Below are 119,442 nucleotides of genomic sequence, written 5' to 3' on the forward strand. Positions count from 1 at the left end.
ATTTAACGCGAAGAACGACAACCACCGAAACATCCATTCTATAACGAATGTCACTTTGAACTATCCCCTCTAACCAAGACAGAGAGAGGGAGAGAGACGGACAATTATACAGAAGAAAGACTTTTCACCAGCGATCAAGACGACACAGTGAGCGTAAATATATATATTGATTGCAATTGTTCCCGAATGAGTGAGCGTTCATGTGTAAAGGATTAGCATTTTAATTGTTATAATTAACTCTGTAGTGACTTCTTGGTAAAACCCCCACTCCCCTTTTGTCAAACAAGCCGCCATGCCGGGTCAGCCCACTAGGGCACATTCTATAATTTCATGTAACCATATTTACTGTTTGTTTATGCATTTCTGTGAATTACTTAGTAATAAATAAATGATTTAAGACCATTGATGTATGGATGACTCATAGTGAAGACTGGGTTCGTGCAAATAACCAACAATTTACAATGTTTGGAATGAGACTAACGTGAGGTTAAATAAATCATTAATCAGAAGACTATTGATCAGATATGAAAATATCTGAAAGGTTATATTGGGAAAATATAACTTTGTAATCTGAATACTTTCCTTGGTGCCCCAACTTCCTAGTTAATTAGTTACATGATTATTCAGTTTAATCGAGTAACTAATTACAGAGAATCTTTGATAAAAACTAAGTCTTCAGTTTAATGATAGTAAAGACACAACACTGTGTATCAGGCTGAGCTGTGAGCAGGCAGCATTTGTGTCCCAGTCAGACTCCCTGTGAAGAAGAGTTCCTCAACCACCCTGTGGAGCAATTCATTGCATGGGCACCACCACTATTAACTCTGACCGGATGTTACTGTTGAAAATGCTAATCATGGGCTGTCATGTGCCTTTTACTGATGAGTGGCTTCCGTCGGGCCACACTACCATAAAGGCCTGGAGTGCTGCAGAGATGGGAAAACCTTCCAGAAGGACACCCATCTCCACAGAGGAATTCTAGAGCTCTGTCATAGTGACCATCGGGTTATTGGTCACCTCCCTGACCAAGGCCCTTCTCCCCAGATTGCTCAATTTGGCCGGGTGGCCTGCACTAGGAAGAGTCTTGGTGGTGCCAAACTTCTTCCATTGAAGAATGATGGAGACCACTGTATTCTTGGGGACCTCCAATGCAGCAGACATTTTTTTGTCACCCTTCCCCAGATCTGTGCCTCGACACAATCCTGCCTCGGAACAGTAAAGATAATTCCTTCGACCTCATGGCTTGGTTTTTGCTCTGACGTGCACTGTCAACTACGGGACCTTCTATATCAAATAATATAATGTCCAATCAATTGAATTTACTACAGGTGGACTCCAATTAAGTTGTAGAAACATCTCAAGGATGATCAATGGAAACAGGATGCATCTGAGCTCAATTTCGAGTCTCGTAGCAAAGGGTCTGAATACTTATGTAAGGTATAAGGTATTTCTGTTTATTTTTTAATACATTTGCTAACATTTCTAAAAACCTGTTTTTACTTTGTCATTTGTATTGTGTGTAGACTGCTGAGGATTTCTTTTTATTTAATCCATTTTTGATTAAGGCTGTAACATAACAATGTGGAAAAAGTAAAGGGGTCTGAATACTTTCCAAATGCACTGTATCTGTCCTCTGTTTTGTGACAAAAATGTTGCATTAACACAAACACACTAACCGATATCTCCCCTCATTTTTTTTGTCGCTAACATTGCTGTAATGGAAACACAGGTTGCTTTCCAAATGGCACCCTAAGCCCTATATACTGCATTGCTATTGACTAGGCCCTATAGGGCTCTGGGTATGAGCCCTGGTCAAAAGTAGTGCACTATGGCCCATAGGGCTCTGGTGAATAGTAGTTCACCATATAGTGAGTAGGGTAACATTTGGGACGTAACAAAGATTTGGTTGCTCAACTGTTTCTGCAAAGCAGCATTTGTCAAAAGGGTATTATGAGTGTGTGGTTACAATAAAGATAGCTCATTATCCTAAAGGTACTGTGACCTTTAACCTACGGTATACTGCACATATGGACCCCCATGACACATACACGAGCAACAAACTCAAAACAATCAACAAACTGAAACAAACTTGAAACAAATGTGCAATGTCCTAGAACAAAGGCAGCATTTCACAATAACCTGTATTAAATCACACTTTTGATTTGCTGTGATTTGTAGGTTGGTTATGACTTGTGTTATGAAACTTCTATCAGGTATACTATTCTTAATTCTAATGTTTCTCTGCATCCAGGTGTTGGTGTAGTGTGCTGTTGTGGATCAAACGGAGTAGGCAGAAGTTGCCCCTAGATGCTGATCTTGGGCCAGTGTCAAGATGGCGCCGACAGACATGGCATCTCTGCTTCTAGCTACTAAGCAACGTTGCAGCGTTTTGTTTTTTTGTGTGTTATTTCTTACATCATTAGCATTCTGCCCACTAATGGTTAGGATTGAGGGAGGGGAAACTTCACCCCGCTGAGAATCAAATGGTCCATGTACATGGAACAGGTGCCTGCTGGTGTCACACAGGTCTTACTGGGTTACCTCTGGAGCAGCTTCAAACAACTTCAAACGCACCTCATATACTTCAAAGACTAGCAGAGAACAGACAGATTTCCAACAGGGTTTTCAGTGAGACTTGGCAGTAGACTCCTATGTCACTGTCTAAAAGGACATATTTCATTGTTAGTCTTAATTAACCACTGTTGGCTACATAATTATGTAGCCTTCTAATGGATCCATTTCAGCTAGGTAGGACACTGTAAATAACAATGATTGGCTAATCAACAATAAACCATATACATAGTGTACAAAACATTAGGAACACCTGCTCTTTCCCTGAATAGACTGACCAGGTGAAAGCTTTGATCGTTTATTGATGTCACTTAAATCCACTTCAATCAGTGTAGATGAAGGGGAGACAGGTTAAAGAAGGATTTTTAAGCCTTGAGACAATAGTGGAGGTGTCATAATACCCATAAAACAAAGAGGTCAAACAGGGAAATGGTTCAAATTGTTTTTCCACCATACAGTACATTTTTCCCATAGGAGATTTTTAGAAACACTTAAAATAAGGGTTGTGCTTTGTGTATACTTACACTGGCGTGACATTTTTATAACCATGTAAATCTTTCTTGGACAAGGTGACTTTTATCAACATATTTACCTTAATTTACTCTTAGATTTGAAAATGCTTATAAGCATCAAAGTAGACATCATGCAAAACTACAAATCGCTGCAAGCTCCTGCACATCATCTCTAGCTGACACCTTTGCTAACAGGTATTGTGCCAATTAAAAACTTGCACAAGACAGTTCACAAACTTGTCAATTTAAATACATTTTATTCTTTACTAGATTCAGATAATTAATCCAGAGATGTACATTTTCGCAGACACTCTTATCCAGAGCAATTTACAGGAGTGAAATCATGCATTTTTGCACTGGTCCCCAAATTGTAACCAAACCCACAACCCTGGTGTTGCAAGTGCTACGCTCTACCAACTGAGCCACATGGGACATATGAAATGTTTTACCCCGAAGCGAATAAAATGGGCCATGTACATGGAACAGGTGACTGACTGATTCTTACCTTTGCCTTGATTCGTCAGTCCCGTCCAGATCATCATGGCATTTGTAGTTATTGATGATAGCCACATTAGTAGATAATTAGCATTTTATTTGTTGTGGGTAAATACAGGTCAACATATTGAGAAAAGTCACATTGTCTTAGAGAGATTCACACAGTTATCAAAACGTCACGCCAGGGTAAGCCTACATTAAACACAGCATGTTTCTAAAATCCCCCATGGGAAAAATGAATGGTGGAAAAATGATTGGAACCATTTCTCCACTAGGTTTTATGGGTATTATGACTCATACTGTAGTACTCAACTGTGACATGGATTGTGTATGTGTGCCATTCAGAGGGTAAATGGCCAAGACAAAAGATTTAAGTGCCTGGAGTCCATGCCCTGACGAATTGAGGCTGTTCCGAGGGCAAAAGGGGGTGCAACTCAATATTGGGAAGGTGTTCCTAATGTTTTGTACACTGTGTATGTTAAATTTGCAAATGTATTTTGCTGAACTTCAAACAGAATGTGCATGTTTGTCAGCAAGTCAGCGTGTGTTTGCATGCTTTATTCATGCCCAAATCCATTTAAGTGGTTGATTTTACATGTGCGCACACATACACATCTTTGTTTGATCGAGCGGTTAATTAATGAATTGCCTTGTCGGGTCCTTACTTCAGGCCTGTCCCTCATGCCCATGAATGGAGCTCTCCTCATAATGTAATTGTAATTGCTCCTAGCCTGGCAGTGGTCTTATTGATGTGTTCATATCAACTCTAAAAAAAAAATCATGGGATGATGGCTACTCTTTGAGTGAACAAACTGTCTTGTAAGAGTTGATCAAACACATTACTATTTCAGTGTGGTCCCGACTTGGCCTCTGTGCAGCCCACACCCATTGAGAGTTGAGACAAAAATGTTTCTCAATAGTCTTCCCAGTGTCTGTGACCTTTGTCATGGTACATATAGTACAGTGGGAGAGGTTCCGTTCCTCCCTGTAGTGTCCGGGGATGGTTCTGGGCTCATATTCATCAAGCGTCTCAAAGTAGTGCTGATCTCTAATCAGTTTTCCTTAATACATCATAATGAATCATAATGAATCAGATCTAGGATCAGACAGGGAGGGCCTGATCCTAGATCAGCACTCCTACTCTGAGACACTTGAAAAATATGGGCCCTGTACTCTAACAATTGTTTACAGACAGATTATTTCACTTACAATTCACTGTATCACAATTCCAGTGGGTCAGAAGTTTACATACACTAAGTTGACTGTGCCTTTAAACAGCTTGGAAAATACCAGAAAATGTTGTCATAACTTTCGAAGCTTCTGATAGGCCTATTGACATCATTCGAGCCAATTAGAGGTGTACCTGTTGACATCATGGGAAAATCAAAACAAATCAGCCAAGACCTCAGAAAAAATTGTAGACATCTGATTCATCCTTGGGAGCAATTTCCAAACACCTGAAGGTACCACGTTCATCTGTACAAACAATAGTATGCAAGAATAAACACCATGGTACCACGCAGCCGTCATACCACTCAGGAAGGAGACGCATTCTGTCTCCTAGAGATGAACATACTTTGGTGCGAAAAGTGCAAATCAATCCCAGAACAACAGCAAAGGACCTTGTGAGGATGCTGGAGGAAACCGGTACAAAAGTATCTATATCCACAGTAAAACAAGTCCTATATCAACATAACCTGAAAGGCCGCTCAGCAAGGAAGAAGCCACTGCTCCAAAACTACCATAAAAAAGCCAGACTACGGTTTGCAACTGCACATGGGGACAAAGATCGTACTTTTTGGAGAAATGCCCTCTGGTCTGATGAAACAAAAATAGCCATGCTGGCTAAGTGTGCCTTGAAATTTAAATAAATCATAGACAGTGTCACCAGAAAAGCACCATCACTCCTCCTCCTCCAAAATCTCAAATTTGGACTCATCAGACCAAAGGACAGATTTCCACCAGTCTAATGTCCATTGCTCGTGTTTCTTGGCCCAAGCAAGTCTCTTATTATTATTATTATTGGTGTCCTTTAGTAGTGGTTTCTTTGCAGTAATTCGACCATGAAGGCCTGATTCACGCAGTCTCCTCTGAGCAGTTGATGTTGAGATGTGTCTGTTACTTGAACTCTGTGAAGCATTTATTTGGGCTGCAATTTCTGAGGCTGGTAACTCTAATGAACTTATCCTCTGCAGCAGAGGTAACTCTGGGTTTTCCTTTCCTGTGGCGGTCCTCATGAGAGCCAGTTTCATCATAGTGCTTGATGGTTTTTGCGACTGCACTTGAAGAAACTCAAAGTTCTTGAAAGGTTCCGTATTGACTGACCTTCATGTCTTAAAGTAATGATGGACTGTCGTTTCTCTTTGCTTATTTGAGCTGTTCTTGCCATAATATGGACTTAGTCTTTTACCAAATAGGGCTATCTTCTGTATACTACCTCTACCTTGTCACAACACAACTGATTGGCTCAAATGCATTAAGAAGGACAGACATTTCACAAATGAACTTTTAACAAGGTAAACCTGTTAATTGAAATGCATTCCAGGTGACTACCTCATGAAGCTGGTTGAGAGAATGTCAAGAGTGTGCAAAGCTGTCATCAAGGCAAAGGGTGGCTACTTTGAAGAATCTCAAATATAACACATTTTTATTTGTTTAAATTTTTTTTGGTTACAACATGATTCCATATGTGTTATTTCATAGTTTTGATGTCTTTACTATTATTCTACAATGTAGAAAATGGTAACAATAAAGAAAAACCCCTGGAATGAGTAGGTATGTCCAAACTTTTGACTGGTATTGTACATTTGTATAGACTACCCCTAGGCATTTGAATTCACTGAATTCCATTCTATTCCCTTTAATTCAAATTAGAATTGTAACTCCGTATCATGTTTACTACTTCAATTCAAATTTAAGAATTGAATTGGAATTCATGAGGCATTCTCAATTGAATTCTGAATTGAGCCCAACCCTGGTGTCCACTGAATGAACTAGGTACATGACACCTCTGAGTCGAATCTTCAACTCTTATCTCACTATTGGCATAGCTGCCATCACCATTATTTCCAATCTCTATTAAACATGCCCAGCATATGCTTTGCAATGGAGAAATCGGTTATGAGATTATGGACTATGATCTCGGATTATTTGGGTAATCCGCCCAGTAAATGGCATCTTTCAAAGCACGTCTCTCTTTATATTTTCATGTACAGTGCCTTAGGAAAGTATTCAGACCCCTTGACTTTATCCACATTTTGTTACATTACAACCTTATTTTAAAATAGATTAAATAAAACATTTTCCTCATCAATCTACATACAATACTACAAAATTAAATCAGTTTTTTAGACATTTTTGCAAATGTATTGAAAATAAAAAACAGATACCTTATTTACTTAAGTATTCAGACCCTTTGCTATGAGACTCGACATTGAGCTCAGGTGCATCCTGTTGCTATTGATAATCCTTGAGATTTTTCTACAACTTGAAATGAGTCCATTGGTGGTAAATTCAATTGATTGGACATGGATTTGGAAAGGCACACACTTGTCTATACAAGGTCCCACAGTTGACAGTGCATGTCAGAGCGAAAACCAAGCCATGAGGTTGAAGGAATTGTCCGTAGAGCTTCGAGAAAGGATTGTGTCGAGGCACAGATCTGGGGAAGGGTGCCACAAAATGTCTGCAGCATTGAAGGTCCCCAAGAACACAGTGGCCTCCATCATTCTTAAATAGAAGAAGTTAAGAACCACCAAGACTTTTCCTAGAGCAGGCCGCCCGGCCAAACTGAACAATCTGGGGAGAAGGGCCTTGGTCAGGGAGGTGACCAAGATCCCGATGGTCACTCTGACAGAGCTCTAGAGTTCCTCTTTAGAGATGGAAGAACCTTCCAGAAGGACTACCATTGATGCAGCACTACCATTGATGCTGCTTTTACAGTAGAGTGGCCAAACAGAAGCCACTCCTCAGTAAAAGGCACACAACAGCCCGCTTAGAGTTTGTCAAAAGGCACCTAAGTACTCTCAGACAATGATAAACTAGATTCTCTGGTCTGATGAAACCAAGATTGAACTCTTTGGCCCGAATTCCAAGCGTCACATCTACAGATCGAAATGTAAAGGTAATTTCTGATTTCTGAGCTGAAATATTTAGCATTTCCCATGAAGGCAGTCTCAACTAACACTGCAACATTGCCTTTACATTTCAATCACCCTTTAACGCTAAACTTCAGCAATACAGATTAGATCCAGCCCTAAATATTAGGTGTAATAATGTTATTATGTTTCAGTAGACATGCTTGGCCTATTGTAGTGTAACGAACCTTGCCTAGGTAGGCCAGCTTTGATTCAAATTATCGAAGCTAGATGATTAGTTGATTACTTGAATGAGCTGTGTAGTGCTAGGGCAAAAACCAAAACGTGCACCCCTTGGGGTCCCGAGGAAACCCTGGGTTAACCCTTTTTAGGGGGGATTGTAACAGGTTAGGCAAGGTTTGTTACATTATCCACTCCGTTTGAGCAGTGTAGTCTGCCTATGGTGGAGACCTGCAATGCGGGCTATACTGTCATTAGCAGAAATGGCTACAATTTCATGGTTTAATTTATTTTGTAAACTAGTCTATTGTTCTGAATTGATAGTGCCAATAAACAAAAAGATGCACTGAAACCTGCTTTTGGTGTGGTGTGTGTCCACCTTTTCCCTAATGTTGCAGAGTTTGTAATACTCCCTAGGGACCCTTATTTTGAAAGTTGATTATGCCATAGAGTAAAGCTGTAACTTTGCAGCTGTAACCCTTATGTAAGACAAGACTGAAAAGCTCGATTACAATTTCATTCCATAACCCCTGCCACCCCAATACAGCCTGAACGCACTCACACACTACGTTTTTTTTCATAAGAAATATAGTCAATTAATATTGAGACTCGCATTATTGTCCGTAATTAAGAGTCTAATACTCGACACACTGTCAAGAGATAAGAGTACAGAGTCGGGAAATTGCAATATTGTATCCAACACCCGTCATTGTATCCATTATTATTCAACATCGAAGGACAGTGAGCGTGAAGGTCCAGAAGAAAGGAATTGCCTTCGACTGTACACGAAATAATATCTCCATTGGCAACAGTTGGCAGTCGATTACTATTAGACAAAACAGGGTATCCTAAGTGTTCGTCGTGTGCGTTCGTTAACCGCGAAGAGGAACTGCGCACTGCGGCTTCCCCGGGAGTGAAAATCAAGCCAAGGATTTGGGGGAAATCAAACGGAACCCTTTGCTGGGGTAGGCTATTTAAACGTATACAGTGTCAGATAAAGGATTTAGATAGGGAATAATATCTGCATGCATGTGTCTTTTATGAGAACTGAATATAACCTATGGACTTTCATAACATACGAACTTCAGTTACATAGGATACACGCTGTTATCTCTGGCTCGTTCCTTGAACAGACAATGTGCAATTCGTCAATATGTTAGAGGATTTCCGATTTTCTGCAAGTCTTGGCGTGTTATAGACCGAGGTAAAATTGGTTTTATATTCACACATTCGGACATTCAGGAGACATTCAAGACATTCGCCAAAATCAATAAAAAAATGTAAAAGTCAATAACTAATTCACAGTTTGTTTTGAGTAGAAGTTCCAGCTCTGACTTGATAGAAATGCATACATTGCATGTATTCTGAAATGCATACATATCAATCAAATGCATTTAAAGCGGTATAAATCAATACATAATTAACCGTTTATCACATAAATATCAAACTAGGGTATTATTTATTTTATAAATGGGTAGCATACTTTTACAACATTTGTTTTGAGGAAAAATTCCAGTTTTGATTTTATAGAAATGCATAACATTATAAAATGCCATTTAAAGCTATACAAATCAATAACGTTTTCACTGATTATGACAGAATCATCAAACTAGGTATGATTTATTCTATAAATGTCTAGTATACTTTTAAAACCTTTGCTTTGAGTAGAAATTCCAGTTTTGATTTGATAGACAAACATAAAATCTCATATTGCTTTTAAAGATGAAGAAATCTAATTCAGTGATTGTCTCAGAAAAAAAGTGAAAATATTAATTTATTTGCAATATCTTTAAAGAAATGTCACTTTCAAGTGCAATTTGTTCTATATGAAGTTAGACAATGTTTACATAAATTTATACAATGTTTACAATTTTAAATTGTATTTTAAATCAATGTTTGCATTTTTAGTGCAACAAATCAAATCAAATTTTATTGGTCACAAACACATGGTTAGCAGATGTTAATGCGAGTGTAGCGAAATGCATGTGCTTCTAGTTCCAACAGTGCAGTAATATCTAACAATTCCCCAACAACTACCTAATACACACACATCTAAAGGGGTGAATGAGAATATGTACATATAAGTATTCTGATGAGCGATGGCCAAACGGCATAGGCAGGGTGCAGTAGATGGTATAAATTACAGTATATACATGTGATATGAGTAATGTAAGATATGTAAACATTATTAAAGTAGCATTATTTAAAGTGACATTGTTTAACGTGACTAGGGATTAATTTATTAAAGTGTCCAGTGATTGGGTCTCAATGCAGTATATACATGTGATATGAGTAATGTAAGATATGTAACATTATTAAAGTGATCCATTTATTAAAGTGTCCAGTGATTGGGTCTCAGTGTAGGAACCAGGTTCACTGAGTTAGTGATTGCTATTTAACATTCTGATGGCCTTGAGATAGAAGCTGTTTTTCAGTCTCTCGGTCCCAGCATTGATGCACCTGTACTGACCTCGCCTTCTGGATGGTAGCAGTGTGAACAGGCAGTGGCTCGGGTGGTTGTTGTCCTTGATTATATTTTTTGGCCTTCCTGTGACATCGGGTGCTATAGGTTTCATGGAGGGCATGTAGTTTGCCCCCGGTGATAAGTTGTGCAGACAGCACCACCCCCTGAAGAGCCTTGCGGTTGAGGGCGGTGCAGTTGCCATACCAGGCTGTGATACAGCCCGACAGGATGCTCTCCATTGTGCATCTGTAAAAGTGTGTCAGGGTTTTGGGTGACAGGCCAAATTCCTTCAGCCTCCTGAGGTTGAAGAGGCGCTGTTGCGCCTTCTTCGCCACACTGTCTGTGTGGGTGGACCACTTCAGTTTGTCTGTGATGCGTATGCCCAGGAACTTAAAACTTTCCACCTTCTCCACTACTGTCCCTTTGATGTGAATAGGGAGGTGCTCCCTCTGCTGTTTCCTGAAGTCCACCTCCTTTGTTTTATTGATGTTGAGTGAAAGGTTGTTTTCCTGACACCACACTCCGAGTGCCCTCACCTTCTCCCTGTTGGCTGTCTCGTTGTTGTTGGTGATCAAGCCCACTACTGTTGTGTCATCTGCAAACTTCATGATTGAGTTAGAGGCGTGCATGGCCACGCAGTCGTGAGTGAACAGGGAGTACACGAGAGGGCTGAGCACACACCCTTGTGGGGCCCCAGTGTTGAGGGTCAGCGAAGTGGAGATGTTGTTTCCTACCTTCACCACCTGGGGACGGCCCATCAGAAAGTCCAGGACCCAGTTGCACAGGAAAGGGTTGAGACCCAGGGACTCCAGCTTGATGATGAGCCTGGTGGGTACTATGGGGTTGAATGCTGAGCTGTAGTCAATGAACAGCATTCTTACATAGGTATTATTTTTGTCCAGATGGGATAAGGCAGTGTGAAGTGTGATGGCATTTGCATAATTTGTGGACCTGTTGGGGCGATATGCAAACTGAAGTGGTTCTAGGGTGGCCGGTAAGGTGGTGGTGATATGATCCTTTGACTAGCCTCTCAAAGCACTTCATGATGACAGAAGTGAGTGCTATGGGGCGGTAGTCATTTAGTTCAGTTATCTTTGCCTTCTTGGGTACAGGAACAATGGTAGCCATCTTGAAGCATGTGGGGACAACAGACTGAGATAGGGAGCGATTAAATATGTCTGTAAACACACCAGCCAGCTGGTCTGCTCAAGCTCTGAGGGCACGGCTAGGGATGCTGTTTGGGACAGCAGCCCTGCTAGGGTTAACAAGTTTAAATGTTTTACTCACGTCAGCCACTGAGAAGGAGAGGGGGGGCTTAGTACGTGATTTTCTGTAGACCCTGCCACATACGTCTCGTGTCTGAGTCGTTGAATTGCGACTCCACCTTGTCCCTGTACCGGTATTTTGCTTGTTTGATTGCCTTGCGGCACGAATAACTACAGTTAAAGTCAGAAGTTTACATAGACTTAGGTTGGAGTCATTAAAACTCGTTTTTCAACCACTCCACTAAATTCTTGTTAACAAACTATAGTCGGTTAGGATATCTACTTTGTGCATGTCAAAAGTAATTTTTCCAACAGTTATTTACAGACAGATTATTTAACTTCTATCACAATTCCAGTGGGTCAGAAGTTAACATACATTAAGTTGACTGTGTCTTTAAACAGCTTGGAAAATTCCAGACAATTATGTCATGGTTTTAGAAGCTTCTGATAGGCTAATTGACATCATTTGTGTCAATTGGAGGTGTACCTGTGGATGTATTTCAAGGCCTACCTTCAAACTCAGTGCCTCTTTGCTTGGCATCATGGGAAAATAAAAAGAAATCAACCAAGACCTCAGAAAAAAATGGTAGACATCCACAAGTCTGGTTCATCCTTGGGAGCAATTTCCAAACACCTGAAGGTACCACGTTCATCTGTACAAACAATAGTACGCAAGTATAAACACCATGGGACCACACAGCCGTCATACCGCTCAGGAAGGAGACGTGTTCTGTCTCCTAGAGATGAATGTACTTTGATGCGAAAAGAGCAAATCAATCCCAGAACAACAGCAAAGGACCTTGTGAAGATGCTGGAGGAAACAAGTACAAAAGTATTTATATCCACAGTAAAACAAGTCCTATATCGACAAAGAAGCTTCTTTGCTCAGCAAAGAATCCAGTGCTCCAAACCCCCATTAAAAAGCCAGGCTATGGTTTGCAACTACACATGGGGACAAATATCGTACTTTTTGGAGAAATGTCCTCTGCTCTGATGAAGCAAAAATAGAACTGTTTGGCCATAATGACCATCGTTATGTTTGGAGGGAAAAGTGGGAGGCTTGCAAGCCGTAGAACACTATCCCAACGATGAAGCCCGGGGGTGGCAGCATCATGTTGTGGGGGTGCTTTGCTGCAGCAGGGACTGGTGCACTTCACAAAATAGATGGCATCATGAGAAGGAAAATGATGTGGATATATTGAAGCAACATCTCAAGACATCAGTCAGGAAGTTAAAGCTTGGTCGCAAATGGGTCTTCCAAATGGACAGTTACCCCAAGCATACTTCCAAAGTTGTGGAAAAATGGCTTAAGGACAGAAAAGTCAAGTTATTGGAGTGGCCATCACAAAGCCTTAACCTAAATCCTGTAGAAAATGTGTGGGCAGAACTGAAAAAGCGTGTGCGAGCAAGGAGGCCTACAAACCTGACTCAGTTACACCAGCTCTGTCAGTACGAATGGGCCAAAATTCACCCAAATTATTGTGGGAAGCTTGTGGAAGGCTACCCAAAACGTTTGACCCAAGTTAAACAATTTAAAGGCAATGCTACCAAATACTAATTGAGTGTATGTAAACTACTGACCAACTGGGAATGGAATGACAGAAATAAAAGCTGAAATAAATCATTCTCTACTATGACTCTGAAATGTCACATTCTGAAAATTAAGTGGTGAGCCTAACTGACCTAAGACTTGACATTTTTACTAGGATTAAATGTCAGGAATTGTGAAAAACTGAGTGTACCAGCAATCTACCTCACCAAGCAAAGTGAGAAGAATAAGAGCACTATATTGAAGCTGCCCAGCAACACCCGTTGGGGTCTCCAGGAGGGGAAGGAATCTCTCCAAGAAATGGCCATATCACAGTCTGCTGATATGGACAGCCCCATCAAGAGCATCCTCCTGGATGATGTATTTTGGGAGAGAGTGGTAAGCAGCCTGAAACTACTGAAACCTATAGCAGTGCCATTGCACGAATTGAGGGAGACAATGCCATCCTTTCTAATGTTCAGACACTGCTTGCAGATGTTAGAGAATAAATACTAGACTTCTCAGCAGAGTTGCAAAGGAAAAGCCATGTCTCAGACTGGCCAATAAAAATAAAAGATTAAGATAGCAAAAGAACACAGACATTGGCGTTTTCTTTGCAACTCTGCCTAGAAGGCCAGCATCCCAGAGTTGTCTCCACTGTTGACTTTGAGACTGGTGTTTTGCCGGTACTATTTAATGAAGCTGCCAGTTGAGGACTTGTGAGGCGTCTGTTTCCCAAACTAGACACTCTAATGTACTTGTCCTCTTGCTCAGTTGTGCACCGGGGCCTCCCACTCCTCTTTCTATTCTGGTTAGAGCCAATTTGCGTTGTTCTATGAAGGGAGTATTATACAGCGTTGTACGAGATCTTCAGTTTCTTGGAAATTTTTCGAATGGAATAGCCTTCATTTCTCAGAACAAGAATAGACTGACGATTTTCAGAAGAAAGTTCTTTGTTTTTGGCCATTTTGAGCCTGTAATCGAACCCACAAATGCTGATGTTCCAGATACTCAACTAGTCTAAAGAAGGCCATTTTTATTGCTTCTTTAATCAGGACAACAGTTTTCAGCTGTGCTAACATAATTGCAAAAGGGTTTTCTAAGAATCAATTAGCCTTTAAAAAGTATAAACTTGGATTAGCTAACACAACATGCAATTGGAACACAGGAGTGATGGTTTCTGATAATGGGCCTCTGTACGCCTATGTAGATATTCCATAAAAAATATGCCGTTTCCAGCTACAATAGTCATTTACAACATAAACAATGTCTACACTGTATCTTTGATCAATTAGATGTTATTTTAATGGACAAAATGTGTTTTTCTTCCAAAAACAAGGAGATTTCGGTAGTGTACAGTCATGGCCAAAAGTTGAGAATGACACAAATATTAATTTTCACAAAGTTTGCTGCTTCAGTGTCTTTAGATATTTTTGTCAGATGTTACTATGGAATACTGAAGTATAATTACAAGCATTTCATCAGTGTCAAAAGCTTTTATTGACAATTATATTAAGTTGACGCAAAGAGTCAATATTTGCAGTGTTGACCCTTCTTTTTCAAGACCTCTGCAATCCGCCCTGGCATGCTGTCAATTAACTTCTGGGCCACATCCTGACGGATGGCAGCCCATTCTTGCATATTCAATGCTTGGAGTTTGTCAGAATTTGTGGGGTTATGTTTGTCCACCCACCTCTTGAGGATTGACCACAAGTTCTCAATGGGATTAAGGTCTGGGGAGTTTCCTGGCCATGGACTCAAAATATCGATGTTTATATATCTACTTAGTTATCACTTTTGCCTTTTGACAAGGTGCTCCATCATGCTGGAAAAGGCATTGTTCGTCACCAAACTCTTCCTGGATGGTTGGGAGAAGTTGCTCTTGGAGGATGTGTTGGTACCGTTCTTTATTCATGGCTGTGTTCTTAGGGAAAATTGTGAGTGAGCCAACTCCCTTGGCTGAGAAGCAACCCCACACATAAATGGTCTCAGGATGCTTTACTGTTGGCATGACACAGGACTGATGGTAGTGCTCACCTTGTCTTCTCTGGACAAGCTTTTCTCCAGATGCCCCAAACAATCGGAAAGGGGATTCATCAGAGAAAATGACTTTACCCCAGTCCTCAGCAGTCCAATCCCTGTACCTTTTTGCAGAATATCAGTCTGTCCCTGATGTTTTTATTGGAGAGAAGTGGCTTCTTTGCTGCCCTTCTTGACACCAGGCCATCCTCCAAAAGTCTTTGCCTCACTGTGCGTGCAGCTATACTCACACCTGCCTGCTGCCATTCCTGAGCAAGCTCTGTACTGGTGGTGCCCCGATCCCGCAGCTGAATCAACCTTAGGAGACAGTACTGGCGCTTGCTGGACTTTCTTGGGCGCCCTGAAGCCTTCTTCACAACAATTGAACCGCTCTCCTTGATGGTTGATTTAGGTGCAATCTTACTGGCAGCAATATCCTTTCCTGTGAAGCCATTTTTGTGCAAAGCAATGATGACGGCACGTGTTTCCTTACAGGTAACCGTGGTTGACAGAGAAGAACAATGATTCCAAGCACCTCCCTCCTTTTGAAGCTTCCAGTCTGTTATTCGGACTCAATCAGCATGACAGAGTGATCTCCAGCCTTGTCCTCGTCAACACTCACACCTGTGTTAACGAAAGAATCACTGACATGATGTCAGCTGGTCCTTTTGTGGCAGTGCTGAAATGCAGTGGAATTGTTTGGGGGGGATTCAGTTCATTTGCATGGCAAAGAGGGACTTTGCAATTAATTGCAATTCACCTGATCACTCTTCATAACATTCTGGAGTGTATGAAAATTACCATCATACAAACTGAGGCAGCAGACTTTGTGTAAATTAATTTGTGTTATTCTCAAAACATTTGGCCAACACTGTGTGTTATGGTTCACTCTTAGTTTTCCTAATCTTCACTGTGGAATATTGATCCTCTTGGTTATCTTGATCCTCTTGGTCCTCTTGATCCATCCACCTGTCTTCTATGTTAGTCAGGCCTGACCCCTTCATCCCATAGTTTTTTCCTGTAATCTAATTTAATATGACTGAAGATGCAGAATTTTCTGCCAGGCCCTTTCTAACAAGGTATAACATACTCGTTAGAACTTTGACCACCCGTGCTCTGGACGGACTACATGCCCTCGATAAAATTCTAACTGGAATCTTTCCTCAAATCAAAGGTTTTAAAACTATGCTAGACATTTATAGAATAAATCATAACTAGTTTGATATTTCTGTGACAAACAGTGAATTGGTTATTGATTTTCCGCTTTAAATGGCATCTTATAGATTTGATGTATTTCTATCAAGTTAAACTTGGATTTCTACTCAAATCAAAGGTTGTAAAAGTATTCTAGACATTTATAGAATAAATCATATCTAGTTTGACGATTCTGTGACAAACGGTGAATTAGTTATTGATTTTTACATTTTTAAATGTCGTTTGGCGAATGTCTGTTGAATGTCCAAATGTGTGAATATAAAACCAACTTTACCTCGGTGTATTATACTGTAGGTGCTTTTTTGAGGGACTTGAACAGCCGTCCATGTAGACTATCTTACTGTATCAGGTAAACATTATTGTTCCCTGAGGTAAAATCTGTGCTATAGGGCAGGCTATACATTGGCTATACATAGGTGCCTTCAGAAAGTATTCACATCCCTTGACTTTAAAAATATGTTGTCTTACGTACAGCTTAAATTTAGATTTTTTTTGTCACTGGCCCACAGACAATAACCCATTCGAAATGATTACAAATTAATAAAAAATTGAAAAGCTGAAATGTCTTTGTTCAACGTCTTTGTTATGGGATGCCTAAATAACTTTAGGAGTAAAAATGTGCTTAACAAGTCACACTGTGTGCAATAATAGTGTTTAGCATTATTTTTGAATGACTACCTTATCTACTTGAAAATCTGACCCAGAAATGGTTGACTAGCAATGTTCAACAACCAATTTGACAGAGCTTGAAGATCTTTTTTAATATTGAACTTTTTACCCCATTTTCTCCCCAATTGGTAGTTACAGTCTTGTCCCATCGCTGCAACTCCTGTATGGACTTGGGAGAAGCGAAGGTCGAGAACCATGCCCCCTACGAAACACGACCCTGCCAAGCTGCACTGCTTACTTAACCTGGAAGACATCCGCACCAATGTGTGTGAGGAAACACTGTATAGTTGGCGAATGTTGTCAGATTGCATGCGCCCGGCCCGCCATTAAGAGTCTCTAGAGCTGGGACAAGGATCTCCCGGCTAGCCAAACCCTCCCCTATCCCGGACAACGCTGGGCCAATTGTGCCCCGCGTCATGCATCTCCTGGTCGCGGCCAGCTGTGACACAGCCTGGGATCGAACTGTCGTGATGCCTCAAGCAATGCAATGCCTAAGACCGTGCACTACTTGGAGCCCCGAGCTTGAATAATTTTTCATAGAATAGTTGGTAAATGTTCCAAAATTCAGATGTGGAGAGCTCTTGGAGACTTGCCTGGAAAGACTCACTGTTGTAATCCCTGACAATGGTGCTTCTTCAAAGTATTGGCTCAGGGGTGTGAGTAGTTATGTGAATTAGATATTCCTGTATTTAATTTTCAATAGATTTAAACATTTAAAAAATCTATTTTATCCATTTTGCATTCAGGCTGTACCACAACAAAATGTGGAATAAGTCTAGGGGTATGAATACTTTCTGAAGGCACTGTACATCAAGGCGGCTGCAGCCTACAGGCAAAGAGCATAGAAAATGTTCAGTAATTTTCATCGTAGTGTATAATGTCTTTGGTTGTCAGATAATGATCACCTTATGTAGGCTAGGCATACAGTGCATTCGAGAAAGTATTCAGACCTCTTGACTTTATCCACATTTTGTTACATTACAGCCTTATTCTAAAATGGATTAAATAATATAATTTTCCCCATGAATCGACACACAATACCCCATTAATGACAAAGTGAAAACAGGTTTTTAGACATTTTTGAAAATGTACTAAAAATAAAAAACAGAAATACCTTATTTACACAAGTATTCAGACCGTTTGGTATGAGACTCGAAATTGAGCTCAGGTGCATCATGTTTCCATTGATAATCCTTGCGATGTTTCTACAAATGGATTGGAGTCCACCTGTGGTAACTTCAATTGAATGGACATGATTTGAAACAGCACACACCTGTCTATGTAAGGTCCCACAGTCAGAGCAAAAACCAGCCATGAGGTTGAATGATTGTGTCAAGGCACAGATCTGGGGAAAGGTTCCAAAAAGTTTCTACAGCATTGAATATCCCCAATGTCCCCAATACAGTCGCCTTCATCATTCTTAAATGGAAGAAGTTGGGAACCACCAAGACTCTTCCTAGAGCTGGCTGCCTGGCCAAACTGAAAAATCGGAAGAGAAGGGCCTCATTCAGGGAGGTGACCAAGGACCTGATGGTCACTCTGGTAGAGCTGCAGAGTTCCTCTATGGAGATGGGAGAACCTTCCAGAAGGACCACCATCTCTGCAGCACTCCACCAATCAGGCCTTTATGGTAGTGGCCAGAAGGAAGCCACTCCTCAGTAAAAGGCACATGACAGCATTCTTGGAGTTTGCCAAAAGGCACCTAAAAGACTCTCAGACCATGAGAAACAAGATTCTCTGGTCTGATGAAACCAAGATTGAACACTTTGGCCTGAATGCCAAGCGCCACGTCTGGAGAAAACCTGGCACCATCCCTGCAGTGAAGTATGGTGGTGGCAGCATCATGCTGTCAGGATGTTTTTCAGCGGCAGGGACTGGAAGACTATTCAGGATTGAGGGAAAGATGAACGGAGCAAAGTACAGAAAGGTCCTTGATGAAAAGAGCTCAAGACCTCAGACTGGGGTGAAGGTTCACACTGCAACAGGACAACAACCCTAAGCACACAGCCAAGACAATGTAGGTGGGGCTTCGGGACAAGTCTCTGTATGTCTTTGAGTGGCCCAGCCAGAGCCCGGACTTGAACCCGATCGAATATCTCTGGAGAGACCTGAAAATAGCTGTGCAGCGACGCTCCTCATCCAACCTGACAGAGCATGAGAGGATCTGCAGAGAAGAATGGGAGAAACTCCCCAAATACAGGTGTGCTAAGCTTGTAGCGTTATACCCAAGAAGACTCAAGGCTGTAATCACTGCCAAAGGTGCTTCAACAAAGTACTGAGTAAGGGGTCTGAATACTTATGTAAATGTGATTTGTTTTTTTATTTGTAATAAATGTGCAAAAAATCTAAACCTGTTTTTGCATTGTCATTATGGGGTATTGTGTGTAGATTGATGAGGAGAGCAAAAAAAATAGTTTAATCATTTTTAGAATAAGGCTGTAACGTAACAAAATGTGGAAAAATCAAGGGGCCTGAATACTTTCCTGTAGAAGCCCACTAGCCCACCAATCAAGATAGAAGTTAGCGAGTAGGGAATCCCTAATAGAGAAATCCCATATTCAGAGACTGTCGCTGTAGTGTCTTAGCCCCTATTACTAATGGATATAATAAGAAAGACTCTGAATACATGGAAGTGAAATGGAGCCTTACATTTACTAAATCTAGTTAGTTTTTATAATTCATTATCTAGGCCTAGAGCAGTTGTGTAATGTTTGGGGGCCAGGGTTAAGGTTAGACTTGACTTCCTTTTACCTATTGTCCTTCTCCACTATCTTTACCTTTGTGATGAAGTTATGCGATTGTTCTAACCGGGACTTGAACCCAGGACCTTGTGAAATCCTAACCCTTCGACAAAATCTCTATGTGGGCTTGGGTTAAGGCCACTACAATATTAACACTATTTCTCCATTTACTCTCTCCCTTCCCATTCCAAGCTCCTTACGCTCCTCTCACCCATCCACTTCTTCTACCTCTTCCTCCTCCTCTCTCTCTCTGGTGTGTGATGGCGCTGTGTGTGTGAGCCATGGGCCCCTCTCCGACCACCCTGTCCAAGCTCAAGCTGGGGAAGCTGCGTGTGGTGCGCCGGCGGCTGCTACAGCGCTACGAGCACCAGCCCTATGTCTCGTGCCTGGCCGGCCTCTACGGCTGTCAATGGAGACGCTACCAGAGGACCCGCGCCACACCGGGAGACTGCTGCTGCAGCAAGGTTAGAGAAGTCAGGGACTGTGGTTTTACAGGATGGTTAAATAACCTTGACAGTGCAGAGACTATACTCACACACACACATTATAACAATGTACTCTCTCTCACACACACCCAGCCTCACAACGTGAGTCAAACACACACTCTCTTTCTTTATCTCCCTATCGATATCTCTCTCTAGCATTGCTTACATCATTTGTACTGTCATGGTTTTACAATCATTGTTAAGCCAATGGGGAGCTTTTTCCTCACATTCCTCCCTCTCCTCAGAGTTCAAAGGGCACACCACGCTGTAAACTGTATGGAAAGCATTCTAGGGTATAAATACATGCAGTGAGTGCGGAAAGTATTCAGAACCCTTCCCTTCTTCCACATTTTGTTACGTTATATCCTTATTCTAAAATGGATTACATTTTTAAAAATCTGAAGGGGTCTGAATACCTTCCAATGCACATTCACACGTTTTGAATTTCCCAGCCCCGTGAAAGACTGGCAAGATTTTGTAAGATTATTCAATGCTGCAAAACAACAACTTGCTGTGTGACATTCTAATCATTGAATAATGGTAGCCCAGACTTGAGTTGTTTACCTCGTGTTGGGGTCAAACATACAAAGAGAAGTGATCAGTGTGGAGGAGGTTTTGGCTCTGTCCTAAATCGCTGCCTTGCAACCAAAATGTTGTCGGTCCAATCCCAATCTCTGTTAATTTCTTGGTATTGTACATTTTCATGCCAACAGTATATATGGGTTATGAATTTGATATGAAGTCTGTGGGACTTATTGTGTTTCTCTATCCTGCAGTTGGAGTGTGTCAGCTTTGCTCTCCTCATCATGACTTTCTGTCTCACGCTGGTCTTCCTCTACTTCTGGAGTGAAGCTCAGAATGACTACAATGATTTTGACTGGTAGGTGTGCTAGAATGTATTCGTAATGTGTACACACATCTAAGTATCTTTATTAACAAGCACGCAAATATATAAATACTCAAGGGCACACACACAGACATTATACACACACACACTAACAACATTACCATACTGTATAGTCACGACTGGTGTCTCTGGTGCTGACTGTTCGCTCTCTAACTGCTGCACTCTCTGCTTTCTTTCTGTGTGGCTCCTGCTCTCGCACTCACATGTCACACACACACACACACACACACACACACACACACACACACACATTTTCTCTCTCAACTCTTGTCATCCTCTTTCTCCCCCTCTCGCTCTTGCTTTCTTCCCCTTTTCTCACCTTTCCAGGTTTAACTTTGGGAACCTAGGATTCTGGTTCCCCTGGTCTGTGGTGTTGCTGGTCATTGCTGCCGCTTTTTTCAGCTACGTCACTCTGCTGCTGGTGAGGGGTGTATTTGTGTGTTTTTATGTTTGAGGGGTATATTTGTGTGGGGTTTTTTTTATTTGAGGGGTGTATTTGTGTGTTTTTTTGTTTGAGGGGTGTGTTTTTTTTGTTTGAGGGGTGTGTTTTTTTGTTTGAGGGGTGTGTTTTTTTGTTTGAGGGGTGTGTTTGTGTGTTTTTTTTGTTTGAGGGGTGTGTTTTTTTATTTGAGGGGTGTATTTGTGTGTTTTTTTGTTTGAGGGGTGTGTTTTTTTGTTTGAGGGGTGTGTTTTTTTGTTTGAGGGGTGTGTTTTTTTTGTTTGAGGGGTGTATTTGTGTGTTTTTTTGTTTGAGGGGTGTATTTATGTGGTTTTATGTTTGAGGGGTGGTTGGCATCTGATATGAGGTGTGTGTGGTTTGAGTTGTAGCTGTTGGCTGTGTGTCTGCTGTCAGAGGGACAGAAGCTGTACCTACACTGGGGCCACAAGGTAACGTCCTCACTCCTTTGAACTTCCTGCCTACTTCTCTACCTCATGTGTCCTATCCATCACTTTGTCCTTATGGCCCATAAGTTGTATAATCATCCCATCCATTCTTCTGTGACAAGATTAAATTAATGATTTTACCTAGAAGAAATTGCTGACTGCCTTGTAGAAGAAAAGTTCAAATAAATGCTGAATGCTGCACATTTATGGATAGATCCTGAAAAATGAAGTGAACATTAATTGTGCTCAGCTCAGTTCAAAGTTAGGTGAATGAAGTGTTCGGTAGTGTGAGTATGGTATGGTGCTAATGGTTGTATGTTATTCTAACTCTGGGTGTGTTGCCAGATTGGCATCCTGGTGACTCTAGCCTTCTCCATTGTGGCCACAGCAGTTCTGTCTGACCTATGGAGCAAAGAGTGGACCACTCTCCTCCTCTCTTTCCAGGTGGGGCCTCCCTTCTTTCATCTATATAGTCATCACTATCTCTTTATTCTCTGTCTTTCCCCCACCTTCTGCAATTTGTTTATGTTTTGAATAGGTGACGGCGCCATATTTGCATGTGGGAGGAGTCTTGTTGCTGACACTGCTATCTTGGCCAATAGCCTTACATTTCTTCCGCATCAATAAGAAAGGTGAGTCTGAGTAGGTGGGGCATGTTTGAGCAGCTGTATAAATAATATGCAAATTACAGAGTAGAATTAGGCAAATACTGACATCATACCTAGGGCAAGGACGGAAACTTCAGGGAGGTTTTCTATCTCAATCAGAGGAGGCTGGGAGGAGCTATAGGAGGACAGGCTCATTGTAATGGCTCGAATGGAATCAATGAAATGGTACCTATAGCTCCTTCCAGATTTGAATGATTTGTTTTACAAAATGTGTAGTCTGGTGTAATTTCTTTGGTCTTAAGGAAATGAATCAACCAGAAATGGATATCTGTATCCCATAATAGTGTGTGTGTGTGTGTGTGTGTGTGTGTGTGTGTGTGTGTGTGTGTGTGTGTGTGTGTTCCAGTATGGCGGACGCTCATCATGGGGCTGTACCTGGCGGTTCTGTGTGCCCTCTACTTAGTGCCCCTGGGCATGTACTCACCCTGCCTCAAAAAAGAGGGTGCTCTGGGCCCCGCTCCAGCCCTCATCGGGCACAGAGGGGCACCCATGGTGGGTAGGCCTTGTCAGCAATAACATTAATGCCAACCCATTCTTATCAACTATTTTCAAAACTGACTGGAAACGACTTTTTATACAAGTTACATAACATCGAACAACATAGCAGTGACATTGTATTGGTAGTAGTAGTTGAATAGAGGTGTCGGGTTTCGATTATAGGTGCAATTGTCCCAGAGTCCCGGTAAGAGGACTGATAATGCCTAGCCGGAGACAGGGATACAACTCACACTTTAATGCCACACCGAACGGACAGTCACACAGCAAGCAAGAAGAGGAGACTAGCTGTAATGATAGTGTATAGTGGTTTTCTGTATGACAGAAGGAACAGCGAATATACATTACAACAGAGTGTTGGCTATACAATAGTAATAGCAGTGATGCAATATATACAAATCAGCAATGGCATAGCAATGGGTTAGCACACAATAGTAATGGTTGTAGTAGCGTAGCAAGGTAATATTATTGGCTGGTAATAAATATACAGTAATACACAGGGGTTAGTAAGCTAACATGCTACAAAGCAGTAATGCAGGCGAACAGGCTACATAGCACAAATGGTAGCATACTGTAGTGAGGGCTAGAATAGCATAGGCAATATACAACAGGATGATATTTGTGACTAGCATAGTATACAACATGTACGGGGGAGCTAGCATGCTAGGTTAGCAGGCCACGGGCTAGTAGGCCTAAGGCTATAGATAATAACACACAGTAGTATGGACAGTAAGGGCAAGTTAGCATCAGCGTTAAAACTACAAAGGCTAACATGCTAACAAGCGGCCATGTTGAATGTGGCTATGACCATATCAGGGAGTGACCGGGTCACTAGTTTGCTGAACTGATGTTTATGCCTGCTATTTATCATCTGTGCTGGTAGCGCCTCTGTTTGGGATAACTATGTTAGAATCATGTTTATGTGTATTAAATCTCAGCTTGCTCCAGAGAACACTCTCATGTCCTTTGAGAAGGCAGTGGAGGCTGGTGGGGAAGGTCTGGAGACTGACGTCACCCTCAGGTCAGTGGTGGTTGTCAACCCTCCTCACACCCTGTCCATCTTGTGTACCGAAGCATGTCCCAACATTCGTCTATCTCACCAGTCGTGGGTATTATGAAACAAGCTTGCTATGCAAGGTTAACTCAACATACTTGTAGCTGGTGAGCTCATATCATCAACAAGCCATTGCCATCAGGTTCTTTCCCATGTTTTTCCTGGGCATTTTTATTGGAGTAAAACATTTATTGAAGGAGACTGACATACCTGAATAAATTATAGATAGATTGATAAAGTACCTGGGTGTCTTTGACGGAGTTATCGTGATGCACTTCAGTCAACTCTGTAACTGTCAACTCTGCAATGGTCAACTCCATAACCATCAACTCAGTAACTGCCATGTCCTCCTCTCGTTGTCATAGCTACGACGGGGTGCCCTTCCTGATGCACGACCGCACCCTGAGGAGGACTACCAACGTGCAGAATGTGTTCCCCAACCGGACGGATGCCCCTGCGGCCATGTTCACCTGGGGAGAGCTGGAGACCCTCAACGCCGGGGACTGGTTCCTCTATGTGAGTCACCAACCGCCGCTGTGGTAGTACCTCAGGAAGACTCAGGGTCACGTAAAATAAGCCTAGTCTTGAACTGCTTTTTAATAAAAATCATGATCATTTTGCTTCATGGACATGGTATGATGGGATACCAATGGAAGTAGTTATGACAATATAATAAGATGATGGATAGTGAAGGTAGACATTTTGTCACTACACCAAAGTACTATTGATGGGGGTCGGGAGGTTATTGATTGCTCAACTCCAATTGGACAACCAAAGACTTTATGGAATACAATGTGATATTACATTGTCTCCTGCATTGCGCCATGAAATATGATTTGCCATGATGCCAAAGCATTCCGTATACAGACTGTCTCTCTCCCCCTGGTGGTTCTGCAGCGCGACCCGTTTGGCACGGCCTGGTCTCTGGGCCCCGAGGACCGGGCGCAGGCACAGAACCAGTCTGTGTGCACCCTCAGGGACTTCCTGGAACTGGCAGCCCAGAGGGGCAAACAGGTGATCTTTGACCTCTACCGCCCCCCTCGGGGCCACCCCTACAGGGACACCTGGATCACACGCACCCTCGAGGTCATCCAGAACGAGTCCTCCATCCACTCACACCAGGTGAGGGCACTGTGGGACGATGTTATAAAGAGAAGTAGGGTGAAGTTTCCCCTAGGTGCTGATCTTGGGTCAGTTTTGCATTTTCCTCACTAATGGTTAAGGTTAGGATTGGGGGATGGGAAGCTGATCCTAGATCTGCACCTAGGGGAAACTTATTCACTTTGTGTCTGTGTTAGGGGCCTTCATGGTCCAAAAAGTTGGACCCGTTCCAAAATGGACCTGGGGCTTTCCCATCTGGACCCGATATGCATAAATAAATGTTGACAATATAGAGACCCGGTCCAAACAAACTCGAGGACAACTAGAACCATTCCGTATAGACTTTTATATAACTTTTGCCCCACACGGAGGCTCTATGACTGTAGCCTATTGCCTCTTTGATGACTTATGATTGGCCAACAACAAGCTACAAGCGGCACTCTCGTGAAAAGCAAAGAGCAGTTGCATAAATTATACAATTTCTCTCTCTCTACTGCAGCAGTCACGTTCTGATCTATATGGGTCCTTCCGGGATAGTCGGTTAAAACTACACCTACTCGAGACCTGGGACAATCACAGGAGATTTGACCCAGACCCGTGAAATGTTTTCTAATTCTAGATCTGATCCCGCTCGGGTCTCGGATCGGGTCTCAGGTGTTCGGGTACAGGTGGATCCGTAAAGACCTCTGTGTGTGTGTGTGTCAGGTGCTGTGGCTGCCCCCGGACCTGCGGAGCCTGGTCCAGAAGATGGACCCTGACCTCCAGCAGACCTCTGGGTCCTGGAGTCCAGTGGAGGAGCTGCAGCAGAACCACATCGTCCAACTCAACCTGCACTACAGCTCCATGTCAACAGAGATGATCAGGTGTGTCTGTGTTTGTGTGTGTATGTCTGTGCGTTAACTGGCTATGTGTTTGTTCATTATCTGTCTGTGTGTGATGCCTCCCCCAGTGAGTATGCGGCAGCTAACATCAGCACCAACCTGTATGTGATCAGCCAGCCGTGGCTCTACTCTCTGGCCTGGTGCTCCGGGGCTCAGTCTGTCACCACCAATTCCCCACAGCTCCTCTACAAACTCACCAGACCCCTTTTCCTCATGGTGAGAAAAACAACCTGGGACAAATACTTCTGCATCCCAATAATCTATCTTTTCACAAGAAGTGTGCACTTGTTCACTACTCTCCACAAATGTAAAAACATTGTATTTTGGTGTAGGTATGAGCTAGAGGGAGTTTCCATCATACTGGTATTTTATACTGGTAATTTTCTTTCATATCCATGAAGGGAAGTGAACAAGTGCACACTTTGAGAGAAAGGACTGATTATTGGGATAATGGGCCCAAATGCAGCCTATATCCTACATTCCTTGAAGTATCACAGATCTAAAATGATTTGGATTGGTGAAAGTAATACACCTAGAGACAATGGTTGTCTGTCTTTCTCTCTCAGACTCCAGATGAGTACAATCTGATGTGGGTCCTCACCGATGTGGTGTCCTTCATCCTCATCCTCATCATCTTCATCTTCCACTGGTGAGTGAGCCCACCAGAATACAGAGAGCAAGGGTGGTCATAAGGTGCCTTTTAATATGCCTACATAAAAAAACGTAGATTGGTTATGTGATTGAAATTGAAGCTTCGGATGAAGGTAGGTCTGTTTTGGATATAACGGTGATGTCACTTCCTGTAGTGTTCCTTCCTGTCGTGTCACTGCTTATAGCGATGACTGTAACTGTGTTGGTTGACAGGTGGCGAGAACGAGGCTTGGCTTTCTGTTCGGGCAGCAAACCCACACTAGAACACGGCACCTACAGCAAGTTCAGGACAGGTGAGTTAGAGGGTGTCGGTAGGAGATACCCAGTCTTTGCTCCATGGCTAGCTTTGGTACCATATGAGATACATGTACACACACACGCAGGCACTAACCCTATATAGCAGGGAACATGAATTATATTCAGCCGCTGGCTGATTTTTGTCTTGAGCGGATGGTCAGGAGGCCGGAACATAATTACAAATCATTTGTAGACTGGGCTTCTTGCGGTCAATTTGCAAACATATATGATAACACATAATACTTTTAAACCTTGCTTACATTTGTATATGATCACATAGCTTATATCGCTCTATTATCCGTGGGAATTCAAATCACTTGGGGTTGATTTGCTGGTGATTTTATAGTCTTTTATGTCCATCAATAAAAATAAATCAAATACTATTATTATTTTTGCTCAGAAAACTTGGAGGGGGACAAATAAAAATCCCTCGTGGGCCAAATCCCGCCTGCGGGTCGCCAGTTGGGGAACCCTGCTATATAGGCTTAGAACAGAGATGGGTTGAAATGAAAAAGACAATGTATTACATGTATTACTTAATCATTAATACATATGAATGATAATGACCATTGCCAACCCCTAACCTCATCCCCCTGACAGAGATGAGTGATGTGTGGTCCGTCTCCAGTGTCAACATCCTGGGAGAGCCTTTATGGAAGCCCTCTAGCCACGGAGCCTAACCTGGCGACCGTTTCAGAGCACTGAGAACCAACCAACCAATCTCCTCTGTGAGGCTCAGTTCAAACAAACCATTCCTCCCCCTCACTCTCACAACACCCCTGGGCCCAACCTGGCATCTCACCAGGACCCAACCTGGTAACCCGGAGCTCAACCTGTCAACCCCTGTAACTTTTAGTGAGAATGAGAAATAGTTCAATGATGTGAGGCCTATCTGAGCTATAAGTGGCGCTGATGTTGTGTCACTTGCAGAAAGGATTTCATTGCATTGAAATGAATCCGTAAATCCCAGATTAAAGCTCACACAGCCTCAAGGACCATAACCAACTCTTCACACGACAGACACCCTCTGATGCTGGGAAGAGATGACTCCACTATTGAACCAGGCCCATGGAAATGGATTACTCACTGCATTAATATCAGAAAAAAAGAGACCTTCCGCTGTAGATATTCTCAATTTATTTTGCCCTCCATGGGTTCCTTTCCATTTCAGCAGCCACTGCAGTGTTGAGTTGCGTGAATTACAAACACTTTACCATTTCCTTACTGTGTGAGAGTAGTGGTCGATAAGATGTGTGTATATGACCAGACTGGAGTTCAATTAGTACGTGTTTTGTTTTCTTTCGAATACTTATGCTGTGCTTGATTGAGCTTTCCTGGCATTTAGGGAACTAATGAAGTAGTCACAAAAGTGCAAACTCTGCCCATCTGGAATCTGGCACTCCAATCAAATGGTCAAAGTATTGCAAAGAAAAATGAATACTATTAGAACCCAGGTTTGAATATGACACGATGATTCTGTTTATTTCTGGAGATAAATTAATGTGTTTGATTGTAGTCTACGTTTATAAGCACTTTTAGAGCATTAGGCGGCGTAATGAGGTGACACCCAGAGAACCTTGCAACATACTGTATAATCACTGCAACAACATAACAGTGACCTACTGAGAACAATTAGACTATGTGTATTTCTATGGTCCATATTGAGTTCATTGTTTTTAACACATTTGTTTCGTCTTTTCAACACAAATGAAAATCCTTCTGGCAAGGATAAAAATAAATGTTATACAATGTTTAGTCCTTTTGGCCAGATTATAGTATAACTCTTACATCTCCCTATAGTTGATTCTGCCTCAGCTTTGCTGTGCCAAATCAATGTGAATAATGTCAACTTCAGCTCTGGTAGCTGAGAGAATGTTTTTTCTAATAATTACTATTGAACCTGTTAGATTCCTTTATGACTGACGACATATTGATGAGTAACTCATCACAAAGCTACGGTGGTCCGACAGGGCAAAGTAGCTTCTAAAAGCCACCGTACAAAGCCTTAGGAATACCTACAAAAGAAAAGTATGTTCTGCCAAAGAATCACAGTATAGTTACAGTACAATTCTGATTTGTCATCTACGTACGACACCTGTAGTGTTCTCTTGGTCGTAAGATCGTCTTCGTTCTATCTGATTTAGAGACATTTAAGAGCTGTATGTTGTTTTAGTTACTCTTCGGATTTTAACAGGATGACATATCATGTTAAAAGACCATTTTCAAACATGCCAATTTGTAATTGTATTGTCTCAACGTTTCATTGTTGTCATTTTGTTCATTTCCCATTCTGTGATAGACATTTTTGTGTTCCATAGTGTGAGATTTGCAAAGTGCCTAACAATTGTCATGTAAGAAAATAAAGAGGCCCTGCTAATCCAGAGTTAGAAGACCGGCAACAAATGTCCAAAATTAAGCTGAGAGGAAAACTCTCAGTTGGCAGTGAGAGCCATTGTATTTAGTATGAGCCTATTTCACTATGAAGTCATTTTAAACAATGGCGTTATTGAGAGGGGTGAACGCGACTTCTTGCGTTAACATGATCAGAAATGAACTGAACATTTTGTTTCGTTTAAGTTGGTTTGATTGTTTTCTTATCAAATGGCATAATACTGAAATAGGCTCATTAATCTTTTGGGGTGCTGAACATTAGGCATTAAAGGAAATATTTGTAATTTCTTTATTGATACCAACATTACATGGACCAACATTTACAAAACAAGAACAGTTTGAGCTAATTGAATATCCACTATACAGAACGGCACACAACAATGTAAATGTGGGCTCTATTCAATCAGATCTCCTTTAGCCCACATCTGCATAGCAGTTGTTTTGCCGGTGGAACTGCATTAGAACTGTCAAATCCACAAGCGGCTCGTGGCATCATACCTAAAGTGGACATTGCCATTGGCTGCACGGAGTCGCATTAACAGAAATCCCATGCAGCCTTGTTTACAAGGTCTAACACTGGAATGTGAGATGTAATCTACACCTCCATTAGGATGATAGAAATCCTCATAATTTTCTTTTAATGATTTTTACATTTGAGCGTAATAATTTCTATATAGCCTACACTTTTACTTTCTCGTTCTGAACTTCTAATGCGAGTGGGGTGGGTGTGACTCCGTGACAAAGGTCGCAAGAGCAGTTGCTCACCGATTTGATGGCTCCAATGCAGTTCCACCTCCAACACCGCTAAAATCTCTGCTATGCGGTAGTCTGCTATCGCTCATTAAGACTTGATCTGGTTGAATCTAGGTCTAAGATTACTTTTAAAGGTAGACTAAGCAATATGTTTCACTATACATAGTGGGGTGACCAGTGACGTAGCACATTTTCACCCGCAAGGTCCGACCATCACCCAAAATGAATGTTGTCTTAGGATTTTTGCCATGGGGCAGAGAGATAAATTCGCAATTGTATAGCTAATCTCAAGCTATTTTACACATTTTGCCATGAGGCTGAGAGAAAATGTTGCTGTTGTTGATATAGGGGATTCTTGGATTCTTGAAAGACTGGAGTTGGAGTTGACAATAGATACTCAAAACAGACATATTTTTGCCTCTAAAACCAAAAGTTCAATCCAAATATTTGTAAAATATGAAAAAGAATTCATTTGAAAATCCTTCCCAAAAACATAACTTTGCAGACCATGTAGTGCAACAAGACCATGTTTTTTTTGCACTACATGTAATGAGAACATGAGTAAGGGGACATGAATAAGGGGACCTTATGGTGTAGTTGACCCTGCTCATTCCTGAATCTCCTGGACTCCTGAGTTCACCAAATCTCCGGACACATCTTCTGGTAATCACAGGTTTGAGAGAAATACTCTTTAAAGTTACAGAGGGCTATTGCAAGAAACTACATAAGAAAATGTATCAGTTAATATCCATTATTGCCTGTTTTTAGAATTGTAAATCTTTTTGGGGAGTTTTGAAATTAGGATCCTTTGCTCCGTACAAGGGCATAGAGCCATTGTATTGAAAGTATTTCGAAAATTCTAAAACAAATCTTTTTGGCTCAAATAATGCAACAAAATCAAATATTAAAAAAAATAAGTTTCCCTGCTGGGCAAGGATAGTCCCGACTGTCAGCAATCCCTGAGCTAATTTCCTGATATTCTACACATTTTGCCATGAGGCTGAGAAAGAATTTAGCCATTTTAAAGCTACACTGAACAAAAATACAAATGCAACTTGTAGTGTGTTGGTCCCATGTTTCATGAGCTGAAATAAAAAAATCCCAGATATTAACCACACACAAAAAGCTTATTTTTGTCTGTAATAAAGCCCTTTTGTGGAAAAAACTAATTCTGATTGGCTGGGCCTGACTGCCAAATGGGTGGGCCTATGCCCTCCCAGGTCCACCCATGGATGCACCCCTGCCCAGTCATGTGAAATCCATTGATTAGGGACTAATAATTCATTTCAATTGATGGATTTCCTAATTCTGTATGAACTGTAACTCAGGAAAAGCTTTGAAATGCTTTAACGCATGTTGCGTTAATATTTTTGTTCAGTATAATTCAAAAACAAATTTTTATGGCTTATGACGTATGCGCGGGAGTGTGTGCGATGCCTGTGGGGGTGACATCCTGCTTACAGACATCAACACTAACATAACTTTAATATGCCAAAACTGGCAGTCTTGACACATTTCTGTTGTTGACATCTGTATGTATATGATACTGTATTTTGTCATTTACCGGCGTTCACCTTCAATACTTAAAAATCATTGACTGCTCCACAATTATAAAAAGCAGAGTCATATGATACAGAATTTATTTACAGAATAAAAATTTGCTTCAATAATTAATTAGGCAAACAGCTAAATCTGTGCTCGTTAGAAATATCACACGATTAAATAAGGTTTTTACAGTGATGTGGTATACACAGTGTATGCAAAGTCCTAGAGACAGCTAATGTCCAGAGGTCAATCTGACTGTACTCATCAAATGTACTTCATCAGTATATGAAGTGTACTAATAACACTGATTACTGTAGGTATGAATAGATATTGAAAGAAACTATTTAGCCTGCCTATGACAATAAGGGAAAATTTTGAATTAATCTCTAAACCAAAATAGAATAGCGATTATAGTATATATAGTATGGACAAGCCTTAGTTGTAATCTCAAAATTGGACTTAGACATTTTATAAACAAAGCTCCTGATTAGTTGCCATGTTACAAGTTGTAATTTAATTGTTGGTTGTGCATTTGAGTATAGGTCAATTAAAGGCAATTTGGTGACTGTTAATTAAGACAGGACCCAAGATATAAAACAACATCATCGGACAATCAGCCAAAACATTGTCATGGCCAAAACGTCAATCGTCACAATTCCCACTGACAATACAAAAAGAGAATTCTAGTCACAACGCCGCTGTCTTGCCTCCATCCCCTTAACCAACGATCCATGTACATTTCTTTAACACAAGTGCGTGGAGATGCATTACAGTGCCTTGCGAAAGTATTCGGCCCCCTTGAACTTTGCGACCTTTTGCTACATTTCAGGCTTCAAACATAAAGATATAAAACTGTATTTTTTTGTGAAGAATCAACAACAAGTGGGACACAATCATGAAGTGGAACGACATTTATTGGATATTTCAAACTTTTTTAACAAATCAAAAACTGAAAAATTGGGCGTGCAAAATTATTCAGCCCCTTTACTTTCAGTGCAGCAAACTCTCTCCAGAAGTTCATTGAGGATCTCTGAATGATCCAATGTTGACCTAAATGACTAATGATGATAAATACAATCCACCTGTGTGTAATCAAGTCTCCGTATCAATGCACCTGCACTGTGATAGTCTCAGAGGTCCGTTAAAAGCGCAGAGAGCATCATGAAGAACAAGGAACACACCAGGCAGGTCCGAGATACTGTTGTGAAGAAGTTTAAAGCCGGATTTGGATACAAAAAGATTTCCCAAGCTTTAAACATCCCAAGGAGCACTGTGCAAGCGATAATATTGAAATGGAAGGAGTATCAGACCACTGCAAATCTACCAAGACCTGGCCGTCCTTCTAAACTTTCAGCTCATACAAGGAGAAGACTGATCAGAGATGCAGCCAAGAGGCCCATGATCACTCTGGATGAACTGCAGAGATCTACAGCTGAGGTGGGAGACTCTGTCCATAGGACAACAATCAGTCGTATATTGCACAAATCTGGCCTTTATGGAAGAGTGGCAAGAAGAAAGCCATTTCTTAAAGATATCCATAAAAAGTGTTGTTTAAAGTTTGCCACAAGCCACCTGGGAGACACACCAAACATGTGGAAGAAGGTGCTCTGGTCAGATGAAATCAAAATTGAACTTTTTGGCAACAATGCAAAACGTTATGTTTGGCGTAAAAGCAACACAGCTCATCACCCTGAACACACCATCCCCACTGTCAAACATGGTGGTGGCAGCATCATGGTTTGGGCCTGCTTTTCTTCAGCAGGGACAGGGAAGATGGTTAAAATTGATGGGAAGATGGATGGAGCCAAATACAGGACCATTCTGGAAGAAAACCTGATGGAGTCTGCAAAAGACCTGAGACTGGGACGGAGATTTGTCTTCCAACAAGACAATGATCCAAAACATAAAGCAAAATCTACAATGGAATGGTTCAAAAATAAACATATCCAGGTGTTAGAATGGTCAAGTCAAAGTCCAGACCTGAATCAAATCGAGAATCTGTGGAAAGAACTGAAAACTGCTGTTCACAAATGCTCTCCATCCAACCTCACTGAGCTCGAGCTGTTTTGCAAGGAGGAATGGGAAAAAATTTCAGTCTCTCGATGTGCAAAACTGATAGAGACATACCCCAAGCGACTTACAGCTGTAATCGCAGCAAAAGGTGGCGCTACAAAGTATTAACTTAAGGGGGCTGAATAATTTTGCACGCCCAATTTTTCAGTTTTTGATTTGTTAAAAAAGTTTGAAATATCCAATAAATGTCGTTCCACTTCATGATTGTGTCCCACTTGTTGTTGATTCTTCACAAAAAAATACAGTTTTATATCTTTATGTTTGAAGCCTGTGGCAAAAGGTCGCAAAGTTCAAGTGGGCCAAATACTTTCGCAAGGCACTGTATATTCATTCAATGTCTCAGACATTGCATTCAGACGACGTAGCAACATTGTGCCTGTAGTCCTGAGATGAGCAGTATCAGTAGAACAGACTCGTAGACCAGAGATTCCCAAGCTTTTGCACTTCCCACTCTCTTTCATCCACAATATTTGGGAGAAAATCAGTCAAGTGAATCTATGTGTGTATGTGTGTGTGTGCATGTCATTGATTTGACATGTTATGGCGGAAAGGTTGTACTGTATGTATCCCTCTCTGTTTTAATGAGACATGTGTAATAGATCTGAGAGCCCCCGAAGCCTACTACGGTCAACAGCGGGATCAATCACTTTACAGCTCACTTGATGTTTCCACGGGAACCGCGCTGTTTGGTCATGGTGGTCAGCATCTGGCTGATGTAAGAGGTCAGGAGGTCGTCCATCTTGTAGCCCTGTGGTCACACAGACAAACAAGGTCAAAGGTACATTCATGTTTTTCCATATTTCATGGTTGCCTATGAATCAGACCTGTGTTCAAATAGGTGTATCTGTAAAATACTATTGCATGCACTTGATTGAGCTTGCCTGGCGCAATGGAGCCAACAGAATAGTCTCAAAAGTGAAAACCTGGTCAACTGTCACTCCAAGCCGGCCTTATCAAACACTCAGCACTTAAACCCAGGTCTTCTATGCATTCATTATTTCAAGTTCCACAAAGCTACAGAACCTCAGATGTATACCATAAAAAGGCTTTTCTATCTGCATATAGGCCAATTTCAGGCTAAGACAATTACTATGATTTTTGGCCACATGACACCTACAGTCTAGTCAAGTGTGATTTAAATGAAACCCTATTTTTCACTTCAGCATCTTGAGAAGACTTTGGTTAATAGACGGGTTGGTTGTTTAGCAACAAAGCCGATTCGTGTGCAACTATGGGGCAAACAGATATAGACAGGTGTGTGCGCCTTTCCAAATCATGTCCAATCAATTGAATTTACCACAGGCGGACAAGTTGTCGAAACATCTCAAGGATAATCAATGGAAACAGGATGTACCTGAGCTCAGGTTCAAGTCTCATAGCAAAGGGCTACTAAATAAGCTATTTCTGTTTTTATTTATTTTTTATTTATTTTTTCGCTTTGTCAATATGGGTTATTGTGTGTAGATTGATGAGGTTAAAAAAGAATGTTATACATTTTAGAATAAGGCTGTAACATAAACTGTGGACAAAGTCAAGGGGTCTGAATACTTTCCGAAGGCACTGTTTGTGTAGAGGGTGAGGAATCTAAAATAGGCTAGCCCTAAATACTGTATACCAACACTGCCTGAGAGCCATTGACATCTCATGTCATGTCATATCGTGAGTGTTGAAATGTCCAGTAGCTCACCAGTGAGGTCTCACACAGCAGCTTGGTGCCTCGGACCATGTTGCCTATGGTGATGTGGAAGTAGGTGTTTCCACTACTCCAGTTAGAGATCTTGGTGAACGGGTGAGTCGTTAAGATGTCCTGTTCAGGTGGGAATTGGAGAAATACACGTTTAGAACACACACATACATAACTTCCATCACACACACACACACACACACACACACACACACACACACACACACACACACACACACACACACACACACACACACACACACACACACACCTTTGACTTGGGGTCGATCAGGCTGACACCATGTTTGTTTATTGCTATCAAGAGGGTCTCTGGGAAGTTTGGATCAGTGGTTTGCTGTTGAATAGGAGAACATCTGTTAAGTGGTATCTTATAAATCTATAACGAACAACTTGAGTTTGTGAACAATTTTTTTATTAATCATATAAATAAATACTGTGATTGAGGCAGACAATAGGTAAATGTACTGTATACACAGACAAAGATAATACATAAAGAAAACAACAATACATCAAAAGAAAGTAGCAAGGAATTCACAGCAACTCTCTGAGCAGGTCAATAGCAATAGTCCATGACCTGAGATAGAGTTGAGTTTTCTGACCATTGATCAAGAAAAGTTAGTTGAACATTGGAACAAAAACCTCCTAAAGTACCAAACAGCACTCAAATGCACACGGTAACTCTAATGCACTAAAGAATAACCCCACAAACAAAGATCATTCTGCCCCGGTTCTGCACAATAACCTGAATTCATAGAGAAATCTACACAGCATTCCTTTACACATCTTTACCTTGACTTCAAAGAAGGCGGAGCCAAATGTAGGCCACTTGAAGATGACTTTGAGGAATGACAGCTTGGCCTCCTCTCGAGTTTTCCCCGACTGCTTGTTGAACAACGCCAGTATAGACTGTGAGACAGAAAAACAAGCAGCAGAGTTTGCGACCAAATATGATTTAAACCCTGGTTTCTTATGCACTCCCACTGACCTAAAGCTTAGGCATTTATTTGAGAAGCTAGAGCAAGTCTTTAGGTCTCGGGCAAGGTTACTCTTCACGCAAGCATAGTTCACTAAACTACTAAATTAGCACAAAATCCTTGCTCAGACAATTTAATTAGCATGTTGTTTATATATTTTTGATGGCACAATGACTAGGACCATGGTCCCGATACAAAAATTAATTTGTTGCTGCAAACTTCCCGCAAGTAAATAGTGTGCAACAAAATCAAGTTTCAAGTTTTATTAGTCGTATGTACACCGTCCAACGAAATGCTTACTTGTAGGTTCCTTCGTGACAATGCAACAACAATAAGAAATAATACAAGACACGAATATGAACATAAAGTAAATGGCTCAGTAGAATAAAATAAACATTTTAAGCATATCTATAGTACAGAAAGGGACAATTGTAGTCCAATATTTACATGTGTTTTGGGGAAGGGGTATTGGGGGGCAAGTGTTTAAATTGTGCTATATTTAGCAATCATAATACGATTCTGGTAGCAGCAGTTGTGATGTGTGTGTGTGTGTGTGTGTGTGTGTGTGTGTGTGTGTGTGTGTGTGTGTGTGTGTGCGCATGTGTGCTAAAGTGACGAGAATCAGAGCAGGTGGTCAGTCCAGTTCAGTGTTCAGCAGTCTGATGATTGTAGATAGAAACTGTCTCGGAGCCTGTTGGTATCAGACCTCATGCTCCGATACCGGTGTGTGTAGGCTTCTTGATGATGTTGCAGGCTTTTCTCATGCACAGTTTTGAGTAGATGTTCTGGATGGGTGGGAGCATGATCCCAGTGATGTACTGGGCCGTCTTCACCACCCGCTGGAGGGCCTTGTTGGTTATCAGGCCTACAACCATGGTGTTGTCAGCAAATTTGATGCAGTTGTGGGGGAACAGGGAGTACAGCAGAGGGCTGAGGACACACCCCTGGGGGGTCCCTGTGTTAAGAGTCAGTGTGGAGGTGTTGTTGCCAATCCTCACAGCCAGTGGGCTGCCCGTCAGGAAGTCCAGGATCCAGTTGCAGAGAGTGGTGTCCAGATCAGGGCTCTGAGCTAGGTGTCGAGCTTGGAGGGAACAATAGTGCTGAATGCTGAACTGTAGTCAATGAACAGCATTCTCACATAAGTGTTCCTCTTGTCCAGATGTGTAATTGGCCGTGTGAATAGCGATGGTAATGGCATCTTCTGTGGATCTGTTAGAGCAGTAAGCAAATTGGAGTGTGCCTAGCATGCTGTCCTTGATGTGGGTCATGGCCAGCCTATCGAAGCACTATTTGATGACGGGGCGATATTAATTTTGTTTTTCTTGGACACTGGGACGATGGTGGTGTCCTTGAAGCAGGTGGGGACTACAGCCTGGGACAGGGACAGGTTGAAGATGTCCAAGAAGACGCCCGCCAGCTGGTCAGCAGACCCTCTTAGGACGAGGCCAGGAATGCTATCTGGGCTGGCAGCTTCATGACTGTTCACTGTTTTGAGAGTTCCTCACGTCAGCCTCGGAGAGTGAAAGCACCTGGTCCGGAGCAGCGAGAGTCTTCCCCCAATGGCTCGGTATTGTCTGCCTCCAAACGAGCATAGAATGTATTAAGCTCGTCTGGGAGCTATAAATAGTGCCAGAAGTTTGCAAATGTTTGCCATCAGTGGTGAATCTGCCGCAATAATAATACTTATTGCCAGTAGTGGCAAACAGTTCGCCAGACTCCAGCAAAAATCTGATTTTTTTCTCTCACTACTTTCATTTATCTGCATGGCCAGTCCTTATATTTTGCCTCATAATGAAGTGTTTTACCATTTTCTTTTCAGGACAACCAGGGCTAAAAGCAGAACACAAAAAAAGTATGTTCACCAAGCAAAAATCTGATAAAAAATAATTCAGTAAGTACAGAAATTGTTTGCTCAGCGGGAAATTATTATCCAACTAGTTAGTGACAACCGTGTAGTTTGTGACAGAAACAATGTGAGCTTATTAGAGTATTATAGACACTATGTCCTGGGATTTCCTGCGATCTTCTATGTAGAAGAACTCCTTACCTTCTATCTACTCATGTGTGGCTTATGAGCGTCACAGAGCAAAACAGCATTACATGTTCGTGAGAGTCTCAGCTTTTCATAGATGAGCTCAAACCGTTCAGACTTTACAGACGTTTCTGTGAGAAGAACTGGCTCCGGACCCCTTCGGGATCCACCCTCACAAACACCACTCTAGCTCAGGCACACAATGTTTAAAATGGGTTAGAAGTCCAAATCGTGGAGATGAGTCAACATCCCTATAGTGTTCACATTTCTCTCATGTAAATGTCGTAACTACATAAAAATATTTTTTAAATATATTTATTTAGCATTCTGATGATTTCATGTTGTATTGGATTTATTTATATCTGTTAAGAAATTGAATACATGTTGTTTAGTGTATTTTCAAAATGTTGTATGTTGAGTTTTGTTTTCTCTGTGAGAAGCAAGTTAATTTAAAATGATGTGATTTGGTTTATGTAGATAAAACATTTCAACGTTTTTAATACATAAAGTAACCAAAAACTTGATCTAATTTCCATAATCAGTAGAATGTTTCCTAGAATTGTTTGCCAGAAGTTCACAAGTCACCGCATATTTGCCATAATAGTTTGCCACAAAACCAATTTGCATGTGGAAATTTGAGCTTGCTGCATATATGCGGCAAATTGGACAAATACAGTGCCTTGCGAAAGTATTCGGCCCCCTTGAACTTTGCGACCTTTTGCCACATTTCAGGCTTCAAACATAAAGATATAAAACTGTATTTTTTTGTGAAGAATCAACAACAAGTGGGACACAATCATGAAGTGGAATGACATTTATTGGATATTTCAAACTTTTTTAACAAATCAAAAACTGAAAAATTGGGTGTGCAAAATTATTCAGCCCCTTTACTTTCAGTGCAGCAAACTCTCTCCAGAAGTTCAGTGAGGATCTCTGAATGATCCAATGTTGACCTAAATGACTAATGATGATAAATACAATCCACCTGTGTGTAATCAAGTCTCCGTATAAATGCACCTGCACTGTGATAGTCTCAGAGGTCCGTCAAAAGTGCAGAGAGCATCATGAAGAACAAGGAACACACCAGGCAGGTCCGAGATACTGTTGTGAAGAAGTTTAAAGCCGGATTTGGATACAAAAAGATTTCCCAAGCTTTAAACATCCCAAGGAGCACTGTGCAAGCGATAATATTGAAATGGAAGGAGTATCAGACCACTGCAAATCTACCAAGACCTGGCCACCCCTCTAAACTTTCAGCTCATACAAGGAGAAGACTGATCAGAGATGCAGCCAAGAGGCCCATGATCACTCTGGATGAACTGCAGAGATCTACAGCTGAGGTGGGAGACTCTGTCCATAGGACAACAATCAGTCGTATATTGCACAAATCTGGCCTTTATGGAAGAGTGGCAAGAAGAAAGCCATTTCTTAAAGATATCCATAAAAAGTGTTGTTTAAAGTTTGCCACAAGCCACCTGGGAGACACACCAAACATGTGGAAGAAGGTGCTCTGGTCAGATGAAACCAAAATTGAACTTTTTGGCAACAATGCAAAACGTTATGTTTGGCGTAAAAGCAACACAGCTGACCACACCATCCCCACTGTCAAACATGGTGGTGGCAGCATCATGGTTTGGGCCTGCTTTTCTTCAACAGGGACAGGGAAGATGGTTAAAATTGATGGGAAGATGGGTGGAGCCAAATACAGGACCATTCTGGAAGAAAACCTGATGGAGTCTGCAAAAGACCTGAGACTGGGACGGAGATTTGTCTTCCAACAAGACAATGATCCAAAACATAAAGCAAAATCTACAATGGAATGGTTCAAAAATAAACATATCCAGGTGTTAGAATGGCCAAGTCAAAGTCCAGACCTGAATCCAATCGAGAATATGTGGAAAGAACTGAAAACTGCTGTTCACAAATGCTCTCCATCCAACCTCACTGAGCTCGAGCTGTTTTGCAAGGAGGAATGGGAAAACATTTCAGTCTCTCGATGTGCAAAACTGATAGAGACATACCCCAAGCGACTTACAGCTGTAATCGCAGCAAAAGGTGGCGCTACAAAGTATTAACTTAAGGGGGCTGAATAATTTTGCACGCCCAATTTTTCAGATTTTGATTTGTTAAAAAAGTTTGAAATATCCAATAAATGTCGTTCCACTTCATGATTGTGTCCCACTTGTTGTTGATTCTTCACAAAAAAATACAGTTTTATATGTTTATGTTTGAAGCCTGAAATGTGGCAAAAGGTCGCAAAGTTCAAGGGGGCCGAATACTTTCGCAAGGCACTGTATTTGCCACAACTGTTTGCCAGAAGCGGTACAGGTATTCACAAAGAATGGGATCTACATTCAGGGTCCCCCTCTTATTCTTTATGACCTAAAATGCAAAACTGATCCTAGATCAGCACTCGTATAGTTTTTCTCGGTCAGGTCACGCAGTCCAGATAAACTAGTCCTATAAGAATTCTGATTTTACAACTCACCCGTTTCCAGACCTCAGGCGAGAGGTGTCTAATCTGGTCCTGAGGGATCAGCTCCTTCAGCATCTTGGGAACGTTGGGAAACTGGGATTTGTCTTCCTCGAACTTCACCCTGTAGATCAGAGCTCCCAGCTGGAAAACCTCTTCTCGGGAACACTTGTGGTAACCACGGAGATATTTGGGAAGCTCCTGAAGAGAGAGCAGTGAGTAGGGTCAATACACTTAAACAAATATGCAGACAGTCAAGCACATATGAGCACACACACAGGAATGCTCTCATGCACTGTGGTGTAAAGTACTTATGTAAACATATTTTAAAGTACTAAGTCGTTTTTTAGGGGTATTTGTACTCTGATCTGGCAGACTCACTAAACACAAATGAGTGTTGGACTGTGCCCGTGGCTATCCGTAAATAAAAAATAAATTAAAAAATGATGCTGTCTGGTTGAAGGAATTTTACTTTTGATACTTAAAGGTGTTTTATGTCACACGATCTGTGACGACTTCAAGCATTAATTCATGAATTATGGACAACTCATGAACTACAGTGCCTTGCAAAAGTATTCATCCCCCTTGGCGTTTTTCCTATTTTGTTGCATTACAACCTGTAATTTAAAATTATTTTTATTTGGATTTCATGTAATGGACATACACAAAATAGTCCAAATTCGTGAAGTGAAATTTAAAAAATAACTTGTGTCAAAAAAGGTATGAAGCCCCTCAATAAGATCTGGTGCAACCAATTACCTTCAGAAGTCACATCATTAGTTAAATAAAGTCCACCTGTGTGCAATCTAAGTGTCACATGATCTGTCACATGATCTCAGTATATATATATATATACAAACACCTGTTCTGAGTCTGCAACACCACTAAGCAAGGGGCATCACCAAGCAAGCGGCACCATGAAGACCAAGGAGCTCTCCAAACAGGTCAGGTACAAAGTTGTGGAGAAGTATAGACCAGGGTTGGGTTATAAAAAAATATCCCAAACTTTAAACATCCCACAGAGCACCATTAAATACATTATTATAAAATGGAAAGAATATGGCACCACAACAAACCTGCCAAGAGAGGGCCACCCACCAAAACTCACAGACCAGGCAAGGAGGGCATTAACCAGAGAGGCAACAAAGAGACCAAAGATAACCCTGAAGAAGCTGCAAAGCTCCACAGCGGAGATTGGAGTATCTGTCCATAGGACCACTTTAAGCCACACACTCCACAGAGCTGGGCTTTACGGAAGAGAGACCAGAAAAAAAGCCATTGCTTAAAGAAAAAAAATAGCAAACACGTTTGGTGTTCGCCAAAAGGCATGTGGGAGACTCCCCAAACATATGGAAGAAGGTACTCTGGTCAGATGAGACTAACAATGAGAATTTTGGACATCAAGGAAAATGCTATGTCTGGCGCAAACCCAAAACCTCTCATCACCCTGAGAACACCATCCCCACAGTGAAGCATGGTGGTGGCAGCATAATGCTGTGGGGATGTTATTACATCGGCAGGGACTGGGAAACTGGACAGAATTGAAGGAATCATGGATGGCGCTAAATACAGGGACATTCTTGAGGTAAACCTGTTTCAGTCTCTCAGAGGTTTGAGACTGGGATGGAGGTTCACCTTCCAGCAGGACAACGGCCCTAAGCATACTGCTAAAGCAACACTTGAGCGGTTTAAGGGGAAACATTTAAATGTCTTGGAATGGCCATTTAAATATCTTGGAAAGCCCAGACCTCAATCCAATTGAGAATCTGTGGAACCAGCAGAACCCATCCAACTTGAAGGAGCTGGAGCAGTTTTGCCTTGAAGAATGGGCAAAACCCCAGTGGCTAGATGTGCCAAGCTTATAGAGACAACCCCCAAGAGACTTGCAGCTGTAATTGCTGCAAAAGGTGGCTCTACAAAGTATTGACTTTGGGAGGGGTGAATAGTTATGCACGCTCAAGTTTTCAGTTTTTTTGTCGTATTTATCTTCAAAGTGGCATGTTGTGGAAAACAAATTATACAACCCCCCCCCCCAAAAAAAATCTATTTAATTCCAGGTTGTAAGGCAACAAAATAGAAAAAATGCCAAGTGGGGTGAATACTTTCGCAAGCCACTGTAGGGAGTAAAACATGTTTTGATTGAAGTTATGTTTTATATTGAATGTAGGCTACCTGTTCTGCATGTGTTCATGTGTTCATATTGTGTAGAACTACCTTGGCTGAGAGGGTATGCTATTGGCAGAACTACCCACTTTTTTTGAAAAAATGCATTGAGATTAAATGGGAGCGTTACTTTTTTTTACTGTGACCGCCAATCAGAGTTTACCCACCTTTTTATTTTACTACTAGGCCTACATCACTGGACTATTTGAAGTTCATGGCAATACACATAGCCTAGTCTAGTAAGTTGACCGTGTGTGGAAGGGTGACCATCCCACTTTTCCTGGGACAGTTTCAGCCCCATTTCAAGTGTTCCGACTTTCCATGTTTCAAAAAAGGTCAATTTGTCAGCAAGACCATCAATGAATCTAGGCCTAATCATTGGCAATCCCTGAATGTCATTAGGCACACTTTCTGGTGTTTTGTAACAGATGTATATTTACATTCATCAAATGGCACGAGTATACATGAAGTTTGGATGCTGGAATTATTTTGGAGTGGATAAACAACTTTTTTTGAAGTGATTTGTTTGACAATCAGATGAAAATATCCTGACTGGTTGTGTTCATGCCACATTAAAATATTATTTATTTATTTAGACCAATTAAATGACTCTACACACACACACACACACACACACCTGGTAGTAGTGAAAGATGGAGTCGGCCATGGAGTCTTTCCCTGGCATGGTATTGGTCCACAGTTTCTTCATGAAGAACACCTGATAGCTCAGTGAAGGCACTATACCTACAGATGGACGAGAGAGAGAGATTCAGGACATACTTCTCATTTTAATACTACATAGATGGCAAGTTCCCAAACCCAGAAAGGAGAGCCGCACACTCTAGGAGCTAGAGGGTAGGGTATGATGAAGACAGCTTGACTGTCGAAACGTTGGAAATGACATTTTTGCATCTGAGCTCCTAGAGTGTGCGGCTCTCCTTTATTTTCAAGTTTTCTACTCCGCTAGCCAGCACCTCGCCTAAATAGGTGTGCGTTTCTTTTTCTTCTAGAAAGTTCCCAAACCCAAGCTTAACCTTCACCTAGCATTAACCCTTGCCACAACGTGTTGACATGACACACCATGTTTGATGATATGTTTACGTGGCCCAACCCTGAAGGCCGCACTGGGTGCTGAAAGTTGGATCATCAATTCATCCTTAGGATTAATAGGATGGTTGACTTTCTGTCTTTCTTTCTTGTGGACCAAGCAAATGTCAGATGCCTACAGGAAGGTTGAAAGGAAGCTTCTTTGAGGCTTTAGAGAACTCATATTTTGATCAGAGTGACACATATCTGAGATTAAATATGGTTGTTTCTCTAAGAAAATACCCCAAACATCTTGTTGTTATTGAATAAAGCACATTTTTGTCTTGGAGATTTAAAGATGATTAAAGAACAGATCTAATCATGGATAAAACATTTTTTTACCTTTACTTAACTAGGCAAGTCAGTTAAGAACAAATTCTTATTTTCAAGGAACAGTGGGTTAACTGCCTTGTTCAGGGGCAGAACAACAGATTTGTACCTTGTCAGCTAGGGGATTTGAACTTGCTGCCTTTCGGTTACTAGTTCAACACTAACACTCTAACCACTAGGCTACGCTCTAACCACTAGGCTACGCTCTAACCACTAGGCTACGCTCTAACCACTAGGCTACGCTCTAACCACTAGGCTACGCTCTAACCACTAGGCTACGCTCTAACCACTAGGCTACGCTACCTTTCTACTGAATCTAGGGCCCTCTACAGTCAAGACATGTCTTTACCGTCCTTTGCGGGTCTAGCTTTTTTGATCCAGTCGGTCAGATGCCTTACAAAGTCAAAGAAGAAATCCCCCTCAGGCACACTGATGACCTGGAAACAACCAGCAAAGGTCAAAGGTCAAACATAAATATTGATACAGTTTATCTAGAATTTGAATCACCCTCACATTCGGACAGTAGTGAAATCTTACAAAAATAAAATTGGTGTAAACTCCTAGTGGAGGTAGAGAGAGGTATAGAATCCTTCAAAACAGCCCTGTTTTGAATGATTAAGATCTGTGACTCATACTGTAATATACTGTATATAATTTGGATAAATATTATGAAATTATATATATTATTTGGGTGTATTTTTGTATGTTATAAGAACTCAGTCTTGTACTGATCCAGAGGGCAAACTTTTGCATGGGTCATAATGACGTAATTTTCTGGTTGTAAAGTTGTTCTCTAGTTGTGGAAACATTGGATTACAACCAGACATGACCAGATTGCAAACAGGAGAAGTCTTTTTTCATGAAGTCATCAAGAAGTCAGGGAAAGATGTAATATGTTGGTTGTTATCTGGTCATATAAACAGATTACAACAAGTTAAATACGTCATGTTTAAAAAACATCATTTTACAACCAGTATACAACCTGACCACAAAGTTTTTAAAAAACACGTCCTAATGACGTCATTGCAACCAGTTTTTATCAGTAAAAGGGGAAACAGCCGCACTGTTCACCCCAGCGCCTTTTTTTATTATTTTAGTTTTGTTGATGAAATGGAGGAGAGGCGCATCCAGCATCATTGTAAAAAAAAGTCCCAGTACATATTCTGCTGTTTTATCACACCTGCAATGATGTCCGAGGGAGAAAAAAAACGGTGTTCTTTGTTTGAAGTAGTTTCTGTGTTGTTGTAATATCACAAATGGACGTGGCAGTTTCACCACTGTGGATTTCAGATGTAATATCGGTCGTATACTAGTAGTGTACCTTGTCAGTGATCTTGACAAACAGGCTGAAGCCCTCAGAAGACTTGAGGAGCAGTCTGCCTGAGATGTTCAGAGAGAACTCTTTGGCCTTGGTGCTCGACTCCACCTTGAAAGCCTGTAAAAAAAAGCTACATTTACACTATTTGCAATAAAATTGACCACACAATACGTTCCAGGTTAGAATAAGTCAGCATGTGTGCTGTATTTGTCTCTGTTACCCAGCAAACACACAACATTGTCTCAATGTTGACTTCATGTTTTGGGCTTCATTGTGCCATTGCGACTTTGTAACAACATTGATGAGGTTGACCTCTCACCTCATCTGTGTTATCGGGGAAGAACACTTTGTGAAAGATCTGCGTGGTCTTGTGCTGGATGGCCTCCACCTCCACCAGGTGAGGCGGGTACTTCCTGGATCCATTACTGTATTAGTAAAGAGAGAGCATTATGGGTACAGAGCAGTATGGGTACTGTAGTACATCATGATACAATTACTGTTGGACTGTTAGTTCACCCAGAGGAAGACAATAGAGACAAAGGAAGGAATATGAGTAAGATGGCATGGATCTTAAGTGGCTCTCGAGTTAAGAGCCGAATCCTTACTTGAGATCCACACACATAACTCAAATGTTTTTGTAAATCTTGCATGGATCTCAAATTAGGATTTGTCCCTTGCGTAAATACATCAGTCTTTTTCTCCTCTGTTTACATAGCTGAGAAACTCAATTAAATAAAATGATACTTTTGCCAAAATGGTTGAGCCTGTAATGTGTGTATATGTCAAAACACTTAAAGCAAATATACTTTACAAGCGGGTAAGATATACCGTAAGGCCTTCTGGAGTCTCTGCATGCAGTCGGGGGCGAGGTGGTGGTGCTTCTTAGCCTGGAGGAACTTCTGGACGTGGGGTAGCAGAATGTTACTGGGGGGGAACAGACCTGTACAAAGCCACAGCAGCTCCCAGCCCTTCTCCTCACTGTACCTGCACACCCACCCACACACACACACACAGGCAGGCAGACAAACACATGCAGGCAGGCAGACACGCCACAGCCACATACGCACCATGGTCAATCCCCATATGACCACAACATCCCTGAGAGAGTACATGTGTGTGTAGACTGCACAGTCAGACATACTTGATGTGGTTCTCTGTGATCTGTTTGAGGATCTGACAGTAGATCTCGTCTTTGAGTGGCTCTGCCTTCAGCGCTCCCTCAAAGATCTGGTCGGTCAGCTCGTTGACCGAACGTGCTCGCTTGGACGGGTAGTCACCCATATACTTCATCAGGGGTGCAGGGGAGCGGTCAAGGACCATGACAAAACATTGACCACAAGGCCACACACGCTAAACACAGACATAAAACCATGATGCATTACTACAAGCTTGGCACACCTGTATTTGAGAAGTTTCTCCCATTCTTCTCTGCAGATACTCTCAAGCTCTGTCAGGTTGGATGGGGAGTGATGCTTTACAGCTATTTTAAGGTCTCTCCAGAGTTGTTCGATCTGGTTCAAGTCTGGGAACTGGCTGGGCGACTCAAGGACATTCAGAGTCTTGTCCCGATGTCACTCCTGCGCTGTCTTGGCTGTGTGCTTTGGGTCGTTGTCCTGTTGGAAGGTGAACCTTCGCCCCAGTCTGATGTCCTGAGTGCTCTGGAGCTGGTTTTCATCAAGGATCTCTCTGTACTTTGCTCTGTTCATCTGTGCCTCCATCCTGAATAGTCTCCCAGTCCCTGCCACTGAAAAACATCCCCTTAGCATGGTGCTGCCACCACCATGTTTCACTGCAGGGATGGTGCCAAGCTTCCTCCAGACGTGAAGCTTGGCTATTCAGGACGAAAAGTTCAATCTTGGTTTAATCATACCAGAGAATCTTGTTTAGGTAACTTTTGGCAAACTCCAAGCAGGCTGTCATATGCCTTTTACTGAGGAATGGCCTCGACACAATCCTGTCTCAGAGCTCTATAGACAATTCCATCGATGTCAAGGCTGGGTTTTTCTCTGACATGCACTATCAACTGTGGGACCTTGTATAGACAGGTATGTGCCTTTCCAAATAATATACAATCAATTAAATTCACCACAGAAGGACTCTGTATAGAAACATCTCAAGGATGATCAATGAAAACAGGATGCACCTGAGCTAAATTTCGAGTCTCGTGGCAAAGTGTCTGAATACTTATGTAAATAAGGTACCTCTGTTTTAAATGTCAAAACACTTGTTTTTGCTTTGTCATTATGGGGTATTTTGTATAGATTGCTGAGGATTTTTATTTATTTAATCCATTTTAGAATAAGGCTGTAACGTAAAGAAATGTGGAAAAAGTTAAGGGGTCAGAATACTTTCCGAAGGCACTGTACATAATTTATTTTACCTTTTATTTAACTAGGCAGGTCTGTTAAGAACAAATTCTTATTTTCAATGACGGCCTAGGAACAGTGGGTTAACTGCCTTGTTCATGGGCAGAACGACAGATTTTTACCTTATCAGCTCAGGGATTCGATCTTGCAACCTTTCGGTTACTAGTCCAACGCTCTAACCACTAGGCTACCTGCTACCATGACCTGTTGAGGTTTGCATCACATTTAAAGGGATAGTTCACCCAAATTACAGATTGGTTTCATTACCCAGTAGGCAGTCTATGGGCAAGGTTAGATAGCTGGCCATTGTCTCCAAATGCTAACGGTTTAGCATCCAAAAATCAATGCACGTCAATATGTTAAACGTAATGTAACCCCTCTTCAAAGGGTGAGACACTCTAGACCCAAACTGCTATAGACCTATATCCATCCTGCCCTGCCTTTCTAAAATCTTCGAAAGCCAAGTTAACAAACAGATCACCGACCATTTCGAATCCCACCGTACCTTCTCCACTATGCAATCTGGTTTCCGAGCTGGTCATGGCTGCACCTCAGCCAGGCTCAAAGTCCTAAACTATATCATAACCACCATCGATAAAAGACAGTACTGTGCAGCCGTCATCATCGACTTGGCCAAAGCTTTCGACTGTGTCAATCACCGCATTCTTATCGACAGACTCAAATGACTGCCTCGCCTGGTTCACCAACTATTTCTCAGATAGAATTCAGTGTGTCAAATTGGAGGGCCTGTTGTCCGGACCTCTGGCAGCCTCTATGGGGGTGCCACAGGGTTCAATTCTCGGGCTGACTCTTTTCTCTGTATATATCAATGATGTCGCTCTTACTGCTGGTGATTCTCTGATCCACCTCTACACAGACGACACCATTCTGTATACTTCTGGCCCTTCTTTGGACACTGTTAACAAACCTCCAAACGAGCGTCAATGCCATACAACTCTCCTTCCGTGGCCTCTAACTGCTTTTAAATGCTAGTAAAACTAAATGCATGCTGTGTAACCAATTATTGCCCGCACTCGCCCGCCCGACTAGCATCACTACTCTTGACGGTTCTGACCTAGAATATGTGGACAACTACAAATACCTAAGTGTCTGGTTAGACTGTAAACTCTACTTGCAGACTAACATTAAGCATCTCCAATCCAAAATTAAATCTCGAATTGGCTACCTATTTCGCAACAAAGCCTTCTTCACTCATGTTGCCAAACATACCCTCGTAAAACTGACTATCCTACTGATCCTTGACTTCAGCGATGTCATTTACAAAATAGCCTTCAACACTCTACTCAGCAAACTGGTTGTAGTCTATCATAGTGCCATCCGTTTTGTCACCAAAGCCCCATATACTACCCACCACTGCAACCTGTATGCTCTCGTTGACTGGCCCTCACTACATATTCGTCGCCAAACCCGCTGGCTTCAGGTCATCTATAAGTCTTTGCTCGATAAAGCGCCGCCTTATCTCAGCTCACTGGTCACCATAGCAACACCCACCCGTAGCACGGGCTCCTGCAGGTATATTTCACAGGTCATCCCCAAATCCAACACCTCCTTTGGCCGCCTTTCCTTCCAGTTCTCTGCTGCCAATGACTGGAACGAAAAGCAAAAATCACTGGAGCTGGAGTCTTATATCTCCCTCTCCAACTTTAAGCATCAGCTGTCAGAGCAGCTTACTGATCACTGTACCTGTACACAGCCAATCTGTAAATAGCACACCCAACTACCTCATCCCCATATTGTTGTTTATCCTCTTGCTCTTTTGGACCCCAGTATCTCTACTTGCACATAATCCGCACATCTATCATTACAGTGTTAATGCTAAATTGTAATTATTTTGCCTCTATGGCCTATTTATTGCCTTACCTCCCTAATCTTCTACATTTGCACACACAGTACATAGATATCTCTACTGTGTTATTGACTGTATGTTTGTTTATGTGTAACTCTGTGTTGTTGTTTTTGTCGCACATCTTTGCTTTATCTTGGCCAGGTCACAGTTGTAAATGAGAACATGTTCTCAACTGGCCTACCTGGTTAAATAAAGGTGAAATAAAAAATAAAATAAACATGTATTTAAAATTGTTTGTGTAGCTCAATAAAGTTACTTTAAGATGATTTGTGTATGAAGTATAAAAAAGTATTCGATACACAATGGCTGCAAGGCAGTAAGGATATCAACGAAGGCCAGTTGAGCCTCCTGGGAGAGCTCTTCCTGGGCCAGCACCTTCTTTAGCAGAGGCTGTTTGAGGGGCTCCCTGGTGCAACACCACAGACGCTCCTTCCCCCGGCCCTTAGTGATCATCACCCTGCTCAGAGTGCTCTTAGGAGGGGGTCTAGAGGGGGGGAAGAGAAGAGTGAGTGTGTAAGAGGTGAGTGAGTGTGCATGTGCGTGTGAGTGTGCATGTGAGTGTGGCTACCTGAAGTAGTCGTAGGAGAACTCCTCTAGGGTGTAAGGCTTGACCTTGTCCTCACTCTCAGCCAGGGCCGTCTGGGACAGGTTGATGGACTCTCTTCTCTGGTCTGGAGTCATAGTTACCAGAGCCTAGCAAAGAGAGAGAGGGGGGAGAGAGATGCAGAGGGAAGGGAGCAAAAGAGAGAGGAAGAGTGAGATGGAGAAAAAAGGGACGAGAATGGAGAGGAGAGGGAGCAGAAGAAAGAGAGAGATGGAGAGGGAAGGGAGCAGAGAGGAAAAGAGAGAGAAAGAAAAACTTCAGTAAAAGAGAAACTACAGAATAGGAGCTGTAAAGGCAGTATGGAGCTTGGCAATTCCTGAGGTCATAATCACCACAACGTCATATTGCGGTATAAATCCCCCAAGTTTCCATAGATTTCCAAAATGACCCATGAGTACAGTTTCTAGAAGTTCCTGGAACTTTGGAAAATGACAGGAAATTTTGCAACCCTAGTCATAAGGTCACTCACCACGATGTCATACTGCGGCCGGGTGAAGGTGGGAAGGACGTAGACGCAGTCGGCCGGAAAGTCCCCCCGCTGCTTGGTCCTGTCGTTGACCCCGTGAGCCCACCCCGAGGTCATGACCTGCTCGCCACAGTGCTCGTCCAATAGGATCAGGTCGCCCTTGGAAAAACTGAGGAAGGTGGAGTCCTCGCCGCCCGCTAAGGGAACACAACATTCAATACAATGGAAATTCCATTCAAATAACTTTATTGTCCCCTGTGAGGGAAAGTCATGTGTGGTGGTGCTGAAAAACATGCCTCTGTACAAGAAAACACCAACAAAACCACAGTCATTTACCATACTTTCCCTTGTTTGCTTTGATGACAATCATGACTTGTTCTTAAAAAGTGTTTCCAATGTTGATCAATGTGCATTGCCCCTGGGTAATAAACCTAATAAGTAAATAACGTACAGGCAAATAACGTCTCCTTTGATAGTAGGTTACTTACCGGGGTTGGGGCAGTCCAGCAGCGCCACCACAAACTTTGACCTCTTCCTGAGGCCTTCCAAAAAGGTCACAATAAGCTCACAGATGTCCTCTGCATTGTTTGAGGTGAACGTGTACTCGTCTCCTTTGATGGTGGCCAGCGAGAAGCTCTGGCCCTGGAGCTTACCCCCTCTGTCAAGGGAAATTATTCTTACAATATCAAAACAATGATACAGATTATAATACTGTTGTACTTATATTTTATATGGGTCTAAACATGTGAAAATACTATTTTTTTCATTCATCTTTCCATATTTTAGTTTGTTGTATAAAATCACAAGCTTTGTATATTACAACTGAAAAAAATACATATTTCTTATCGTTACAATCATTACTGCGAGCATGCGCTGACCAACTAGCAAGTGTCTTCACTGACATTTTCAACCTCTCCCTGCACGAGTCTGTAATATCAACATGTTTCAAGCAGACGACCATAGTGCCTCTGCCTAAGGTAACCTGCCTAAATGACTACCGACCCGTAGCACTCACGTCTGTAGCCATGAAGCGCTTTGAATGGCTGGTCATGGATCACATCAACACCATCATCCCAGAAACCCTAGACCCACTCCAATTTGCATACCGCCCCAACAGATCCACAGATGATGCAGTCCACACTGCACTTTCCCACCTGGACAAAAGGAACACCTACAGTGCCTTGCGAAAGTATTCGGCCCCCTTGAACTTTGCGACCTTTTGCCACATTTCAGGCTTCAAACATAAAGATATAAAACTGTATTTTTTTGTGAAGAATCAACAACAAGTGGGACACAATCATGAAGTGGAACGACATTTATTGGATATTTCAAACTTTTTTAACAAATCAAAAACTGAAAAATTGGGCATGCAAAATTATTCAGCCCCCTTAAGTTAATACTTTGTAGCACCACCTTTTGCTGCGATTACAGCTGTAAGTCGCTTGGGGTATGTCTCTATCAGTTTTGCACATCGAGAGACTGACATTTTTTCCCATTCCTCCTTGCAAAACAGCTCGAGCTCAGTGAGGTTGGATGGAGAGCATTTGTGAACAGCAGTTTTCAGTTCTTTCCACAGATTCTCAATTGGATTCAGGTCTGGACTTTGACTTGGCCATTCTAACACCTGGATATGTCGCCTGGATATGTCGCAAAGTTCAAGGGGGCCGAATACTTTCGCAAGGCACTGTATGTGAGAATGCTATTCATTGACTACAGCTCAGCGTTCAACACCATAGTGCCCTCAAAGCTCATCAATAAGCTAAGGACCCTGGGACTAAACACCTCCCTCTGCAACTGGATCCTGGAATTCCTGACGGGCAGGGTAGGTAACAACACATCCGCCACCCTGATCCTCAACACAGGGTCCCTCAGGGTTGTGTGCTCAGCCCTCTCCTGTACTCCCTGTTCACTCATGACTGCACGTCCAGGCACGACTCCAACACCCTCATTAAATTTGCCAATGACACAACAGTGGTAGGCCTGATCACCGACAACAACGAGACAGCCTACGGGGAGGAGGTCAGAGACCTGGCAGTGTGGTGCCAGGATAACAACCTCTCCCTCAACGTGATCAAGACAAAGGAGATGATTGTGGACTACAGGAAAAAGAGGACCGTGCACACCCCCATTCTCATCGACGGAGCTGAGTGGAGCAGGTTGAGAGCTTCAGGTTCCTTGGTGTCTACATCACCAACAATCTAACATGGTCCAAGCACACCATGACAGTCGTGAAGCGGGCACGACAAAACCTATTCCCCCTCAGGAGACTGAAATGATTTGGCATGGGTCCTCAGATCCTCAAAAGGTTCTACAGCTGCACCATCGAGAGCATCCTGACTGGTTGCATCACTGCCTGGTATGGCAACTGCTCAGCCTTCGACCGTAAGGCACCTCAGAGGGTAGTGCGAACAGCCCAGTACATCACTGGGGCCAAGCTTCCTGCCATCCAGGACTTCTATACCAGGTGGTATCAGAGGAAAGCCCTAAAAGCCACCCTAGTCATAACCTGTTCTCTCTGCTACCACACGTCAAGCGGTACCGGAGCACCAAGTCTAGGTCCAAGAAGCTTCTAAACTGCTTCTTTCCCCAAGCCATAAGACTCCTGAACATCTAGTCAAATGGCTACCCAGACTATTTGCATTACACCTCCCCCCAACCAACTGAATGAAAACATATCTAATTATCATTGACGAATAATGACTACAGTCTATTGAAAGACAGGAATAGTAGCAGCATTACCTGCTACTGGACACAGCAGTGATCTCTGGGAAAGAGAGTTCCAAAAGGACCTGCTCCTGCTCATCCACAAAGTAGACCCCGGTCCAGTTCACTGCTACAATGACATCATTCTTAGGCAGGCTGGGTCCTGAGGGGTTCAAAGTTTACTTAGAGGTCATTTCAACCTACGTTTAGTCATGATATCATGGATACGATACAGGTCTTTCTCAGAAATATCATTAGTGTAACATTCCTTGTATTAAATTGGCCAAAACTCCCATAAATATCAACAGTAGACTTACCTGAAAACTTGAAGGCCTCGTAGAAGCGTGAGAAGAGTAAAGGCCACTTGAAACGAGCAAAGTCAACCACGTCCTCTTTCACCTTCTGAGGGTCCAACCTCTTCTGGGTGTAAACTCCCTGAGGCAGAGGAGGGGTTAGAGAGACTGTTTGAAAACTGGGTGTGTGAACGTATATACTGTTCATAGGACAATATAGTCAAGTTATAGCGGTAAAAACAAATGTGGATAAACACTGAACGCTGATTGATATGACGGCAACGATTAACAAATGCTAATTCAGAAAACAATAATTTGGCGTAGTAGACGCTTAAACGCTATTCACTAAAGCATAAGCAGTGGAAAAAGTGCTTACATGTGTTTACCCACGACATCCCTGATTATAGTGACAAATAGTTCAAAGGACAAATCCTGTTGTAAGAGCACAAGAAACAGATTTGGGGTCAGAAAGTGAAGGGCACTGAGACTGATCCTTGGGGGACATCTACCTTTTTGTGGGAAGAGACAACTAGCTGGGCCCACTTGTCAGTGGTCTTGGCTGAGCTGATTTCACGGTCAGGGATGTAGGAGGGGATGAGGTTGAGGAGGCGCTCTTGGAGGATCTCTGAGCCATATTCTACGTAGTATTGCTGAGACGCCAGCTCCGCCAGATCCTCGTCCTGAGCAAGAGAGAGGATTGAGAGTGGATAGATGGAGTGAGAGATAAGGGGAAGCTTTAACACTTTCATATTTTACAAAAAAAACATTAGGCATGAATGTGCATTCACATATACACTGAACAAAAATAAAAAGATAGCATGCACAATTTCAAAGATGCAGTTCATATAAGGAAATTAGTCAATTGAAATAAATTCATTAGGCCCTAATCTGTGGATTTCACATGACTGGGAATACAGAAATTGATATGTTGGTCACAGACACCTTAAAAAAGTAGTGTGTCGTGTTACAAAACTGCACATTTTAGTATGGCCTTTTATTGTCCCCAGCACAAGGTGCACCTGTGTAATGATCATGCTGTTTAAATCAGCTTCTTGATATGCCACACCTCAGGTGGATCGATTATCTTGGCAAATGAGAAATGCTCACTAACAGGGATGAAAACAAATTTGTACACAGAATTAAGGGAAATATACGTTTTTTTGTGCATATGGAACATCTCTGGGATCTTTTATTTCAGCTCATGAAACATGGGACCAACACTTTAGACGTTTAGACATTTTTGTTCAATGAACATCAGCATGAACTAAATTCAACATAAAAACGCCATCTCATATCATTCATTAACCTGTAAAAGAGCAAAGAAGAAGAGTGGAAAAGACACAATCAAAGAGCAATTCCCCAAATCTCTCACCTCTAACCTCCCTCCTCATACATGCCTTCATCCCTCTGCCCTCATTCCCCACTCACCCTCTCGCAGCGGTACTCGCCGAACTTGACTCCCCGGACAGTCTGCTGGTAGATGAGGTTGGTGGCCACACTGTCGTCGCCAGGATTGTGCCAGGGCGTGAAGATCTCCTTCCTGAAGAAAAGGCGCCAGGGAGCATTCCTCTCCTGGGCACCCTGCTCCTTGGCATATTGCTCGCACTGCGACACGGCATCCATCACATGGTCGCTGCCGCTGCCCAATGAGGATACCTGGGGGGAGAGGGGGAAGAATGGACATTCAACATTGTTAATTAACCTGGACTCGATAGCTTCTCAAACAAGTTTGTGAGACCGTAAGCTTGAGTGAGTTATTGAGTAAGCAAGAGTGAGTGGGTCCCTGCTTGTATACATGCGTGTGTGTGTGCACATCTACACAAGTCTCTCGCTCAGATGAAGCGAGTGAGGTCCAGTCCAGTACCTTGTCAAACAGGGCGATGAAGAGGGAGAAACCGAAGCGGTCTTGGAGGCTGATCTTGTCGGCCAGGGAATTACACAGCTCGTTGGCTGTGGTGGCTGAGTCAGTCAGCAGGGTCTTAGTGGTGCCATCCATGAAGGTCACTGGCAACATGATGGGTTTCTTCGACTTAGTAGCCTGGGGGGGGGGGGGGGGGGGGGGGGTGATTATTTTTGATTAAAAAAAGAACTCCAGGCTACGCTTGAATGTCTAAAACCAGACAGTAAAAATATGGGCACCCTTGCACTTTTCTTAAATAATTCAACATTTTTACATAATTTGGTTTAAATTGATATGATGTTTTATTGAATTTAACCTTTATTTAACTAGGCAAGTCAGTTAAGAACAAATTGTTATTTACAATGACGGCCTACACCGGTCAAACCCAGACGACGCTGAGCCAATTATGTGCCGCCCTATGGGACTCCCAATCACGACCGGTTGTGATACAGCCTGGATTCAAACTGTAGTGTCTGTAGTGACGGCTCTAGCACTGAGACGCAGTGCCTTAAAACGCTGCGTCACTTTTCAACATTGCAAAACCAATTATATATTTGTTAACTTAAGTTTACCATTTTCATGTAGAAAATAAAGACAAACGGCATAGACAAATTGATTTTCACCCCGGAGCTAGTACTTAGTTGCACCGCATTTGGCCAATATAACTGCCAACAAATGCTTCTTGTAGCTATCAATAAGCTTACTGCACGTTACTACTGACAATAATTCCCACTCTTCAGCAGCAAACCGAATGATAATAACACCCTCCCTACAATCAAAGACGTGGGAGGTTTGAGAATGCTGTGAGATTGATTTGCTGCCTCTGGTACTGGGGGCCTTGAACACGTGCAAGGCATCATGAAATCAGAAGATTATCAGGTGTCAAATGTTCAACCCAGCATCCAAAAACTGGGTCTCCATTGAATGTTGTGTGTCTTCCAGCAGCACATCAAAAAGCACCCAGGAATGGTTCAAGAAGCGATGCTGAACTGTTCTGGAATGGCCAGCGTAGAGTCCAGATCTGAATCATATCTAAAACCTATGGAGAGATCTGAGCACAGCAGTTGGCGGAGGGCACCCCTCCAACATTGAAGAATTAGAGCAGTCTGCTGCTGAAAAGTCGGTGTTTGTCAGCAGCACACTTGGCCAAAGGCTGTGCAACCAAGTCCTAGCTCCGGGGTGCAAATAATGTAATCTATGCCATTTGTCTTTATTTTCTCAATTAAAATGCTATACTTAGGTTACAAAAATTGTATTGGTTCTGCAATGCAGAAAATTCCATAACAAGGTGTGGTGACCAAAAGTTTAATTTAAATTTCAACACATTTTTGAAGAAATAGGAAATCATTTAAGTGCAAGGGTGGCAATATATTTGCAGTGGTGTAAAGTACTTAAGTAAAAATACTTGAACGTACTAATTAAGTATTTTGGGGGGGTATCTGTACTTTACTATTTATATTTTTGATTACTTTTACTCTACTACATTCCTAAAGCAAACAATGTACTTTCTACTCCATACATTTTCCCTGACACCCAAAAGTACTCATTACATTTTGAATCCTTAGCAGGACAGGAAAATGGTCTAATTCAAGCACTTAAAGAGAAAATCCCTGGTCATCCTTACTGCATCTGGTCTGGCGGACTCAATAAACACAAATGCTTTGTTTGTAAATGATGTCTGAGTGTTGGAGTGTGCTCCTGGCTATCCGTAAATTTTAAAAACAAGAACATCGTGCCGTCTGGTTTGCTTAATATAAGGTATTTGAAATGATTTATACTTCTACTTTGGATACTTAAGTATATTTTAGCAATAACATTTACTTTTGAAAAACAAATACTTTTTTACTCAAGTAGTATTTTACTGGCTAACGTTCACTTTTACTTGAGTAATTTTATATGAAGGTATCTTTACTTTTAGTATGACAATTGGACACTGATCTCAATTTAGCATTTTCCACCTAATATGGTTCAGAACTTCCCCCATGATTCACTGATCCTAGATCTGTGCGTACCTGCAGCTCGAGCCAAGATGGTGGCTGGGTCCTGGTGCAGTTCACAAAGGTCCTCCTCAACCTCTCCTCGCAGTATGGAGCGTAGCCTGGCGGACCACTGATCATGAACGTGCGCAAATACTGACGGAGGGAGAAGGGGGGGGGGTCTCAGGGGTTAAAGACCAATGAGACATCCTGGGGCACATTCAGTGGATCCACTTTCAATTCATCCGGAGTAGACCAAGACAAACGAGAGGTGTTGGTGTGTGTGTGTTCGCACCCATATATGCATACGTGTGTATATACGCTGTGTGTGTGTTAGCAAAAACACGAGGGTCTTACTTTGACAAACTTCTCAGAGGGAGCGAAGCAGCCAGCGCAGAGAGAGAGCAGGATCCAGCCACGTGCATGGCTACTCTTAGATGGGTTCTGGGTCAGCTGCTTACAGATCTGACAGTAGATCTCATCCCTGGTAATAGACACAACAGACAGCCAATAACAGTGATGGTTAGGGGTCCCCATATTCAAACTAGCATACCACTTAGAATACACGTCCAATATATTACTTAATCATTTCTTTGTGACAGGTGCAAACAATTACATTTACGTAATTTAGCAGATGCTCTTATCCAGTGCGACTAACAATTAGTGCATTCATCTTAAAATACTGTAGCTAGGTGAGACAATAACATATGACAATTGTTGTACATTTTCCCTCAACAAAGTATTTATCAGCTAAGTCTGTGATACTAGCCAAAAACTAGGTGGGAGTTATTTAAGATAGTGTACTCTTTAAAGAGGTAGTGTTTCAGACATTTTTGGAAGATGGGCAGGGACTCCGCTGTCCTGACGCTGTCCTGACGCTGTCCTGAACATTGGGGTACCAGAACAGAGAAGAGCTTTGACTGGGCTGAGTGGGAGCTGCCTTCCTGTAGCGGTGGGAGGGCCAAGTGACCAGAGGTGGCAGAACGGAGTGTTCGGGTTGGGGTGTAGGGTTTGAGCATAGCCTGAAGGTAGGGATGGGCAGTTCTCTTGTTGGGCCGTTGGCAAGCACCAGGGTCTTGAAGATGATGCGAGCTTCGAATCGAAGCCAGTGGAGTGTGGGGAGGAGCCAGGTGACATGGGTTGAACAGGTGGGATGCGGCATTCTAGATAAGTTGCAGCGGTTTTATGGCACAAGCGGTGAGCCAACAGAGAGTTGCATTAGTCTAGATGGGAGATGACAAGTGCATGGATTAGGACCTGGCCGCTTCCTGTGTGAGGAAAGGTCATACTTTACGGATGTTGTAGAGCATGAACCTGCAGGAGTGAGTATCTGCTTTGATGTATTTGATTTGATTTGATTTGATTTGATTTGAAGAGAACGACAGGGTGTTGTCCAGGGTCACGCCAAGGGGCACCGTGGAGTTATCAACTGTGATGGAAAGGTCTCAGAGCGGGCAGGCGTTCCCCGGGAAGAAGAGCAGCTCCATTTTGTCGAGGTTGCACTTAAGGTGGCGACCAACATCCAAACACTATGGTGGAAGCTCAGATCATCAATGAAGGAGAGGAGGCATGGAAAGAACAGATTAAGAATGCAGAGAAAAAGTATTTCTGAGTAATTGGTAGAATAAGTCAAAGGGTCGTAGGTCACCTGAGGACGGGCCTTAGGATGCCGTTGCCGATGATGAAGTGCAGCTTCTCCAGGTTGGAGGTGGGCCGGTCCTCCAACATGCTGTTTCCCTGTAGGCTGTAATCACCGTCCATCAAACGCCGGGTCACCTATAGGGGAGAAGAGGAGGCGGTGCCAACAGGGAACATTGGTATTGGTAAATGCTGAGTTGGCAACGGGGGGTTTGGATTACAGGGGTACCCACAGATGCTGAACACCCCCATAACAAATCAGAGTACCCTTATAATCTGTCAAATATTAACATGGGAATATCCATAAACAGCAACAAGAATGTTGGTCCAACCCACTATTTTTGGGATTGTGTGGCTCAGTTGGTAAGAGCACGGTAATGCTAACTGGCATATACTATCATTATTATGTTTTTTACTATTATTATTATTATGAAAGCTATAATGAGACACAAACCTCCTCAGTGATCTTGGACTTCCTCTTCAGTGTGAGAGAGACCAGCTTGTGTCTCACACTGTTCTTCTTTTGCCCACCACCACCTTCATTCGAGCTGTTCTGTAAGAGGGAGAGAGAGGGGCGTAGTTGAGCTTTATGTTGTCTGTAAGACTGTCTGTGTCCTGGATGACATACACAAAACAAATCAACCCATTCTACCAACGTCCTCCTTCTCATCTCCTCAATACTCATTATGAAATACTAGCGGCCAATGACTGAAGGCAAACAAGAGTCGTCTTGGGGGTGGGGTTTGATGTGGGTCTTTGCCATTCAATTACAACAAACAAGTGCAGTAATGAGTACAGCGAGGTAAGCTATGCTAGCGTTGCTATGGATAGAACAAAGATTTGAAGTTGAGGACTTCTCCCCTCCTGACTGACACACCATCTCAACATGGTCAGCTAATTTAGTTCTATGTGTTTGCTAAAGCCTGACCTTGTGTTTAGCCAAACTGACAGCAGCTAGCTAGCATAGCTTGTAGATAGCTGCAGCTGGCTATCATATCATATCATATCTCTGCCAAATCAGTTATGGCAAGATAGCAAGAGCCTGGAATGTGTTTCATAAGTAACTCATTCTACAGCACCTTGCTACGAAAGTAGCTTGCAACTTAGTTTCAACGTTTCATCACGTCATGTAAATATACACGTACTGTAAATGTACACGTAATGTAAATATAAGCACAACATGTAAAGTATTGATCCCATGTTTCCTGAGCTGAAATAAAAGATCCCAGAAATGTTCCATACACACAAAAAGCGTATTTCTCTCAAAATGTTGTGCATGAATTTGCTTACATCCCTATTAGTGAGCATTTCTCCTTTGCCAAGATAATCCAGCCACCTGAGAGATGTGGTATATCAAGAAGCTGATTAAACAGCATGATCATTACACAGGAGTATTTCTGTCTGATTGGCGCCCACCCATGGCTGCACCCTGCCCAGTCATGTGAAACCCATTGACTAAGGCCTAATTAATTCATTTCAATTGACTGATTTCCTTATATGAACTCTAAATTATTGCATTTATATTTTTGTTCAGTATAGTACCGGGTTGGACCCCCTTTGCCTCCAGAAAAGCCTGCATTTTTTGTGAGCATGGATTCTACAAGGTGACAGAAACGTTCCACAGGGGTGTTGGTCCATGCTGACGCGATGGCATCACACAGTTGCTGCAGATTGGACAGAGGTACATTCATGCTGTGAACAGCTCGTTCCATCTTATCCCAAAGATGTTCTATTGGGTTTGGTCAGCAACAATGTTCAAATATACTGTGGCGTTCAATCTTTGCTCAATTGGTATTAAGGGATCTAACGTGTGACAGGAAAACATTCCCCACACCAGTACACCACGGCCATCAGCCTGTACTGTTGACACCAGGCAGGACGGGACCATGGGCTTACACCAAATCCTGACTCTGCCATCAGCATGAAGCAACAGGAACTGTGATTCGACGGACCAAGCAATGTTTTTCCACTCCTCAATGGTCCAGTGTTTGTGATCGCATGCCCACTGTAGCAGCAGCTTCTTGTTATTTTTAGCTGATAGGAGTGGAACCTGGTGTGGTCGTCTGCTGCAATAACCCATTCATGACAAGGATCAACGAGTTGTGCACGATTCTTGCCATTCTCCTTCCACCTCTCTCATCAACAAGCTGTTTTCGCCCCCTCAGGACTGCCGCTGATTGGATGTTTTTTGTTTGTCGCGCCATTCGCGGTAAACTCTAGAAATCATTATGCATTAAAAGCCCAGGAGGGCCGGCCGTTTCTTAGATAATGGATCCCGACGCTCAAAGTTGCTTAGGTCACTCATTTTTCCCATTCTAACGTTAAATCGAACAGTAACTGAATGTCTACCTGCTTTATATAGCAAGCCACAGCCACGTGACTCACTGACTGTAGGAGCAATCTATTCTCGTGAACGGGATGGTGTACCTAATAAACTGGCCACTGTGAGTGTATGTTACCGTGGAAACGATATAAACTAGTGTGAGTTGAATGACTTCGGTCTTCAGTCAGCTCAGCTGTTCTACAACATAATATTCTATAGCTGGCTCGTTGTGTCTCGTCTCAAGTCCGCTGATAGATCAAACTAATATCCCTACAGGTGTAAACTGCATGTGGACATGGCACAAACGTCTCCCACCTTGAGTGTTGATACATCAACCATTTTTTTTAGTTGGGTTACAAAGACTAAATATTTTTTTTGCTGTAGATGTCATATTGATGTGCTTATAAAGACAGTATGCCTCCACTTTACTAAACAAATCAAAATCAGCTTTGTGTAGAGTACAACTTCAGCTGTCTAACCAGAACTGGAATGCATTTGTATTTCTATTTGCCCTAATCTAAGGATTTGGCTGTCTAACACATTTACATGCACAGCTCTCTGGGCGAGGTTCTGTCTTCAGTGGGTGAATATGTCCCTTCTGTCTATATCATGTATTCAGTGGTGAAACGTCATTCAGGGGCAGAGCCCCACCTGTTTTGCATGTTATTTTGGCATTAATATGTGTCACATATCAGTTTACAAACAATGTAAAAAATATATAATCATAAAAACTTCTTTGGGATTGTTGTCTCTTCCACAGGACGGTTGAGCTAATGTAGGCTAATGCAATTAGCATGAGTTTGTAAGTAACAAGAACATTTCCAAGGACATAGACATATCTGATATTGGCAGAAAGCTTAAATTAATCTAACTGCACTGTCCAATTTACAGTAGTTATTACAGTGAAATAATACCATGCTACTGTTTGAGGAGAGTGCATAATTTTGAACATGAAAAGTTATTAATAAACAAATTAGGCACATTTGAGCAGTCTTTATACAACATTTTGAACAGAAATATAATGGTTCATTGGACTAATATATAACTTTGCACATATGCTGCTGCTATCTAATGGCCAAAATATAGATTGCACCTGGGTGGAATAGTACATTATGGCCTTTCTCTTGCATTTCAAAGATGATGGTACAAAAAAATACAATACGGTTGATTTTTTTTCTTTGTATTATCTTTTACCAGATCTAATGTGTTATATTCTCCTACATTCCTTTCACATTTCCACAAACCTCAAAGTGTTTCCTTTCCAATGGTACCAATAATATGCATATCCTTGCTTCAGGGCCTAAGCTACAGGCAGTTAGATTTGTGTATGTCATTTTAGGAGAAAATTGGGGGGGGAAAGGGGCGGATCCTTATTAAAACTTGGACATAAACATTACACAACAAAGGCGCCACTGCAGCCCGGGTTCGATCCCAGCCTGCTGTGACCGGGTGACCCATGAGGCGGTGCACAATTGGCCCAGCATCCTCCGGGCTAGGGGAGGGTTTGGATGTCCTTGTTTCATCGTGCTCTAGCGACTCCTTGTGGTGGGCCGGGCGGCTGCAAGCTGACTCCGGTCGTCAGTTCGACAGTGTCCTCCGACACATTGGTGAGGCTGGCTTCCGGGATAAGCGAGCAGTGTGTCAAAAAGCAGTGTGGCTTGGCTCTCGACCTTCGCCGAGTCCGTGAGGGAGTTGCAGCGATGAGACAAGATCGTAACAACCAAAAAGTGGATAACGCCATGAGCCAGAAAGGTTTTAATACATTGGTCATGCTGTCAATCCAGCATGACTTCTGCCACGTTCAAAACAACTGAAAACTCGGAACTCGGAAACCTAAGACTTCAGTGAGTTCAAGACAACTGGGAACTGGGTAAATACGGAAAATAATTTTGAACTGTCATCCAACTTGGAATTTGGGCCTCTATCTAGAGCTCACCAGAAGGACCGTCGCGCCACTTTCCTATTCAGGTGAACACAGCACAACAAGGTGAGTCCAAAAATGTAATGTATGCTGCTGCATAAATTATGTAATATCCCTGCTGTTGGGATAGCTTTATGTAGGCCCCTTCAGTTTGTGGGCACCATTTGTCACATTATAGTGCAATGAATGTATTGTTTAATGTTGTGTAGCGGATTGCATAAAAAAAAGATATGTTTAGTTAGCCCCTGCAAGATTTACATGCTAAAATCACCACTGAATGTTATGGACATGTGCAGTCAGGTGGCAAAACGGGTGGAGTACATGACACTCCATCCTGGATGTGACAGAGTTTTTGCCTTATGGGTCCAGCAGGCAGAGTTCAATAAATACAATCAGATGTGAGATGCAGGAGGATCCTCTTCTCAAACTGAGTAGCATACAGAGTAATATAAGAAGATTGCAATTGCTGAACTTCTGTAGATATTCCAAACAGAGTGTAACAGTGTGATATAGAATAAACCATCCATCACATAATATTGTACAAGCAGTGTTCTGCTATTACAGTGCATTCGGAAAGTATCAGACCCCTTGACTTTTTCCACATTTTGTTATGTTACAGCCTCATTCTAAAAATGGGTTTAGTTGTTTTTACCCCCCTCATCAATCTACACACAATACTCCATAATGACAAAGCAAAAACAGGTTTTTAGAAATATTTGCAAATGTATAAAAATAAAATACTGAAATATGACATATACAGTGCCCCCTTGGCATTTTTCCTATTTCATTGCATTGCAACCTGTAATTTAAATTGATTTTTATTTGGATTTTATGTAGTGGACATACACAAAATAGTCCAAATTGGTGAAGTGAAAAACTTTCTAAAAACTGAAAAGTGGTGGATACATACAGTGGGGCAAAAAAAGTATTTAGTCAGCCACCAATTGTGCAAGTTCTCCCACTTAAAAATATGACAGGTGCCACTGTTCACAAGTAATACAACAACTGATCTATTACCTGTGTGATCATATAGCCTACCTCAAATTTGGAAATATATATTTTTTTTTATCCTGAACAACAATTTATTGGCAGGGCAATTCAAGCAAAACCAATATGCGGTAATAATGATTTGGGCCTATAGCCTACTTTACAAACATCATTGCTACAGTACTGTTTTTAATTGGTTAATGCTGCATTTGGCGTATGTTTTTTAAGTCATGTTATAAAAAAAATCTGAGTGGTAGATCTCGTCTTGCACTTTGACTCAAAGTTTTTTTGACTCAAAAGGTTTGTGACCACTGTTCTAGAGTTTTCCCTGTTAAGACTATCAACTTTTCCCTCTACTGTGGCAATTGTGATCGAATCAACGCAATATTAACCACTTTCAATGCAACATACAGAAACAAAACAAACTACTGTAGGCAAGAGATTTGTTGTAGGCAGAAAGCATCGGAGTAGGATTCTATTGTATTGACACGCACTACTCAGCACGTACTCTATACAGACCAGTGCGGCATAAACAATCAGAGCTGCAGTAGGCCAATATGCACATTTTGTTCATATACTTTGTTAGTTAGTGAGTTATTAGCCCAGTTATAGATCATTTGTAGTCAGAAATAGGGGAGTGATTGCTTCCTACAAGAGCACAAAACGTGTACATTTCTAGACATCTTTGAAAAGCAAGTCAGGTATAGATATTTATTTATTCTTAAAGGTGGCAGTGTTGTATTTTGAGACAGACTTGAATCAGCTAAGTAGCCAATAGGCAGAGAGTAGCATAATTTGTCTGATTCTCTGTAATAATGGTATGGGAATAATAATGCATTTTATTTTGCAAAGTGGTTTCTTGGATCAAATAACCCAACAGCGGAGCGGGTCGAGAGTTTAAAGTTCCTTGGTGTCCACATCACCAACAAACTATCATGGTCCAAACACACCAACACAGTCGTGAAGAGGGCACGACAACACCGTTTCCCCCTCAGCAGATTGAAAAGATTTGACATGGGTCCCCATATCCTCAAAAAGTTCTACAATGGAACCATTGAGAGCATCCTGACCTGTTGCATCACCGCCTGGTATGGCAACTGCTCGGCATCCGACCGTAAGGCGCTACAGAGGGTAGTGCGTATGGCCCAGTACATCACTTGGGCCAAGCTTCTTGCCATCCAGGAGCTACATACTAGGCGGTATCAGAGGAAAGCTCAAAACATGTTAAAAGATTGCAGTCACCCAAGTCATATACTGTTCTCTCTGCTACTGCACAGCAAGCGGTACCGGAGTGCCAAGTCTAGGTCCCAAAAGGCTTCTTAACAGCTTCTACCACCACTTCTAAGACTGCTAATCATTCTACCCCTACCTATATGTACAAATTATCTCGACTAACCTGTACCCCCGCACATTGACTCGGTACCGGTACCCCCCATATATAGCCTCGTTATTGTTATTTTATTGTGTTACTTTTTATCTTATTTTTTACTTTAGTTTATTTAAGAAATATTTTCTCAACTCTATTTCTTGAACTGCATTGTTGGTTAAGGACTTGTAAGTAAGCATTTCATGGTGAGATCTACACCTGTATTCGGCGCATGTGACAAATAACATATGATTTGAACAACATTTTCAGTTACCTCCTTGTCTGAAGGACAAGTGGATAAACAGGTTAATGTCACGCCCTGTGTTCAATACAGGCCTCATGGAATGTAGGCCTATATTGAAAATCACACTTTGGATGCTACTGTAGGCTGAATGATAGAACAGCTATTTCCATGTTCAAATTTAATGGGCTGCATTTTCTCCATTGTTTCTGATGGAAGGCCACTCTGGTAGGCCTGCAGTATGATCAAATAGCCACAGTAGTCTACTTGACCACTGTTAAAACTGTAACTTAAAGTGAGTACAACCTTAGTGTTCACAGTAAACGTGCGCTGGAAGTTGCACAGACTTTTCACAACATTCAAATTTGGGCAAAAAAATAATCAAACACCTTTTTGCACATCTCCCCCGACTCCTCAACCCCACATTCTCTCACGTCCTCCCTTTCATCCCTTCTCTACCCACCCCACCCCACTCTCTCTCCTCTTCTCACTCATTTATCTTCCCTTTACCCCTCCCCCACTCTTCCCACCCACATTCTATCCCCTGTCTCAACTATGTTTAGGAGAGGGGAAGCTGATCCTGAATCTGTACCTAGGGGAGGTTTCACTTCGGAGCTCACCCTCAACTCTCCCTCCACAGTCTGGAGCTCCTGCAGCTCTCTCTTGTATGTCCTCTTGCTCAGCGTCTCGTAGATCTTGGTCATGACGGGGATCTTCTCTGAGCCGTCACTGATGGCGGTGTGGTACTTCGGTTCAGGCAGGTCCCCCATGAACCTTAGTACTGTGATCCACACCGCCAGGGCTGCCTGGGGGATAGGGGGAATGGGATTGGTTTTCAAGAGATTGTTTGGCCAAATTGCTCAATTATAGTGCATTCGGAAAGTATTTAGACCCCTTCCCTTTTTACACATTTTGTTACGTTACTGCCTTATTCTAAAATTGATTAAATTAATGTTTTTGCTCATCACTCTACACACAATACCCTATAATAACAAAGAGAAAACAGTTTCTGACATTTTTGATAAATGTTGATATTTTTTAAACAGAAATATTTTTTATTTATTTACATAAGTATTCAGACACTTTGCTATGAAACTAGCATTTTAGTTCAGGTGCATCCTGTTTCCATTGATCATCCTTGAGATGTTTCTACAAATTGATTGGAGTCCACCTGTGGTAAATTCAATTGATTGGACGTGATTTGGAAAGGCACACATCTGTCTATACAAGGTCCCACAGTTGACAGTGTATGTCAGAGAAAAAAACAAGCCATGAGGTCGAATGAATTGTCCGTAGAGCTCAGAGACAGGATTGCGTCTAGCCTCAGATCTTGGGAAGGGTACCAAAACATTTCTGCAACTTCGAAGGTCCCCAAGAACACAGTGGCCTCCATATTTGAAGCGATGGTAGTGGCAGCATTATGCTGTGGGGATGTTTTTCAGCTGCAGGGACTGGGAGACTAGTCAGGATCGAGGGAAAGATGAACGGAGCAAAGTACAGAGAGATCCTTGATGAAAACCTGCCCCAAAGCGCTCAAGATCACAGACTGGAGGGAAGGATTACCTTCCAACAAAACAATGACCCTAAGCACAAACCCAAGACAATGCAGGAGTGGCATCTGGACAAGTCTCCTATTGTCCTTGAGTGGCCCAGCCAGAGCTCGGACTTGAACCTTATCGAACATCTGTAAAGAGACCTGAAAATAACTGTGCAGCTACGCTCCCCATCCAACCTGACAGAAAGGATCTGTTGAGAAGAATGGGAGAAATTCTCCAAAAGCAAGTGTGCCAGGCTTGCAGCTTCATACCCAAGAAGACTTGAGGCTGTAATCGCTGCCAAAGATGCTTTAACAAAGTACTGAGTAAAGGGTCTGAATACTTATACTCATTTTTTATTTTTGTATATATTTGCAAAAAAATCTAAAAACCTATCTTGCTTGTTTGTAGGTGACCAAATATATTACACACATACATACATATATATATTATACACATACACACATATATATAAAAAGATTAGCACAAATTAAATAACTAAAATATAGTCATTGCATAAGTACAGTATTTTGCTCCCTGAGTCAATACATACTAGTAACAACTTTGGCATCGATTACAGCTGTTGAGTCTTCTTGGGTAAGTCTACAAGAACTTTGCACACCTGCATTGTGCAATATTTGCCCATTATTATTTTCAAAATTCTTCAAGCTCTGTCAGATGTTGGTGATCATGGATAGATTTTTGATCATGGATAGCAATTTTCAAGACTTGCCATAGATATTCAAGCAGATTTAAGTAAAAGGTGTAAATTGGCCCCTCAGGAACATTCACTGTCTTCTTGTTAAGCAACTCCAGTGTAAGTTTGGCCTTGTGTTGTAGGTTATTGTCATGCTGAAAGGTGAATTCCTCTCCCAGTCTCTGGTGTAAAGCCGACTGAAGCAGATTTTCCTCTAGGATTTTTTGCCTGTGCTTAGCTCCATCCCGTTTCTTTTCATCCTGACAACCCAGTATCTGCTGATGTCAAGCATACCCATACCATGATGCAGACACCACCATGCTTGAAAATAAGGAAGCAGTTAGTGCCTTGTTGCATACAAAATGCATGTTTTCAAATATTTGTATTCTGTATATTTGTTTTTTTGTTTTCACTCCGTTAGGTCATTATTGTGGAGACACTACAATGTTGTTGATCCGTCCTCAGTTTTCTCCCATTACAGCCATTGAACTCTGTAGCCATTTTTAAATCACCAATGGCCATCCCTGAGCAGTTTCATTCCTGTCCTGCAGCTCAATTCATCTTTGATGTGTATTGGTAGTTTAATACAGGGGTTCCCAAACTTTTTCCACTCGGGCCCTCCTTCCAGCATTGGGGAACAAGAGGTCTGAATAATTTTGTAAGGCACTGTCTGTATTGGTTTCCTGACCCAGTAAGCAGTATTTGGACAGACAGCCATCTTTGGTTTGGTTTAACTGGCTGCAGTCACCAAATGTTAACTTTAGTATGTTTGCCCCCCCTCCTCCACACACAAAAGTTCAGTTAGGTATTAGCATGTTCTTAATTTCGTGCCCAAATGATCTGAAATTGATTGTGTGTGTGGGGGGTAGCCTTAGTGGGGTTAAGGTAATATTCAGTTAGACACTCATGACTCAGGGCTCATTTGCAAAGCTGTAGGACCACAATGGCGAACACACACACGATTGGTAAAAGGTCAAAAGTCAGAGGTCAACTCACCAGCTGGTCACCCTCATCCTCATGGAAGAGCAGAGGCTGCTTGAGCGGTCGCCGCACGTATTTGTGTGTGGTGGTGCCCTGGAAGTACATGGTGGCGAACTTGGAGAACTTGTACTCCGACAGGTCCTCTTCCTCGTCGTCAGGCAGAGGGAGAGCTTCGTCTAAGTCCTCCTCCTCCTCGGCCCGCAGAGCCACTTCCAGGTCCTACAACACACCCATGTAAACAGACCCAGAGACACAGAGACATGCACAGAAGGAGGGTCGCAGGCATGCAAAGAGGCACATGTGCGCACACACACACACAGGCACACCAGTGGCATAGTGCAGTTTTACACTGATACCGTTTTTTGAGGTCTGAGAAAGGGATCTTGTTTTGCCATGGGGGAGAGAAATGTACATTTTATAGCTGGAGGGAATGTTATTTTACATATTGTGCCGTGAGGTGGAGAGAAAATGTTGCTGTTTTAGAGCTCAGTAATTCTGGAAAGATGAGACAATCTTAACATTTTCCACAAAAATATGGACAACATTTTAAATATATATTTTGATAGACCAAAGTATCAGCCTCCTAATTATACTTTTTTTAAATCGTAAAGTGCAACTAACTGGATTTATGTCAACTCTGCCAGACACCATAATGCATTTCATTTTTACAATTATTCTCCAACAAGTGTTTAAAGGCCTTTGCTGTTTAATTTGAACCAATCTGTAGTACAAATCTCAAAACTTATTTTTGTTTTGGTTTATAGCACTATTAAGAGCTCCAGCATTTTTTTCTAGATTTTTTTCTAGAAATACTTCCATTGTTTAAACATATGTAGCAGAACAGAGGTCTTGTGGCACTACATGTAATGAGGACATGAATAAGGGTGTAGTTGACCCTGATGAGAGCTGTTTGGGGGAGGGGGGTCCTTGCGGAGGCTGCGGGTGTGTGTGCCAGTGAGCCAGTGAGGCACACATGGAGGCAGGGATACAGGCAGGTGCATCCCCCAACCCACCCACGCACACAGACAGACATATACATCAAGGCACACAGACACACACATCCTACATCTAAACCCCTACCCCTTGCACATACTCCACTGTAGCTACACAGACAGTATCTACTGCCCTACTCCCCACCACCACCCCTAACGCCCCATCTCACCTCGAAGCCGGCCGGCCCCTGTCCCTCCAGGTTGGGCAGTGCCCCTGTGTTCCCCAGGAAGCCAAACATCTGGTCCACCATGTCTGAGTGGTCCACCGGCTGCTCCCTCTCCCGCTCCACCTGTTGGGTTGAGGTTGAGTTATAGGCACAGAGTACAAACAGGACAACATCAAACATATACAGTGGGGCAAAAAAGTATTTAGTCAGCCACCAATTGTGCATGTTCTCCCACTTAAAAAGATGAGAGAGGCCTGTAATTTTCATCATAGGTACACTTCAACTATGACAGACGAAATGAGATCCAGAAAATCACATTGTAGGATTTTTTATGAATTTATTTGCAAATTATGGTGTAAAATAAGTATTTGGTCACCTACAAGCAAGCAAGATTTCTGGCTCTCACAGACCTGTAACTTATTCTTTAAGAGGCTCCTCTGTCCTCCACTTGTTACCTGTATTAATGGCACCTGTTTGAACTTGTTATCAGTATAAAATACACCTGTCCACAACCTCAAACATTCACACTCCAAACTCCACTATGGCCAAGACCAAAGAGCTGTCAAAGGACACCAGAAACAAAATTGTAGACCTGCACCAGGCTGGGAAGACTGAATCTGCAATAGGTAAGCAGCTTGGTTTGAAGAAATCAACTGTGGGAGCAATTATTAGGAAATGGAAGACATACAAGACCACTGATAATCTCCCTCGATCTGGGGCTCCACGCAAGATCTCACCCCGTGGGGTCAAAATGATCACAAGAACGGTGAGCAAAAATCCCAGAACCACACGGGGGGACCTAGTGAATGACCTGCAGAGAGCTGCGACCAAAGTAACAAAGCCTACCATCAGTAACACACTACGCCGCCAGGGACTCAAATCCTGCAGTGCCAGACGTGTCCCCCTGCTTAAGCCAGTACATGTCCAGGCCTGTCTGAAGTTTGCTAGAGAGCATTTGGATGATCCAGAAGAAGATTGGGAGAATGTCATATGGTCAGATGAAACCAAAATAGAACTTTTTGGTAAAAACTCATCTCATCGTGTTTGGAGGACAAAGAATGCTGAGTTGCATCCAAAGAACACCATACCTACTGTGAAGCAAGGGGGAGGAAACATCATGCTTTGGGGCTGTTTTTCTGCAAAGGGAACAGGACGACTGATCCGTGTAAAGGAAAGAATGAATGGGGCCATGTATCGTGAGATTTTGAGTGAAAACCTCCTTCCATCAGCAAGGGCATTGAAGATGAAACGTGGCTGGGTCTTTCAGCATGACAATGATCCCAAACACACCGCCCGGGCAACGAAGGAGTGGCTTCGTAAGAAGCATTTCAAGGTCCTGGAGTGGCCTAGCCAGTCTCCAGATCTCAATCCCATAGAAAATCTTTGGAGGGAGTTGAAAGTCTGTGTTGCCCAGCAACAGCTCCAAAACATCCCTGCTTAAAATTGATGTTTTATGTTCAGAAATGCATTGTCTCAAACAAACATCTGGTGAAAGTGTAGAGAGCCACATCAAATTACAGAAATACTCATAATAAACATTGATAAAAGGTACAAGTGTTTTACATGGAAATTTAGATAAACTTCTCCTTAATGCAACCGCAACAAAAACAAGCCATACAGGTACCCGCAGTGTTGTGGAGTCAACAGAAGTCAGAAATAGCATTATAAATATTCACTTACCTTTGATGATCTTTATCAGAATGCACTCACAGGAATCCCAATTCCACAATAAATGTTTGTTTTGTTCGATAAAGTCCATAATTTATGTCCAAATTATGCATGGAAATGTAGATAAACTTCTCCTTAATGCAACCGCTGTGTCAGATTTCAAAAAGGCTTTATGGCAAAAGCATACATTGAGATTATGTTAGGTCAGCACCTAGCCACAGAAAAACAGACAGCCATTTTCCAAAGAAGGAGAGGTGTCACAAAAGTCAGAAATAGTATTATAAATATTCACTTACCTTTGATGATCTTCATCAGAATGCACTCCCAGGAATCCCAGTTCCACAATAAATGTTTATTTTGTTCGATAAAGTCCATCATTTATGTCCAAATACCTCCTTTTTGTTGGCGCATTTAGTTCACAAATCCAAACTCACGAGGTGCGGGCAAATCCAGGCGGAAGTTCAGACGAAAAGTCCAAAAAGTTATTTTACAGTTCGTAGAAACATTTCAAACGATGTATATAATCAATCTTTAGGATGTTTTTATCATAAATCTTCAATGTTTCAACCAGACAATTCCTTTGTCTTTAGAAATGTAATGGAACGCAGCTAACTCTCACAGGTTAGCTGACAGAGCTCATGGCACTCTGCCAGACACCTGGTTGAAACAGCTCTCATTCTTCCCCCCTTCACAGTAGAAGCCTCAAACAAGGTTCTAAAGACTGTTGACATTTAGTGGAAGCCTTAGGAAGTGCAATAAGACCCCATATGCAATGACTTGAAAACTACAAACCTCAGATTTCCCACTTCCTGGTTGGATTTTTTCTCTGGTTTTTGCCTGCCATATGAGTTCTGTTATACTCACAGACATCCTTCAAACAATTTTAGAAACTTCAGAGTATCCTCTATCCAAATATACTAATTAAATGCATATTCTAGCTTTTGAGCCTGAGTAGCAGGCAGTTTACTCTAGGCATCTAATTATCCAAACTACTCAATACTGCACCCCAGTCCCAAATAAATTAATAGGCTATTTTAGCTTGTGAGCTCTACTTCTGGTTGAAATCTTTCAAAACCTCCACATAACCTCTTTATGGAACAAATCATAACTTACATTTAAGTCAAATTTGTGACTTAACATCAATTCATGACTAAGTGAAAATTTGACTAAAGTGGAAGTTAAGATTTGCCCCTAAGTAAACCATTAGGTGCTTCAGGAACCTGTTCCACCATCTCCTTCTTTCGTCGTGTCTCCTCCCGTGCCTCCTTCTCCCTCTCCTCCTCCTGACGGGTCAGCTCGGCCAGGCGCTCCTTGTGACTCCTCTCGGCCTCGGCCCTCGCCCGTCGCACCGTCATCTGGTTCCTCAGGCGCTCCTCCTCGACCAGACGCTGGCCTTCTGCCTTTTGGCGCCGCCGGTTCTAAGAAATGGGGGAGAGAGTTGTTTAATCACTTACAAATTCTCATAAATGTTCTTCAATGTTACTAGAAGCTGGTAAGACAAGGTATTGCTCACCTGAGGGAGAGTACCTTATGATAAGCTGTAGACCACCCTATCTACCTAGAGAATTATCATCTATATTATCCGTAGCCGTCTATTTACCACCACAAACCGATGCTGGCACTAACGCCACACTCAACCAACTATATAAGGCCATAAGCAAACAAGAAAAGGCTTATCCAGAAGTGGCGCTCCTAGTGGCCGGGGACTTTAATGCAGGCAAACTTAAATAAGTTTTACCAAATTTTTACCAGCATGTCACATGTGCAACCAGAGGGGAAAAAAACTCTAGACCACCTTCACTCCACACACAGAGATGTATACAAAGCTCTCCTCCGACCTCCATTTGGCAAATCTGACCATAATTATATTCTCCTGATTCCTGCTTACAATCAAAAACTAAAGCAGGAAGTACCAGAGACTCGCTCAATACGGAAGTGGTCAGATGACACGGATGCTACGCTACAGAACTGTTTTGCTAGCACAAACTGGAATATGTTCCGGGATTCATCCAATGGCATTGAGGAGAATAGTCATCAGCTTCATCAATAAGGGCATCGACGATGTCGCCTCCCCAGTGACTGTATGTACATATCCAAACCAGAAGCCATGGATTACATGCAACATCCACATCGAGCTAAAGGCTAGAACTGTCGCTTTCAAGGAGCGGGACACTAATCCGGATGCTTAGAAGAAATCCCGCTATGCCCTCAGACGAACCATCAAACAAGCAAAGCATCAATACAGGATTAAGATTGAATCCTACTACACCGGCTCTGACGCCCGTCGGATGGGGCAGGGCTTGAAAACTATTACGGACTACAAAGGGAAACCCAGACGCGAGCTGCCCAGTGACGTGAGCCTACCAGACGAGCGAAATGCCTTTTACGCTCGCTTCGAGGCAAGCAACACCGAAGCATGCACGAGAGCACCAGCTGTTCTGGGTGACTGTGTGGTAACGCTCTCGGTAGCCGATGTGAGCAAGACCTTTAAACAGGTCAACATTCTTAAAGCTGCAGGGCCAGACGGATTGCATACCGCCCCAAAAGATCCACAGATGACGCAATCTCAATCGCACTCCACAATGCCCTTTCCCATCTGGAAAAAAGGAACACCTATGTGAGAATGTTGTTCATTGACTACAGCTCAGCGTTCAACACCATAGTGCCCACGAAGTGCATCACTAAGCAAAGGACCCTGGGACTAAACACCTCCCTCCGCAACTGGATCCTGAACTTCCTGACGGGTCGCCCCCAGGTGTTAAGGGTAGGCAACAACACGTCTGCCACGCTGATCTTCAACACTGGGGCCCCTCATGGGTTTGTACTTAGTCCCTTCCTGTACTCCCTGTTCACCCACGACTGCGTGGCCAAACACGACTCCAACACCATCATTAAGTTTGCTGACGACACAACAGTGGTTGGTCTGATCACCGACAACGATGAGACAGCCTAAAGAGAGGATGTCAGAGAACTGGCAGTCTGGTGCCAGGACAACAACCTCTCCCTCAATGTGAGCAAGACAAAGGAGCTGATCGTGGACTACAGGAAAGAGTGGGCCGAGAGCAGCGGGTCGAGAGTTTCAAGTTCCTTGGTGTCTACATCACCAGCAAACCATCATGGTCCAAACAAACCAAGACACTCGTGAAGAGGGCACGACAAAACCCCTCAGGAGACTGAAAACATTTGGCATGGGTCCCCAGACCTTCAAAATGTTATACAGCTGCACCATCGAGAGCATCCTGACCTGTTGCATCACCGCCTGGTATGGCAACTGCTCAGCATCTGACCGTAAGGTCCTGCAGAGGGTAGTGTGTACGGCCCAGTACATCACGTGGGCCAAGCTTCCTGCCATCCAGTACCTATATATAGTACCTTTATAGGCGGAAAGCCCATAAAATTGTCAGAGACTCCAGTCACTCAAGTCATAGACTGTTTTCTCTGCTACCGCACAGCAAGCGGCACCGGGGTGCCAAGTCTAGGACCAAAAGGCTCCTTAACTGCTTCTACCCCCAAGCCATAAGACTGCTGAACAATTAATAAAATGGCCAACGGACTATTTATATTGACACCCCCCCATTTGTTTTGTACACTGCTGCTACTTACTGTTTATCTGTGCAGTCACTCACCCCTACCTACATGTACAAATGACTTCAACTAACCTGTATCCCCGCACACTGACTCTGTACCGGTACCCCCTGTTTATAGCCTCGTTATAGTTATGTTATTTTGTTAATTTTTATTATTTTTTACTTTAGTTTATTTGGTAATATTTTCTTAACTCTTCTTGAACTGCACTGTTGGATAAGGGCTTGTAAGTAAGCATTTCACAGTAAGGTCTACACTTGTTGTATTCAGCACGTGTGACAAATAAAGTTTGATTTGATCAGATTTAAATTGCCTTACTTTAGCCCTGTTGCCTTGCTTAGTGTCTATCTCTGTGTGTATGCATATGCCTATGAGTAGTGTAGCATCTTACCTCTGCCCTGAGTCTCTGGGTAACCCTCCTTGCGATCATGCCCCGGGCGTATGCCTGGATGGTGATCACCGCATGCAGCTGCCTCCAAAAAGACTGCCTCACCATGAAACCACGGCAACGGGCCTGTATTTGAGTGATGCAAGTCCTGGCCAATTGGTAGGCAACAAAGAGTTTTCTTGATCTATAGAGGGCTTGTAGGCGCAGGAAGCCGACCCTCATCTGGAGAGGAGACACCAACAAAACTCTCAAACACCAATATAACATTCTAACAAAAGAACTACACCAATATAACACAACTATAACGTTATAGCAACATAACTACAACCCATAATTCAATAACTGTGGGACGGTCTTTTAAGGTGTGTTCATTAAGGGACTAAATGTCATTCCTGCCCAGGGATATGTCCAAGTGAACCATCCAGGAAATGGACGGTTGTGAAATGTCAGTAATCATGGATATAGAAGAACTCACCACACTGTAGTCCTTCCTGCACCGATAGCCGCGCCACATCTTCTGAATGAGTGTCACTGACCTCCTCACCCTCAGGAAGTTAGTCCTGGAAAATACACAGGGAGAGGGAGGGAGGGAGGGGTGGGGAGAGGTGCATATGGAAACATATTATATAATACTGAAGCTCTCAACCACAACATTTGTGAATTGAAATGTCCAGACAATTCAACGGTAGTATCTGAATTCGATCTATGAGGAACAAGTTAAACGTTGTCCCTAAGTACAATATGGATTAACGAAATAAAGATCGTAACTTAAAGAGGATCCTTCAAGGAATCCCCACCCCACCAACACCACATGTCCCCTTTCCCTCCCTTCTCACCCTCCCTCGTGCCCCTCCTCTTTCCTCTCCCTCTTTCTCTGTCCCTTCCAGCCTCACCCTCCCCTCTACTCCCTCCTTCCTCACCTCGCCTTCATTCCTCGTACAGCCTTTTGGATGAGGATGGCCTTGTCAGTGATGGCCTTGTCCCTGTCTATCTCCAGCTGCATGTCATGGTGGTCCTGAGACGGAGAGGGAGAGCGGTGGGAGGAGGGAGCAAAAGAGAGAGAGAGAGTGCACGGTTTATTTTATCGTAATATGTGTAACAATGTAGGTGAAAATATGATATGTCGATTTGCAATCAATGAAATCTAGTCACCTTAAGAAAGATCTTGGTCTTCCCAATCTCCCAGTCGTCATCTCGTCCAAGAACAGCCTCCACTATCTTCTGACACGTCCCTCTCAGGTCATCCTATGAGAAAACACCAGGGAATGAATGACACCTAAATGAACTAATAGCCATCCTGAAGTAGAGTAACAGAACATAGTAATATAATCGAAAGTGACAGCAGGGTTGTGTTCATTAGGACAGAAAACAGATGTTCTAAAACGTTTTGGAACAGAAAACAAGCGTTTCTTATTGGAAAAGTCCAGGAGGCCCTTGTTTCATTCAGTTTTTTTTTATTGTTTGGTGCCTAATGGACAGGGCCCAGCTCTGCTAACCTGTCTGTTGGCAGGTTTGACTCCGGGCATGAGGACACGGTAGCGGTCTACGAACTCTCCGAAGGTGTATCTGATGGGGTAACCGGCGCGTCTGATACGAATGGTCTCCATCATCCCAGAGTACCTCAGCTGACGCACACACAGCTCCCTGTCAAACAGCTAGATGGACAGACACACAGACAGAGTTAAAGAGAACAGCTGTAAGGGAATGGTAAACGAACATCGTGACACACACACAGGCACGCACGCAATCACACACACAATCGCACGCACACACAGGCAAATACACCCCCACCCACACTCTTTTATACTAGTGTGTTTGTCAGGTTGAACTCACCATGGGTTTCTTGAGCTCGTTGGGTTTGATGCAGCGGACAAAGAAAGGCTGACATACATTGAGGGTTCTCATCAGCAGCTCCAGAGAAAGCTTGAACTGGCTACTCAGAGTAGGGGATCGCTTCCTGGTCTCCATACCCTGGCAACACACACACACACACACACAGAGCAATGTATTTGTAATTTTAACAACCTGACCCTGACACTTTGTTTGCTAATCTGAGGGATGGGGCTGGGAAAATTCAACCACTCTAAAATTATTACATTGCCATGTATCATATTCTTCAAGAATCAATATGTATACCACAAATTGAATGACAATGACAATTGAACAACAGCACACGCAAATTGGCTACCAGTGCGGCAAGGGCCACTGGCTGCTGGTAAGCTTTTTTGACTTGGACATACATTTTTTCCAAAACATGCTAACCTTTGATTTTATTTTTGAACTTTTATTTAACCAGGCAAGTCAGTTAAGAACAAATTATCATTCACAATGACGGCCTACCAAAAGGCAAAAGGACTCCTGCGGGGAAAGGGACTTAAAAATGTAAAATATAGGACAAAACACACATCACGACAAGAGAGACACCACAACACTGCATAAAGAGACACCTAAGATGACAACATAGAATAGCAGCAACACATGACAACAAGGCATGGTAGCAACACCACATGACAACAACATGGTAGCAGCACAAAACATGGTACAAACATTATTGGGCAAAGAAAAGGCAAGAAGGTAGAGACAACAATACATCACGCGAAGCTGCCACAACTGTCAGTAAGAGTGTCCATCATTGAGTCTTTGACTGAAGAGATGTGTGTGCTTTGGGGACCTTTAACAGAATGTGACAGGCAGAACGGGTGTTGTATGTGGAGGATAAGGGCTGCAGTAGGTATCTCAGATAGGGGGAATGAGACCTAAGAGGGTTTTATAAATCAACCAGTGGGTATTGCGATGGGTATACAAAGATGACCAGTTTACAGACGAGTATAGAGTGCAGTGATGTGTCCTATAAGGAGCATTGGTGGCAAATCTGATGGCCGAATGGTAAAGAACATCTAGCCGCTCTAGAGCACCCTTACCTACCAATCTATAAATGATGTCTCCGTAATCTAGCATGGGTAGGATGGTCATCTGAATCAGGGTTAGTTTGGCAGCTGGGGTGAAAGAGGAGTGATTACGATATAGGAAACCAAGTCTAGATTTAACCTTAGCCTGCAGCTTTGATATGTTTTGAAAGAAGGACAGTACACCCTCTAGCCATACTCCCAAGTACTTGTATGAGCTGACTACCTCAAGCTCTAAACCCTCAGAGGGCATTTTTCTTACCAAACCACATGACCTTTGTTTTGGAGGTGTTCAGAACAAGGTTAAGGGCAGAGAAAGCTTGTTGGACACTAAGAGAGCATTTAACAGAAAATATAGGGAGGAGCCCACTTGACTATAAGACTATCATCTGTATATAAATGGATGAGAGAGATTTCTACTGCCTGAGCTATGTTGTTGATGTAAATTGAGAAGCGCGTGTGGCCTAGGGTAATCCCTTGGTTACAGGCAGTGGCTAAGACAGCAGATGTTCTGACTTTATACACTGCACTCTTTGAGATAGGTAGTTAGCAAACCAGGCCAGAGACCCCTCAGAGACACCAATACTCCTTTGCCGGCCCACAAGAATGGAATGGTCTACCGTATCAAAAGCTTTGGTCAAGTCAATAAGAATAGCAGCACAACATTGCTTAGAATCAAGGGCAATGGTGACATCATTTAGGACCTTTAAGGTTGCAGTGACACATCCATAAACTGAGCGGAAACCAGATTTCATACCAGAGAGAGAGAATACTATAGACATCAAGAAAGCCAGTCAGTTGATCATTTATTTGTTTTTCCAACACTTTTGATAAACAGGGCAAAATAAAAATGTGCCTATAACAGTTAAGATCACCTTGATCTTCCCCTTTATATAAAGAATCCACAGTGGCTGCCCTCCAAGCAATAGGAACCTCCCCAGATAGGAGAGACAGGTTGAAAAGGTCAGAGATAGGCTTGACAATGATAGGGGCTGCAACCTTAAAGAAGAAATGATCTAAACCATCTGACCCAGATGTTTTTGGGGTCAAATTTAAGGAGCTCCTTTAGCACCTCTGACTCAGTGACTGCCTGAAGGGAGAAGTGAAAAAGAGGGAGGAGCATCGGGACTAGTCGCATTAGAAGGGGTGGGAGATGAGGAAATGTTGGACGGACATCGACTTCCGGATAGCTTGAGTGCACTCATTTCTCATTTTGCCTGAACGAGAGCCAGTCAGTCTGAGTATGCATGCGCCGAGCTTTTCGCAAAATGGGATTCTTGAGGTGGAGTAACTCTGCCAGATCACGGTCGAACCAGGGACTGAACCTGTTTTTTAATTCTCATTTTCTTAATGGGGGTGTGTTTGTTAACAATACCACTGAAAATATTTTTAAAAAGAAGGTCCAAGCTGATTCTATACCATTTTACAGGGGTCAGTTCATGAAGGACGGCTTGATCTCATTGCCATTATCTGATAAGACAAGACATGCACATTTCGTTTTTTGATAACATATGATGGGGGTCCCTGGGTTGCCGGGTTTAACTGGGACGGGGGTCACTGGGCAAGAAAAGGTTGAAGACCCCTGGTGTAAACTCTAAACACAACTCTAAATCACAGTATTTCTCAAATAGTGGGTTCGGACCCCCTGCTGGGTTGTAGCCAGTTCCTGCAAGGTCGCAGTGACAAATGACGTGGTCAGATTAAAAAAAACATATTTGAGAATCACTGTTTTAATATTAGTACCACTGGGGTGAAGACTGAAAAGAAAGAGGGACAGAAACAGGTTTGAGTTCCAGAGGATGGATGGATGGATAGAGAGGAGTTTTGGGAGAAACACAAGATACACAAGGTGTGTTGGTAGCAGTGAGATCTGGGTTTACCCAGGGATGTGAATAAACCCTGGATGACTGACAGGGTGCGTAGCCATCTTGGTACTCCTCTTCCATAGCAAAAAAAAGTTTTTGGAAGCAATATACAGTGGGGAGAACAAGTATTTGATACACTGCCGATTTTAAAGGTTTCCCTACTTACAAAGCATGTAGAGGTCTGTAATGTTTTATCATAGGTACACTTCAACTGTGAGAGACAGAATCTAAAACAAAAATCCAGAAAATCACATTGTATGATTTTTAAGTAATTAATTTGCATTGTATTGCAAATTAATCAGAAAAGCAGAACTTAATATTTGGAAGTGTACCTATGATACAAATTACAGACCTCTACATGCTTTGTAAGTAGGAAAACCTGTCAAATCGGCAGTGTATCAAATACTTGTTCTCCCCACTGTAAATGCATTTATTAATGTCTACATTCGGTTTTGGCACTTATTCTGTTACAGACACTTTAATGCATATTTTTAAATTATATGCGAGCTAAAAATATATATATATATTTTTTTTGAGGATGACTACTAATGTTACTGTCCCCACTACAACAGAAAAAAGATTTAAATACATGTTATTTTGTTCTTGAAACATTTCATTGAAATGCAATATAATTCCATCCGTTCCAATGGAGGACTGCTATTTCTTGGGAGTGCCAATATGGCCAACCGGTTGCTTCAAAGCCTATCAATGGCCAATGCATAGCATCAGCAATCCAGGGTTTATATACAGAATTGTTTTACCACAGAAGGAATGGCTGTTGTTTACCTTCGGAGAAGGAGTGGTGGGAGGCAGATAGCCACACAGAAACTGGGGTCAGACAGAACAAGAGAGAGAACACAACCAAAATGAGAGAAAGAGATGAAGATAGGCATGGCTAACACCACCGCTCCCCTAATGCTAAGGGACAAAATAGTAGTAGGAATAGTAAAGAAAAGTACGAATTGAGAGTGATCGCTTGGTGACATCATCACTGGGAGACAGAAAACTTCGGACTATAGGTCACAAAAGATGTCATAACCATAGAAAAATAAGTGGGTACACTTTTAAAATGGCTATCGGTTCACCCATTACAGACCTGTTGACTTGAATGGGGAGGCACGTTCTAGTTATTGTATTTATATAGTCTAAACCCTCTCTGGAACTCCACCATCGTGACCTACTCTAAGCCTTTCGTCCTTATGCTTAGTGGACACAGCCTGGTGGAGTGAGTAGGGAAAATACATTCAAGGTGTCATCGTAACATCCTCACTATGTGACCACCAGACACGTCATCTCTCACCATGGTGACGTCAGCCTGGAAGATCTGCTTGATGAACTTGTTCTTGGAGGAGTGGACCAGCTGGATAATGTCAGTGTGGAGGCTGTCACGATTCTTCTCCAGGAAGCCTGAAACACACAGGAGTCAGCCACGTCCAATCCCAAACAAACCCCTAGCCCCGGCCCCTTCACTATGCACTTGTGGAGATATGATAGATGTAAGTCATCAGAGGGCAAGGTGGAGCCATTACCACATTGCTTACACATGGCATATCCTCTCTGATCTTCACAAGTGCCTAGGGTGTAGGGGCTAGGAGTTGATTTGATATGGAGCATATGAACAACTAATAGACTTGCTGGAGTTCGATACCTGGTCTTCTGACCATGAACCTACCTATAGAATCCAACCAAGTCCTACTACATGGAGCATCAGGGACTTTATTATGTGATTGCAATGAATTGGGTTGAGTGTGAAGCCAATGCCTTACAATAGGCCTACCTCTAGTCTCATAGTGGACCACCCCAGCAAAGTGCTGGATGCCAAACTGGGTCTCGTAGGTGTTCTTAGGGGGGTGGTAGTTGGTGTTGAGTTTGTGCTGGGAGTTGAGTTTATACAGCATGGTGGACTCTGTTCCCTGTGAGACACAAACAGAGAAAAAACATTTAGGCTGTGTCTGAAATTATACCCTATTCACTATATGGTCCGCTGTAGCTTAGTTGGTAGAGCATGGCGCTTGCAACGGTGAGATAGTGGGTTCAATTCCCGGGACCACCAGTACATAAATTGTATGCATGCATGACTAAGTTACTTTGGGTAAAAGCAGCTGCTAAATGGCATATACAGTATTATAATAAAGGGGCATAGGATTAGGGTGCTAATTTGGACCAAAAACAATTCTATGGCACTTTTTTAACCCACTCAGGGGCAAAGGCATAGTTGTTGCGCCATGGTATTGGTGTGCAATACGGGGATCCTCTCTGCATGTCTCTTAGATAATTTGTCACAAAAAAACGGTCCCTCGGTACAGAGTTCTAAATAACAAACATTCAGTTCCTCCAACTGTCCATCCCCTCTCACAAAACACAAATATGCATATTGATTTACATAAAATGTTAAATTGCCAAATTGGTACTGTACCTTGGGGAACTTGCTCTCCTCGTCTATGAGAGATATGATGTTCATGGGTTTATTGCCGATCATGTCCAGGGCATCCTGGTTGTCAGTGAACTCGATGTGCTGCCAGTTGATGTCCTCTAGGTTGTACTCCTCCTGCTCCAGCTTGAACACATGCCTCACAAAGAACTGCTGCAGGTTCTCATTGGCAAAGTTTATGCACAGCTGCTCAAAGCTTCAGGGAAGAAGAAACATAGTCGGTTACTCAACAGCCAATCAATTTAGGGGTGTGGCTATCCTTACTTTGATGGTCAAATTTGTCCAGGTGTGTGTGTGTGTGGTTATTTGTGTGTATGTCTGTGATTCTCGCTGGCAAAATGTATGGACAGCTGCTCAAATCAACAGGGAAGAAATGCAGCGAGAGCCAGTCCCTAGACAGCCGTTAGAGTATAAAGCCCTTCAGTGAGCATGTCAACCGCACAAATCAACGAAAGAGGCTGTCTCTATTGTCTGACTTTAGTCGGGCACATACCATTGTCATCCAATTTTCCAATAGAGAATGGAAATCATAACAATTATGTAATTTCATGTTCCACATACAACGTCCCCTAAACAGAAAACAAAGCTTTTAGACCTTTGAATTTGAACCAAATGGCTACAACATCCCCAAAGCTTGGGTCAGTCAGAGGACTCACCTGTTGACAATGAAGTTCTCGAAGCCAAAGATGTCGAGCAGGCCAATGGACCTCCTTATGATCTTACTCTCACAGGACGGAGGTCTGAAGATGGCCGCGTTGATCTTGTCCACAATCCACACAAACAGCCTCCCATAGATACCCTGGGACAGGAGGGACAACGTTCATTTACACCATGAGTGGGTGTCGTAGATGCTCTCGGAGGAACAGTTTTCATTAGACAGAAGGGACCTTCTGTGAGGAATCCGATTTAGGAGTGTGTGTGTGTGTCCTCACTTTGATAATAAAAGGTGTCCGTGTTCACACGCATGTATGTATGTATGTATGTATGTGAGGGTCCTGACCTTGACGAAGGCGTCCCTGACATCCAGGCCCTGTTCCATGCTGAGGGGGGTGGACACATTTTCGCCCCGGGTGATCAGGGTACGAGTGGTTAGACATGACATCACGTCCTTAATGTCCACCTCAACAACAACACAACAACATACTGTAGTAGAGTACAACAACAACACAATACACAAACACCATACAGTCTACAGTACAAGCCCAACATAGAGATCATGTACAGGTAAGAATCTACTACCCACCTCCATCAGAGATGCGGCAGTGGACAGGTCTGGAGATCGCACTACCACGCAGGCATCCAGGTTGTCATAGCAACGGGCTGTTGGAGTGTATGTGTTATAAAGGAGGATGAAAGGGGGAAAGCAAGTCAATTAGCCAAGAAATTTTGCCAAGTGCATTTATAACTTCTAACTCAATAGCTAACGTGTAGTCAGGTGCCAGTTTAGGAAGACTACCCCTCAATAAACCTCTCGCAAAATTCACTAGGTGAGAACAAGACAGGGCTTAACAACTAACACAAACATTTCAATGACTCTTTGGCATCACTTCTCTAGCTAGACACTGTACTATCAATGTCAGGGATTGGCAACTGGCGGCCCCCGGACGCCTTCAGATCCATTAAAAAAACAAGAATTAGTCGGGGTCTCAACTTACTGTTTCAAGTTAGAATAGTAAAATACACTAGGTGCAATTTCAACATTTTCTCTACACAACATGGCAAAATCTGTAGAATTGCAGGAAATTAGCTGTAAAACAGAAAACGTTCCTCTCTGCCCCATGGCAAAATGTGTAGAATGGAACGAAATTAACTCTAAAAGTTGAGGTGTACACACGTAGGTACGCAGATCAACTGAGTTCACATTTTTTGTGGCTCCCACCCACATCAAAGGCCCTTCCCTGATCTATGTAGTGTGTGTTCATGCCAGTGTTGGTTACTCAGCGGTAATATCGCCTCACTGTTTGCTTCTCCCACAAGTAATCATCAATAACACTTTTAGGTATATATTTTTTAAATCACTTGTGGGCAGGGCTCCAAATTAACATTTGTAATTGGTGGCACTGGCGCTCCCAAGTATAAAAAGCTAGGATCACCATATCAAATATATGAGCACAAGAAAATGAGATTTTTGGAATTCATTGAGATACAGCATATTTTGGGCCTAAATTAATTATTGCTACTTTTGAAGCACATGCTGTGCTCTAGAACCTAATATGTAACACTATAAATACATTAGCTTATTATAAAAGTAAAAATGTTGATACGAATACCTGTCATTGAAATTACAAAGTAATTTGTGGAATATTAGGTTTTTACATTGTGTAAAAACACAATTTTCCTATTGAGATGCATTACATTTAAAATTGTACACTGTCTCTTTAAAAACGTCAGGTTTGTGATGACAATATACAAGAGATCTGTCATTCATTCATTGCTATGATCGTTGATCTCCTGATTGTTTTCATAATTGCACAACGCCCCCAAAATAAAACTCCTGGCCTAACAAGCAAAATATTTTGTTGCATATGCGACCAAATTAGTCACACTTTAGGGTCCTGCTTGTGGGAGCAGCAAACAGTGCATGAACATAATCCTTTTTTCCCCTACAGTTGGTCTTCTCTGTCTAGCTCCTGTGCCAAATTAAAAGTCATTGTATTGTGCAACAACACTCTCTTTACAAAATGGCCGCCTCAGCTCACCCTCGTAACGCAATTTGCCCATGTGCAGGATGGCCGCCAGTAGTTTGGATATCTCCCAGTTCTCTGTCTCTGTGAACATCAGCACCTTCATGGCCGACAGGATGCTTGAGTACTCCTTCAGGTCGTCACGGCTGTCACACTTCGTACAGTTCCCCTGGATAGGGACAGACACATAAGCATAGGGCTGTTGCGGTGACCATTTTACTGCCACAATAGCAGTCACGACTCCAGTAAAATTCCACACGACCGTTGAGTCAGGTAATCTCCTCGTATGCACTCTGGACATGCTTGGTGGTGCCCAACTCGCTTAACGACCATCAGGTCGCTAAAGGCCTGGTACTCGGGGCTCAATTGTCACTAACCACTCTGATATCAATGCAAATGCAATCGAAAATCACATCCAACACTTAGCATCACCTCACTGTAATTGACCAATTTGAAAAAGAAGTTCAACAGCAGGTTGAAACTGCGTGGAAAACATGGTCGTTGTGGATGTCGTTTCAAAGCCTAACACAATGAAATGGACAGCGCTTTCTAAGGTAACGATAATTAATTCAAAACACACATATGAATATTAGGGCTTATACATATGCATAGGCCTATATACTGTATGAGCCCAAGCCTGAAAAAAACTGAATTAATATAATGATTGTGTAGTTATACAATACAAAACCTACCGCATGTATAAAAATAATACATTAAATAATACATTAAATAAATAACATAAATATATGTTTCTTTAGACCTTAAATAATGGATTGGTTGTGATGGTGTATATTAAATGGATTTATCAGATGTGTTTAAATGTAGATGTTTCAAAGGACTGCATCAGCAGCTTGTATTTGTGGAGGCCTGGAGATGCTAAACAGGATTATGTTAATTAGGGTAAATTACCTTGAGACCAGCAGTCGTTTGCATGACAATAACCGGCTGACAAAATGTCATGACCACCACAGCCCTAGATGCACACAAACTTGCGTACACACAGAGTGTATACACATGTACACTGGGAGTTATAGACATGCACACAGGACCTCGATACAGTACCAGGAGGTGTCAGAGGAAGGCCCTAAACATTGTCAAAGGCTCCAGCCACCCAAGTCATAGATTGTTCTCTCTACTACTGCATGGCAAGCTGTACCTGAGCGCTAAGTCCCTCAAGCAATAAGACAGTTAACCAAATAGGTACCCGGACTATCTACATTGACCCTTTTTGCTCTTTTTGACTCCATGCACACGCTGGACTCTAACCACACATTCACACATAGTTACACTGACACTCCAACACACACACACAGCACATACACGCAGGCACACATTCGCCACACACATACTGGCACACTTCCACACTCATCACATACGCTGCTGCTACTGATGATTATCTATCCTGTTGCCTAGTCACATGACCCCTACCTATATGTACATATCTACCTCAATTTCCTCTTCCCCCTGCACATAGACCCAGTACTGTTACCCCATGTATATAGCCAAGCTATCATTGCTCATTGTGTATTTTTTCCTCATATTACAATTTTTTTTCTATATCTTTTTTTATATTATCATTTTCCCTATTCTGCATTGTTTGGAAGGGCCCGTATGTAAGCATTTCATTGTTCATCTACACCTGTTTTTTTTAAAGAATGTGACAATTAAAACTTGATTTGACACACACACACACACACACACACAACGATGTGTGCACGCACATACTGTAGCACACGCACGCTCACACACGCGCTCACACACACGCTCACACACCCACTACTCACCATGGTGAGGTAGGGGTAGTCAGTGGCGAGTCCCAGGCCAAGCTTTTTCTTCAGCTCTGGGGACATGCCCCGCAGCATACAGTAGAAAATATGGTAGTTCCTCTCATCCGCAGCCTGTGGGAAAAGTAACAGCAGGGTCATGTTCATTGGGTACAAAGTTGAAGAAAATGGAAATCTGTCTGCAAACTTGAGACGTCTCCATTATGTACTGTTATATTCTGGCCCCTATATATCCCCTCCCCCTGGACCCATACCTGTCTGCAGACTCTGGACTTCTCCAGAAGGTACTGTTCTATCTTGGCCCCCTCGATGGCCCCTCTCTTGTTAAAGTGAATGTCGATGTATTTCCCAAAGCGACTGGAGTTGTCGTTCCGAATAGTCTTAGCGTTCCCGAATGCTGCATGGATGAAAGAATAAAGGTTTGAGTTAGCGTACCAGATGCAGTTCAGTGAACCATGCTCGCGTGATAAATAACCTTGCCTGAGACCCTGAAGACTTGTGTTGGCGGGACCCCAAGCGAATGCCTAGGGCTTTAGCACACAGTGCTAACAGTATTGTGGCATGCAGTATACCCGGGTTTCGAACCCTGGTCAGTCACATTAGCTAAGAGAGATATAGACTGGATGTATACTGTAGGGCGATGCATCCTTTTCCCAGTCCACATGTAGAGTACCCAGATAGAAACTTTAGAAGGTGCAAATGGGACATTAGACCTGGATAAGAGGCCCAGTTGTTGTGTTAATTCTGGGTCACACTAGATGTCATAGAAAGGTGAATTAATGCCCTGCGTGGCTTAAGCTGTACACCAAACTGTAGGATCACTACTCATGGACTGGAAGGTGTTTACTTCACCCCTGTACTAGTTCCAGGGGAAGGCACGCACATCCTACCTCTGTCTAGCTGTCTTTGAAGAACGCATTCCAAGTTCAGCTTTTCCTACACAGCTTCTGTGATTCTAGCCTTGTTACAAACTATAAACAAACCCTAAAACTGCCTCTGGGGCAGTTTGGAGCGAGTGTATCTCTACATTCTACACAACATTTACCTTGTCATGTAGCACTAGGACAAGTTGGCCTAGGCAGAGACAGACAGCAAGCACCCTAGCTATTAAATGTCAGTGCATGTAGTGAGTCTCACGGAATTCAATAGAACACTAGAATGGACATTGTCATCCAAGAAAGACAACTACAAGACAGCAATCTTGGTCTGTTTTTTCTCTCTCAATTCGACTGGTTTGTAATTTGACCAAGATGGCTGCCATTAATAGCCCATTCTAGTGTCTCATCTCTATGTTGAGTCTGACCTTCCAGTATGGGGTTGGCCTCCAGGACCTGTTGCTCTATCCAGGAGTGTTGTCCACTGATTGCTGCCAGGAACTGCAGGATCAACTTGGTGCTCTCTGTCTTACCGGCCCCAGACTCACCACTGAGGAACACAGGAGGAGATACAATATTTTTCTGTACAGAGGCAGACAAGCAGACAGACAGGCAAACACCCATGCAGGCACGCAGGTGCTCGCGCGCGCGCGCACACACACACACACACACACACACACACACACACACACACACACACACACACACACACACACACACACACACACACACACACACACACACACACACACACACACACACACACACACACACAGAAACTCAAACACACATACACTTAAATAGAGGAACACAACACACACACATCAATACAATACACTAACCTGATGATACAGCACTGGTCCTTGTTGTTCCTTTGCATGTTGAAGTAGCAGTTGTCTGCAATGGCAAAGATGTGAGGTGGCATCTCCCCAATCTTCTTATTGGTGTACAGGCGGATATGGTCCGGTGTGTAGATGGGCAGCAGCTGGTAAGGGTTTACTGCCACCAGAATTGACCCTGTGTAAGTCTGCAGGCAAAGGTCAAAGTCAAAATGTGAAATGGTCAAGGGTCATGCCAAGATCAGGGCAACGATGTCATCCGTGAGGCTTTAGTGATCGCTTGATTTGTTGCTAGTGATAGTACGATTTGTTGCTAGCGATGCCATGATTTATCGCTTTCTTTCACTGTGATTGTGATTAGGGTAGTCACTAGGATTTTGATCACTGAGATAGTGTGTTGTAAGCCTGATGACAACTGATCGTTAAATTAGAGCTACAAAATCATTGGAAGTTAAGTTCTTGAACTGAATTTAGGCTGAAAATCACCTTAATGTGCATAATGTAGACATAATAATCAGTCATAATAGCCCATGATTTGTTGCACCTCCAAGCCCAGGCCAAAGCTCTGTTGCGTTCTAAAGGCCCTAAAGGCTCATGTGTGTTTGACATTTACGCTTCAGTGGTCAAAGCACACTTAACAAGCTGGATCAAAGGTTAAGCCTGAAGCAGAGGCCAGCCTTCAGCCCAGCAGAGATTATAGCCATTCATTGATGCTAGCAGAAGTGCTATGTTGCTTAAATAAAAAAAAAAGTTTTCTGTAGTTTGTACTTACCCTTCCCCCACAATTTGTCTATGTAGAGAAATAGGGAGGGAGATGAAGAGGAAGAGTGAGAGGAAAGAACCATAATAGTTGATGAGGGACCGACTGGGACACACACACAGGGGCTGGGTCTCAATAATCTATAACAGCTTCCTTAAAAACCTCTTGGAACTAGGGGGCACTATTTTCATTTTTGGAAAAATAACGTTCCCAAAGTAAACGGGCTATTTTGTCAGGACAAGATGCTAGAATATGCATATAATTGCTTAGGACAGCTTAGGATAGAAAACACTCTAAAGTTTCCAAAACTGTAAAAATATTGTCTGTGAGTATAACAGAACTGATATTGCAAGCGAAAGCCTGAGAAAAATCCAATCAGGAAGGGACTCTTATTTAGAAAGCTCTGCGTTCCTATGCGTCCCTATTGAGCAGTGAATGGGATATCAACCAGATTCCTTTATGGCTTCCCTAATGTGTCTAGTGTCACAATACATAGTTTCAGGCTTTTATTTTGAAAAATGAGCGTGAACGACAACATTGCGTCAGTGGTCAGCTGGAGGCTCTCAGAGTGATTTGTGCGTAATAGACAAATGTGACCATTGTTTCTCTCTTTCCTACTAAGAAGCCACCTGTACCGGTTGATATATTAGCGAATAGATATTTGAAAAACACCTTGAGGATTGATTATAAAAAACGTTTGCCATGTTTCTGGGAATATTATGGATCTAATTTTGAATATTTTTTCGGCGTTGTCGTGACCGCAGTTTCCGGTGGATTTCTCAACCAAACGTGAAGTACAAACGGAGGTATTTCGGCTATAAAAATAATCTTTATGGGACAAAATGAACATTTGCTGTCTAACCGGGAGTCTCGTGAGTGAAAACATCCAAAGCTCATCAAAGGTAAACGATTTAATTTGATTGCTTTTCTGATTTTCGTGACCAAGCTGCCTGCTGCTAGCTAGGCATAATGCTATGCTAGGCTATCGATAAACTTACACAAATGCTTGTCTTGCTTTGGCTGTAAAGCATAATTTCAGGGTGATTAACAAAAGGCTAAGCTGTGTTTCAATATATTTCACTTGTGATTTCATGAATATTCATATTTTCTAGTAATGTTTTGTGTCCGTTGCGTTATGCTAATTAGTGTCAGTTCATGACAATTCTCCCGGATCCGGGAGAGGGAGTTCCAAGAACCCCCAGTACCACAATGGACTGGACACGTTTTCATCATGTGTCCTGCCAGAGCAGTGATACTGGAGGAAAGAACATGAGGAGAGGAAATTGTTTCAAACTGTTGAGACACAACCAGGTAGGTAAGCTAAGGAACCAGTGGGGGGTTGTGGCCAGGGGAAGAGTGGAAGAACATAACCAATATGCTAGCATAACCATTTAAGAAAGTAAGTCAAATAACCAAGCAGACAAATCCTATAACAGTTTAACATACATCAACAACATGAGCTACACGTCACTAAACAAGGTCACTATGTTTTATAGAATACGTTCTATACCACACTTCCTTGTTGTTTGAAGGACTCATACAATATAAAATGGTGGTCCTGTAGTGGTACCAAAAGCGAGCAGACAGTGTTGCAGGGGTGACTCACATAGATGACACACTCGTTGTAGCGTATGAGCAGATTGCGCAGGATCCCGGCCTCGTTGAGGTCCCCCAGGCGGATCATGTCCTCCACCCCGTGGATGGAAGTGGGATGCATGGGCTTAATGTTGGTGGCATTCTGGGGCAAGATCCAGTGCTCCTGATGGGGGAACAGTCACAGCCATTGAGGAACTATGGTGTCATAGGCTACTGTGTGTCTATATCAGTTTGTTAGATCAAGTAAAGACCCTGTTGAATCCTTCCTTCATTGGAGTAATCACTGATATAACATGACTGGATAGGTGTAAGCAAGCTTTCCATGGCATTACTTTCAATTTTGTCGTGGTATGATAATTTCAAGGAAAGGAGGAATGAGATGTATTTCAGGAGTATTCGAACAAGGCCAAAGTCTTGTTTCATCAACGTCGCGTCAATGTTTTGTCAAAGTATTGTCACCGTCTTGTAACGTCTTGTCAATGTCTCATCATGTCTTGTCATTGTCAACTTTTGTGTGGACTCACCCTCCCCTCGTCGTCCAGAACCTGGATCTGTCCCGAGTCACAGAGCTTGACCACAGCTCCCACCGGAACGACGAACTCCCGGCCTGTCTTGAGGTCCAACCAGACATAGTCTCCCTGGAACGCAACCACAAATACAACCAGTGATCAGGAAGGAATTCTCAGAAAACTCATTCAGCAATTGAATCTGCTAGATCTTTTCGAGAGCTGCAGTCCCACACAGTCCCATACAGAGATTTGTTTTACGAGCCCCCTAACCAACAATGCAGCTTAAAAAAAAATATGGATAAGAATAAGAAATAGTAGTAACAAGTAATTAAAGAGCAGCAGTAAAATAACAATAGTGAGACTATATACAGGGGGGGTACCGGTACAGAGTCAATGCACCTCATAATCCCTCCTGACACAATATTATTTTTATTACATCAAAGCTATTTTCTGTGCACTTCCTAAAATAACCAAGGCATTCAATCCAAATAAAATAAAGTATGTTTTAGTCTTGCGTATTGTTCTGCATGAAATACGTTGGCTAATTTGAAGACTGCCAATTTCCAATAAGGGAAATTAGGTTGATGTAGGCTTAGCCTCGTCCAAATGCAGACTTTATAGGAAGTGATGTAACATATCACTTGTTGCTAGGAGGAGGTGGGGCTGTTTCGAGAAGGTTTGAATATTTTGAAAATGCATCCTTCCCTCCTTCAGTCCTTATTATCACAACTCTAAATTATGATTGGTGAAAGCAAGGCCTATGCCACAAACCTCCCATGCCAAATCAGTGATTACTTCAATGTTTGGGAGGCACAGTAAACAGATAAACAGAACCATATAAGAGGGCTAGGTTGAGCAGCCTACTATAAATCCCTGCTGTCGATCAAGGTGAGATTAGGAAATCAGCCCCAGTCAGAGAATGGGTTTGGTCACATTTTAGTGTTAAGCTGCCATGTTGTTTTTATTGTCCCCCACATTGAAATCGAAGAGGGGACTGTGGATCTGTCTCCCTCCGTTAGTACGTTAGTGACATATGGTATCTCAGACAGCACCGGCCTGATTTTGACAAAACTTGGGCGAATGATACCATAGAGATCTGACATTTACAAAATAACCCTGATTGGCCCAAGGCGGGAGCTATAGTAATTAACAGAAATGTGTTAGTCACACGCAATATCTCAATTGGGCCAAGGAGGCATTGTGGGTGGGTGACGACTTTATTTACTGTTGTTCTGTTTTAACTTGCTGGACACACACTGACCGTGCTGTTATTCCATCTCTCACAAACCACCCAACCACGTGTAGATCCAATGAACCGGAAAACAACAACACATTTAGTACCAAATCAATCAAGAAAGCACCATTCATTTTGTCAAAAATATTGGTTTTGCTCTACACCAAAACATGTCTATACTCGTATTGAGTCAAGTTTTTTTTCTATCATTGCAAACAAAGTTTCATGGAGTAAATGAAACCAAATGTGCATTGGTTTAAGAATTACTTTGACTCCCCAAACCCTGGTTACCAGCTTTGCTAGAAAAAGATGCCGTTAGCACTAAAAAAAACATAAAATATTGCATTGCAAAAGCAAATTGAGGTGAAACGTCCCATGTCACCATCCCTCTGTCTGGACATCACAGATGTCTTACTGAGGGCATGAGATGCATGATTCATGGCTAGGCTCTTGACATTGAGGTAGCCTACTCGGGATAGTTCAGAGATTTGACATATTTTAATATTTGTATCCTTACCTTGAAAGCAGTCTATGGACAACAAGTGACAGCAATCCACACTTTATTTTTGTTCAACTTTATTTTTGTCAAACAAAAAATGTAATCAATGAACTATCCCTTTAAAAAACCTGGATAAAGTGATGTTTAAAGTTCCACAAACCCTGTCTGACTAATGATGGGAGACTGAGGGTGCCTGTTAGCTCATGCTATGTTTGGTATTTTAACGTGTCACAACAGATATCACTGTGTCCTCTGGTGGGCCAGCTGATAACACAACATAGCCCCTATCCTTTTAGCATTTAAATGAAGTCTCACCTGCAAAGGTCGTCCACAGGGTGGGTGTGTGTGTGTGTGTGTGAGTGTGCGTGTGTTTGAAAGAGAGAACGAGTGAGAAATAAGGAATTCTACTCTGTACCTGTTGCAGAATGACCATGGTTCAGCTTCCGGTTTATTCCAGGACATTAGAAGTCACCATGTGAGGCTCCTGGAATAGAAGGGAAAAGATTATAGACATGCATATCAGACCTACAGGACATATGCACACGTAGAAACTGTCCCAGAGGGGATTTGAACTACCACTGCTGGGGGGCATATGTAGTCCATACGCAGTTGTGTTGACCACTGGCACAGTCTAACTAATGGTAAAGATTCACCACAAGGTTCTCTCTATACTGTGGTTCTCACGGGATAGATGGCTAGAGTCTATTGTCCTGTGGTGATTGGTGGACCAGACCCCACATTGTCTATGGTTAGAGGAATACCACTTTAATCAATTGGAATTAATGTGTATAAAACGATAAACCTTTCTGCCCACGGAGAGCGAGGGTACACATATATGCTTGTTGTCAGACCCTCCATTACATTGCAAGATTAAAGACATGACTCTACATAAATTAAAATGTCCCCAAAGCAGTTGTTATTGGATGTAATGTGTAGTATGGCTATCAAATCAACCCGTATTGGTCACATAACCATGTTTATCAGATGTTGTTGCGCATGTAGCGAAATGCTTGTGTTCCTAGCTCCAACAGTGCAGTAGTATCTAACAATTCACAACAATACACACAAATCTAAAGTAAAAGAATGGAGTTAAGAAATATATAAATATTAGGACGGCAATGTCGGAGTGGCATTTACTAAAATACAGTAGAATAGAATACAGTACATACATATGAAAATGAGTAAAGCAGTATGTAAACATTACTAAAGTGACTAGTGTTCCATTATTAAAGTGACCAGTGATTCCATGTCTATGTATACACTGTAGAGCAGTAGCCTCTAAGGTGCAGGAATGAGTAACCGGGTGGTAGCCGGCTAGTGATGGCTATTTAACAGTCTGATGGCCTTGAGATAGAAGCTGTTTTTCAGTCTCTCGGTCCTAGCTTTGATGCATCTGTGCTGACCTAGCCTTCTGGATGGTAACAGGGTGAACAAGCCGTGGCTCGGGTGGTGTGGCTGTCTGAAATTGTATGGCACCATATTCCCGATATAGTGAATTACTTATAGCCATAGCCATTGAGGTAGTGCACTAAATAGGGAATAGGGTGCCATTTCAGGCTATGACTTCTGCAGTTTTCTTCTGGACTGATCATCCATTGCACAGGGGCTTTCTGACCTGTGATCTGGTCCAATTCACTTCCCTTCTTTTAAATGTGCACTCGTTCGCTCCTTATTAGGGATTTAAAAGCATTTCATACAACGGGTGGTTAGGAATTAAATTGTTAGTCTATCCTGTCCATGATATACTACACAACATACACATGGCCACATAAAAAGTGGCATTGTTTACATCGTTACCTAGCAACACACTACTACTGCTACTACTTTTACAGATCCACTGTCTCATCTGCCAATTTGTAAACTTGATCTCCACTGTAAAAAGCATCTAGACATTATCTCTGACATTTGCAACATTGTGTCCCATTATAATGAACGTGTCGGAAGTCAGGACGAGACAGACAGGCAGCTTTTCTTAGCCAGTCGAAATCATGAATCAGCATAATTTGTACGGATATATACAAAGAAATGTCAATGGAAAAACAGGTCAAATGAAATGCAGCTAGTTTGCTGTCTTTCCAGCATCCGTCTGAAGTGATTGTGTTAGCTGTGTAGTTGGCTAGCAAGCAAGATGGGAAGAGCCTCCATAGCATCCATTTTGTTTGTCATAGCAACCTGCAAAGCACTGGAACGATCAACCACAGCGCTTGGATAGTTTTGCTTTACATGGCAGTCAAGACGAATAGAACTAACGACCATAGAACATCTGAAATTGCACTTGACAACCAGTGTTTGAAAGTAGCATCACATTTTTTTTTTTTTATGTATGGTTTAGGAAATAATCTTTCTTTTAAATGCTGGTAACCCATTGTATAAAAGCAATAATACACTCAAGTAATACACTCACTCCATGTGTTATGACATTTTTATCATGGCTTCGCATCGTGGCTGTGACCAAGTCACAGCCAAGATAAAAAATGTCATAACACATAGCCTATAACTAGTATTGTTTAAATGTGCAACACATAGGAATTGTTTTATTTTTTTGCAATGTCATTTCAGAAAATATCCATAACATATATGCAGTAACAGTGGAATGACAGTGTTTCACAGTAGTATTTACCCACCAGTGTTGTGATTGGCTGTGATATTTGCCTATTGACTTCTCCTGCCAGAGCGGCATCTGTTTTCAAAATGGGAAAGCTGTTCTTACTTTGTGGCTATGTTATCTAGTGGAAATCACTTTGCCGTTTCCTGGTTGCTAGAATTCTACACTGTTGCTTCCACGGGCACAAGGGAGTTTCCACCATATATCTTACACCTGTGACCTTTAAGTCCATGTGGACGAGTGAACAAGTGCACATCATGGAGAAGGCAAGAGAATCGGAACGAAAACCAGTTCCCTGATCTCACACACGCACAGCCAAACAAACACACACCATGATTGTAATCCACAAGTAAACCGTCTAATGAAATTAGGCTCTGGCTGAGAAAGCTTAATCAGGCAGCTATTATTTCAGATCTCCATGACTACAGTTAGTTGTCTGAATGAAAAGACTCCCTCTCTCTCTGATCCCAGTGAGCATAACTCCGACCTGTCACCTGACTAACACACACACACCAAAGACGTTGACGTTAACCTTTCAAAGACCCTAGTAGTAGTACGGACTTCCTCCAATTGTGGTTATTATGGTTCTAACAAAGAAGGAGTGACGCACCCACTAAGAAATAATTAACAAACGCGCCAATCTACATGCAGTGGATTGTCCAAAAAGGGATACATTTCAAACAATCACAATTTAAAACCTGTCCTTCACTGTATAGTCAATGCAAATAGGTATAAATAAATAGGAGGCAGCTGAATGCAAGTGTTTACTTTAGTATTCAATGTAGAGACACATTAGCCTTAGTCCTAATGTGTGTTGGCATGGCAAGCACAAACAGATCTGGGACCAGGCTAGAGACACATCGACACTCAAAAGGCTCATGAATAAAGAGACAGAGTGAGATGACTGTATTTGGCTGTCAGACAGCACAGTAGCTTTGGGCCTGTATTCATAAAGGTTCTCAGAGTAGGAGTGGCTATCTAGGATCTGTACATATAATATTATTTGTGATGATATAAAATGCTAAACTGATCTTAGATCAGCACTTTTACTCTAAGATGCTTTGTAGATACAGACCCTGTACCAGATCATCACACCTACTCTGAGACGCTTCAACTTTGGACCCTGGGCATTCTGGTCATGTCATTTCAAGTGTCAGTTGCTGCAGTTCGGGAGACCAGGTTGGTGTCTATCTATATAGCTCATAATGAAACCCCCTTTAAAATACATTAAAACATTTACATTAAAGATACATGAAGTATGTGTGTCTAAAATTGCATTGAAGCAACTGTGCCGTCAGGCACCATTCACATGCAGTTGAAGTCGGACGTTTACATGCACTTAGGTTGGAGTCATTTAAACTTGTTTTTCAACCACTCCACAAATTTCTTGTTAACAAACTATAGTTTTGGCAAGTCGGTTAGGACATCTACTTTGTGCATGACACAAGTCATTTTTCCAACAATTGTTTACAGACAGATTATTTCACTTATAATTCACTGTATCACAATTCCAGTGGGTAAGAAGTTTGCATACACAAAGTTGACTGTGCCTTTAAACAGCTTGGAAAATTCCAGAAAATTATGTCATGGCTTTAGAAGCTTCTGATAGGCTAATTGACATAATTTGAGTCATTTGGAGGTGTACCTGTGGATGTTTTTCAAGGCCTACCTTCAAACTCAGTGTCTCTTTGCTTGACATCATGGGAAAATCTAAAGAAATCAGCCAAGACCTCAGAAAAGAAATGGTAGACCTCCACAAGTTTAGTTCATCCTTGGGAGCAATTTTTAAATGCCTGAAGGTACCACGTTCATCTGTACAAACAATAGTATGCAAGTATAAACACCATGGGACCACGCAGCCGTCATACCGCTCAGGAAGGAGACGCGTTCTGTCTCCTAGAGGTGAACGTACTTTGGTGCGAAAAGTGCAAATCATTCCCAGAACAACAGCAAAAGACCTTGTGAAGATGCTGGAGAAAACAGGTACAAAAGTATCTATATTCACAGTAAAACGAGTCCTATATCAACATAACCTGAAAGGCAGCTCAGCAAAGAAGAAGCCGCCATAAAAAAGCCAGGCTACGGTTTGCAACTGCACATGAGGACAAATATCTTACTTTTTGGAGAAATGGCCTCTGGTCTGATGAAACAGAAATAGAACCGTTTGGCCATAATGACCATCGTTATATTTGGAGGAAAAGAGGGATGCTTGCAAGCCGAAGAACACCATCCCAACCGGATGCGTGCTGTGTTAAGAAGCAGTGCGGCTTGGTTGTGTATCGGAGGACGCATGACTTTCAACCTTCGTCTCTCCCGAGCCCGTACGGGAGTTGTAGCGATGAGACAAGATAGTAGCTACTACAACAATTGGATACCACGAAATTGGGGAGAAAAAGGGGTAAGAAAAAAAAAAAAAAAAAAAAAAAAAAAAGCTTGGTCGCAAATGGGTCTTCCAAATGGACAATGACCCCAAGCATACTTCCAAAGTTGTGGCAAAATGGCTTAAGGACAACAAAGTCAAGGTATTGGAGTGGCAACCACAAAGCCCTGACCTCAATCCTATAAAAAAAATTGGGCAGAACTGAAAAAGAGTGTGCGAGCAAGGAGGCCTACAAACATGATTCGGTTACATCAGCTCTGTCAGGAGGAATGGGCCAACGTTCACCCAACTTATTGTGGGAAGCTTGTGGAAGGCTACCCAAAACGTTTGACACAAGTTAAACCATTTAAAGACAATGCTACCAAATACTAATTGAGTGTATGTAAACTTCTGACCCACTGGGAATGTGATGAAAGTAATAAAAGCTGAAATGAATCATTCTCTCTACTATTATTCTGACATTTCACATTCTTAAAATAAAGTGGTGATCTTAACTTACCTAAGACAGGGATTTTTTACTCTGATTAAATGTCAGAAATTGTGAAAAACTGAGTTTAAATGTGTTTGGCTAAGGTGTATGTAAACATCAGACTTCAACTGTACGTGTAATTACCATGACCTGTACAGGTATGGGACAGGTGTTTAATTGTTATATTGTAATTATTTTGCCACTATGGCCTATTTATTGCCTTACCTCCCTTATCCTACCTCATTTGCACACACTGTATGTAGACTTTTTTTCCTATTGTATTATTGACTGTATGTTTGTTTATTCCAACAACTCTGTTGTTGTTTGTGTCGCACTGCTTTGCTTTATCTTGGCCAGGTCGCAGTTGTAAATGAGAACTTGTTCTCAACTAGCCTACCTGGTTAAATAAAGGTGAAATAAAAAATAAAAATAATACAAATAAATGGGAAATGCTAAGGAAGTCTATACAGGTACTTATATACAAGAATGTCACATCTTGCTCTTGTGTAATACCAGTGCAAATAATTGTCCTCATACAGGGAACAATTTCATTGGACATCTTTATGCTTGTTATTAGTGTCACAGTTGCATCTGGGTTAAGCACAGTGTCATGCCTTAGCCATGTGGCTCAGCTGGTAACGTAGTCAGGGGAGCGAGGGCATGAGGAAAAGAGGTTATGAAACGAGGAGGAGGTAAGAAGTCTAGAGGTTGGGGTAGGGTCAGGCCTTTAAGGGATTAATCAGATTCCTGGGGCTAATCTCAGCGCTTATACAAACAATCATTTAATATTGACTGCTGAATCATAGGCTGCCTTGGGATCAAAGCCTTTGTTTTACGTCTGTATTTATGGTAGCCATTTTGGCTCCATAGCCACCTACAGTGGGCATAGGCGGCATGGCCTGGGTCCATTTCAGTACCTTGCTCCTTTCCCTAGGCAATACCCTTTTTGATTTCTACGGAATGTGAAGGACGAGATAAGTGAAAGAGATAATCTGAATGAATATGGGCTCAGATATTATTTTACAAATAGGAGAGGAAGTGCTTTGTGACACCCAGACGCTGTTGTTGGGGTGGGTGAAAGCTGACCCTGTTGTTGGGGTGGGTGAAAGCTTCACATTTGGGCACATGCTGAATGGGTTGCCAGATTGGTCCCTTGTGGTGCTGGATAAGAGGCAACCAAATTGAACATGTTTCATTATTTATTTGAGGCTAAATTGATTTTATTTATGTATTATATAAGTTCAAATAAGTGTTCTTTCAGTATTGTTGTAATTGTCATTATTACAAAAAAAAATAATAATAAATCAGCCGATTAATCGGTATTGGCTTTTTTTGGTCCTCCAAAAATCTTAATCTTAATCGGTCGACCTATATATAAACACTAATTTTCAAAAGTGTGGGGTCACTTAGAAATGTTCTTGTTTTTGAAAGAAAAGCACATTTTTTGTTCATTAAAATAACATAAAATTGAGCAGAAATACAGTGTAGACATTGTTAATGTTGTAAATGACTATTGTAGCTGGAAACGGCTGATTTTTAATGGAATATCTACATAGGCATACAGAGGCCATTTATCAGTAACCATCACTCCTGTGTTCCAATGGCATGTTGTGTTGGCATATCTCAGACTGGCCAATAAAAATAAAAGATTAAGACGTGCAAAAGAACACAGACACTGGACAGAGGAACTCTGCCTAGAAGGCCAGCATCCCGGAGTCGCCTCTTCACTGTTGACGTTGAGACTGGTATTTTGCGGGTACTATTTAATGAAGCTGCCAGTTGAGGACTTGTCTGTTTCTCAAACTAGGCACTCTAATGTACTTGTCTTCTTGCTCAGTTGTGCACCAGGGCCTCCCACTCCTCTTTCTATTCTGGTTAGAGCCAGTTTGCGCTGTTCTGTGAAGGGAGTAGTACACAGAGTTGTATGAGATCTTCAGCTTCTTGGCAATTTTTCGCATGGAATAGCCTTCATTTCTCAGAACAAGAATAGACTGACGAGTTTCAGAAGAAAGGGCTTTGTTTCTGGCCATTTTGAGCCTGTAACCGAACCCACTTTTTTTTATATATATTTTTTTATTTCACCTTTATTTAACCAGGTAGGCTAGTTGAGAACAAGTTCTCATTTACAACTGCAACCTGGCCAAGATAAAGCATAGCAATTTGACACATACAACAACACCGAGTTACACATGGAATAAACAAGACAAAGTCTATATACAGTGACTGCAAATGAGGTAAGATAAGGGAGTTAAGGCAATAAATAGGCCATGGTGGCGAAGTAATTACAATATAGCAATTAAACACTGGAATGATAGATGTGCAGAAGATGAATGTGCAAGTAGAGACACTGGGGTGCAAAGGAGCAAGATAAAATAAATAAATACAGTATGGGGATGAGGTAGATAGATGGGCTGTTTACAGATGGGCTATGTACAGGTGCAGTGATCTTTGAGCTGCTCTGACAGCTGGTGCTTAAAGCTAGTGAGGGAGATATGAGTCTCCAGCTTCAGTGATTTTTGCAGTTCGTTCCAGTCATTGGCAGCAGAGAACTGGAAGGAAAGGTGAACAAAGGAGGAATTGGCTTTGGGGGTGACCAGTGAGATATGCCTGCTGGAGCGCGTGCTACGAGTGGGTGCTGCTATGGTGACCAGTGAGCTGAGATAAGGCGGGGCTTTACCTAGCAGAGACTTGTAGATAACCTGTAACCAGTGGGTTTGGCGACGAGTATGAAGCGAGGACCAACCAACGAGAGCATACAGGTCGCAGTGCTGGGTAGTGTATGGGTCTTTGGTGACAAAATGGATGGCACTGTGATAGACTGCATCCAATTAGTTGAGTAGAGTATTGGAGGCTATTTTATAGATGACATCGCCGAAGTCGAGGATCGGTAGAATGGTCAGTTTTACGAGGGTATGTTTGGCAGCATGAGTTAAGGATGCTTTGTTGTGATATAGGAAGCTGATTCTAGATTTAATTTTGGATTGGAGATGCTTAATGTGAGTCTGGAATGAGAGTTTACAGTCTGACCAGACACCTAGGTATTTGTAGTTGTCCACGTATTCTAAGTCGGAGCCGTCCAGAGTAGTGATGCTGGAGGGTGGGCAGGGGCGGGCAGTGATCGATTGAATAGCATGCATTTAGTTTTACTTGCATTTAAGAGCAGTTGGAGGCCACGGAAGGAGAGTTGTATGGCATTGAAGCTCGTCTGGAGGTTAGTTCAAATTAACACAGTGTCCAAAGAGGGGCCAGATGTATACAGAATGTTGTCGCCTGCGTAGAGGTGGATCAGAGAATCACCAGCAGCAAGAGCGACATCATTGATGTAAACAGAGAAGACAGTCGGACTCAGAATTTAACCCTGTAGCACCCCCATAGAGACTGCCAGAGGTCCGGACAACAGGCCCTCCGATTTGACACACTAAACTCTATCAGAGAATTAGTTGGTGAACCAGGCGATGCAATCATTTGATGCTCCAGATACTCAACTAGTCTAAACAAGGACAGTTTTATTGCTTCTTTAAATCAGGACAACAGTGTTTAGCTGTGCTAACATAATTGCAAAAGGGTTTTCTAATGATCAAGTAGCCTTTTAAAATGCTAAACTTGGATTAGCTAACACAACATGCCATTGGAACACCGGAGTGATGTTTGCTAATAATGGGGCTAGGTAGATATTCCATAAAAAATCTACCGTTTTCAGCTACAATTGTCATTTACAACATTAACAATGTCTACACTGTATTTCTGATCAATTTGCTGATATTTTAATGGACAAAACAAGGAAATGTCTAAGTGACCCCAAACTTTTGAACAGTAGTATATATAGTCCATTTGTGTATCACCAGCTTTATAGTCTGGATCGAAGTACTGCTCCTCACACCACACTCATGCCAAGACAGAGCCTCTTATCCAGCACCACAACTCAATCTGGCAACCCATTCCAGCACGTGGCCCAAATGTGAAGCTTTCATCCATCCCAATAACAGGGTCAGGCACAGACAGCTGCTGGGTGTCAATAAACTCTTCCTTTCCTATTTGCAATGTAACATCTGGGCCCAGATTCATGAAGTGTCACAGTGTAGAAGTGCTGATCTAGGATCAGTGCTGGTTTCCTCAAAGCATCTCAGAGTAGGAATGCTGATCTAGGATCTGTCCATATAATCTTATTCATTATTATCAACATGGCAAAACAAATCCTCTCTTATCAGAGATCAGCACTCTTACTCTGAGATGCTTTTTTTTATACTTTGTTTTTATTGTAGGAACACAAAGAAAGTACAAATAAAGTCAAATAAAATTCAAAAAAGATCTGTCAGTTACAGTGCACTTCATACCTTCATCATCATATCATCATATTAGTTACATTGACATCTTTGAATTAGACCTTTACCAAGTACGAAACCCATTTCTTAAAGCAAAGGTCATACGCTCCATGTGGTGTATTTCTTCTACAAAGTCTATCCATTGTGTCACTGTGGGAGGGTCTTTTTGTAACCATTTCCTAGTGATAGACTTTTTACTGGCTGCCAGTAGGACCTTCAAGAGGTAGTTTTCTCTATTGTGTAAGTTATCAGGCATTTCACCCATGTACAAAGAAATGAATGTTTGTTCTATGTCAAATGCCATTATTTTTCCGATGTTAGATCTTATTTCTCCCCAGTAAGTTTCGATTGTGGGGCAAGTCCAAAAGATATGAGAGTGGTCCGCCCACAATAGACCGCATTCTCTCCAACAAGGGTGTAGTGAGCCCGTCTGTTTTGATTTCAGTTTAGGTGTTATGAAGAAACGTATAACATTCTTCCAACAGAATTCTCCCCATGACCTTGAGTTGGTGGTGCTATGTTGAGTCTCTAATATGTTCAACCATGTTTCATCAGTTATTTCAATGTTAAGTTCCCACATTTCTTTTTAATATAGTTTGTAGAACGTTTCTTTGAGGATTGAATACCCAAGTAGAGATTTTAAATAGTTTTTTTGTCACTCCCCAAGTTGTATGCGTTAGTGAATACTTGGATTAATTTTGGAGGTGCTAGGGAGTCAGTCACTTTTATCTCCCTTAAGAAACAGTGTCGAACTTGTAGGTATCTGTAGAAATCTTGTTTATCCAAGCCATGTTTTTTTTACTTAGGTCCTGGAAGTTATCTAGGTTCCCATTCCTTATAATTGTACTGAATGATGTGATGTGTTTTGTCTATTGTATATTTATTTTACCATGTCCTTATTTCCCCAAAACTGACTGTATGGGTATCTCTGTCAGAGTAGCCTCGATGTCTTTCCATTTGGATTCGTATTCTGAATTGCACCAACACACCAGAGGTCTCAATTGGGCTGACACATAATAATATTTTAGGTTTGGTAAGACCATACCCCCACAGTTTTTTGGTAACTGTAATGTTGTATATCTAATTCTTGGTCTCTTACTGTTCCAGATTAACCTTGATATCAGTTTATCCCATTCCCTAAACTGTTTAGGAGGGATTTCTATGGGCAGTGATTGGAACAAATAAAGTAACCTTGGCAGGGTGTTCATTTTGATTGTTTCAAATCTACTACTAAGATCTAAGGGAAGTGAATTCCACCTCTCTAGGTCATCATATATGTTCTTGTTAATGTGATCATAATTCATGCAATGAAGTTTGGGTATATCTTTTGGTAGGTTTACTCCAAGATATTTAATGGATGAAGAGGTCCAGGTGAAGTTATATCTCCTCTTCAGCTCTTCCTGTGGGGTGTAATTATATACTAGGGTTTGGGTCTTGTGTACGTTAAGCACATACCCTGAATATGTTCCAAATGTTTGTAAAACATCCATCAGTCTAGGTACACTTGAGCCTGGGTCTTTAAGGAATAACAGAATGTCATCAGCATACATGCATATCTTATGTTCACTGCCTCTTATTGTTATTCCCTCTAAGGTTGGGTCCTGTCTTATTGCCTGTGCTAATGGTTCGAGGTACAAGGAGAAGAGCGTGGGTAAAAGATGACAGCCTGGTCTTGCCCCTCGCTCTAATTTTATTGTTCGTGTCAAATGTCCATTTATCTTTATTCTAGTGGTCAGACATGAATACAGGTGTTTTGATGCACTGTATCACTTCTTTGTTGAAACCAAACCTTTCCATAACTTGGAATAGGTAATCCCATCCCACTGAATCAAATGCTTTTTCTGCATCCAGGCTGATTAATATTGCACTTGTCTTATTCTGAGTAATGTGGTCCATGACATGTAGTGTTCTCCTTATATTGTCCTGTGTCTGCCAATTTTGTATGAAACCAGTTTGATCTCCGTCAATCAATTCTGGGATTATGTTCTCCATTCTTTTGGCTATTATTGATGCATATAGTTTATAATCTGTGTTAAGAATTGTGATAGGTCTATATGAACTGCATTCTTTCATATATACCCTCTTTTGGGATTACTGATATGAAGGCCTCTCTCCATGACGGTGGGAGACCCCCTTCCATCAGAGTCCAGTTAAAACAGGCCATAAGTAGGGGTGCTAATTGTTCTCTGAAGGTCTTGAACCATTCTGAAGGGAAGCCATCAGTGCCCGGAGACTTGTTGACTTTTTGTTGAGATATTCCTTTATTAATTTCTTCTGTGGATATTTCTAAAGTTAGTCTATCATTTTGCTCTGTTACAATTGAGGGGAGATCAAGTGAGTTGAAAAAGTGATCTATTGTCTGTGCATCTGCCTTCTCTGGTTGCTTGTACAGATTTGTGTGATATGATTCAAATGCATTCTGTATTTCATCTAATTTGCATGTGATCTTTATTGTTTTGGGGTCTTTTATTTTTAAAATGGTATTCTGTGCTTGTTGTTTCCTGAGTCTCCATGCTAGTAATTTGGTTGCCTTTGAGCCTGCTTCATAATATCGTTGTTTCAGGAACCTGAGCTTTTTCTCTACTTCTTCTCTATAAATCTGGTCAATTTCCTGTTTTACCTTTTGAATCTCTCGTAATATAGGAAGGGTCTTTGTATTGACTATGAGATCATTCTAAGTTTCTTAGGGTTTCCTGTAATTTCAGCAGTTTCTGTGCTTTCATCTTTTTCTTGAGAGATGATGTGGCTATGATCTTCCCTCTAATAACCGCCTTAGCTGCATCCCACAATATAGCAGGAGATACTTCCCCATTATCATTATTCTCCAGATAATGTTCAATTATGTCTTTATTGATTCCTTAAATGCTGGATGATTCAGCATGTTTGTATTAAGTCTCCATATAGTATTTATTGGTTTACTATCAAGGTGTAGAGTTAGGTAAACTCTATTATGATCTGATAAGTCGCTCTGCCCGATCCTACAATCCTTATGCCTGTGTCTATCTGCACTGTACATAAAAAAGTAGTCTAACCTGGAGTATTCGGTGTGGCGGGCTGAGTAAAAAGTATATTCCTTATTGGTCTTGTGGGTGTCACGCCATACATCGAGCAGTCATAGATCCTGCAGTATCCTATTTATCTTTTTGGCAACTATTTTTCTATTTTGGTTTGTGCTGTCCAATTTTGAGTTTAGAATAGTGTTAAAGTCCCCTCCACAGATAAGTGCCAGTGGTTTCTGTGGCAATTAAATGAAACACCTTCCCGTAGAAGACCATATCACTCCCTGGGGGTGCGTAGACATTAAATAATGTAACTTCCTTGTTATCCAGTTTACATTTAACAAGTATAAATCTACCCTCCTTGTCTTTTATTTCTGACATCAACTCAAAATTAACTGCATTTCGGATCAAGATTGCAACTCCCCTTCTACCCATTTTGTAAGAAGAAAAAAAAAGTGTTCCTGTATCCCATTTTCTTGAGTTTCTCGTGTTCAGGTGTGGATAAGTGAGTTTCCTGACAGAATAGTATGTCAACTCTCTCCCATTTCATCTTTGCTATGACCTTACTTCTCTTGATGGCACTCCCCAGTCCTTTTACATTGAGACTAATGACCTTAAATTCCCGATGATGCATTGATATAAATAAAAAACCCTGTGCACCATATCTGCCTGCTTATCATGAACCTAAAAATGAACGAAAAATCAAGAGCGATATTAAAGTAAACCAAAGTGGGAAAATACTTCGGTATTTGGACTCCCATGTCAGAGAACTGTCTCTTGCCTCTGGAGTTTGAGGGGATGAGCCAGTCCGCAGGATGGGCCCCTCGCTCAGATATGAAAATGCGTGACGTAGTCACAAACAAGACCTGGTGGAACCGAAAATAATAAGGGCGCCTATTTCATCGCTTATACACATCGGTTAATTACAAGTGAAAACTATATCGGTCATGCGTGCATATCATGATTCCTCCCCTTGATATGCCCTTCTGTCGCCCCGTTGTCAATGTGTCATTAATCCTTAGCTAATATATATGTTATTAACGTGACGCTACTTAGTGTGTTTGTAAATGTAACAGTATAACTTTAGACCGTCCCCTCGCCTATACCCGGGCGCGAACTAGGGACCCTCTGCACACATCAACAACTGACACCCACGAAGCATCGTTACCCGACGCTCCACAAAAGCCATGGCCCTTGCAGAGCAAGGGGAACTACTACTTCAAGGTCTCAGAGCAAGTGACGTAACCGATTGAAACGCTATTTAGCGCGCACCACCGCTAACTAAGCTAGCTGTTTCACATCCGTTACATGAAGAACACATGCTTTTGGCAACTCACCCTTGTTCAGCATAGGGGGAAAATAGGGTAAACATTTTACCTATTGCAATGTCAACCGTAACAACCTAGTCTTAACAGCTCGCGGTAACTATTAATTCTGTTAAATCCGATTCAGTGTCTTACATCTTCCCGTTGGAAATGCCTGAGTCTCTCTCGGATGTGAACGTCCTCTCGTCGAGATGGTTTCCCTCTTTCTCCATGACCCTGCTTGTCAACAATAATCCATGAGGAGAGCCTGCTCGAGTATTTCCGCTGGTGATGTCGCCTTTCTCCTGGCGGTACACTCCACTGGGAAGCCCCTTGACTTCAGGTCCTCAGTCGTCTGCATGCTCGTATGTAACCGGGCCATTTTCCAGAAATACCCGCATTTTTGCCGGGTCTGGTGTTTGGAAGCAAATACCCTTCTCTTTAAGTGCTTTCTTAATGGGGGTCTATTCTTTCCTTCTTTTCAGTCTCTCTCCCGCGTAGTCATGATCAAAGAACACTTGTTGGCCTTGGAAGTTAACAGGCTTTTTCCAGGTTGCATGTAAGACTTTCTCTTTGACTGAGAATTTTAGGAACCGTACTACTATGGATCTTGGTGGGGCGCCGCTGGGGGGTGTTGAGGCCAGAGCTCGGTGTGCTCTCTCGATTCCCAGGTCAGTGTCGTCTTCAAGTATGCCCTTGAATAGACCCTCCACGAAGTTGGGCATAGAGTTTTTTCTGCGCCCTCTACTACGTTATAAAGTCTAATGTTGTTTCGACGTGAGAAACCTTCAAGTTCTGTCACTTTTGCCTGTAGTGTGAGTTGGCTTTTCAGTGACTGTTCAAGTATTGACTGCGGAGTTCCATGTGTCCGTTTCCCCAATGCAGTGTTCTGCGTCCCCCATTCTTGTAGATATGCTGTGAAGTTCTAATTTGCTTTCTTTCAGTTTATGGTTAATGTCCTTCTTGAACTCATTTAGTTCCTTTCTTACATCTTCTCGAAGTTCCTCTTGTAAGCCTTGAGCGCCTCGCGCAATTCCTCCTTTATCACCTCACGAAATGAGGGTTATTTTGCTGTTTTGTTACAGGCTGTTGTTGTTGCTCCGTGACCTTTCCCTATTTTACCCTTTTCCATTTTGCGTAAGTTATTATAATGCTCAGAGTAAATACTTGAATTTAGGGGGGGAAATACCCAACCGATGTGCAGTACGAAAAACTTGGCAGCCATTTCCTAAGTTGCGTCACTGGAACTCTGAGATGCTTTTTTGAATAAAACCACAATTGTAGCAGCATTTACTTACAAATATATTTTTGCACAAATCTACGGTATTCACAACTTGTTTTGTTTTGGTCGTGCCAATTATGTGAGACAAAAAACGCTTAGTCAATGCAGTAGCCTAACCTCTACCCTTGCCGATATTAAATAATTCAATAGCCATCAGCAATAGGAACTCAATCTATTCTTCTTGGAGGACGGATGTTTTTTCTGCCATATTTATTAACCCAGTGGCCACCAACCCTGGTTCTGGAGGACTATGGATGTGGTTATGAAGGCTTTTGTTCCAACCTAGCTCTTAAACTAATTTTGGACACACTCAGTGACGGTAGTTGGGCAGAATGTCCTTCCCATGTCAGAGTACATGAAAACTAACCAAACTGGGATCACGTTGAAAAAGCTAAATGATTATGACTAAGTGGAACAAATGTGGCTTTGTTGATTTAGCCCACATTGTTCAGTGAAACTGCTGAATCTTACGGACCTAAGACCAAGCTAGCTGTTTCAAATTGTTTAAAATAGCTGTTTTAAACTCACTGGATCTGTCCTGAATCTATCGAGGAAGGAAGGATCACAAAATGTTAAAAGTAGACTCTGGTTTTGTTTTGATTTATGTTGTAATGTTGTGAGTCAAAGAGGCCTGGTTCCAACCTCAGTAACCCTCTAGTCCATGAATAGGAGGAAAGCCCTGGTGTAGTTGACTGATTTACATTGCCATCTTAGTTCTTTATCCAGGGGCCAGTGTCATGCAGGCCTACACTGAACACCACACATTGGTTGCTACTGTAGGCTGAATGATAGAACAGCATGTTAAAATGTTATGGGATGCATTTTCTCCATTGTTTTTGATGGTAGGGCACTCTGGTAGGCTTACATTATGATCGAATAGCCACAGTAGCTTACTTGGTCACTGTTAAAAATGTTACTTATCGCCTCAGTTAATGTTTTACTTATCGCCTCAGTTCACGTATCGCCTCAGTTAATGCGTGCTGGAAGTTGCACAGATTTTTAGCAATGTTGAAGTTTGCGCTCAGCATTCCTGAAATAGAGGGAGCATTGATCCTAATCGAACATGAAATCATTGGAAGAACCAGAGAGCAGGACCTTAAAACCTGTCCCACCCACACTAACAAAGTTCTGTCAAATTAGACATCTCAGTACATTTTTCAGGCACATAATCCCAAAATAAAGGAAACACGAACAGGTCTTAATAGCGAGTAGGGCCACCATGAGCCAGAAAAGCTTCAATGCACCTTGGTATAGATTCTACAAGTGTCTGGAACTCTATTGGAGGGTTGCGATACCATTCTTCCACGAGAAATTCCATCATTTGGTGTTTCTTGGGGGCCACTCCAGAATCTTCCATAAGAATTGAATTGAGTTGAGATCTGGTGACTGAGACTGCCATGTCGTATGGTTTACATCTTTTCATGCTCATCAAACCATTCAGTAACCACTAGTGCCCTATGGATGGGGGCCTTGTCATCCTATGGGGGCATAGCCATGTTAGCAAAAATAATGGCCAAAATAATGGTCTGCCCAGCATTGTTGTACAGTGCCTCCAGCAAGTATTCACACCTCTTGGCTTTTTCAAAAATGTTGTTATGTTACAGCCTGAAATTAAAATGGATTCAATTGAGATTTTGCATCAATGCCCTACACACAATACCTCATAATGTCAAAGTGGAATTATGTTTTTAGAAATGATTGCTTATTAAATAACATTTTAAAGATGAAATGTCTTGAGTCAATAAGTATTCAACTCCTTTGTTATGGCAAGTCTAAATAAAAATTTGCTTAACAAGTCACATAATAAGTTGCATGGACTCTGTGTGCAATAATAGTGTTTACCATGATTTTTGAATGACTACCTCGTCTCTGTACTCCACACATACAATTATCTGTAAGGTCCCTCAGTCTAGCAGTGAATGTCAAACACGAATTCAACCACAAAGACCAGGGAGACTTTCCAATGCCTCGCAAATAAGGGCACCTATTGGTAGATTTGTTTAATAAAAGCACACATTGAATATCCCTTTAGCATTGTGAAGTTACTAATTACACTTTGGATTGTGTATCAATACACCCAGTTACTACATAGATACAGGCGTCCTTCCTTACTCAGTTGCCGGAGAGGAAGGAAACTGCTCAGGCATTTCACCATGAGGCCAATGGTGACTTTAAAACAGTTATAGAGCTTAATGGCTGTGATAGGAGAAAAACAAAGATGGATCAACAACATTACTCTGCAATACTAACCTAAATGACAGAGTGAAAAGAAGGAAGCCTGTATAGAATACAAATATTCCAAAACATGCATCTGCAATAAGGCACTAAAGTAAAACTTTTTTAAAATGTGGCAAAGAAATTCACTTTATGTTCTAAATACAAAGTGTTATGTTTGGGACAAATACAACACATCACTAAGTACCATTCTTCATATTTTCAAGCATAGTGTTAGCTGCATCATGTTATGGGTATGCTTGTCATCGGCACGGACTGGGGAGCTTTTTAGGATAAAAATAAATGAAATAAGGCTTAGCACAGGCAAAACCCTTAAGGAAAACCTGGTTCAGTCAGCTTTTCACCAGACACTGGGAGACAAAATAATCTTTCAGCAGGACATAAACACTGGAGTTGCTTACCAAGATGACATTGTATGTCCCTGAGTGGCCTAGTTACAGTTTTTACTTAAATCGGCTTGAAAATATATGGAAAGACTTGAAAATGGCTGTTTAGCAATGATCAACAATCAACTTGACAGCTCTTGAATATTTTTAAAGCAAATATTGTACAATCCAGGTGTGCAAAGCTCTTAGAGACTTACCCAGTAAGACGCACAGCTGTAATCTCTACCAAAGGTTATTCTAACATGTATTTTTTTTAAAACCTTTATTTAACTAGGCAAGTCAGTTAAGAACAAATTCTTATTTTCTGCCTGTTAACTGCCTGTTCAGGGGCAGATCGACAGATTTGTACCTTGTCAGCTCGGGGGTTTGAACTTGCAACCTTCCGGTTACTAGTCCAACGCTCTAACCACTAGGCTACAGGGGGGTGTAAATGAAATATTTCTGTATTTCATTTGTAATACATTTGCCAACATTTCTAGAAATTTGTTTTCACTTTGTCATTGTGGGGTATTGTGTGAAGATGGGTGAGAGAGAAAATCGAGTTAATCCATTTTGAATTCAGGCTGTAACACAACAAAATATGGAATAATTCAAGTGGTATGAATACTTTCTGAAGACACTGTACAGTGGGGTCTGAAACTGGATGGCGGACCATTCTTGACACACACGGTAAACTGTCAAGCGTGAAAAACCCAGCAGCGTTGCAGTTCTTCACACACTCAAACCGGTGCACCTGGCACCTACTACCATACCCCATTCAATGGCACTAAAATATTTTGTCTTGCCCATTCAACATCTGAATAGTACACAAACACAATCCAATTGTCTCAAGGCTTAACCAGTTGAATATAGGGGGCGCTATTTTAATTTTTGGATGAAAAACGTTCCCGTTTTAAACAACAGATATTTTGTCACGAAAAGATGCTCGACTATGCATATAATTGACAGCTTTGGAAAGAAAACACTCTGACGTTTCCAAAACTGCAAAGATATTGTCTGTGCCACAGAACTGATGTTACAGGCGAAACCCAGATAAAAATCCAATCAGGAAGTGACGCATTTTTTGAAACCGCCTCATGCCAATGACTCCTTATATGGCTGTGCATGAGCTATGAATGAGCTTACGTTTTCCACGCATTCCCCAAGCTGTCTACAGCATTGTGACATCTTTTTAGGCATTTCCATTGGAGAATGGCTGTAAGGGACCATATTTGGCGAGTGGTCACATGGTGTCTCCCGGAGAAAATCTTGCGTAAAATAATGAGGTAGCCATTTTTCACTTCTTATGAGAAAACAATTGCCTTGACGGATATATTATTGAATATATATGTTAAAAACACCTTGAGGATGGATCCTAAACAACGTTTGCCGTGTTTCTGTCGATATTATGGAGGACATTTTGAAAAAAGTTTGGCGTTATAGTTTAAGTATTTTTCGGTCGATTTCTCAGCCAAAACTGATGAACAAACGGGAGCTATTTCGCCTACAAAAATAATATTTTTGGAAAAAAGGAACATTTGCTATTTAACTGGGAGTCTCCTGAGTGAAAGCATCTGAAGTTCTTCAAAGGTAAATTATTTAATTTGGTTGCTTTTCTTATTTTCGTGAAAATGTTGCCTGCTGCCAGCAGAGCCTAGCATAGCATTATGCAATGCTAAACTTACACAAATGCTTGTCTAGCGTTGGCTGTAACGCATATTTTGAAAATCTGAGATGACAGTGTTGTTAACAAAAGGCTAAGCTTGTGTTTGAATATATTTATTTCATTTCATTTGCGATTTTCATGAATAGGAAAAGTTGCGTTATGCTAATGCATTTGAGGCTATGATTACGCTCTCGGATACGGGTTTGTTAGTCGCAAGAAGTTAAGAATCCTTCTTTAAACACTGGGATCGGTGTCCCCCCCGCGGGACGGTTGAGCTAATGTAGGCTAATGTCCAATTTACAGTAGCTATTACAGTGAAAGAATACCATGCTGTTGTTTGAACAGATATGCAATGGTTGATTGGATCAGTCTAAAACTTTGCACATACACTGCTGCCATCTATTGGCCAACATCTAAATTGCGCCTGGGCTGGAATAATACATTATGGCCTTTCTCTTGCATTTCAAAGATGTTACAAAAAAAAAGTTCCCTGATCAATGGCCGATGTCCTCCTTAATAAGGATGTTTCCATTTTTTCCATTTTTGATACCATTTGAAAGTAAACACTGAAGTTTGTGGAAATGTGAAATTAATGTAGAAGAATTTAACACAGATCTGGTAAAATATATTACAAACAAAAAGTGGTTCAAACTGTAGAACCAAGTTCCTACATTTGAATATAAAATTGATTTCATCAAACAAAACTATGCTACAATTTATCTCTGGGACCCTCAGGATGACAAATAAGAGCAAGATTACTGAATACAAGTACATTATTGACATTCAGAGGTGAATGTATCAAACCAGTATCTGTGATAAGTGTTTTGTTGTTGTGCACTCTCCTCAAACAATAGCATGGTATGTTTTCACTGTAATAGCTACTGTAAATTGGACACTGCAGTTAGATAAAAAATCATTTAAGCTTTCTGCCCATATAAGACATGTCTATGTCCCGGAAAGTTGGCTGTTGTTTACAACGTTATTCTAGTCACATTGGTGCACATTAGCAACAACTGTCCCGGTTTAGAGACACAGATCTGTAGAGGTTAAAAAACAACATGCACAAGGAATTCTAGAATTTAGATACCTCTAAGCACCAACGTCAAACACCTTTTCTCATTCTCACTCACAATCCTACCAGTTTATTCTTTACTAGGGTCATTTAATCATATTTTACCAACATGATTTAATAAAAAAAGTACAAATCCACTTGAACACACATTCTGGCAACATACACACTCCCAACCACCACACACACACGCACAGAAAGAGTCACGTTCTGTTTCTCTAAGTCAGAGTATAAATGGTCCCCTTTGAGGCCTGGTACGGAGGGAGCATGCAGTGAGCTTGAGCTGGCTGAGCGGCGAGCAAGCCGTAAGAGGATTTGGGTAACTAATGCCTGAAGAAAGGCGCCAACACCGTGCCCTGGGACAGCTAAGCCCTCAGCCCTGACTGCTTTACGTCATTTACTTCCTTACTTACCACTCAAGACACTCCAGTTCCTCTGTCTCCTCGCTTCATTACTCTTTCCTTGTCCCTCTCTTCCACTCTGGTAAGTCCAGGTAACTGGTTACAGCCAGATAGCAGATGAATCAATGGGAAGAAGCAGGGTGACCAAAAGAAAAGCTCTCCTGAAATCTTTCCACTTGCTGCAGTCTCGGTCTCTGTTTGTCCTCTCTCACGCTGTCACATGCTTTCCCCTTTTCCTTCTCTCTCTCTCTGAGGTACCTGTCTGGTAGAAGAGTGACTACAGCCCCTCTCTCGCTCATTCAGTTAGACCGCTGATCTCCATTAGCAGGGAGGCGGGCTTAGTGCGCCACACAGGCACAGTGACCAGTCGGTCGGAAGGGAGAAGGGGGAAGGAGGGGGGAAGAGAAAGAGGCTGGGGACTGAGATGTCATGGGGTGGTAGATGGTGCCAGACTAGTCAGAGTTGCAACAGACAGGGCTGGTCACTTGGTTGCTTAGACGCAGGGCTAGATGCAAGATACATATCTGCTCTCCTCCGCCCAATACCTTCCTCCATCCTGCACCTATTGTCCCACAAAACACATTGTAATGTAATATATAATGCCCTCAGAAAGTATTCATACCGTTTGATTTATAGCCTGAATTCAAAATTAATTTAAATAGATGGGTGAAAAATAACATCTACACACAATACCCCATAATGACGAAGTGAAAACATGTTTTTAGAATTATATATATTTTTTTGTAAATGAAATACAGACATATCTCATTTACAAACAGTACCAGTCAAAAGTTTGGACACACCTACAGTGGGGAGAACAAGTATTTGATACACTGCCGATTTTGCAGGTTTTCCTACTTACAAAGCATGTAGAGGTCTGTAATTTTTATCATAGGTACACTTTAACTGTGAGAGACGGAATCTAAAACAAAAATCTAGAAAATCACATTGTATGATTAAGTAATTAATTTGCATTTTATTGCACGACATAAGTATTTGATCACCTACCAACCAGTAAGAATTCCGGCTCTCACAGACCTGTTTTTCTTTAAGAACCCCACCTGTTCTCCACTCATTACCTGTATTAACTGCACCTGTTTGAACTCGTTACCTGTATAAAAGACACCTGTCCACACACTCAAACAGACTCCAACCTCTCCACAATGGCCAAGACCAGAGAGCTGTGTAAGGACATCAGGGATAAACCTGCACAAGTCTGGGATGGGCTACAGGACAATAGGCAAGCAGCTTGGTGAGAAGGCAACAACTGTTGGCGCAATTATTAGAAAATGGAAGAAGTTCAAGATGACGGTCAATCACCCTCGGTCTGGGGCTCCATGCAAGATCTCACCTCGTGGGGGATCAATGATCATGAGGAAGGTGAGGGATCAGCCCAGAACTACACGGCAGGACCTGGTCAATGACCTGAAGAGAGCTGGGACCACAGTCTCACAGAAAACCTTTAGTAACACACTACGCCGTCATAGATTAAAATCCTGCAGCGCACGCAAGGTCCCCCTGCTCATGCCAGCGCATGTCCAGGCCCGTCTGAAGTTTGCCAATGACCATCTGGATAATCAGAGGAGGAATGGGAGAAGGTAATGTGGTCTGATGAGACAAAAATAGAGCTTTTTGGTTTAAACTCCACTCGCCGTGATTGGAGGAAGAAGAAGGATGTGTAAGCCCCAAGAACACCATCCCAACTGTGAAGCATGGATGTGGAAACATCATTCTTTCGGGATGCTTTTCTGCATAGACAGCACTGTATTATTATTATTATTATTTTTATTTTTTTTACCCCTTTTTCTCCCCAATTTCATGGTATCCAATTGTTGTAGTAGCTACTATCTTGTCTCATTGCTACAACTCCCATACGGGCTCGGGAGAGACGAAGGCTGAATGTCATGAGTCCTCCGATACACAACCCAACCAGCCGTACTGCTTCTTAACACAGCGCGCATCCAACCCGGAAGCCAGCAGCACCAATGTGTCGGAGGCTACACCGTGCACCTGGCAACCTTGGCTAGCGCGCACTGCGCCCGGCCCGCCACAGGAGTCGCTGGTGCGCGATGAGACAAGGAGATCCCTACCGACCAATCCCTCCCTAAACCGGACGACGCTAGGCCAATTGTGCGTCACCCCACGGACCTCCCGGTCGCGGCCGGTTACGACAGAGCCTGGGCGCGAACCCAGGGACTCTGATGGCACAGCTGGCGCTGCAGTACAGCGCCCTTAACCACTGCGCCACCCGGGAGGCCCGACTGCACTGTATGAGGAGGATGGAGGAGGATGGATGGGGCCATGTATCGCGAGATCTTGGCCAACAACCTCCTTCCCTCAGTAAGAGCATTGAAGATGTCTTCCAGCATGACAACGACCCGTAACACACAGCCAGGGCAACTAAGGAGTGGCTCCGTAAGAAGCATCTCAAGGTCCTGGAGTGGCCTAGCCAGTCTCCAGACCTGAACCCAATAGACAATCTTTGGAGGGAGCTGAAAGTCCGTATTGCCCAGCGACAGCCCCGAAACCTGAAGGATCTGGAGGAGTGGGCCAAAAGCCCTGCTGCAGTGTGTGCAAACCTGATCAAGAACTACAGGAAATGTATGATCTCTGTAATTGCAAACAAAGGATTCTGTACCAAATATTACGTTCTGCTTTTCTGATGTATCAAATACTTGTTCTCCCCACTGTACTTATTCAAGGGTTTTTATTTTTTTAAACTATTTTCTACATGGTCATATAGCCCTTACACAGCCTGGAGGTGTGTTTTGGGTCATTGTCCTGTTGAAAAAGAAATGATAGTCCCACTTAACTCAAACCAGATGGGATGGTGTGGTAGCATAATCACAGACAGTGTCACCAGCAAAGAACCCTCTCAACATCACAACACCTCCTCCATGCTTTACGGTGGGAACCACACATGCGGACATCATCCGTTCACCTACTCTGCATCTCCCAAAGACACTGCGGTTGGAACCAAAAATCCCAAATTTGGACTAAACAGACCAAAGGACAGATTTCCACCGGTCCAATGTCCATTGATTGTGTTCCTTGGCCCAAGCACGTCTCTTCTTTATATTGGTGTCCTTTAGTAGTGGTTTCTAAGCAGCAATTCTGGTTGAGAGAATGCCAAGAGTGTGCAATGCTTTCATCAAGGCAAATGGTGGCTAATTTGAAGAATCTCAAATATAATATATATTGTTCAAACACTTTTTTGGTCACAACATGATTACACGTGTTTTGTCATAGTTTTGATGTCTTGTGACGACCCTCCCACTCTGTTTGCCGTATTCTTTCTCTTTGCTCCTTCTTTTCCTTAATAGGATGTCGGTGGGCGGAGCTGGGAGGGTCATCAGCGACATGGGACACACCTGGGCCCAGGTGTGTCCCAGGAAAAATACACCTCTTCCCTATTCATTGAGGAGACTCTCTCCATACGGACACACTGATGGCATTTTTGTGGCCTTTTGTTTGTTTTGGCACCTTTCAACACCCCTCATTATCACATTCATGCAAACACTTACTTACACTACTGATTACGGACGACACAGACCATTGTTAATTGTATTTTGTTTACTTCAGGTAATACACATATTTTGTTATTCCTTGTCTCCACGTTGTCTCCCTTTTTGTTACG

At 42.2% G+C, this 119,442-nt stretch overlaps 2 protein-coding genes across 2 annotated transcripts; one reads left to right on the forward strand and one right to left on the reverse strand.

Annotated features, from left to right (window-relative positions):
* Nucleotides 1–8,389: 8,389 nt before the first annotated feature.
* Nucleotides 8,390–29,897, forward strand: LOC110537666 (glycerophosphodiester phosphodiesterase domain-containing protein 5). The gene is made up of 16 exons (XM_021623879.2): nt 8,390–8,859; nt 19,988–20,259; nt 21,057–21,160; nt 21,515–21,608; nt 22,016–22,075; nt 22,418–22,516; nt 22,611–22,704; nt 23,087–23,232; nt 24,174–24,256; nt 24,655–24,805; nt 25,187–25,411; nt 26,096–26,253; nt 26,340–26,487; nt 26,838–26,920; nt 27,136–27,215; nt 27,820–29,897. The coding sequence occupies exons 2-16, from the start codon at nt 20,077–20,079 to the stop codon at nt 27,897–27,899; spliced, it is 1,788 nt and encodes a 595-aa protein (XP_021479554.2). The 5' UTR covers nt 8,390–8,859; nt 19,988–20,076; the 3' UTR covers nt 27,900–29,897.
* A 4,347-nt stretch (nt 29,898–34,244) lies between these two features.
* Nucleotides 34,245–116,053, reverse strand: LOC110537668 (unconventional myosin-VIIa). Its single transcript, XM_036937636.1, has 49 exons — nt 115,818–116,053; nt 95,124–95,192; nt 92,991–93,104; nt 92,477–92,629; nt 90,114–90,298; nt 89,700–89,821; nt 88,651–88,793; nt 88,397–88,510; nt 86,628–86,781; nt 85,172–85,248; nt 84,929–85,048; nt 84,585–84,727; nt 83,914–84,124; nt 83,275–83,410; nt 82,798–82,904; nt 78,560–78,697; nt 78,223–78,381; nt 77,879–77,971; nt 77,647–77,741; nt 77,202–77,286; nt 76,730–76,948; nt 73,974–74,171; nt 71,089–71,208; nt 69,942–70,145; nt 67,352–67,519; nt 60,330–60,428; nt 59,886–60,013; nt 58,595–58,721; nt 58,274–58,393; nt 56,226–56,399; nt 55,790–56,017; nt 54,871–55,041; nt 54,386–54,503; nt 54,105–54,231; nt 51,854–52,023; nt 51,369–51,562; nt 50,864–50,988; nt 50,622–50,779; nt 47,204–47,357; nt 46,891–47,046; nt 46,382–46,487; nt 46,066–46,179; nt 45,094–45,181; nt 43,966–44,072; nt 41,181–41,366; nt 36,476–36,592; nt 35,937–36,020; nt 35,669–35,788; nt 34,245–34,729 (listed from the first exon to the last, which is right to left on the reverse strand). The coding sequence occupies exons 2-49, from the start codon at nt 95,139–95,141 to the stop codon at nt 34,637–34,639; spliced, it is 6,540 nt and encodes a 2,179-aa protein (XP_036793531.1). The 5' UTR covers nt 95,142–95,192; nt 115,818–116,053; the 3' UTR covers nt 34,245–34,636.
* Nucleotides 116,054–119,442: the final 3,389 nt, after the last annotated feature.

This window comes from Oncorhynchus mykiss, chromosome 12, assembly GCF_013265735.2.
Source record: "Oncorhynchus mykiss isolate Arlee chromosome 12, USDA_OmykA_1.1, whole genome shotgun sequence".
Taxonomy (NCBI): Eukaryota; Metazoa; Chordata; class Actinopteri; order Salmoniformes; family Salmonidae; genus Oncorhynchus; species Oncorhynchus mykiss.

Bases quoted from the DNA above. Each gene is read 5' to 3' on its own strand.
- LOC110537666 (XM_021623879.2), top strand. From the start codon at position 20,077: ATGGGCCCCTCTCCGACCACCCTGTCCAAGCTCAAGCTGGGGAAGCTG. The intron at 23,233-24,173 runs GTGGGTAGGCCT...ATTAAATCTCAG, and splicing joins GGCACAGAGGGGCACCCATG to CTTGCTCCAGAGAACACTCT. The intron at 26,921-27,135 runs GTGAGTGAGCCC...GTTGGTTGACAG, and splicing joins ATCATCTTCATCTTCCACTG to GTGGCGAGAACGAGGCTTGG.
- LOC110537668 (XM_036937636.1), bottom strand. The intron at 74,172-76,729 runs GTAAGATGCTAC...CCCATTTCTTAG, and splicing joins CCCAGAGACTCAGGGCAGAG to AACCGGCGGCGCCAAAAGGC. The intron at 55,042-55,789 runs GTGAGTGGGGAA...TCTCTTGCTCAG, and splicing joins GCGAGTACCGCTGCGAGAGG to GACGAGGATCTGGCGGAGCT.